At 37.1% G+C, this 144,179-nt stretch overlaps 1 protein-coding gene across 1 annotated transcript; it reads right to left on the reverse strand.

Moving 5' to 3' along the window:
- Nucleotides 1-18,477: 18,477 nt before the first annotated feature.
- AKAIN1 (A-kinase anchor inhibitor 1) lies at nt 18,478-95,559 on the reverse strand. The gene is made up of 3 exons (XM_078151948.1): nt 95,090-95,559; nt 83,740-83,826; nt 18,478-20,674 (listed from the first exon to the last, which is right to left on the reverse strand). The coding sequence occupies exons 1-3, from the start codon at nt 95,103-95,105 to the stop codon at nt 20,481-20,483; spliced, it is 297 nt and encodes a 98-aa protein (XP_078008074.1). The 5' UTR covers nt 95,106-95,559; the 3' UTR covers nt 18,478-20,480.
- Between the last annotated feature and the right edge of the window lie 48,620 nt (nt 95,560-144,179).

Genomic DNA, 144,179 nt, shown 5'->3' on the forward strand with positions numbered 1-144,179 from the left:
GTTGTATGGTCTTAGCAAGTCATTTAACCCATTTGCTCATCTTTAAAATATTGCAATTGGGCCATAAAATCTCTAATGAACATTTTAGTGTCATGGGTCTAGAATTATTAATCAAAGCAAAATAAAATTTCTGCTTCCTGGCTTCCTTCGATTTCCAGCCAAAATCTCAATTTCTATAAGAAGTCTTTCCTGATGCCCCTAATGCTAGTGACTTCCTTCCCTCTATTGATTCTCCCCAACTTATTCCACATACAGTTTGTTTGTACATAGTCATTTGCATGCTGTGTCTCCCATTCCACTGTGAGCTCATTGAAGGCATAGACTTACCTTTTGCCTTTCCTTGTATCCCCAGAGATTAGCATAGTGTCTGGCACATAGAAGGTACTTAATAAATACTTACTGACTGACTGAAAAAACTTGAGAACAGATTTAATAGGCACCCAATCTCTTTGCCTTAATAGGTGGTTTCATGGGTTTGCTTGGTCAAAATATACATCAGTCAATCAGTAAATATTTATTACTATGTGCTAGGCACTGTGTTAAGTGCTGAAGGACAAAAAGTGACAAAAGATAGTCCCTGACCTCAAAGAGCTTGCACTCTAATGGAGGAGACAACATGAAAACAAACATATACAAGCTACATACAGGATAAATAGGAAATGACTGAGAAAAGGCACTGGAATTAAGAGGGGTTGGGAAAGTCTTCTTGTAAAAGACTGGATTTTGTTTGAGACTTGAAGGAAGTTATGGAGGTCATTAGCTGGAGCAAAGGAAAGAGAGCATTCCAGGCATGAAGAACAGACAGAAAGAATGCCTGGGACATAGACATGGAGGGCCTCGTCTGTGGAACAGCCAGGGGGCAGTGTCGCTGGATCAAAGAGTACATGTTTGGGAGCAAGGTATCAAAGACTGGAAAGGTAGGAGGAATCTAAGTTATAAAGGTCTTTGAATGCCAAACAGAGCATTTCGTATTTGCTCCTGGAAGAAATAGGAAACCACTGCAGTTTTTGAGTGGGGGTTAGGAGGGAGTGACATAGTTGGACCTGCACTTTAGGAAAATCACTTGAGTAGCTGAATAAAGGAAGGACTAGAGTGGGAAGAGATTCAAGGCAGGCAGACCCTCCAACGGGCTTTTGCAATGGTCCAGGCATGAGGTGGGAAAGGCCTGCACCAGAGTGGTGGCAGTATCAGAAGAGAGAAGGGGTCATATTCAAGAAAGGTTATGAAGGTAAAATCAACAGGCCTTGGCAACAGCCTGGATATCAGGGGTGAGAGAGAGCAAGGAATCCAGAATTATTCCTAGGTTGCAAGCCTGAGAGGATGGGAGAACGGTGTTACACTCTACAGCAACAAGAGAAGAGAGGGAAGGATTTAGGAGGAAAGATAATGAGTTGAATTGAGCCAGCATGGTCCCTAGATAACAATATATCACTAAGCCTGTATTCTAAACCTTTTGTATTTTTTGGTACTGTAAGAGTTTTTTCCTCACTGGTATAGTCTTAGCAAACCCAAGGTCATTTCCAAAACATGAGTTAGGATTTAGTAGTAGAAAAAAAATAACATTAAAAAATATCAGTTATAAGGCTAGTGGTGAGGTATCCAACATGCTTGGGTCAAAATTTAATAGTTTAAATGCAATTTGACCTTCTGAGTTGACTTGGAAAAATAAGGCGGGAATGGACTTTGAGAGGTCATTTCATTCTTTTCCTCATCTTCAAGACCAAAATGTAACTATTCCAATGTCATCATCCTAATATCTAGCATTTATATATAGTTTTGAGGTTTATAAAATGCTTACCTCATAACAATCCTTTGACATAGGTCATGAAAAGTGGTATTCCTATTTCCAAATGAAGACAGAAGCTAAGAGGAGGAGGGCCTTATGTCTTTTAAGTGTCAAAACCAGAGTCTGAGGCCAGGTCTCCTGACTTTAACTCTAGCATCCTTTCCATTATACCAAACTGTTTGCCAAAGTAATTAGCAGGAGACACCTGCTCTAGGGACCAAGAGCTAGCAGTTATGGGTTCGATTCTTGAGATTCTTATCTCAAAGAGGTTTGAAACAGAAAATTGCAATGCCTTCATTTCCTAAGGCATGGGAAAACAAATCAACTAGCATACTGAACAGCAACAATAGCAGCAGCTACAACATCAACAACAACCACAACAATATTAATAACTAGCATTCATATGGTCTTTAAGGCTTGCAAAGCACTTTATATGCTATCCCATTTTGACCCCCACACCAACCCTGGGAGAAAGGAGCTGTTGCTATGGCCATTTTATAAATTAGGAAGCTGAGACTGACAGAGATCAGGTGACTTTCTTAAGGTCACATATCTAGTTATATGTCTGAGGCAAGATTCAGACTCAAGCCTTCCTGACTCCAATTCCAGCTATGAATACCATAGGACTTGGAGCTGGAAAGAAAATTAAAGACCACATAGTCCATCATTTTAAAGATAAATGAAATGAAATCTAGAAAGGTTGTAACTTGCCCAAGATCATAGAAGTTGGATCTCTGACTCCAAATCCAATGCGCTTTTCATTATCCCATATTATATAATTATTGTTTACAGAACGGGAAGTAGGATACTCAGGCTAGGAGGTATCATAACTGTGTTTGTAGCTGTAGGACTAGGAAATGTGTCTGGTGACCAGGTGACTACCCACTAAAGCTCCCTAAGAAATGATAACCAGGGGCAACCCATCTAGATTTTTGAAGTACTCTGAAAATTAGAAGTAGGCATATGATTTGAATGGAAGATATCAGGCTAAAAGGCCAAGATGAAGGTCTTTTATCTGATGAAACAAGTAATGGTTTTAGTGGGTTGAAACCATGGAGGCAGGGAAAACGACAATGGGAAAGAATAAATTTTGTACATTAGAGAAAGATACTGGATAGGAATTTTTGTAGGGGAAGAGAATTGCTAGAAAGAAACATTTCTTTTGTGTTTGTCCTGAATGTCCTAAAATACCAAAACGTGAAATGAATTTCTATTTTTGTCAAGAGAAGTTCTAGGTGCCATACTTCTTCGTGCTGTATTGAACATCTTGCACTTTGGTAGGTGATAAAAGTCTAACTTGTCTGGTAATTAGAGGCTAATCAACAAAACTTGGGACACGCAATTTGGCATAGTGGAGGGAAATGGACTTGGAGTCAAAGCAACTGGGTTTGAATCCAGAGTTATGAGATTTACTAGCTGTGTGACTTTGGGCAAGCCACTTATACTCCAAGACCAAAAAAGATCTAGGATTTTTTTAAAAGATTGCAAGCTCATATGAGTCAATAATTTAACGTAACCAGGGAACCAAATGGGCTTTTAGGCTGTGTTGAGAGGCATAGGTCTCAGGAAAAAAGGAATTGGTGGACCTACTCTACTTTGAACTGAGCAATGTTTGGAGTTTTGTGTTTAGTCCTGGGTATCACGTTTTAGAAAGGACCTTGATAAGCTGGAAAATGTGAAAGAGAGGCCAAAGTGACAAAGGAAGAGATTTTTATTTCCTGCCATATGTGCATAGGTTGGAGGAACTTGAGTTTCTAGAAGAGATTAATGGAATAGAACGCAAAAGCATTTATGAAATTCCATTTATGTGCCAAGTACTGTGCTAAATAAGCATTGAGGACACAAATAGAAAATCAAGAGAGTCTCTGCTCTCAAAGAATTCACATTCTGATTAAGGGAAGACAACATATAATGGATGATTCATATTCATTTTTAGTTCATGGAAGATAGAAGGTCTAGGTCATACTTAGCTTGTTGAAGTGGTTAGCGAACTAGCCCTGAAGCAAGAAAGACTTGGATTCAAGTTCTACTTCTGACATTCTAAAAATCGCTTAACCTCTCAGTCATATCTAGGCAACTCGCTAAGTCAAGTGTCCATCTTTTTTGTACCACAGGCCCCTTTGGCTACTTGGTTAAACCCATGGACCTCTTCTTAGAATAATGTTCTAAAATAATTGAAAGAAACGCTAAAATTTAGTTAGAGATTAGTAAAAATTAAGGGGTTTTTTCCCATTCAAGTTTAAGAAACCCCCTGAGATCCATCTATGAACTCTTTGTGGGTTCAAGGACCCTAGGTTAAGAAATTGCAGAGAAATTGTCACCCATATTAGGAGAGGGATCTTCTTTAGAATTTCCATATGCACATGAAATCACAGCTCCAATCCTTGAGTAAAAATAGTGCTGACTTATGACAATACTGAAATTGAAACCTTACTTTGTTCTATGTTTGAGAAGAATGAGATGCTGAAGGTTGTTCCTAAGCCCAGTGTCTTTAAATCATAAGCAATATGAATAAAAATGCTAAACGAACCTGGAATTTATTTCAAGAGAAGAGTTGTCTTTGTCTTGCTGCCAATTTGGGGAAAACAGGCAGAGTTTAGCAGCCTTTAAAACCTTCTCACAGACTTGCAATCAGATTATTATGAATCATATTTCCTTTTTTAATTATTTTTCATTTCATGAAATATATCCAAATAATGCATTTTAAATTTTTTAACAATCATTTTTTCAAATTTTGAGTTCCAATTTCTCTCCCTACCTCCCATCCTCAACCCTTGAGAAGACAAGCAATTTGGTTTTGATTATGTATGTGAGGTCATGCAAAACATATTTCTACATTAGCCACATTGCAAAAGAAAATATAAACAAAATAGAACAATAAAAATAAAGTTTCTTAAAAGTATGCTTCAATATACATCCAGCATTCAACTATTTTTTCTCTGGAGGTCGATAGCATTTTCCATCATGGATCCTTTGGAATTATCTTGGATCATTGTCATGATCAGAGTAGGTAAGTCTTTCATAGTTGATCATACTTACATTACTACTATTACTATGTACAATGTTGTCCTGGTTCTGCTTACTTCACTATGTATCACTTCATTTAAGCCTTCCCAGGTTTTTCTGAAACCATCCTGCTCATCATTTCCTATAGTACAATAACATTTCACCAGAATCATATACCACAACTTGTTTAACCTTTCCCCAATGGATGTTCAGTCATTTTTCAAGCATATTTGATTCTTCATCACTCCATTTAGGGTTTTATTGGCAGAGACATTGGAATTGTTTGCCATTTACTTCTCCAGGTCATTTTACAGATGAGGAACTGAGGCAAACAGAGTTCAGTGACTTGCTCAGGGTCACACAGCTGGTCAGTGTCTGAGGCCAGATTTAAATTCCAGAAGATGAGTTTTCCTGTAAGCCCAGTGCTCCACCCACTGCACTACCAATTCTTTTGCCACTACAAAAAGAAATGCTATAAATATTTTTGAACAAACAGGTCTTTTTCCCTCTTCTTTGATCTCTTTGGGATAATGGTGTTGCTGGGTCAAAGAGTATGCACAGTTTTATAGCCTTTTGAGCATAGTTCCAAATTGCTTGCCCAGAATGGTTGGACTAGTTCACAATTCTGCCAAAAGTGCATTGGTGTTCCAATTTTTCCACATCCCCTCCATCATTTGTTATTTTCCTTTTCTGTCATGTTAGCCAACCTGATAGGTAAGCTGAATATATCAGAGCTGTTTGAATTTTCATTTCACTAATCAGTAGTTTTAGAGCATTTTTCATGTGACTATTGATAGCTTGATTTCTCCTAAAAATTTTCTATTCATATTTTTTGACCCTTTATCAAGTGGGGAATGGCTCTTATTTTTACAAATTTGGCTCAGTTCCCTATATATTTGAGAAATTAAGCCTTTATCAGAGAAGGTTGCTGCAAAATATTTTCCCAGTTTCCTGTTTTCTTTCAAATTTTGGCTCCATTAGTTTTGTTTTGCCAAAGCTCTTAAATTTCATGTAATCAAAATTATCTGTTTTACTTCCTATAAGCCCCTCTATCTCTTATTTAGTCATTAACACTTCCCTTATCCATAGATCCAACAGGTGTATTTTTTTCATGCTCCTCTAATTTACTTATGATATTATTCTTTATGTCTAAATCATTTATCCATTTTGATCCTGTCTTGGTATATGGTGTGAGATGTTGGTATATGCTTAGTTTCTGCCAAACTGCTTTCCAGTTTTCCCAACAATATTTGTCTAATGTTGAATTTTCACCCCAAAAGTTTGGATCTTTGGGTTTATCAAATACTATGTTATTATGGTCTTTTACTACTGTATATTGTGTGCCTAATATAGTCTTCTGATTCACCACTCTATTTCTTAACCAGTACCAGATTGTTTTGATGATTACCACTTTATAATATAGTTAGAACTCTGAAACTGCTAAGCTGCTTTCCTTAACATTTTTATTGATCCCCTTAATATACCCAATCTTTTTTTTTCAGATGAATTTTATTACTATTTTTTTCTAGCTCTATAAAATAATTCATTAGTATAGCACTAAATAACTAAATTAACTTAGGTAGGATCACCATTTTTATTATATTGGCTCAGCCTATTAATATTAATTAATTAATGTTTTCCAGTTGTTTAGATCTGACTCTATTTGTATGAATAGTGTTTTGTAATGTGTTGATATATTTCTTGTATTTCTCTTGGAAGGTAGACTCCCAAGTATTTTATATTGTTTCTAGTTATTTTAAATGGAATTTCTCTTTCTATCTCTTCTTGCTGGGTTTTGTTGGTAGTATATGGAAATGTTAATGATTATTGTGTGTTTATTTTGTATCTTACAACTTTACTGGAAGTTATTAAATGTTTCAACTAGTTTTTCAGTTGATTCTCTAAGGCTTCTCTAAATATAGCATCATATCATGTACAAAGAATGATAGTTTTGTTTCCCTATTGCCTGCTCTAATTCCTTCAAGTTCTTTTTCTTGTCTTATTGTTATATCCCCCCCCCCACCATTTCTGGTGCAATGTGTGAATAACAGTGGTGATGATGGACATCCTTGCTTCACTCCTGATCTTACTGGGAAGGCTTCAAGTTTATCCCCATTACAGATAACACTTACTCTTGGTTTTAGATACTAGTTATCATTTTAAGAAAGACTACATTGATTTCTATGCTTTCCACAGTTTTTAATAGGAATGGGTGTTGCCTTTTGCCAAAGACATTTTCTACATTTGTAGTTATGATCATATAATTTTTGTTGTTATTGTTATTGATATGGTCAATTATGCTGATAGTTTTCCTATTATTGAACCAGTCCTGCATTTCTGGCATAAAACCAACTTGATCATAGTGATATAGTGATTTCTTGATGATACATTGTTGTTATCTTCTTGCTAGTGTTTTATTTAAAATTTTTACATTGATATTCATTAAGGAAATGGGTCCATAGTTTTCTTTCTCTGTTTTTACTCTCCCTGGTTTAGGTATCAAAACCATATTTGTGCCATAAAAGGAATTTGGTAGGACTCCTTTGCCTATTTTTTTCAAATAGTTTGTATAGCATCGGAATTAATTGTTCCTTAAATGTCTGGTAGAATTCATTTGTGAATCCATCTAATCCTGAGAATTTTTTCTTAAAGAGCTTATTGATGATTTCAATTTCTTTTTCTACAAATAGGTTGAGTATTCTATTTCCTCTTCCATTAAGCTGGGCAGTTTATAATTCTTGTAAATATTCATACATTTCACTTGGATCATCAATTTTACTCCATGCAATTGGGCAAATTAACTCATAATAATTGTTTTAATTTCTTCCTCACTGGTGATTCATTTACCTTTTTCATTTTTTATTCTAATAATTTCTTTTTCTATTTTCTTCTCTTTATCAAATTAACCAATGGTTTATTTTATTGGGTTTCTTATTGATAAAACCAACCCCTAGTTTTATTTATTAGTTCAATGGATTTTTTTTTACATTTAATTTTTTATTAATCTGTCCTTTGGTTTTCAGGATTTTCAATTTGTTCTTTTTCTAGTTGTTGGGGTTTTTTTTAGGGTCATGCCCAATTCATTGAACTACTCTTCTTATCTTTTATTGATGTAAGGGTTTAGAGATATAAATTTTCCCCTAAGTACTATTCTGACTGCATCTCACACATTTTGGAATATGGTCTCATTATTGCCATTCTCTTTAAAGAAATTATTGATTGTTTTTATGATTTGTTCCTTGATCTACTCATTCTTTAGGATTAGATTGTTTAATTTCCAATTAGCTTTTAATCTCTGCTTCCATGGCCCTTTATTAAGTGTGACTTTATTCTATTGTGGTCTGAAAAGGGTTAATTTAATTTTTCTGCATTTTTTGTGTGGTTTTTATGACCTATACATGGTCAATTTTTGTGAAGGTGCCATGTACAGCTGGGGGAAAAAGTATACTCCTTTCTGTTCCCATTCAGTTTTCTCCAAAGGGCTTTTATATCTGACTTTACTAAAATTCTATTCATCTCCTTGATTGCTTTCTTTTTTATCTATGGTTAGATTTATCTGACTCTGAAATTGAAAAGTTGAGGTCCCCCCAATTAGTATAGTTTTACTATTTCCTCCTGTGATTCATTCAACTATTCCTTTAAGAATTTGGATGCTATACCATTTGGTGCATATATGTTTATCATTGATATTATCTATGGTTCCTTTTACTAAGATGTAGTTTCCATGCTTATACCTTTTAATTAGGTCTATTTTTGCTTTTGCTTTATCTGAACATGTGATTCCTATCTCTGCCTTTTTTTTAAACTTCAGCTGAAGCATAACAGATTCTGCCCCAAGTCTTATTTTAATTCTGCGTGTCTCTCTGGTTCAAATGTCTTTCTTTAAAAAACAAAACAAAACATATTGTTGGATTCTGGTTTCTAATCCATTATGTATTCTATTTCCACTTTATGTGTGAATTCATCCCATTCACATTCACAGTTATGATTACAAACTGTGCATTTCCCACCATCCAATTTCTTTCTTTTATCTTTCTCTTTTTGTTTTGTCCCTCTTCTAAAGTCTGTTTGCTTCTGACCACTGACTTCTCTTACCTGCCCTCCTTTTCTCATCTCTCCCTTTTGTTATCCCCTTCCTCTCTTACTTCCCTGTTGTGTAAGATAGATTTCTATTATCAATTGAATTTATGTATGCATGTGTGTGTGTTCTCTTTTTTGAAGCAATTTAGATGTGAGATTCTCGCATTGCCTGTTTCCCCCCACTATTGAGCCATCCACTATTAAAGGTCCTCCTTGTGTGCCTCTTTTACATGAGATAATTTTCCTCATTCTTCCTCTCCCTTCCTTCTTCTTTCTGATCATCCCTCTTTCTCACCTATCCATTTTTTTACATCATCCCAACATAACTGGCTCACTCTCACACCCTCTTTCTATGTAAAATCCTTCTAATTGCCTAAATAATGATAATTGTAGAAGATAACATGCACTATCTTCCTCTATGGAAAAGTAAATAGTTTAACCATATTGAGTCTCTTGTGATTTCTCTTTCATGTTGACCTTTTTACATTTTTCTTGAGTTTTGTATTTGAAAGTGAAATTTTCTATTCAGCTCTGTTCTTTTCATTAAGAACATTTGAAAGTCATCGATTTCATTAAATATCCATTTCTCCCCTGAAAGATTATACTCAGTTTTTCTGGGTACATTACTCTTGGTTATAATACCAGCTCTTTTGCCTTCCAGAATATCATCTTCCAAGCCCTCTGCTTCTTTAATGTGGTAGCTGCTAAATCTTATGGGATCTTGGCTGTGGCTCCATGGTATTTAATGGTTTCTTTCTTGCTGCTTGAAGTATTTTCCCCCTGGCCAAGGAGTTCTGGAATTTGGCTTTAATACTCCTGAAATTTTCATTTTGGGATTTTTTAGGTGGTAATTGGTGGATTTTTCCAATTTCTATTTTACTTTCTGGTTCAAGGATATCTGGGCAGTTTTCCTTCATAATTTCTCTTTTTTTAATTTATTTTTTTTATGTTTTTTTCCATATGCTTTTGAGTTGAAAATTTTTCTCCCTTTTCCTCCCCCCCACCCTCCCCAAGATGCCACACAATCTGACATAGGCTTTACATTTACATACCCATTAAACATATTTTCACATTAGTAAAGTTGTAAGTAAAAATTAAAACCAATAAGAGTAACCATCAGAAAGATGAAACAAAACTCAACAGAAGGTAAAAATAAGTGATAGCGATTTGACTTCCACAGTTCTTTCTTTGGATGTGGACAGCATTTTCCATCCTGAGGTCTCTGGAGATGTCTTAGATCCTCGTAATGCTGAGAAGGGTTCAGTTTAACAATCTTAGTCATTGCATAACGTGGCTGTTATTGTGTACAAAGTCCTCTTGGTTCTGCTCACTTCACTCAGCATCAGACCATATAAGTCTTTCCAGGTTTTTCTGAAGTCAGCCTGTTCATCATTTCTTATAGCACAATAGTATTCCATTACATTCATATACCACAACTTGCTCAGCCATTCCCCAATTGATGGGCATCCTCTCAATTTCCAATTCTTTGCCACCACAAAAAGAGCTGCTATGAATATTTTTGTACATGTGGGTCCTTTTCCCATTTGTTTGATCTCTTTGGGATATAGCCCTAGAAGTGCTATTGCTGGATCAAAGGGTATGCACATTTTTGTAGCCCTTTGGGCATAGTTCCAAATTGTTCTCCAAAATGGTTGGATCATTTCACAACTCCACCAACAATGTATTAGTGTTCCAATTTTCCCACATCTTCTCCAACATTTATCATTTTCCTGTTTTGTCATGTTGGCCAATCTGATAGGTGTGATGTGGTACCTCAGAGTTGTTTTGATTTGCATTTCTCTAATCAATAATGATTTAGAGCATTTTTTCATATGACTATAGATGGCTTTAATTTCTTCATCTGAGAACTGTCTGTTCATATCCTTTGACCATTTATCAATTGGGGAATGGCTTGTGTTCTTATAAATTTGTCTTAATTCTCTATATATTTTAGAAATGAGGCCTTTATCAGAGAGACTGGTTGTAAAAATTCTTTCCCAATTTTCTACCTTCCTTCTAATCTTAGTTGCATTGGCTTTGTTTGTGCAAAAACTTTTCAATTTAATGTAATCAAAATTATCCATTTTGCTTTTCATAATGTTCTCTATCTCCTGTTTGGTCATGAATTCTTCTGTTCTCCATAGATCTGATAGGTAAACTATTCCTTGTTCTCCCAGTTTACTTATGGTATCAGCCTTTATATCTAAGTCCTGAACCCATTTTGACTTTATTTTGGTATATGGTGTGAGATTTGGGTCTATGCCTAGTTTCTGCCATACTCTTTTCCAGTTTTCCCAGCAGTTTTTTTCAAAGAGTGGGTTCTTATCCCAGAAGCTGGGGTCTTTGGGTTTATCAAATAATAGATTACTATAGTCATTGACTACTGTGTCTTGCATATTTAACCTATTCCACTGATCCACCTCCCTATTTCTTAGCCAGTACCAAGCAGTTTTGATGATTGCTGCTTTATAATACAATTTAAGATCTGGAATTGCTAGGCCACCTTCCCCTGCATTTCTTTTCATTAGTTCCTTTGATATTCTGGACCTTTTGTTTTTCCAAATGAATCTTGTTATTATTTTTTCTAACTCTATAAAATAATTTTTGGTAGTTTGATTGGTATGGCACTGAATAAGTAAATTAGCTTAGGTAGGATTGTCATTTTTATTATATTAGCTCGGCCTACCCATGAGCAACTGATGTTTTTCCAATTATTTAGATCTGATTTTATTTGTGTGAAAAGTGTTTTGTAATTGTGTTCATAGAGTTCCTGGGTTTGTTTCGGAGGTAGACTCCTAAATATTTTATAATGTCTACAGTAAGTTTAAATGGGATTTCTCTTTCTATCTCTTGCTGTTGGGCTTTGTTGGTAATATATAGAAATGCTGATGATTTATGTGGGTTTATTTTATAGCCTGCAACTTTGCTAAAGTTGTTTATTATTTCAAGTAGTTTTTTACTTGATTCTCTAGGATTCTCTAAGTATATCATCATGTCATCTGCAAAGAGTGATAGCTTTGTTTCTTCTTTACCTATTCTAATGCCTTCAATTTCTTTTTTCTTTATTGCTAAAGCTAATTTCCAGTACAATATTGAATAACAGTGGTGATAATGGACATCCTTGTTTCACCCCCGATCTTATTGGAAATGCTTCTAGCCTGTCCCCATTACATATAATGCTTGCTGAAGGTTTTAGATATATGCTATTTATTATTTTAAGGAAGACTCCATTTATACCTATGCTTTCTAGTGTTTTTAATAGGAATGGGTGTTGTATTTTATCAAAAGCTTTTTCTGCATCTATTGAGATGATCATGTGGTTTCTGTTGGTTTTGTTGTTGATATGCTCAATGATGCTGATAGTTTTCCTAATATTGAACCAACCCTGCATTCCTGGTATAAATCCTACCTGGTCATAGTGTATTATTCTTGTGATAAGTTGCTGCAATCTACTTGCTAGTATTTTGTTTAAAATTTTTGCATCTATATTCATTAGAGAAATTTGTCTATAATTTTCTTTCTCTATTTTGACTCTTCCTGGTTTAGGTATCAACACCATATTTGTATCATAAAAAGAATTTGGTAAGACTCCTTCTTCACCTATTTTCCCAAATAGTCTATATAGTATTGGAATTAATTGTTCTTTAAATGTTTGGTAGAATTCGCATGTAAATCCATCTGGCCCTGGAGATTTTTTCCTAGGGAGTTCATCAATGGCTTGTTCAATTTCTTTTTCTGAGATGGGGTTATTTAAGTATTTTACTTCCTCTTCGGTTAATCTGGGCAATTTATATTTTTGTAAATATGTATCCATTTCACTAAGATTGTCAAATTTGTTGGCATATAGTTGGGCAAAATAATTCCTAATTATTGTTTTAATTTCCTCTTCCTTGGTGATAGCTTGCCCTTTTCATTCTTGATACTAGTAATTTGGTTTTCTTCTTTCTGTTTTTTAATTAAATTAACCAAAGGTTTATCTATTTTATTGGTTTTTTCATAAAACCAGCTCTTAGTTTTATTTATTAGTTCAATAGTTTTCTTAATTTCAATTTTATTAATTTTTCCTTTGGTTTTCAATATTTCTAATTTGGTGTTTAGTTGAGGATTTTTAATTTGTTCTTTTTCTAGTTTTTTTAGTTGTATGCCCAATTCCTTAATCTCCTCTTTTTCTATTTTATTTATGTAAGCATTTAGAGATATAAAACTTCCCTAAGAACTGCTTTCCTGCATCCCATAGGTTTTGGTATGTTGTCTCATTATTGTCATTCTCTTGAATGAAATTATTGATTGTTTCTATGATTTGTTGTTTGACCCAATCATTTTTTAGGATTAGATTATTTAGTTTCCAATTATTTTTTAGTCTATCTTTCCATGGCCCTTTATTACATATAATTTTTATTGCATCATGATCTGAAAAGGATGCATTTAATATTTCTGCCTTTCTGCATTGGATTGTGAGGTTTTTATGCCCTAGTACATGGTCAATTTTTGTGTATGTGCCATGTACTGCAGAAAAAAGTATATTCCTTTCTATCCCCATTCAGTTTTCTCCAGAGGTCTATCATACCTAACTTTTCTAATGTTCTATTCACCTCCTTAACTTCTTTCTTGTTTATTTTGTGGTTAGACTTATCTAGTGCCGAGAGGGGAGGTTCAGGTCCCCCACTAGTATAGTTTTGCTGTCTATTTCTTCCTGTAACTCCCTGAACTTCTCCTGTAAGAATTTGGATGCTATACCATTTGGTGCATATATATTTAGTAATGATATTACTTCATTGTCTATGGTGCCTTTTAGCAGGATGTAGTTTCCTTCCTTATCTCTTTTGATTAGATCTATTTTTGCTTTTGCTTTGTCTGAGATCAGGATTGCTACCCCTGCTTTTTTTACTTCAGCTGACGCATAATATATTCTGCTCCAGCCTTTTACCTTTACCCTGTATGTGTCACTCTTTTTCAAATGTGTTTCCTGTAAACAACATATTGTAGGATTATGGTTTTTAATCCATTCTGCAATCCATTTTTTTTATGGGAGAGTTCATCCCATTCACATTCACAGTTATGATTACTATCTGTGTCTTTTTCTCCATCCTTTTCCCCCTTTTATGCTTTTCTTTCTCCTTTTTCCTTTCCCCCTTCACTAGTGTTTTGCTTTTGACCACCCCTTTCAGTCCCTTCCCCCTTTTATTATCCCTTTCCCTTTTCTTCCCCTTTAGTCTTACTGCTGCTTCCCTCCCTTCTTTCCCCCCCTTTTCTTTCCCTCCCTTTTCTTTCCCTTTTCCCTCCTACTGCCTATAGGGCAAGTTAGATTTCTATACCTAACTGATTATATTATGCCCTTCTTGAGCCAAATCTGATGAGAGTAAGGTTCAAACAATGCTCCCCCCCTTCTTTCCCTCTGCTGTAATAGGATTTTGTGTCTTTTCCTGTAATGTAATTTACCCTTGTCTGCCTCCTCCTTTCTCAGTACATTTTCTAAGATCAGATTGACCCACTTATTTGGATCCATTTAACCCACTTGATTAGATTTTTTTTATCATTACATCAAAGTCAACTAATATCCACCCTCTTTATGTATACTCCTTTAACAAGGTGTAATAACAATACAGTTCTCAAGGGTTGCAAGTCTCATATTCCCTTGTAGGGGTTTAAACAGCCCCCCCCATTAACAACATATTGTATCCTTCTGTCCCATTTACCTTTTTAAGTCCTTCTTGAGTCCTGTACTTGAAGATCAAATTTTTTGTTGAGCTCTGGTCTTTTTATCAGGAAAGTTTGGAAGTCTCCTATTTCATTGAATATCCACCTCCTCCCTTGAAAAATGATGCTCATTTTTGCTGGGTAATTGATCCTTGGCTGCATTCCAAGCTCCTTTGCCTTATGGAATATCATGTTCCATGCCCTGCGGTCTTTTAATGTAGAAGCTGCAAGGTCCTGTGTAATCCTGACTGTGGTTCCATGATATTTAAATTCTTTCTTTCTGGCTGCTTGCAGCACCTTCTCTTTCATCTGGTAATTTTGGAATTTTGCTATTATATTTCTTGGTGTTGTCAATTTGGGATCCCTTTCTATGGTTACTTTCCCTTCTGGTTCTAGGACTTCCGGGCAGTTTTCCTTCATGATTTCCTGAAAGATACTGTCCAGGCTCTTTTTTTCATCATGATTTTCAGGTAGTCCAATAATTTTTAAATTGTCTCTCCTGAGTCGATTTTCCAGGTCGGTTGTTTTACTGATGAGGTATTTTACATTTTCATCTATTTTTTCATTTTTTTGTTTCTGTTTGACTGATTCTTGCTCTCTCATAGAGACATTAGTTTCCATTTGTCCAATTCTAGTTTTTAACAGATTGTTTTCTTCTGTTAGTTTTTGTACTTCCTTCTTCAACTGGCCAATTGTGTTTTTTAGGGACTTGTTTCCTTCAGTACTCTTCTGTTAGATTTTGTACTTCCTTCTTCAACTGGCCAATCGTGTTTTTTAGGGACTTGTTTTCTTCAGTGTACTCTTCTGTTAGTTTTTGTCCTTCCTTCTTCAATTGGCCAATTGTGTTTTTTAGGGACTTGTTTTCTTCAGTGTATTTTTTTTCCAATGGCCAATTGTATTTTTGAAGGACTCTTTTACCTCTCTCATTTGACTATTAAAATCCTTCTTGAGCTCTTCTAAGAAGGCTTTTTGGGCTTCAGACCAGTTCATATTCCCTTTTGTTGTTGCAGATGTGGGTTTGTTGACAGTGTTGTCCTCTTCAGAATTTCTGTCTTGATCTTCACTCTTCTCATAATATGAATCTATGGTACGTTTCTTTTTACCCATGGTGTTTCTTTATTCCCTGGCCTTTAAAGAGATTGAGCTCTCCTGCTGGGGAACAGAGGGTACTGACCCAAGCTTCTTGTGTTGGGAGCCTAGGTCTTGGTCACTGGCTTTGCGTGCTGGGGCCTCTTATGCTGGGAATTGGAGGCTGTAGGTTTCTGGCAGCTTACCTTGTGTTGGGCTGGAATCAGCAAGGCTGGAACTTTCAGGCAATTCTAGGTTGTCTGCTTTTCCTTTCCTTTAGCTTTCTTCCGCTCCTTTTAGATGGGTGCTGCAGGATGTTTATCTGCCTGGGGCCCCTGACAGTGTTGTCTCCCTCGTTTCTGCTAATGCACTGGGAGATTCCTTTGCAGTGGAGTGCTGAGGCACCTGGTGGTTTTCTGAGCTGGTTTCCACCGGTTCCCCCCCTCACTGAGGCACTCGGAGGTCCAAGTGTTGGTGTTTGCCTGCTCTACCACCTGGGCTTCAGGATTTCTTCACAATTGGAGTCTGCAGGGCTCCCACCACTCACCTGGTGTTGGGTTGGAATCAGCAAGACTGGGGCTTTAGGAAGCCTTTAGGTTGTTTTCTTCACCTCTGTTCAGATGAATGCCACAGGGTACTTGTCTGCCTGGGGCCTCTTGTAGTTCTGCCTCCCTTATTTTTGCTGAGGCACTGGGAGACCCGTTTGCTGGGCTGCTGCTTCTCGTCTTAATTCTAGTTCAGGTATTCCTGGGTTTTTTTTTTCTGGGGTGATATTTTCTGGGTTTTCAGAGATTGATAGGGGAGAGTGAGAGTGACTACCTTTTCACTCTGCCATCTTGGCTCCCGGAAGCGGAAGTGGATAATTTCTTGAAATATGACGTCCATGCTCTTTTTTTGATCATGACTTTCAGGTAATCCAATAATTCTATATTATTTCTTCACAATCTATTTTCCAGGTCAGTTGCTTTTCCAGTAAGATAGCTCACTTTTTCTTCTATTTTTTTTTCATTCATTTGATTTTGTTTTGTTGCTTTCTGATGTTTCATGGAGACATTAGCTTTCACTTGCCCAATTCTAATTTTTAAGGAATTATTTTTTAAGTGAATTTTTTTACCTCATTTTCCATTTGGCCAATTCTGTTTTCAAGGTGTTATTTTTGTAAGTATTTTTGTGCTTCTTTTACTAAACTGTTAATTTTTTCATAATTTCTTTGCTTTCATTTCTTTGACTAACTTTTCATTTACCACTCTTAAACAATTTTGAAAATTATTTTTTAACTCTTTCAGGAATTTTTTGGGGAGTGTGGCTTGTCTCCAATTCACATTTTTCTTTGAGTCTTTGCTTGTAGCTATTTTGACTTCATTGTCTTCTTCAGAGTTTGTATCTTGCTCTTCCCTGTCAACATCATTGCTTTTTACAGCCAGGTTTTTTTCATTTCAATTTTTGTTTTGTTTTGTGCTGTTTATTCACTTTCCCACTTTATTTCTTGATTTGGAAATTTATGTCACTATTGGATTCTGTTCTTGGTGAAGAGTGAGGGGAGGGGCACTGTCTCAAGCTTCAGGCTTTTCTGCACTTCTGTTTTCAGAGCTAGCTCTGGGAGTTTGGAAGTTTTTAGTGTTTACAAAGTGGTGTGGTGATCTTGGGAGATGTATGGTCACCGCTTTCTTGGCCTAAACTTTGGTCCCTATCCAGGAAGGGCCCCTGATCCCTTGGGATTGCAATCAATACTGCTTCTCTGGGCCCTACTTCCCTTGGGACCAGAATTGATACTGCTCCTTAGGGTTCTGATCCCTTGGGGCCAGAAGTTATACTACCCTTCAGGGCTTCCACTCCCTCTTGACTCAAAGTGCTCCTCACTGTCCTTGAACTATGACCCAGAAATGAATATAGTTAATTGAGCTGCCAAACAGTCCCTGGTCCTGCAACCAGTGCTAAAAGAGTGGTACCCTGTAATCTCTTTCTGACCAGTTGCCAGGTCCTCTTACTGTATCTGGCTTGAGAGTTTCCAAAGCTGCTGATGCTTCTAGTCCTAGCCCCACCTAGTCCTATCACTGGTGTTGCATGCATGGGGGCTCCAGGCTAGTCTCCACCCCCATGTCACAGATCTCTCTTTCTGACCTAAGTTATCTTGGGCTGGAAGAATGTCTAACTCTGACCCTTTGTTGGCTCTGCCACTCCAGAATTTGATCTGAGGCCTTATTTTAAAGATAGTTGGAGAGGAATGTTGGGAGAGCTGAGTGCTTTCCCATTCTGCCATCTTGGCTGAGTCATGTTCTCTTGATAAGACATCTAGGTGGTACAGTGGATAGAAAGCTGGACTTTGAGTCAAGAAGAGCAGGAATTGAATCCTGCCTCAACACTTGTTGGCTTTGTGACCCAGAGCAATTCACTTAATATTTCTCACCTTCAGTTTCCTCATCTCTAAAATGGGGATAATCACTTAAACTTTCTCAGCCTTAGTTCACTTGTATAAAAAAAAGTGGATAACTATACCACCTCTGTCATTGTGTTGTAGTAAGAATTAAAAGAAATTACACATGAAAAGAACTTTTCAAACCTTAAAGTAGTAGAAATGTGAACTATTCTTTGATATAATTTGACAGTCTTGAGGCGACATTGCCTTCTTAAAATCACACATTAGTTGCAAATAGTAAGTGCCTAATTATTGATTGTTGGAAAGAGATAAAGCAACATGCTCTGACCCATTTGGATTGCCCTGATTTTTAATGCCTAGGGATCCCTTTGCAGATTCATGATGCTTTATGTTGAAATACAGATATAAAATGATCCCCCACATCATAGTGATGAATTTTTTTTTAAATACACAGACAAAATGCTTCCAATGTGGACAAAGTATTTAATTACAAATAACATTCAGATACAGAGGTCTGAGCACTGTCATGTTAAGCCATAGAGATGTTCCCAATTGCCTTGGAAACATGAACATAGGTACACATCAAACAGGAGAAGTGGCTGATGGAGTCATTCCTAATAATCATAAGACAGACATGAACAGTAAACATGGAGATGCTCTCAGAGAAATAAATTATACCCAGTTATTTGCAGGATACAAGCACTTAAATTTATTTATGTGTACTTTCCCTAAATACTTTCATTTCCGCTATGCAATATATTCTCACAGCACACACATCTTCCTTTAGACATTTTTAAACTTTGACTATCACCCATTCTGCTATAAAATTTTGTGGATCTTTGGGTTGCAAACTGCATTTAAATTAATCCCTTCCCGTGACTTTATTCCATCTGTGCACAGTGGGAGACCATCTAACAGAGCACAGAAGAGATTGCTTTCATTCTTCTGCTAATATCTACCCCATCCGTCACAGAAAGTATAACATATTGAGATTCTGGAATAAAAATTTCAGTATCAGTCACCATATTCCTCTGCCAATCCTCTGCTCTGCTATTTCATCTAGACGACATAAGCATTACTATTAAGAGGGTAGGAGATGGCATAGAGAAGTTTGAGCAAAGGTGAAGTACCTTTTCTCTCTCCTATAAATCTCATCTCTTTTCCCCAATCATTGAATGTTAGTGATAGAAAGGTCTGTAGTTGGCATCTTAAAATTTTAAAGATGGAAAAGTCATAAGGACTATGATAAGGCTTGTCATATCTGAAGTGGCTTTATTGACTATGTGTCACAAGGCTTGAAAGAGAAATTACTTCATACACACATATACACACACACACTTTTCGCTACACGATCGCAAAGATTGCCTTCATTATTATGTGTTCAAATTTCAAAATATTAGAAAAAAAATTAAATGAGGCTGAGAAGGAGAAGAATTTGTGTGATTTTTATGACACATTAAAGAAAAAAGTCATAGCTGGCTTGTGGGTGGAATAATCTTTCCCAAAATGAGTAAAGGATACTAATGAAGACATAGAGCTTGGGATTTCAACAATATTATCAAATGGTATTTGTCATACCCTAGGGCTCGCCCTAGACCGTGAGCCAAGGGCCAGTCCCAAAGAGAACTGCCTACAGTGTGGATGAACCTCATCTCTAGGGTCCAGTGATTTTGCCTAATGTTCATGATGATATTGAAGAAAAACAAACAAGAGTACCTCATGCCCACAGGGCCTGATTTATTTCAAGACTTGAGATGGTGAAAGGAATTCTTGGTGTTCCCAAAGGATTTCTGCATAGAAGAGGATAAATATCATCCACCACTACCCTGTAATTCAGGAAAAAAATGACCTGAAAACTTGCTCTTGAGAAATCTCAAATCTTTTTTTAAACAGTAGTTTTATATACTTTTACCCTATCCATGTTCTAGTATCAGTGAGAACTATAAATGACCACTGTCCTAGCACTTTGTTTTCAATTTGCCTTAGTAGTACTTTAACTCTACCCCCATGAGAGCCTCTTTCTTTCTATTTCAAAGTAATCTGAAATGGTAGTCCCTCCCTTTCCCATCATGTTGTTTGTTTTGTTTTGTTCCTGGAAGATACTAAATCAGGGACTTCGCAGTTGGTCAATCAAACTCACTTCTACACAGATGCAGAAAGGCAGAAGTGAAAGAAAAAAAAAGCTAGAATATTAAGCCACAGGAAGAAACTGGGCTTCAAACTGTACCTGTAATTTCAATGTCACTTTTCTTCCTCTGATATATTTAAGGGGCACTGCCAAAATATAGACTTGGTCACCTAATGCTCTTCAAAGCAATCCTGGTCAGCTACTGTGGCATCATACTACCTCTAGGTGCTAATTGCGCTTTGGTTGGCTTTGTTGATAATGTTGCAGTGGGACACATTGGATTCTAAGAGGAAGGCTGGAAACAGAGCAGTACTAAGAGCAAGACCAGGGGAGCTGGGCTATTTCTTTTCATGCTTCTTGGTGAGCTTCCCCATCCCTAGCTGCAGTCTGCTCCTGCTGGTTGTAGTACGTTCTTCCTTTTGTTGGCTTTCCTGGGAGACTTGTTGTACAGCTCGTAGGATGGCGTTTTGGACAATCTGCTTGCTGGCATTCTGTAATTTTGCTTCTTCGGGTTCAGATCCAGGTTTCTCACCTAGAAAGTTATAACAGGGAAAAAGAGGGAGCTAATTTCAAAAGAAACATCACCACATAACAACAAATTTTATTAAGCACCTACTATGTGCCAGGTGCTTGGAATAAAAATGTAAAAAATGAAACAATCCCTACTCTGAAGGGGGTTATATTCTAAAGGAAAAACAGGTAATATAAATACATGCAAAATAAATATAGAGAGAATAAATACAAAGCAGTTAAAATACAGGTCATTTACTCCAAATGTCATTCAGATATTCATTCTGCAGGGAGGTTCTCACTTTTTCAGAGATTGTAGGAGCAGGAAGCCACTAATTAGTCTCTTCCTTTGGTAGACACCCATCTCCATGATGTCAAAACAATGTTAGTCAATAAAAGTTTCAATAAATATGAAGACCTCAGCTACTGGGATAAGGACTCAATATCTGATAATTAAAAAAAACTGCTAGGAAAATTGAACAGCAGTATGGAAAAATTAGATTTGGATGAACACCTCAGACTTATATAAAGATAAGCTCCAAATGGGATGTTTTACCTTATATAGAGTCAAATCATAGAAAAATGAAGAAACATGGAATAAATTATCAACCAAGTCTATAGAAAGCAAAAAAAAATTATAACAAAACAAGAAATAGAGAAGATCATGGCTGATTGAAAATTAATAATTTTTGCACAAATAAATCCAATAAAGAATAAGATATAAACAATTAGAGTGAAAACTTCACAGCAAGTTTCTCTGATAAGGTCTAAAATATGAGAAACTGATTCAAATTCATGTGAATAAGAGCCATTCCCCAGTTAATAAATAGTCTAAGAATACTGATAGGCAGTTCTCAAAAGAAGAAATGATAATCACAAGTGTTCATTAAACCATATAATCTCAGAGTTGGAGCAGACCAAAAGGTCATCTAGTCCAGAAGCATCAAATACTCCAACCCACATCATTCCTGAGTATAACCTGTATCAGATTACAGTGTAGTTCCTATCTGATTTTAATGTGTTGATATATTAATGAAAAAAGAAAGAAATGTGTGGTTCTTTAAATCAATACATGAACCACAGTGGTCCTTATGCATAATTTAGAAGCTCCCATTTCTATTCAAAATTGACACCACTGATCTAGTCCAACCACCTGCCTGAAACACAAATCTTTTCATTTATAGCATCTCAACAAGTGGCTAGTTATCCTGTTAAAACACTTCTAGGTGGTGCAATGGATAGGATGCCAGGCCTGGAATCAGGAAGATTTATTTTCCTGAGTTCAAATCTGGCCTCAGAGGTGTACTAGCTGTGTGAGCCTGGAAAAGTCACTTATCCCTGTTCACCTCAGTTTCCTCATCATAAAATGAACTGGAGAAGGAAATGGTAAACCACTCTAGTACCTGCCACGAAAACTCCAAATAGGTTCACAAAGAGCTAGACACAACCGAAGCGACTGAACTGCGATAGTAATGAAGAAGTTAGTGAGCAGCTGAGTACTTTGACAGCTCTAATTGTTAGAAAGTGAGAAAGTTCTTGCTTTTGTGGAGTAGAAATATCCATCTACCAAAAAGTCTCTTTGATGGCCTGGTATCACATAGTAATTCACTCATTCAACAAGCATCTATTAAATGTCTATGACATCACACTGTCTTTTATACAACTGATAGGTAAAAATAAAATAGCCTCACAAGCAAATCATTTCTGAGCCCCAACACATATATACCACATATACCACACACACACACACCTAATATTCCCCTTTCTTATTAGTTTCATTGTAGGTAGGGTCTTATCAGTGAGCTAATTCCTGGGAAACTTCTCACCAGCCCAGCTACTGACTTCAGGGAGACACTTTAAGCAGACTTTTTAGTTTGCCCATTATATGGTTAAAGTTTGTTTCATTTAGTCAGATCCAGGCAAGGAGAATTTATTGATTACTTTCTATGTGCTATGCATTGGGAATGAAAGCAAATGCAGTCTATTTACTCAAGAAGCTCCATTCAAATATGAGAGAAAATGTAAATAAGTAGGTACATACATATGAGATTATATAGAATATATGGAAGTTAATCTCATAGAGAAAGACATCTGTAACTAAAGGGACCAGGGATGGGGAAAGCCTCCTGCAGAAGATGGAATTTGAGCTGAGTCTTAAAGGAAGTCAGGGAAGCTAAGAGACAGAGGAGAAAGGGAGAGTAAACTCCTGGGAACCCATTTCCTTAACCATTTTTCATGGCCTCTATGTGTCCACACGAAATGAAAGTGCATTCTGGCTTTAGGAAGGCTTCTACTAACTGAACACCTGAACATGCCAAACTTATTTGAATTTCATTCAACTTGTCTAAAGAGACAAACACCAGATTAAATAAAGGCCTAGAATTCAATGCAAAATACTGAAGAGACTAACACATTATCCATGAGAAAGAAATAAAGATTCAAACAAATACGTTTTCCAGGAAAAACTACTGTTGCACAGAGCTGCCAGCTGAAGAAGGACAATTTGAGGGAGATAACAAGGTAGAAATCTATGCTGTACTTGAGGTTTGAGCAAGGTTTTAAAGGTCAGATCTCTGCTCTTGAAAATAGTTATATAACCAAGCAACATGGTTGTTAAAACTAAAGTATCATAGAATTTCATAACTGGAAAGGTTCTTAAAGACTACTGAATGCATCCCCTCTCATTTTCCAAGTGAGGGAATGTGAAGACCAGAGAGGTCTCCTGTCAAATATTTTCTCTGCTGTGTGTGTGGATGGGTTGGGGAATAGAAGAGGAACAGAGACAAAACAAACAAAACGCAAAAAAAAAAAACAGGCTGACTCCTAAGTAATAGGGAAATAGAAGTGAAGAGAAGTCTGCTTAATTTTGTTTCAATTGCATGTTTCAGTGACAGTGGCAAGGCTAAAAGAAATTTGGGTGGGGGAGGGAAAAGAATGGAAAGTAAAAAAAAATTCTTAAGGGCAGTAATAAAACTAACCTAAAAAATTGCTAGACCCATCCATGATATGTTAATAACCACATGGTCCTATTTCATGCTCCTGGAAAACTGTCATGGAGAGCAATGATTATCAGCACACTCCATTACAGTACCTAAAGGGTAAATGACAACTGGGCAGAAAGCAGGACTATTTATTAAAGTGTCAAGGAGGTCACTCTGTTGTGATCTACCAAATGCTCTGAAACTGCTTGAATTTAATTCAATTAGTCAGTGAAGAATAACCTATGACAATGTGTATGTTTTATTACCTAGCTGAAAATTATGGAAATAGCCCATATCCAAATAATTAGCCCTTGCATGGCTACTTTCATATCCTGCTGAGAATGATGAATAGATTTAGTTACCATTCCATTTTTAAATGCGTAACATAAATTCACATAAACAAAAATAAGCCTCAGACAAAGGCATGAAGTAAACAACATTTATTCTCAGCATCTTTGATATCTTTCTTATTCCAGGCAGTATCCCAGCAGTATATTGTCTGTCTGTCTCTCCCTTTCCTCATTCTTTCTACTTCTTCCTGTCCATTCTTCCCTTTGCCTCTCTCTCTCCTTGTCTCTCTTCCTCCCTAGAATTGATTAGGCCCCCCCACTCCATCCCAACTCTCTCTCCCTCTCTGTTTCTTTGTCTCTCCCTCCATTTTCCTCTCTCTCCCTGACCCCTACCACTGAAACTTAGTTGTCCTTTTGTCTTTAAGGGGAGAGCTATCAGCTGTCACATTATAAAATAAAAATTACGTTGCAATGATGTTAATGACTAATCACAACTCAATGTGTTTGCCTTTTGTGGTTATCTTCATCTTATAAGACTGATATAGCCCAAAGAACTAGTTGGATCTCTGAAAGATCGATAGAAAGTCAAGAAATAGTATTAGCAAGAAGAATTGACATTTCTAGTGTTTTAGTATTTGTGGAGCCTTTGTATACATTCTCTCATGTGATCATTGAAACAACTCTTTGAGATAAGTAAATTTATGATCTGGTCTTTGAAACCCCAGCATCCTATGCACTACAGCTTGCTGCCTCTCAAGAAAGATATCTTTGAGATAAGAGGGCCCTTGTTATAGACTCTTTAAATCACACCAGGTTAAGTGCTATCCAAAAGAATCTTTACAAAAGGCCAACCTTGCCCATAGACATTTTTTCACTCCCATTTTAGGGTAGGACTAAGGACAGAAACAAACACATAAGAATAGTGATTTCTAGGATAGCCAGGATGAGAACAAAATCCAATAACTTTAAAATTACTGCTGTATCTCCTCCCCAAATAAAATGAGATAAGTCTTAAGATATCTAAGCAACCAAAATTAACCAACTCATCATGTCTGAAGTGATATCAGCTCTACTGTAATGTGGTCCCAATTCAAAAGTTAATATAGATCTGATATTGGTTTGATTCAAACATGGATTCACCTTCAGCCTGGCTGCTAATCTCCAAAGGCACTTTTTCCATCTCTGAGGTTAACTGTTGACCACCATCCATATTAATAATTAAATAGTGATTTTCCTCTCAAGAACTAAAGCCATTTTCACATTTATTCTCACACTTCCATTGCAATGTACAAGGTCAAATGGAGCAAGTGTAGTTCATCTATTTTTGCCTTGTTTGGAAAATGAGCCTAGGAAAAGCTAGACTTTCCTTTTCTCTAGTATGGAAAAGACAAGGAAAGCCTAGTCTTTCCCATACGCCAACAGTAGTAGGGCTAAGACAAGAACTATGATCTCCCAAATTCTTTGCATACTGGAAATTACAATGTTAACAATTCCTATCAGAACAAAAATACAAACTTCTCCACACAGACATGCACTGCATTCTCCTCCAATGCCTCAGCACACAGGGACCTCAGCTATGTTTGCAGAACACAAGATCTGGCTGGTCCCAGAAAGATGATAAGACTTTGGTTACAAGCCTAGTAATGAACTGTTGTCATCCAAGGACAAGTCTCAATAGGCTTCTAACACCAGGGAAAGAATTTTTCTCAGCCCAAAGGCAAATCATGAACTTTTTATTAAAGAAACACAATCTATGTTGGTGGAGGAAATCCTGACAGTGATGAAATCACCCATCTTTCAAAATGCAAAAACTGCCAAGTAAAACCTAAAATAAAAGTTCAAGTGATTCATGGGAATGGCCAGCTTAGCAGAAAGTCACATCTACTTTTCCATCTTCTCCTTCTCCTCTTCTAACTACAAGAAATTAGAAAGCAGATGTTACCATAGGCCAATTGTTATCACCTCCTCAAAAAGAGCAAATAAACTAGTCTCCTTTTCTGCTAAGTGGGATGGTGACAGCTACAAGATTTTTCTATGAGATGTGTTGGAATTTATCTTCATCACTTCCAGATGTTCATCACTTCCAGTGAGGTATAATGGAGACTGCCTAGTGTTATGTGTCTGAGGTCGAATTTGAACTCAGGTTCTCCTGAATTCAGGGTTGGTGCTCTATCCACTGTGCCATCTAGCTGCCCCTAGATGAAGCTTTCTTGTGCTTTAGCCAGTCACTACTCTGATCAAAATTCTTCACCAGCTTCCTATTATCTATTCAGTGAAGTCCAAGTACCTTAGCCTGATATTCAAGGCTGACTTTCCTTTTCAGTTTTGTCTCATACTACTCTCTCCAATGGATACTAAACTCTAGCCCTTAAACACCCCAAAAATATGTTATGCTTTTCTATTTCTGGCCTTGCCCTATTCTTGAAGTCCTCTTAAGCCATAATCTTTACCTGTTGAAATCTCACCCATTATTATTGACCCAGCTCAAATGCTGTCTCTTCCTTGTCCAATGTAAAATGAGCTTTCCCTACTGTGTCTTCTCATGGTTGTATGTATGCCTCTCTTGTATGCTATTTTTTTTATTACACGGTTAATTCTGTAAATTAACTTTTTTGATTCTATTAACGTTACCAGTATACCTATTAGCATGTTCCCCCAAGCTTCCCTTTTGTGTTTTATCTTCCCCAATTAGAATGCAAGTTCCTTGAGGGAGCTTGTATTTCTATCCCCAGAACTTAGCACAGTGTCTGGCATATGATATATACTTAATAAATGTGTATTGATTTTACATGTTATATTCTCTAGAACGGTGCTTCTTAAACTTTTTCCACTTGAGACCACTTTTTGCATTTTGGCAGCTTTTGATGGCATTGCATAGCCTGAGGGCATGCACAGTGCAAAGTACACATGCTTTGTGTTCAGAACCAAAGCTGCAGTGAAGCTTGCAATACAGGCAAGCACTGCCAGAAATACTGTAGATTCATCATGTGTTTGATTTTGAATTAATTTTTGGTCATTGCACATTCAGGAACCTTTTTACTGTTGCCAAATTTTTTGCGACCCCATAAGGGCTCACAATCCACAGTTTCAGAAGCACTGCTCTAGAACAGAGGTATCAGACTTCCTACCTGCCCCACTCCACCTGCAAGATTCCTGAGTGCATCTGAACAAGATTAAAATGTAATTGGGAAACATTTAACAAAATAAATAAAAATGCAATAAAACATAGATAATGTTAATTTGTGGTTTCTAAGTCACCTTCTCTTTGAGTTTCACAACAATGCCCTAGAAAACTATAATCTCCCTGGGTGAAAGGAACAGGTGGATTTTTTTATTCTATTTGTATCTCCTTGATGCCTAGATCAGTGTTGTGTACTCAGTAGGTAATAAATATTTGACTTAAATTGTTAAGTTACAACGAAATTTGTTAACATGCTGGCACATCTCATTTATATATATATATATATATATATATATATATATATATGAAATGCTTGTGTCTGAGGACATATTTTGACCTGTTGTTTGTCTTCATTCATATGATAAATTGGGTAGTAATGGGACTGAATGGTACAACTATTAGTAGATTTCAAACAATCCATAAAAATTCTAGTTGAATGTGGAAGGAAAAGCATATAGCTTGATTGGCAAGTTAAGTTAAGCTATTATGGTGGTGCCAAACTCAAATAGAAATGGGGAATAGTAAACCATACATAAGGATCCCTGCAGGCTGCACGTTGACTTAGAAAACAACATTAACATTACATACACACACACACATACATATACATGTATATGTATATAACTATATTTTATTTTGTTTAATATTTCTCAAACACATTTTAATCTGTTTCTACCTGTTTGATACCTCTGATCTATCTCCTTTGGACATTATTCAGTAACGTCGCAGTCTTCTTAGTGAGTAAACTAGATTAATGTACAACAGGACAACATAGCTCCAAATGTCCATTTTCCATATGGAGAAAAATTAAGTACACAGTGGTTTGGCTGCAAATTTTATACTTTTACCAGTCAAATAATTATCTCCTGTGATCTCTTCCATGTCATTATCAGTGTATAAAAAGGATTAAGGGTAGAAACTGAGAGCTAACTTTGATATAATTAATTAGATTCAGTTGTAACTATCTCCCTAGAAGTGGTGGACATTTAAGAAGAAAAATTGTCCTTTAAAGAGAAAAATCAATCTTTTTTAGGAAAATGCTATGGCTATATTTCACACCTGAATTACTTTCTCCTAAAAGCCTTTCTTGCCAACCCTTTAAAGAGAAAAGAAAAGGCTCAAAGGCAAAAGGTGTCAGATTCCCCCTCCATGTTGTCTATCATTTCCAGCACACAAGGGAAATGCTTTCATTTGATGAGAAATGGAGTTTGGAAAATGTTCCCCAAGGTGCCCCCTGACACATACTTCATGAAGCCTCATCAGTTGAAGAAAATATACAATTATGAGAGCAAGGGGGATTTAGTAGAAAGTAATCCTGTGTTTTGAAAAGGTAGGGGAAAGGTTCTCAGGGGCCAATGCAAACTTTTCTAAGCTCCTTTTTTCAAAGGAAAATTCATTTTTGGACTTTCCTGAATTAATCTTTTTCTCCTTTCCCTCAACCATATTCTGAACAGATCTAAGCTGGTGGAAAGAGAGTTAGGTAGACAGCAACAGGAATATCCAATATAGTAGAAACAACCTAGTTTGGGTAATAAAAGCGCTCATAATGCCATAGAACCAGAAGCATCACAAAGTTATTTGCCTAAAAAAAAAAAAGATGAGTTAAGGAATATAACTATCATTAGACCCACATTACAGATTAATAAAATTGAAGCTCAGAATTGCTTGCTTCAGGTCTCATAGCTTGTAAAGATCAGACCTGGGATTTGAACCCAGGTCCCTGACTCCAATTCCAATGCTTATTCCACTAGGTTATACTACCCTTGCCCCACATGCTCAGTCTATCCTAGTATATCCTAGGAATGGATATGGCAAAACCTTTACAGAATATACTGGATGGAGGGACCTAAGAGGTCATCTGGTTGAACTCACAACTGAATAGGCATCTCCTCTATACATAAGAACAGGTCATAAATCTTCTGCTGAAGACCATCAGAGATGAGGAACTCACTATTTTCCATGGAACTAGTATCACTTTAGAGAACTCTGATTATTATATAGCACCTCTCTCACTCTTGCTCACCTTCCCCCATCTTCATAAAGTGTCAGGGATTTGACTATGGAAAGGAGGAGAAAGAGATGAAATGATGAAATGCAACCATAATAGAGGTGCTATAGAAGAGATCTGAACATCAGAGAGACATGAGGTTGGATTGCTGGCACTGCTCCTTGTCAGAGCCTGCCATTCAGTCTACTCACCTGGCTCCAAAGATAGGCTAGCCACAGTAGCAACTTATTAGAAGTCCCTGTCAGTGACAAGAAGGAACAAAGACAGAAAAGGCATTGGCCATCAATTCACACCAGATCCTGAGTCCACGCCACATCCCTGAGACGGATCCTAGAGCCTGAGTTCTTGGTTTTTCACTTGATGCTTGGCCCTGCTAGATGCATGGGGTGAGCATCATTTTGAACTGTATTATTATTGTCTACCATGCTTTGCCCACTCAAAAGAGAAGTAGCCACAAGGGCTAAGCAAACTGAACTGAACATTATCTTAAAGTCCTTGGTTGAGTACCTTACATATTTTCTGGAGACTCTCAGGATCTGAAAGAGACTATAGAGCTATAGCTGAACAATATACGTGTGTGTATATACATATATGTATATATGTATGTATATGCATACATACATATATACATATATGTGTATATACATGTGGGTATATATACATATATTTAATGCATTGCTTTATCATTATGTATTGTTTTATTGTTTTTAAGTTATTCTATTTAAAGTACCATATACAGTATCCAAGCATGCCTTCTGTCACTATGAGGAGCCAACTTCACCATATCAAGGTTTACTGAACTATAGCTACTACAGAGAAGAGGTGGGATTTACCAGAGGTGAGGGCTCAAGAGCTGATTCCCTTTGGTAAATCATTGCCATCTAGACAGAAAGTCAGAACTACTCCCAACTCAGTGATGCAGAACTGCTGGATAGAAGGTAATTCATTCACTGAGAGCCACTGAGTTTGTCATTTCCTCCTGGTGGGCTGGTTATATAAAACCACCAGAGTAAGCATGAGGCACCAAGGCCAGATCCTTCTTAATGAACAGGAGAAGTAATAAGTAATATGAATGCTACCTGGTGGTTGAAGTTAGCAACTTTTTTCTCATATTAAGTCAAAAATCTATCTCTAATTAGGAAGCTAGGTTGAACTTAATAGAGAGAGGCCTGGGCCTGAGGGTTTCAGGACAGATCTAGTCCAAATCTGGCCTCATGACTAACTGTGTGACCAAGCAAGTTATTTAACCTCAATTGACCTCAGTTTGCTCATCTGTAAAAAGAGGATAATTATAGCACCTATTTTCTAGAGTTGTGAGGACAAAATGGGACAACATGAATAAAACACCTCACAAACTTTAAAGTAGCATATAAATGCTACCTACTAGTAGTAGTAAGTAGTAGTTAAGCCCCAATTATGTGAATAATGAATCTCCTGAAGTGGTTTGCATTATTCAAGTTTACACTACATATATCCATTGGGCTAGAACCAATTACCATATTTTACATAATTATAACTTCAAACAATACAAATTTGAATATACATACCTGGGGGATCTATTATTTGCACTAATCAGGACCTAGCTGTATTCTCATTTCTACCAGTTGCTCATTGTTTTGCTACATGGCTAATTACACCATTAAGAGCCATAATCCACACTTATAGAGCAATTTAATGTTGAATTTTTTTTCCTTAAGCTTGTGATGAGCTGGGTCTTGATGTGCCGTATAGGGTCTCTGTTACCCTTTTAGTGTTCTCTGTCATGGTAAGGCTGTTTTCAGTGTGCTGCAGCCAGTGTATTGCAGGCCTGCAATGGGATATCAAATGTAAAGCTCTCCTAGGACTCTGACTCTGAGCTGGATAATAGGGAAATATCCTCCAAAAGTAAACCAGCCTAGATGATGCATCCTTACAGAGGCAGCTTATGCTGGAGAGTCAAAGCAACATCTAAACCACCACTCCCCTCAGATCCCAGTAGAGACAGCTCAGGACCTAGAGGCCACAAGTCTCAGGAATTACAGCACCTCCAAAGGGGTGGGGAACCTGCAGCCTGAAGGCCACAAGTGGCCTTCTAGGTCCCTTGGGTGCGGCCTTTTGCCTGAGTCCAAGTTTTACAGAACAAATCCTTTGATGAAGGGGATTTATTCTGTGAAGTTTAGATTCAGTCAAAGGGTAGCTCTTGAGTACCAAGAGGGGAAAAACACTTGTGTAGAAAGACATACCACCAGCAACAACCAAACTCAGGCAAGCCCAAAAGCCCCAGAAAAAGCAGTGAACCCCAGAATACCAACTCTGCTAACAGGCTAGACCCCCACAGCTCTCACTATTGAAAGCAAACCTTGTTAGGTTGCATTTCCACAACTGCCTCTACAGGTAATAATTATGGAAAAATAAGACATACAGATATATGGATATATGCTTAATTGAAGATCAATTCAGAGGAAAGGAATCAGGAAAGGTTTCTTGAAAAAAAAATGTTATGTTAGCTGGGCCTGGAAGCCAGGAGATGGAGATGAGGAGAGAGAACATTCCAGACAATGAAAAGGCATGAAGTTCTTTTTAAGGAGTGGCAAGTAAGCCAATGTAGCTGGATCATAGAGGGTAGATCATAGAGCAGGGAAGGTGGAAGACTGGCAAGGTAGGAAGAAGTCAGGTTATTGTGGGCTTTAAATGCCAACCAGAGCATTTTATGTTTGGTCCTGGGAGTAGCAGGAAGCTATTGGAGTTTTAGGGAGGCATACAGTCAGACCTGTGCCTTAGGAAAATCACTGTGACAGCTGAATGGAGGATAGACTAGAGTGGAAAGAGACTTGGGGCAGAGAAATCTAATAGAATAATATTACAATAACACAATGTGAAATTATGAGAGCCTGAACCAGGGTGATGGAAGAGGAAGAAGTATAAAGAGATGTAATGAAGGTAGAATCAACAGGGTTTGATAACTTACTGGATATGCTAAGTTATGAGAGGGAGGAGTCAAGGACAATACTAGGTTGCAGAACTATATGACTGGAGGAATAGTGATAGTACAGTAAGAGTACTAAACAGAACTCAGATGACTCTGGAGGTGAAAGTGAGGCTGATGTCAAAGACAAGTCAAAACATCACCCTCCTGATGTCACGGGTCCTCTTCAAGAATGAAGGACAAACAACTGAGGAGTAACATGGAAGTTAGGAAGAAGCGAGGATTTTAGGGAAATGATGTTCGGTTTGCACATGTTAGGCTTAAGATGTCTATAACATATCCAGTTAAGAGTGTTCAATCGGCAGCTGGACATTCAGGACTGCCTCCCCCTCTTCTTTAAAAATCCTACTATCCCATCCTGAATCTCTCCTCCCCTTTTTGGCTATACTCCAGTCATTCTGATCTCTATCTTGCCACTGGACCCAGATGGCTCCAGAGGAGAAGTGAGGCTGGTTGCCTTGCACAGCCCTCCCTCACTTAAATCCAATTCATTTGTAAGTCATGGCACAATCTTCCAGATGTCAGCTTCCTCTTTGAGGATGAAGGACAAAATAACAACTCCATGAGAAAGCTATCTCTACTAATGTACTAGTAGATTTCTTCTTCTTCTTCTTCTTCTTCTTCTTCTTCTTCTTCTTCTTCTTCTTCTTCTCTTCTTCTTCTTCTTCTTCTTCTTCTTCATTGTCAGAAGCAAGCAAGCTTCTGACCTCATTTGTCAACTAAAACTGCTGTCTCTACCAACAATCACCTATATGCCAAATCTTTTTCTCAATACTCATTCTTCTTTACCTGTCAGCAGCTTTTGATCACCTTCTCCTCCTAAATACTCTGCTCTCTCCTGGTTCTCCTCCGGTCTCACTCCTCCCTCTCATTCTCCTTTGCTGGTCCTTCATCCATATCATACCTTCTATCCATGAGTATTTGCTAACATTTGTCCTGGTATTCTTCTCTCCTCCCTTTATACTATCTCCTAAGCATCTAAGGATTCAATAATCATCTTTATGTATATAATCCCCAGATCCTACTCATTTTTGAGCTCTTTCTTCATCTCATTCCCCCCAAAAATCATATTTTCCTCAACTTCCCTGTTATTGCCAAGGGTACCACCATTCTCCTAGTCACATAGGCTCACAACCTAACTATCATACTTAATTCCTCACTCAAACTCACTCCACAAATCCAATCTCTTGTCAAGTCTTCTCATTTCTATTTTCATAAAATCTCTCATATATATGCCCTTCTCTCCACTCACACAACTACCACCCCGGTTTAGGACCTTATAATTTCACATCTAGACAATCTCAATATCACAATACCTTCTGGTTGATTTCCCTACCTTGGGTTGCCCCATTCCAGGGTGTCCTCCACTAAACTGCAAAGTTATTCTTCCTACAGCACAGATCTGGCCATGCCACCATTCTACTCAGTAAGCTCCAATGGCTACCTATCACTCCCCTCCCCCATGATCAACTATAAAATTCTCTGCTTGGCATTTAAATCCTTCATAATCTGACCCCATCCTGCCTTTTCAGTATTTTTACCTCCTACTTTCTACCAGGTACTTAATGACACAACTACATTGGTCTATTTTGTTGTTTTTCCACCACACTCCATCTCCTAATTCCTTTCCCTTTCACTGCCTGTCCTCTATGCCCTGAATTCTCTCCCTCCTCACCTCTATCTCCTGATTTCTTGGCCTCCTTAAAGAATTAGCTTAAATTTCACTTTCTGCAAGAGGCCTCTGCAGTCCCTGCCCCTCCCCTCTGATTTTATCTGCCATTTGCATTGTATATATCTCATATGTACATAGTTGTTTGTGTGTCTTTTCCACATTAGAATGTGAGTTCCTTGAGAGAAGAACTTATTGCTGTTCTTATATTCCAAGCCTTTAGCACAATGCCCAGCACATAGGAAGCACTTGTTAAATGTTTAATTACTCTATAACTAATGAAGATGAATTCTCGTCTGCCTTGTCACTGCATCCTAGGGACCACTAGACTTTTCCATTGGACTTACAGTTGAAACCTCCTATGTGTCCTATTTTCCTCTATTAAAATATGAATTTCAGAATATTGGCTGTCACTTTTCTATTTGTATTCCTAACCTTTAGCACAAAGTGAGTATTTAATAAATATTTTTCATTCATTCATTTAGAAGTAAACCAGATCTTTCATCATACAGGCATCCCAGCATAGAGTTATACTATAAATAATTTAAAGATTCTTTTCTCAAAGAAAAAAAATAAAGAAATAGGAGTCCTTATAAACCAAAATGGACATGGATATGATTTCTGTTCTCCAGTTCCTCACCTTTCTAATAAGGTTTTAAGCAAGTCCCCTACAAATAGGTCAGCTGTAATGTAGTCTCATTCTCTCTCTCTCTCTCTCTCCTCTCTCTCTCTCTCTCTCTCTCACACACACACACACACACACACACACACACACACACACACACTCACACATATACACACTGCAGGGAAGGTTCAATAGGGAATAGTGGTATACTAAGAAATGATTAGTTCTGGATGGTGGGGGCTGAGAATGCTGGATAGGTCCCTTGTTGAGTTCTTTTAACTATTACCCTCTTATTGCTCACATCTGCCCAGCACTAATCCTCTGTGCCTCATATCCCACCTATGGTTTGAGGGAGGGTGCTAACTACTATTGATCATCCACAAGACGATGGAAAAAGATTAAAAAATAGAATGTGGGGTGTGAGTGAGGAGACCAGGACTGTGCGGGAGGGTGAGAGGAGGAGCCCTCGTACAGGGAGAAAAACAAACCAACAAATGGGAAAATCAGAGGTCAGTAGGGCCAGAGGAAGAACTAATTGGCTCTACAGGAAACTGCTCCCTAGACTCTTGGAGAAGGGGCTCTCCGAATGTTGGTGGAGGTTAAAGGAAAAGAGACGAGGAAATGGCCCGTGTCTGAGTAGGAGGACACTTGCTCCCTACAGGAAATTGCCAGCTGGCCGGCTGAGCAGGATGCTCCATTTCTGGCTGGCAGCAACTCCTTGAGCAGGCCTCAGTTTCACGGCCTCTGCTGCCCCTCTGTGGTCACTGTTCCTGTGGCCATCCTCCATTTCCTCTCCTCCCAATTCTGGGGAGCCTGTGACTTAACGACAGAATGAAGACTCTTCCTATAAAGTTGGCTGTACTTTTTCTGAAAACAAAACAAAGGAAGGGCTATGACTGACAGGGGATGGTCAAGTCATTCACTATTATGTCTCTTGCTCATTACCCAGACCTTTTGTAAAGGCTGTTACTGATTCATCCACAGAAGCAGCTCCAAACAGTAGTACTAATGGCTGGAGGAAAGGTATAATGTGGCCCCAGGGGCTGCCTGACTCCATTAGTATAAAGATCATTTACCAACCATTTACTAAATCATTTTACACTGGAAAAAGTGACTCAAAGTGAGTTATATCACCCTCCATTCACCCATCAGAACCTCTGCCTCCAACTCAACAATAACATTGTCTTTAAAAGGGAACAGAAATCACTACAGAATATAACATTCAATGGCCACAGGCACTGGGTCTCCCCATACAACCCAGAAAGTAGAAGGGAGAAGGGGGAGAAAAACCAACATCACTGTGACAAATTGCCAAAACAATCAAAGTTTAGTAAAGCGATTTTTCAAGAGTATTTGTTACTCAGTTTCTGGAAAAGCCCATTCCACAGGTCACCCAAGAAGCAAACCTCTTACGACTGCTTCCAGATTAAGTAGCTTCTAAGAGCCGGCATTTTCTGGCAGAACAGTTTCCAGTATGTCTAAAAAGATTTCCATGGTAAGTGAGTTGAAGAGGAAATAACAAAGAAATTGAAGGATGTTAGTAACTCAAGGTACAGATTATAAACTCTTAGAAGGCATGAATTATTTCATTTTTGCCTTTACTCCTCAGTGCTTGGCACATGATAGGCACTTAAAATCTTGTTGATTTATTTCAATGAAAAGCACACTAGACTTAGAGACAGATCTTGGTTTACATTCTAGGTCTGCTGCATGACCAACACTTACTCCCTAGGTCCCAGTAAATTGAGTTGAATACAATGACCTCTAAAGTCACTTACAGCTCAACATATAAGATATTATGAACTCACTTCTCAGGATGAGTTTCCAAAACAGGAAGAAGAATTGAAAGAAGTTAATTGCCTATCCCTCATTATCATCTCACTTTTGCCCAAAGCCCATTTCTGAATATATGTAGTCTGTCTCATTACAATGAGGGCTCTTTGAGATCCAGGGCTATTTTTACCTTTCTTTGTATTCGCAGCTCTTAGTTTCAATAGAGCCTGGAATACTGTGTTTAATAAATGTTTGTTACCTAAAAAATGGTCAATTTTATTGAGTACAGTAGCTCATAAGTTTTTAATAATCATAGAAACATGAGATTGTTGGTGTTGTAGTTTTTAGAGAGAGGCATGAAGAGTAAATAAAATTTCCCAGATCATCCAGTCCAACCCTATCATTCTACAAATGGGAAAATAGAAGGTAGGAGAGGCAAGTGATTTACCCATGGTGATTAGTCACCAAGATTGGACTAGAATTTAAACCTTATGACAAGCAGTCCAGTGTTCTTTTCACTAAACCTTATTTCTTCTCTCTCTCTTAAGAAGGGGACAGTAAACTTTAAAAAAAGGAAAAAACAAACAAAAAATGGGAAACAATGAAGAGGATAGAAGGGAAGCTGAGTTGGCCATCCTCAAATATCCTTTGCTTCTTTAAACAAATTCATTGAAAGCATGTAAAAATACTCACCAGGATTCAAAGTCATCCTCCATAAACTCACTTCCTATGTTCTTATGTCTCATATTTATCTTCGTGCCTTCTCACTTTAGGCTCTCACTCCCCCCTCTCAAGCTGCTCTCTGCCCTCTTCCCCCTTCCCCAGGTGTATTAACTTCTCTGCTCTGAACACCAGCAAAGCATAGAAATCAGTGGCAGATGGGGCCATCCTGGAGTACAAGCCTATGCCCTTGAAATACCACCATAACCTGCCTGAGCAAAAGATGCAGGGGAGAGGGAGAGAGGGAGAGGTTTTCAATTTCAAGGTCACTATTTTCGAAGTTATATACCTTATGAAGTCTTCAAATTTTGTAACCAAATGGTTTCTCCATCCCTCCTCTCTTCCATGCATCTCTCTCAGGCCCCTATAAATCAGAGAGCAGGTCCTAAACAGTATTGATGGAGGGGATCTCTTACTGAGAGCTTCCTTCACAGTTGAAATAATGGGCTTTACATGTATACAAATAATCATGTAGACAAAATCATGTAGACAAATAATCTATTATTACATATATAATATGTACACACATATACATACACATATGTATATGTGTGTGCATATTGTGAAAAATTATTTCTCTTGGTAATCTGTGTCCTGGAGACTCAGAGCTCCCCCCGCCAGCCTTCTGCTTCAAAGTTGTCCAGAAGGACATTTCTGATAATGAGATTGCATTGAATCTTCTTTTCTTGGTCAAACTCTAACCCAGGCCCGAAATGATTTTATTCTACTCAGGCTGGGTGGAGACAGACTCCCAAAACTGGGGGTGGTATTTCCTTTGATGGCAGGTGATGTTGGCCCCTGTGGACTGAGTGATCTAAGGTACATACTCAAGGCCTCATTTTGATATGACCCACCTCTTAGTGTATCAACCAGTCACTGTAGATTGGCACCCCTTGGGACAACCTACTCTTCCAAAGGCATATAAGGCTGTACTCCAAAATCCCAAACCGATCCCTTAGGAGGGCCCAGTTTTGGACTGACCTCCCATGCAATACATGTGAAGCCAGCTTGAGAGAAATTAAACCACGGACACACACACCCAATTTCATTTGTCTCTTTCTTAGACAATAAATTGGGGTTTACAATATGAGTGTATGTATGTATATATATATACACACACATATATATGTATATATATATGTACACATATATATATACATATATATGTATATATATATATGTACACACATATATATATACATATATATGTATTAAAAATGTGAATTACAAAATTGATTTGAGGTCCCATTTCATGCTGTTTGCCTCAGGCTGTAGGTACTGGTTGTTATTATCATTCTGCCTCTGGTAGAACTTCATATATTGAGGCAGCTAGGTAGCACAGTGGATAGAGTACCAGCCCTGAAGTCAGGAGGACCTAAGTTCAAATCCGGCCTCAGACAAATAACACTTACTAGCTGTGTAACCCTGGGCAAGTCACTTAACCCCAATTGCCTCAAAACAAACAAACAAACAAAGAACTTCCTACATTCTAAGATTGCTAGAGATTGGAAGATTAAGAAGTTTTGTTTTGTTTTATAGAGATACATAGTCTATGGAACCTCAGGCTGCGTGTGGTGAGTTTACAAGGCTCAAATTCCTTATTCAATGAAATGACAATAATCTTTTGCATTTGTAAGACCCTCAATTTCCCAAAGCACTTTCCTCTTTATTCTCTCACTCAAATCCTCAAAACAAACTTGTGATGATCATAGAGCAAGTTTTGTTATATACATTTGACAAGTGAAGAAACTAAGGCAGAGAGAATCAGTGTGTCTCAAAGCTGCTACCTGAACCCAGGTCCTCCTGACTCCAAGACCTGACTCTATCCACTATTCCACATGACAATACTGTAGGAATTAAGACAGTCAGTTGAGTGGGAAGGAGAAGTAGTGACAAAAGTGACTTAAGAGGAAAAAAATCTCTATAGGAGATCTCAGAGATTATCTCATCCAACCTGTGGGGTTCAACAGAGAGGCCTCAGTGATTCAATAGATAGAGTGCTGGGCCTGGTGCCAGGAAGACCTGAATTCAAATGTAGCCTCAGACACTTACTAGCTGTTTGACTCTGGGCAAGTCACTTATCCTATTTTTGCCTCAGTTTCCTCAACTGTTAAATTGGTATTATAATAATAGCACCTACCTCCCAAGGTTGTTTTGAGAATCAAATGAGGTATTTGTAAAAGCAGCTGGCAAATATTAGGTACCATATTAGTGCTTATTCCGTCCCATCCCTTCCCTTTCACGCCGGATGAAATAAACAAGGTAAAACTGAGAGTAATCCTCACCCTTTATGGGAAGTACAGTTATCCCTGCCACATCATGACTTTCCCTTCATGGCTTCAATATATCACGGGTCGGCATAAGAAATTAAATAGGAATTTGGGGGGGAGGTTTGAGGAAGGCGCAGAGGACACAAAGCCTATGACCAAATACTTAACTCAAAATTTACAAAAGGTACTTATTGTAAACACCCCATAAAAGAAAAAGAAAAATTCCAACTTCTCTGGTACAAAGGGAGGGTCAAAAATTTTTACGCAGATTTTCCAGATCAAGGGGAAACCATGCCCCTAAGCTGAGCGAAGTAGAAGGGCAAATTCTGTTGCTCTTTGCAGAGGGAGAGCAGGAGAATATCGGGTCCACCTGAAACGGTGAGAGAAAAGAGAAACAGCTCTGGGGGGAGAAGATAAGATGGGTCTGGGCACATTAGGAATGTCTTTATGATACAGGGGGTAAAGGGAGGTGCCTAAAGAAGCACTGTCACAGATACTCAGAACCTAGTTTCCTTTTCCCAACTTCTTAACTCACACTGTCCTCAACTCCTGGTCTACTGATATTAAAAATATTTCCACCTTTGGGCAAAGCCCCAGTGTTTAAGCTCTGACTAGAAAAAGGAAGGTAGCCTAATCTAACTAGGGGTGATAGGATCATAAATCTAGAGTTGGAAGAGACCTTAGAAGCTACCTAATCTGGCACCCTAATTTTACAAACGAGAAACTGAGGCCTAGAGAAATGAAATGACTCATCCAAACTTGCATAGGTAGTAAAGTACCAGAGCCATGGGAAGAAAGCAGATTCTCTGATTCCAAAGCAATGTACTTCTCCTGTGCTTTCCCACCTCCTGAGCAGGAGACTCAGAGCTAACGGAGAAAGTCTATGTGACACAGGGAAGGATCAAATGCTAGGGATGGGTTTCATTCATGGTATTAGGCTTCTAGTTACAACCATAGCTTGTGCTACTTTGCCAGGGCAGAATCAAAATTGGACAAATATATAATTATTTAGTTAACTGGATTAATTTAAATAACCAAGCAAATGACTGAAGTCCCCAGAATGAACATCTTGGCCTCTATATGGATGAGTTTGGCTATGTTATCACACTAAATCTCCACTGTCCAAACATAACCTCTAACCATTCTTTGACAAGTTTCTCCTTTGACTGTCGACTTCTGTTCATCAGAATCCCTTCTCACTTTGTCATATAGCCAGTAGTCAGAGGTTTGGGGTTTGTTGTTTGTTTGTTTGTTTGTTTTTTGCTAAGATATATGCCTTCAGATATTACATTCCCTAGTAAATAAAAGCTAATAAAAGGCAAAATAAAGTTAGCATAATCCCAATTTTTGTGTAATACAGAAAAGAAATAAATTAAGATATAATACATTCAGACTTGACTTTATAAGGAGGGTAAAAGCTCACCCATCAGATACAGATGAAACTAATATGAATTATTCTTTCTTAATAAATTCCCTTATGTGTATAAGAGGCTGCTACTGGAGAGAGAGAGAGGGCAGTTGGTCCCTGGGAGAGTTTTCTGTTGCAAAGAAGTTGTTATTACTGTTACTCATGAGCTCCCATCTGCTAAGCTCTGCATCATTTATCAGTCAGTGAGATTTAATTAGCTTTTAGCAAAGGATATTTGCTAAGGTAGTACAGTAAAGACAGTTGTTACGGAAATATTCCCCAAACTAGCATATTCTCCCTTTGCGTATGCATGGTCACTGAAGAGAGTAGTCTCAAACTTATAGAATCCATTTGGGCAAAGGGTAAGCTCACAGCTCTTGATAGCTGGAAGTTCTTTTCTCCTTTCATGGAGTCTTTATGAAGTTACCTTTAAGTATAGCTCTCTTCAGGTGGCAACTAGGTGGTGTAGTAGATAGAGCAGTGGGTCTGGAACCAAGAGGATCAGAGTTCAAATCTGGCCTCAGACACTTACTATCTGTGTGACCCTGAGCAAGTCATTTAACCATGTTTACCTCAGTTACCTCATCTGTAAAATGAGCTGGAGAAGGAAATGGCAAACCACTCCAGGAGCTTTGCCAAGATAACCCCATGGCCAGTATTGGCATGCTATTAGGGTCCACAGGGTCACAATGAGTAGGATGTGACTGAACAACAACCTCACTCTCTCCTGGGTTCTTAGAGTCAATACCCTTGTAGAGTCCTGAAGCTGCCTGTCCTTGAATTGCCTAATTTGTGCAGTGTGTTCCCAATTCCCTTTTGAATGCATTGTTTTTGATTGTACAATCTCTCCAATGACCATAGTCAATGGCGGTGGGAGAGAAGTGAAATGCTTCCTCTAGACATATTTCTCCCCACTCATATTCTCTTTGCTTCCCTCTTGTATAGCTATAGGGATTTACCTCTTTGAGGTACTCCTGAGGCTTGATTACTTTTCTAATAGACTTCTAGCTTCAAAGATGGCTTATGTTTGTCTGATTCTTTCATAGGCCAAGAGGTATGTATAATTCAGCTAATCATTTTGTACAGCAAAATGAAAAAATTCACCAAGTTCAAATGACTAAACACTTTATAAAGAGATCACAGGTTATAATCCATTTTGTTTACATATTTAAAACTTCACTAAGTCCATCAATTGATTAATTGGGGAAGGGGAGAAAAACCCACCATTACATACGCAGGTTTCAATTATATTTAAAATTCAAATTATTTTATCTTCTTGGCAGAATTCAGGGTATTCATTTAGAAGCCCTGACTACAATTAATAGAGACAAATTAAAACTGTTGCCAAGAAGAAGAAAATTAGAGTACATATTTCCAAGTCCTATAAACATGATCAGGTGAATCAGTACAGAACATTCACAAATGATAGGGGGAAAAAAAGATTAGTTGGAGACACTGTTATCAGCATGTGTGTTTAGGAGGCTGAACAGTATGACTCAACAACATCTTTTTCATCCATCTGTTTTACTTATATGCATCACATAATGTACTGGGCAGTTTATTTTAAAAATCAAATTGCAAAGCTGTTTTTAAAATTGCTTCTTTTGAAATTATAACTAGATATCAAATGGAAAGAGGAGATAAAAAATTTAAATATTCTATAAGTAGAATGGCCATTTATGTTCAGAAAACAGGACTCAAAGAATGTTAGAAGTGGATAGAATGTTAGAAATTATATATTCCAACTCTCCCATTTTACAGATGAAGAAACTGAAGGTGAGAGGGGATCAAGTGACTTGCTTATAATTGCACAACTAGTCCAGGAATCAGGACTCAAACTCAGGTCTCCTGACTTACAAACCAGTGCTTCATTCACCATCCCCTGCTTCCATAATCTCACTCCCTTTTAGTCTCCCCATCCCAGTGATACTTAATTAACCACTGACTACCAGGGAAAACAAATCCCACTCCCCAACCCTAGGCGTCTGTTCCTTCATTTGCATCCACATTTTATCCTACACTATCCCACTTGGATATGACCACCCTGTCTACTATGCCCTTCACAATGCCTGTTCCCTAATTTAAAACTTCTTCTTATCTTAAACCACATTCTCTCTCTCACCTCTTCCATTTTCTGGCACTCAAGGGGACCTAATTACCCTGTACTCACTTTCATAACTCTCATCTTGCTGGTCATGATGAAAGATTCAGAATACTCCCCTAACTGTCATTTACAAACTTGACTTCTACTACCTTCGATTCAGCAACCTCTCCTTTTTTTGTATTAATGCTATCAAAATTTATCATCTGATCCAAACCCTTGTAGACATTATCTACAAACCCCCACGATAGTCTTCCTTCTTCTTCAATTAAGTAGTGCCTGGATAACAGTCTTCCTCCATATTCCAACTCCTGATTTCAGCATACTGTACACATCAATGTACTCCCAGTAATCTTACTTTCCAGATCCTTAATCCACTCAACTCATATGATCTACTACTCCATTTTATTTCAACTATACATATGGATCACCCACAAGTATTCCACTTCCATGTTCATGAACTCTGAAATTCCTCTATCCTATCATAATCTTTTGTATCATTCCATCTTTCCATATGCCTTATAACCCTCAACCTGTTCTTCATCTTCACCATGGCTTCCAATCCCTCCAGTCCTCAGTATTTTCATATCATCATCCATGAACTAATTATACTCTCCTTTCTCAGTCTCAACCACCTGTTGAATAATTTCAACTTTACTCTAACTTCTAATCTCAAATCTCTTGCCCCCTTGTCCTGTCTTTGATCATGTTTTTCCAGAATCCAATCTGGATTAACTCTGAACATTGATGTCCTTCGCTCCTATTCATAAGCTGCTAAACAGAGCTGGAATGAGTCATGAAACCATGTTGACTAGATGTACTACAAATTTATTATCTAATATCAACTGGGTCCTCACTTCACATAGATAGTCCTTCTATTTCTCCCTAATTAATTATCTCACTAACCAATGCTAACTAGTTAGAACACTAACCATGTTCTAAAACATCTCTTCCCTCCTCAAACCTCTCAATGGCACCACTTATATTCACTTTCTCAATTAAGGACCTGGCCTTATACTTCACCAAAAAAATTGAAGGCACTACTAGGGCTCACTTTTCTCCCCTTCTCATCTCACCTCAACTCTGGGCAAGTCACTTATCCTCTTTTTGCCTCCATCTCACCTGCTTCTGACATCACCCCCTGCTGTGTCCTCCTTTACTTCAATCTCTAACGAAAAGGTAATCCTCCTTTTCAAGGCCAACCCTGATATGTGTGCCCTTGATCCCAACCCCTCCTTTCTTCTCCAGGATATTGCCTCCACAGTCATTCCCATTCTCCTTTCAATCTTTAATCTTGGGGAGGGGGGTGGTAAGAGCCAAGATGGTGGAGTAAAAACAGTGACTTGCTTGAGTTCTTCCCCCAAACCCCTCCAAATACCTGTAAAAAATGACTCTAAATAAATTCTAGAGCAGCAGAACCTACAAAAAGATGGAGTGAAACAAATTTGCAGCCAAAGACAACCTGGATGGTTGACAGGAAAGGTCTGTTGCACCAGGCTGAGAGAGGAACAGTGTTCAGTGTGGGCTGAGCTGGCAAAGACAGGGTCCAGAAAACCCACAGCAGGCCTCAGGGGACTGAATCACAGGCAGCTGTGGTGGTTTTCAGACTTGTGAACCCACAAACATCAAAGATAACTTAGAAGGTCAGTAGGAAAGGTCTGTTAGACCTGGGTGAGAGAGAGTAGCACAGTCCAGCCCTGGCACTAGCAAAGCACAGATGGTGGGAAGATTGAGCAGCTGATCAGAGGGGGGATTGCAGAGATCTCTTTGCTGGCAGGGAGGAAGGATTTTCTTGCTTTGCCTGTGCTTGCATCTGGGTTACAGTCCTGGGTGGCAGTCCTGGGCAAGGAGGAGCACCAGCATGGCAGAGCTTGTGGTGGTAGTGAGAGGGAATCCTCCTCACAATTACAAGGCAGAAAATAGTGCATGTGGTCACTCACAGACCAGAGCGCAGGACAGAAAAAGAGTAAACACCTCTCCTTTGATCATACCACCTTGGAAGAATTGAAAACTTACAAGTCCCTAGAATTATCTCTGAAAACAGCTGCATAAAACTCCTGAAACTTGGGACACTACACCCTCCACACTGGAAGCAGAGCCCTACCTTAACAAAGAGTTAAAAGTCAAGTAATTGGCTGGGAACATGAACAAACAGTGGGGGGAAAAAACTCAGTCTCTAGAATCTTACTTTGGTGACAAAGAAGATCAAAACATACAACCAGAAGAAGACAACAAAGTCAAAGCTCCTATATCCAAAGCCTCCAAGAAAATATATGAATTGGTCTCAGGCCATGGAAGAGCTCAAAAAGGATTTTGAGAAGCAAGTAAGAGAAGTAGAGGAAAAATTGGGAAGAGAAATGAGAGCGATGCAAGAAAATCATGAGGTGCAGCTAGGTGGTGCAGTAGATAGAGCAGCAGCCCTGAAGTCAGGAGGACCTGAGTTCAAATCCAGCCTCAGATGAAACACTTGACACTTACTAGCTGTGTGACCCTGGGAAAGTCACTTAATCCCAATTCCCTAAAAAACACCATTGAAAAATGAGTCAACAGCTTGCTGAAAGAGACCCAAAAAAAATACTGAAGAAAATAACAACTTAAAAAAATAGGCTAACCCAAATGGCAAAAGAAGTTCAAAAAGCCAATAAGGAGAGAATAATGCCTTAAAAAGCAGAATTGGCCAAATGGAAAAGGAGGTACAAAGCTCAATGGAGAAAATAATTCCTTAAAAATTAGAATGGAGCAAATGGAAGCCAATGACTCTATGAGAAGTCAAGAAATTATAAAACAAAACCAAAAGAATGAAAAAAAAGAAGACAATGTGAAATATTTCATTGGAAAAGCAACTGACCTGGAAAATAGATCCAGGAGACATAATTTAAAAATTATTGGACTCCCTGAAAACCGTGATCAAAAAAAGAGCCTAGACATCATCTTTCAAGAAATTTTCAAGGAAAACTGCCCTGATATTCTAGAACCAGAGGGTAAAAGAGAAATTGAAAGAATCCACCAATCACCTCCTGAAAAAGATAACAAAAGGATAACTCCTAGGAATATTACAGCCAAATTCCAGAGTTCCTGGGTCAAGGAGAAAATATTGCAAGCAACCAGAAAGAAACAATTCAAGTATTGTGGAAACATAATCAGATTAACACAAGATTAAGTAGCTTCTCCATAATGGGATCAGAGGACTTAGAATATGATATTCTGGAAGTCAAAGGAGCTAGGATTAAAACCAAGAATCACCTACCCAGCCAAACTGAATATAATCCTTCAGGGGAAAAGTGGATATCAAATGAAATAGAGGACATTCAAGATTCTTGATGAAAAGGCCAAAGCTGAATAGAAAATTTGACTTTCAAATACAAGACTGAAGAGAATCATGAAAAGGTAAACAGGAAAGAGAAATCATAAGGGACTTATTTTAAAGTTGAACTGTGTACATTCCTACATAGAAAGATGATATTTGTATCTCATGAGACCTTTCTCAGTTTTAGGGTAGTTGGAGGGAATATATTTATATATACACAGGGTACAGGGTAAGTTGAATATGAAGGGATAATATCTAAAAAATAAAATTAAGGGGTGAGAGAGGCTTGTACTAGGAGAAGGAGAAACGGAGAGGAAGAATGGGGTAAATTATCTCACATAAAAGACTCAAGAAAAAGCTTTTACAATAGAGGGGAAGAGGGGGGAGGTGAGAGGGAATAAGTAAATCTTACTCTCATTGGATTTGGCTTAAGGAGGCAATAACATACACACTCAACTGGGTATGGAAATCTACCTTACCCTACAGGAAAATAGGAGGGAAGGGGTTAAAAGAGGGGATGATAGAAGGGAGGGCAGATTGGGAGAGTGGGTAATCAGAAGCAATCACTTCTGAGGAGGGACAGGGTCAAAGGAGAGAATAGAAAAAACAGGGGGAAGAATAGGATGGAGGGAAAAATAGTTGGTCTTTCACAATATGACTCTTATGGAAGTGTTTTGCATGACTGCACCTGTATAACCTATATTGAATTGCTTACCTTCTCAATTAGGGTGGGTGGGGAGAAAGGAACAGAGAGAATTTGAAACTCCAAGTTTTAAAAGCAAATGTTAAAAATTGTTTTTACACCTGGGAAGACTTACATGGTCTGATGCTGAGTGAAGTGAGCAGAACCCAGAGGACTTTGTATACAATAGCAGCCACATTATCCAATGACTAAGAATGTTAAACTGAACCCTTCTCAGCATTACGAGGATCTAAGACATCTCCAGAGGCCTCGGGATGGAAAATGCTGTCCACATCCAAAGAAAGAACTATGGAAGTTGAATCGCTCTCACTTATTTTTACCTTAAGTTGAGTTTTGTTTCATCTTTCTGATGGTTCCTCCTATTGGTTTTAATTTTTACTTACAACTTCACTAATGTGCAAATATGTTTAATGGGTATGTAAATGTAAAAAAAAATTGTTTTTACATGCAACTGGGAAATAAGATATACAGGCAAAGGTGTACAGAAATCTGTCCTGCCCTACAGAAAAATGGAACGGGAAGGGGATAAGAGAAGAAGAGGTGAAAGAAGGGAGAGCAGATTAGGGGAAGGAATATTCAGAATGCACATCATCTTAGGGTTGTGGGAGGGGAGAGATGGGGAGAAAATTTGGAACTCAAAATCTTATGGAAGTGAATGTTGAAAACTAAAAAATAAGCTAATTAATTAAAAAATCTTTAATCTCTTCTAATCTACTTGTTACTTCTGTGTTGTCTATAAACACTCCCAAATCTCCCTCATTCTTAAAAAAATTCTTCACTAAATATTATTATACCCACTATTGTCCTATATCTTTCACCTCAACTAAGTCCTTGAAAAAGCTATTTATATTCAGTGTCTTTGCTTCCTTTTCTCTCACTCCTTTAAACCTTCTGAAATACACTTCTAACTTCAACATTCCATATGCTTGCTCTTTCATTGCTACCTATAAATGAATACACTCATGTCTCCCTCATCCTAAAAACAAACAAAAAATCTTTGCTTAATTCTATTATCTCCATAGCTATAATCTTATCTCTCCTTCCCTTCTCAGCTTAAAATCCTTAGAGAAAAGTCAGCTATACTCAGTGCCTCTATCTCTCTCATTCATCTTTTTTTTTTTTTTAGTGAGACAATTGGGGTTAAGTGACTTGCCCAGAGTCACACAGCTAGGAAGTGTTATGTGTCTGAGGCCGGATTTGAACTCAGATGCTTCTGACTGCAGGACCAGTGCTCTATCCACTATGTCACCTAGCTGCCCCACTCTCTCATTCATTTTTAACAGTCTGGCTGCCAACCTCTTCAGTCAACTGTAACTGCTCTCTCCAAAGTTAGTCACTATATCTAATAGCTTTTTCTCACTCCTCATCTTCCTTGACCCCTTGACCATTTTGCCCCACAGATACCCTTTCTCCTCCTAGATACTCTCTCCTTTTTAGATTTTTGTAATACTTTTCTCTCTTGATTCTCCTGATGTATAACTGTTCCTTCTTAGTCTCTATGACTTCTTTACCACGTCTGGACCCTCTTTTTGCTCAACTGTTCCCATGGGTCCAATTATTATCTATACAGAAATTACAAACACACACACGTAGCCCGAGTCCAGGGGTGGGGAACCTGCACAGAACTTTGTTCTATGAAGTTTGGGTTCAATCAAAGGGCCACACTTGAGGACCTCGAGGATCACATGTAGCCTCAAGGCCATAGGTTTCCCACTGCTGCATCTGTCTTCTGAACTATAGCCCCATATCACTAAGACATTTTAGATATCTCTAACTGGATATACCATAGCCATCTCAAACTCAACATATCCTAAACAATATTCATTTTTTCCATTGGAAATCCTCCCCTCTTCTAAACCTCTGTATTACTGTTGAGAGTATCATCATCCTCCCAGTCAGGCACCCAGAACCTCAACCTTGGTGTCATCCTCAAGTCTTCACTTTCACTAATGCTATATGTTCAATCTATTACCAAATCTTATTTCTACCTTCACAGTACCTCTATATCCTTCCTTTCTTACTCACACAATCTCCACCCTCATCTAGGCCTCATCTCCTTCACCTCAGTCATAGAAATAATCTTCCAACCAGAACCTCTGCCTCAGATCTCCCTCTCTTGGAATCCATCTTCTATTCAGTGGATGAGTAGACTTACCTTACCAATGGCCAGCAGAAATAATACCAACAAAATGGGAGAAAACCAGTCATTCATGATGGACAAAGTCTGCAATACTGTTGCGTCTTTCAGATCAAAACATCCTGATTTCAGCAAATTGGACACCAATGAAAGACAAATTGAAGTATGTAAACTGTTGAAAAATCTCAGTGGGGTACAATGATTTTTCGGAACAGTAAACTCAGAAAATGAGGCGTCTACTAAAATTAGTTTTCAGATTTCTAAAAAAATTTCTGCTGCTGGGAAGTCTTTTACTTAAGGTGACTTCATAAAAAAAGCATTTGCTGATTGCAGTTTCTGGATTATGACTCAATAAAAAAGGGATTTTGAGAATATGAGTTTGCCCTGTATGATCATGCACCAAAGAGTAGCTGATGATAAATTAAGTGCTGACAAGAAGTGTAACATGCCCCATTAACTAAATGTAAACCATAAGAAAACCTGAAAAGTAACATTAACGTAATTTTATGATCAATCAAAATCTTACATAATAAGTGTAATTAGTTGATGTTAATTGAAATTTCCCTTTTATTAATATGGTTTCTTTGCAAAATAGTTTAATCATTGATTATACCTTTACTTGGAAAGTGAACCACTAAAAACCTATTGGTGGTTTATTTTAATTTTGGCCCCTACTAATGCCAAGTTGTGCAGGTCTGAACTAGAGGGAGGGAGATAATGTGAAACTCAAAATTTTAAAGAAAAAAAGTTAAAAACATTTTAAAATGTAATTGGGAAATATTTAACTAAATAAATAAAATTATATTAAAGAAGACTATTGCAATACTTCAAGTGAGAGGAAATGAGAATCTGAATGAGAGCAGTGGATGTGTAAGAGAGAAAAGTATATAAATATACTGAATAATAACCAACTATCTATTTGATTTTTTTTGGTATGTAAACCTAGCCTTTAAGCCAATATCAACATGACATCAAACTGTATTTTATTTGGTAAAGGAATAAATTGGTGTCTGGGGTCAATGTGGTAGTTTCTTAATGCTGCAACAAGATTAGCTCAGCAAAATGTTCTATCAGATTTCTGTATTAAACCAATATGTGCTGCTATTATGTTTGGGAGATTTCTAGCCAAGACATTTAACTGGCAGCCAAAGAGGTCTGTTAGAACAGGTTCTTCCCCCTTCCCCTCCTTGTGCTTGCCTCATGATTGACTAGCAGCAAGGTCTGCCTAATGGACAGCTGTTAACAGTCTATAGGGAAGATGAACAAAATGCCAGAAAAGCATTCAAAAGAACAAATAAAATCCCTTTTCCACTATGTCCTGGATGTCCTCCATTTCTACATAAAAAGGACGATAAACTTCAAAAATTTATTCTGAAATCTATTCTATGCCCCCTCACTGCTCTGTACCCAATGTCATGGCAGGCTGCTGAAAATAAAGCTTTTCAAAAACAAGGTACTTTTTGCAGAACACCATTCCAACTGAGGACCTGATTTTCCATATTCAGTCTTGAAATCAAATATATAGACATACTTTGTGCCTAGTCAAATAGGGGTGAGGTAGATGACCTCTGGTTCATGGCCCAATGCTGATGTCATAGGTCACAAATCCATGTATGTCCACCAGTGAACGTTCAAAAGGTAAGACCAAAGCATTTTGACAAAATTGTTTGTTTCTTCACTAGCACTCCATTTCATTATCTACTGGATAAAAAAAAATACGGAGGCTGCAAAATCATTAATTTGACCCAAACAACACAGTTTTTTCCATGAAGTAAATGTATCCAATTTTCCCTAGATACTTCAAATACTTCAAAAGTAATCAGAGAGCATTTAAAAGCTAAAGGTTTAAAAAAAGTTTGAAGATGAAAGATGCTACACTACAATTTGTTCTCTTATTAGTATTTTAAGATAAAGAAGGGCTTCAAAATTATAACAACACAAGGATTATCAATAAATTTTCTAATTACTTATTAGTGATGCAGGAAAAAATGGTTTAATTATATGATTGGTAACCTGAAGGACTATATGTGTTGGCACCAGCATGCCTCATTCATTATGACTGTTATCATGACTGATAATTAATAACAAATGACTAGCAATTAAAATGCTCAAGTCCTCTTAGCAAGAAACTTTGTTTTATCAGTATTTCCATTTGGGCTGTCAATCAAGGACCAGACTGGCTAAGTTCAGACATACACATCACCAGAAGGTTGGCCAAAAGGACATAATTTGGGGACACAGCAACCCATGAAGATTCCTAAGGAACAGAGGAATTATCATTGCACAGGTAGAGGGAGCACTCTCATTAATGAAATCACAGATTCATGAATACTGAAGTGCTATTAACCAAAATGAAAGGCAAGTGGTTTCTTTATTCTAAAATACCATAAGAGTAATAGCTTACACTTATGTAGAACTTTAGGATTTGCAGAGTGATTTGTGTACATTGTTCTATTTGGTCCTCACAATAATCTTTCAGGGTAGAAATTTTCTTAAAGTATGCTTCAATCTGTATTCAGACACAATCAGTTCTTTCTCTGGGGATGGATAGCATTTCAGAATTTTTTTTAACATTCTTTTTTCTTGTTTTGAGCTCCAAATTCTCTCCCTCCAGATTAAAAAGGTAATCAATATAATACCCATTATACATTTAAAGTCATGTAAAACGTATTTCTATACTGGCCATGTTGCAAAAAATTTAACAAGCGAGAAAAATAAAGCAAGTAAAAAACAATATGCTTCAATCTGCACTCAACCTTCATTGGTTCACTCTGGAGGTGATAATATTGTTCATCACGACTCCCTTGGAATTATCTCTGATCATTGTCTTGATCAGAATATCTAAGTCTTTAGCAGCAGATCAGCTTTAAAATATTGCTGTTACTGTGTACAAAGTTCTTCTGGTTCTGCCCACTTCACTTTGCATCAGTTCAGTTCATATGAGTCTTCCCAGGTTTCCCTAAAATTATCCCCCTCATCATTTCTTACAGCACAATGGCATTCCATCACAATCACATGCCACAACTTGTTCAGTCATTCCCCAATTGTTTGGCATCCCCTCAATTTCCAATTTCATGTCATCACAAAAAGACTGCTATATTCTCTTTTTGTGGTGACAAAGAATTAAAAATTGAGGGGATGTCTATCAATTGGGGAATGGCTGAACAAGATGTGTTATATAAATGCAATGGAATGCCACTGTGCTGTAAGAAGTGATGAGCAAGAAGATTTCAGAAAAACTTTGAAAAACTTACATGAACTGATGCTGAGTGAAGTGAGCAGAACCAGGAGAACATTGTACACTGTAACAGCAAAACTGTGTGATGATCAACTATGACTGACAGCTCTTCTAAGAAATAAAATAATCCAAGATAATTCCAAAAGACTCATGATAGAAAATGCTATCCATTTCCATAGAAAGAACTGATGGAGTCTGAAGGCAGATTGAGGCATGCTATTTTCACTTCCTTTGGTTTTTTTCCACGTTTTTTCCCTTTTGTCCTGTTTCTTCTTTCACAACGTGACTAATGTGGAAATATGTTTTACATTATTGTGTGTGTATAACCTATATAAGATTGCTTGCCATCTTGGAGAGGGAAGGAGAGGGTTGAGGGAGAAAATTTGGAACTCAAAATCTTATAAAAATTAATTTTGAAAATTTACACTATAATTGGAAAAAATAAAATACTATTTTTAAAAAACTGCTACAAATATTTTTGCATATATAAGTCTTTTCCCCTTTGATCTCATTGAGATATAGATCTAGTAGTGGTATTGCTGGGTCAAGGAATATGCCAGATAGGCATTTTTATTATTCCCTTTTAAAGATGAAGAAAGTGAGAGTAAAATAAAATGATTTGCCCAAGAATACACAGCTAGTAGGTGGCTTTCTAGTTAACCTGATTCCACCAGGTAATCGCTAGTTTTTCATAATGTTAACAGTATTCCTCCTCCTCCCCCTCCTCCCCCTCCTCCTCCTCCTCGTCCTCCTTCTTCTTCTTCTCCTTCTCCTTCTCCTTCTCCTTCTCCTCCTCTTCTTCTTCTTACTATTACTGTTACTGCTACTATACTACTAATAATAATAAAAAAATTTAAATATCATCTACTAAGTACCAACTACTGTGCCAAGCACTTCTACAAACATTATTTTATTTGATCTTCACTACAACCCTGGAAAGTAAATGCTATTATCATCTCTATTTTACAGATGAGGAAACTGAGGCAAACAGAAGTTAAGTGACTTGTCCAGGGTCTCTCAACTAATAATTGCATAAGGGCTGATTTGAGCTCAAGTTTTCCTGACTCCAGGCCCAGTGCTCTACCCACTGCAGCACCTAGTTGCTATTACTATTACCACCACCACTACTGCTACTACTACCACTACTACTACTGATGATTATTACTGTTATTCATATGATTAATGTAATTGTTTATTATATATTATAAAAGATATAATTATATCAATAATAATAATGAAGAAGGGAGGGAGGAAGAAGAAGAAGAAGGAGAAGTCTTTTATGTATTTTTTTTATGATACAAATATAGTGCTGATACCTAAACCGGGAAGAGTCAAAATAGAGAAAGAAAATTATAGACCAATTTCCCTAATGAATATAGATGCAAAAAAGTGGATATAGATGCAAAAATTTTAAATAAAATATTAGCAAATAGATTACAGCAACTTATCACAAGAATAATACACTATGACCAGGTAGGATTTATACCAGGAATGCAGGGCTGGTTCAATATTAGGAAAACTATCAGCATAATTGATCATATCCACAACAAAACTAACAGAAACCACATGATCATCTCAATAGATGCAGAAAAAGCTTTTGACAAAATACAACACCCATTCCTATTAAAAACACTAGAGAGCATAGGAATAAATGGGTCTTCCTTAAAATAATAAATAGCATCTACCTAAAACCTTCAGCAAGCATCATATGTAATGGGGACAAGCTAGAAGCATTTCTAATAAGATCAAGAGTGAAAAAAGGATGTCCATCATCATCACTGTTGTTTGATATCGTACTAGAAAAGTTAGCTTTAGCAATAAAAGAAAAAAAAGAAATTGAAGGTATTAGAATAGGCAAAGAAGAAACAAAGCTATCACTCTTTGCAGATGACATGATGATATACTTAGAGAATCCTAGAGAATCAAGTAAAAAACTACTTGAAATAATAAACAACTTTAGCAAAGTTGCAGGCTATAAAATAAACCCACATAAATCATGGCATTTCTATATATTACCAACAAAGCCCAACAGCAAGAGATAGAAAGAGAAATTCCATTTAAACTTACTGTAGACATTATAAAATATTTAGGAGTCTACCTCTGAAACAAACCCAGGAACTATATGAACACAATTACAAAACACTTTTCACACAAATAAAGTCAGATCTAAATAATTGGAAAAACATCAGTTGCTCATGGGTAGGTATGAGTAATATATATATATAATAAGAATGATAATTCTACCTAAGCTAATTCACTTATTCAATGCCATACCAATCAAACTACCAAAAAATTATTTTATAGAGTTAGAAAAATAATAACAAAATTCATTTGGAAGAACAAAAGGCCCAGAATATCAAGGGAACTAATGAAAAGAAATACAGGGGAAGGTGGCCTAGCCATTCCAGATCTTAAATTGTATTACAAATCAGCAATCATCAAAACTACTTGGTACTGGCTAAGAAATAGAGTGGTGGATCAGTGGAATAGGTTAAGTATGCAAGACACAGTAGTCAATGACTATAGTAATCTATTATTTGATAAACCAAAGACCCCAGCTTCTGGGATAAGAACCCACTCTTTGACAAAAACTGCTGGGAAAACTGGAAAAGAGTATGGCAGAAACTAGGCCTAGATCAAAATCTCACACCATATACCAAAATAAAGTCAAAATGGGTTCATGATTTAGATATAAAGGCTGATACTGTCAGCAAACTGGAAGAGCAAGGAATAGTTTACCTATCAGATTTATGGAGAACAGAAGAATTCATGACCAAACAGGAGATAAGAACATTATGAAAAGCAAAAATAATTTGATTAGATTAAATTGAAAAGGTTTTGCACAAACAAAGCCAATGCAACTAAGATTAGAAGAAAAGTAGAAAATTGGGAAAGAATTTTTACAATCAGTCTCTCTGATAAGGGCCTCATTTCTAAAATATGTAGAGAATTGAGTCAAATTTATAAGAATACAAGTCATTCCCTAATTGATAAATGGTGAAAGGATATGAACAGGAAGTTCTCAGATAAAGAAATTAAAGCCATCTATAGTCATATAAAAAAATGCCCTAAATCATTATTGATTGGAGAAATGCAAACCAAAACAACTCTGAGGTACCACATCACACTTATTAGATTAGCCAACATGACAAAACAGGAAAATGACAAATGTTGGAGAAGATGTGGGAAAATTGAAACACTAATGCATTGTTGGTGGAGTTGTGAAATGATGCAATCATTTTGGAGAGCAATTTGGAACTATGCCCAAAGGGCTATAAAAATGTGTATACACTTTGACCCAGCAATAGCACTTCTAGGGCTATATCCCAAACAGATCATATATATGAGAAAAGGAAACACATGTACAAAAATATTTATAGCAGCTCTTTTTGTGGTGGCAAAGAATTGGAAATTGAGAGGATGCCCATCAATTGGGAAATGGCTGAACAAGTTGTGGTATATGAATGTAATGGAATACTATTGCGCTATAAGAAATGATGTACAGGCTGACTTCAGAAAAACTTCAGAATAAAGACTTGTATGGTCTGATGTTGAGTGAAATGAGCAGAACCAGAAGAATGTTGTACACAGTAATAGCCACATTGTGCAATGACGAATATTGATAGACTTAACCCTTCTCAGCAATACAAGGATCTAAGACATCTCCAAAGGCCTCATAATGGAAAATGCTATCCACATCCAAAGAAAAAACTATGGAGTTTGAATGCAGATTGAAGCATACTGTTTGCTATTTTTTTTTCCTCCTGCTGTATTTTGTTTCCTCTTTCTGGTGGTTCCTCCTATTGGTTCTAATTCTTACTTACAAAATTACTGATGTGAAAATATGTTTAATAGGATGTATATGTATAGCCTATATCAGATTGCATGCCATCTTGGGAGGGAGGTGGGAAAGAAGGGGGAGAAAAATTTCAAACTCAAAAGCTTATGGAAGTGATTGTTGGTGATTCAAAATAAATTAATTTTTAAAAGAGGTAAAAAAAAAGAATCAATTAAACAAAATCTGAAGAATGAAAAAATAGAAGAAAATGTAAAATATCTCATTGGAATAATAACTGACCTGGAAAATAGATCCAGGAGAAACAATTTAAGAATTATTGGACTACCTGAAAGCCATAAAAAAAAAGTACTTGGACATCATACTTCAAGGAATTATCAAAGAAAACTACCCTGATATCAGGGGCATTTACCAGGGGGTAAAAATAGATATTGAAAGAATCCAATAATCACCTCCTGAAAGAGATCGCAAAATGAAAAACTCCCAGGAACATTATAGCCAAACCCTGCAACTCTAAGATCAAGGAGAAAATATTACAAAAACCCAGAAAGAAATAATTCAAATATTGTGGAATCACGTAAGGATTACACAGGATTTGGTAGCTGCTACTTTAAAGGATTAGAAGGCATGGAATATGATATTGTGGAAGACAAAGCTAGGACTACAACCAAGAATCACCTAAACAGTGAAACTGAGCATAATCCTTTAGGGGGAAAAGTGTCATTTAACGAAATAAAGGAATTTCAAGCTTTAAAAAAGAAGGAGAAGGAGGAGGAGAAGTCTTCACTATTTCAAGGATCTTTGAATTCTCCTTACTTTGACACAGATTACAGCCCCTCCACAACTTAGTATACAATGCTCAAGAGCTGCTGTAACCAAAAAATTCATTACCTACCAGCCATTCTCGTGATAAAACTTTCTCATATAGCTAGACTGGCCCTCAGGCAACAAAAATTCAGTCTTTTACCATTACCAGGCATGTGTATACAGTCTTTCTAGATTGATAGTATCTTCCAAATATCATACTCCCTAAGGACAGCCTTCAAGAATCCAGGCTCATCTCAATATGATGATAAAGCATTAAAGCAGGAATTCAGTGAATATTATGATTGGTATTGTTACAATAAATATATTTGCCATAAAGCATAATCTGGCATATGTATAATGCATATATATATATATATATATATATATATATAATATTTGCATATTTTATAATATTGTGAACTTATTTGCAATATATTATAATGTAAATACATTGTAGAGGCTGGAGTAATGACAAAGTTAGGAAATGTTAGCCAGGATGATGTACAGCAGGAATTCTGTGTTCTTTTAGACCCCTGTGATGACTGTGAAAGCCTGGTAAGAACCCTGAAACATTAGCTATTTATGTTCTGCTGATACCACTGAGGGAATTAGCACCCCAAACAGTATGATGCAACTGCTCTCTCTTATGAATCTCACTTTCAGACTAGCTTTATGTCAGCTTGACATGGAGACCAGCAAAGCAAATAGCATTCTACCATCGCCAGCAATGTACAGTGGAGAAAAAAAAAAAGCAATATTAATTCCCTATTTCCTGGAAATGTTTCAGTGCAAATGGCACTGAACACTAAGTTGAGCAAATATCAGGTATGCATGAGTGGCTTGAAGATATGAGTGCTTTAATTATGCACCAGTCCTATGCCATAGTAAAACTGGAAACATATCAGACAAATTACAGGCAAAAGCTTCACTTACTTTTTTCAGTGATATCCTTAGCTCCAAGTTATACCACAATGAATAAAGAAATTTCAAAAGAAACAATTTCATTCCTAAACTAATCTAAAATTATGTAAAAGTGACAACAGAAATTGAGGAGTTACTTAAATCTAAAGTGAGGAGATCTGAAGAACCTAAAACTTTATAAATCTAAATTTGGCACAAACACCAAAAAAACCACCTAATAATAAAGTAGATGGAAAAAAAATAATACCTATATCGTTGAATAATCCTGAAGTGAACTTAAGCATTCTTCAAATGAAATTGTGAACAACATTTTTTTTTTAGTTTGATAGCATGAATACAATAAACAATAATTACATCTATGGTAATAATACCCTGAATGTGCCCAATCTTGTCTGGTCTCAGAAACTAAGCAGGGTCTTGCCTGGTTAGAATTTGGATAGGAGAAGCATGGGAATAACAGCTGCTGTGGGTTTTTTTTTCCTGGGCAACTAGGTGGTGTAATGGATAGAGCACTTGGCCTACAATCAGAAATAAATCCAGTCACAGGCAGTTACTAGCTGTGTGACCCCAAGTAGTCACAACCTCTGTCTGCCCCAGTTTCCTCATCTGTAAGGTGAGGCTAATAATAGCATTATGAGGAGCAAACAAGATAATATTTGTAAAACACTTAGTATGGTGCCTGGTAGGTACTTAATAAATGCTTATTCCACTATTGTGCTATAAGAAATAATGAGCAAGCAGACTTCAGAAAAACCTGGAAGGACTTGTAAGGACTGATGCTGAGTGAAGTGAGCAGAACCAAGAGAAAGTTATACATAGTAACAGCCACATTGTGCAATGACTAACTTTGATAGACATAGCTCTTCTCAACAATGCAAGGATCTTAGACACCACCAAAAGTCTCATGATGGAAAATGCTGTCTACATCCAGAGAAAGAACTATGGAGTTGGAATGTGGATCGAAGTATACTATTTGCTATTTTTTTCCTTCTGCTTTGTTTTGTTGCTTCTTTCTTGTGGTTCCTCCTGTGGTTCTAATTCTTCTTTACAACATGACTAATGTGAAACTATGTTTAATAGGAATGTATATGTACAGCCTATAGCAGATTACATGCCATCTTGGGGAGGGAGGCAAGAGGGGAGGGGCAGAAAATTTAAAACTCAAAAGCTTATAAGGGGCAGCTAGGTGGTGCAGTGGATAGAGCACTGGCCCTGAAGTCAGGAGGACCTGAGTTCAAATTCAGCCTTAGACCAAACACTTGACATTTACTAGCTGTGTGACCCTGAGCAAGTCACTTAATCCCAATTGCTTAATAAAAAAAAAAATTTTTAATAAAAGCTTATGGAAGTAAATGTTGAAAACTAAATATAAATTAATAAAATTTAAAAAGATACAAACTCTTTAAGGGAAAAAAATAAATGTTTACTCCTTTCTCTTCCCCAAAACAAAGTAATTTTTAAAAGCCAGAATGTGCTACAACCATTATAAACAAAGATTTCGCAGAATATTTCCCACAATATTTCACAGAAAGTACATAGACTTTTGAGAATTGTAATGAAACAGGATATGCCCTGGAATGGACCACAAGTAGAAGTATCTCAGAATATTCCTGATAGCAGCTGTCAACTATCACCATGGCAGAAGCAACTTACAAAAACTATTGATGACCACCAGTAAAATACTGGAAGATTACATCCAAATCTAGTCATAACATGTAGTAGAAAACTTACACATCATGTCACCTAAGTAAAGGCAACAAAAAAGTAAGATGTGGAATGGAAACTGGAAAACAAAATATTCAATATCCATAATCAACAATTTGAAGCCAAAACCAAAAGGTTAGTATATCACGAGGAGTCAACACATCCCATTGAACAAAATAAGCAATGCACTATCAATTATAAACTATACTATATGGCCTTGAGAGGCAAAGAAATTCAGAGAAGAGAAAGAACCTCTTGAAGAAGAATGCAGAAAATTCCTGATCTCATGTGTGATCCAAAGAAGTCCAACACAACAAAAATTAAAGGTTGAGTGAGAAAAACAAAGCTTGTATATCATTAACATATTGAATGACTGTCAAGGTAAACAACAAAAAAATCTAGCTTCTCTACAAAACTGAAAAGTGGCAGCTCTCAATGAGATCCAGAATCATTGGCTCAGGCATTTCCAAGTAGGGCCTGAATTGCTAGCAAAGCACTTTGCCAGCATCCTCTCTGATGCAAGTGTGATCCCATCTGCCCTGACAGAAGGAACTACATATTTATTACGAAAGGACAAGAACACTGGTGATCTCTCCAAAAAGAGGCCAACTCTGATTTTTATGTACTTTATACAAAGCATTCACAGATCATGTCACCCCAAAAATCTATATAAGTTCACCAGAGAACTATATTGAATGAGTGTTACCTCAGGCAAACTGAGACCTGTTAAAGACCTTTCCTTAAAAAAGCCAACATCTCCCACTGCATCCAGGGCCATCTCCAGTCATCCTGCTCTATATTTTGCCACTCGACCCAGATGACTCTGGAAGAGAAAGTGAGGCTGGTGACTTTGCACAGCCTTCTTCACTTAAATCCAAATCACTTGCATATCATGGCATCACCTCCCTGCTGTCATGGTCCTCTTTGAGAATGAAGGACAAACAACAACAACAATATTGAATGAGGAACCAAACAGACATGCTCCAAAATTTTAGGAGGGTAAAGATCAACTCATTATTGATTCAGTAATTATTGAACAAGCCATCCCCAACCACCATAACATTCATACTACTTTTATTGATTATTGAAAAGTCTTTGATTCACTTCTTTACTTATGGCTTATTCGTATTCTCCAAATATGTGAAACAAATCCAAGCATAGTGAGAATGCTAAAGTATTTGAGGTCTGCATGGAAAAATGTTATCTGCTTACACCATGCCACCAAAACGATAATATCAAGAACAATTGATACCAAATGTGGCGCCTTCTAAAGAGACAAGTTAGGCCTGCCATGATTCTCCTTGGCCTTTACTTTATTATCATCACTCCTAACTAGAACTGAGTATGGCTTTCAGGCCAAAGAGAAAGTCAAAACAAAAGGTCCTATCAACCATTCAATGTGCATTATGACGTCACAGGTGGCCCAGTGGATAGAGTGCCGGATCTAAGGTCAGGAAAATTCATCTTCCTGAATTCAAATCTGGCCTCAGACATTTGCCAGCTGTGTGACCTGGGCAAGTCACTTAACCCTGTTTGCCTCAGTTTCCTCCTCTATACAATGAGCTGGAAAGTATCTAGTATCTTTGCCAAGAATGGAGTCAAACATTACTGAAATGATTCAACAACAACAACAACATAGAAAAATACATTAAATAGCAACTTCATCTCATGAGATTTTCCCCAGTGATATTGATATATCATTTAAGTGTTTTAATATATACCAAAATGTTTAATATATATATAAATGTTTTAATGTAATATATATATTTAATATATACCAAGAAATAATATAGAAACAAGGTTTTGAGCCTAAATCTGAAAACCAAATTGACCCACAACATTAAAGTGATATTTATAAATACCTTGATCTTCTCCAAACACAATATATTAAGCACTAGGCTATAAGAAGAAAGCTGAAGCTTTGTCTGTGAAGAGATTGATTGGCAAACTGAAATCAAAATTTAATAGGAAAAATGGATTTAATGCAACTAATAACTATACTCCCAATCTTTATACACACATATGTCTGTATGTATATACACATATATACATATATACATATATATATACACATACAGTAAAATATACATAATACTCAACTATGTTAATGAAATGTAAGACTTATCACCCCAAGGTAGCTATAGAAAGATTAATACCTCCTCATCACAGGAGAGGAAGATTGATATATATTCTCAAAGTACATGATAAACAGGTTAAAACTTAGAGAAATACTTTTAGGAGGCTGCAAAAATTTGGCATCTCCTAGATACCTAGAAAGAGAAAACCAGGTGGCCAGAATTATGTACAAGAAGCTATTTATCCTTCATAATAACAAATCCCTGCACTATTGATACAAACCCAAAATTGCTTTGTGATTTCAACAAATAAACTGCACCAGAACTAGAGAATCATTACAAAAAACTATTGGCCACAACCACCTAGACATCACATTTGATCCATAAAAATTTAAGACTAACATTTCTCATAGTTGTCACCACACCAAGTACCTATAATCCTCAAACTAAAGGAAATGAGGTCTTAAAATAAAGACAACTAGCAAAAGAAATTAAAACCATGTGGGGACATACACATCATTCCCATCACCCTGTCTGATAATTCAATTGTCCCAGAGATATTTTCAGTGAATCTACAGAAGATTGCAAACATTCAAATGCAGAAAGCAATCATTTTATTCATTTGTTCAACAGTAAGAACAGTAAACATGAAAGAATGATGGCAAGATAGTGACTTGTCCTTGACCCTTTTCTATCAAAACTCCATTAAAAAGATGAGATGAACAAGGTAGCAATGAGAATGATGATGATGATGATGATGATGAGAATAATAATCTTTACCTAAGGTTTACAAAGTTCTTTCCACACTACAACCCTGTAGAGTAGATTATGTAGTATTTATTCTCATTTTAAAGGTAAGGAAACTGAAATTCAAAGAAGTTATTTGACTTGCACATCACCACCCAACTGCTGTCAGAGCCAAAACTGAACTCACCTCTCCTGATTAAAATTCACTGCTGTTTCCTTTATACAGTATTTGTCTGTAGATCTTGCCTTAGGGATCATGAAAACATTCTTGTCCTTTTAGCTTTCTTTTACTGAACCACAGAAATCTGTTCTCAGCTAATGCCTCACAGCAGCATTTGGTATTAGAAGGCAGAAAATCAAAGACGAGGTTTTGAAATCTATGCTTATCCTCAGCACAGCTTCAAGACTACTAATTTACACACTCACTAAGGATACTGAAACATCTCTTGGTCTGCCATATGTGCAGAGATGGAATGATCACTAAGAAAATTAAAAAAGAATCATTGGAACATTTAACAGTCCAGACAGGGACGCCTACTCAAAAATAGATGGGTAAAATGATGAGACTTATTTCCCTATAATTAATCAGCCAATCAACAAGCAATTATTAAGTGTCTACTGCAAGTCAAGCGCTGTGCTAAACACCAGAATTCAACAAGGAGCAAAAGAACTCACATTGTGTTGGAAGAAACAATGTTTATGTACATAGTTACATATGAGAAATCAAACACAGATAAACTTTGAAGGGGCTGCTCTTGCAGCTGGGTAGGACCAATAAAGTTTCACCATTGCTCAGAATGCCATTTGAACATTTTCTTTCAAATGTTTAAAGAATGTCTTTTATGGCCTTAAGAATGCTGGGGGTACGGCAGAGAGGATGTTGTGGTGAGAGCCACCTCAAATGACAGAAAAACAGAAATCTTATTTTTTTAAACCATCCATTGCCAAGAGATCATGGGCTTTACTCCTGAATGTTCCAGGTAGATTGACCCTGTGCCTCAAGCTATACCCCACCTTAAACCTAAATAGCTATCTTCAATCAGCCAGTCAGTTTCTATTAAGCATTTACTATATGCCTAGCACTATCTCAGAAAGAGGCGGTATGCAGGGCTTCAGCAATAGTCAAGAAGATTTGAGTGTCTCTCCTAAATTCTCCCTCATATACTCATTAGCTGTGTTACCTTGGGTAAGTCCCTTAATCTCTCTTAGCTTCAGTTTCCTCTGAAAATTGAGAATAATAATACCCTCTTTATAAAGTTGTTGGAGAATCAAATGAGATTACACACACACACACACACACACACACACACATACTACATACATAAGTGCTTTGTAACCTTAAAGCTCTATATAAATGCTAGCTATTATGATTTATCAGGAAAGAGATTGACAATAAAGGGTAAGTGCATTAGGGAAGCCTTAGCCCTGTTTCTAAAATAACTCAAATCTCATATGCTACTACTGAGGGAAAAGTACAATCCTTGTTGTATAGGGCCAGAAATAAGAGAGAACACAGCAAGAGAAGGTGCCATCATCATTTATATCTAATGGTGTGATTCCTTTAGGTATGTTTATGACTGGTATTGCTAATCAAAGAAATAGGAATTCTTACCATATTTGCAGACAACCTAAAGCTAGGAGGGAAAGCTCACACACTAGATGAGAATAAGGATTCAATGATCTTGTCAGGCTAGCTAGAACATTTTGCCAAATAAAATAAGATCAAATCTAAAAGCTTCAAAAATCTAGATTGGGATACACATAAGAGTTTGAAGAAGATCATACTCACACAGAGAGGTGGTTGAGTATGCCACGTAACTAGAGGAAACATTCATTTTGGCTCTTCCCTTGTCCTTCAGGACAAGGGCCAATAGGACTGCTAAAGCTATTCTTTGTGCATACTTAAGATAAGTGAATGAACAACATGATATAGTACCTTTCTTAGAAGAAAACTAATGCAGTCTTTGGATACATTGAAAAACTCTTCCCTAGAAATAAAAAGGTGATAATACTACTTTACTTGTGCCTAGCCAGGCCACATCTGGAATTTGTTCTTGTTGTTGAGTCATTTCAGTCATGTCTGACTCTTCATAACCTCATTTGGAGTTTCTTGGCCGAGATATTGGAGTGGTTTACCATTTCCTTCTCCACCTCATTTTACAGATGAGGAAACTGAGGCAAACAGGGTGAAGTGACTTGCTCAGGGTCACATAGCTAGTAAGTGTCTGAGACTGAATTTGAACTCAGGTCTTCCTGATTCCAGACCCAACATTCTATCCACTTCATCACCTAGCTGCCCCACATCTGGAATATTATGTTCATTTCTAAGACGCCATGTTTTAGAAAGGATAAGCTTGAGCACATACAAAGGAGGGTCACCAGAATGGTAAAAAAGCCTCAAACTGTATGAGAATGAGAATTTAAGAATCATTAGAAGGAACTAAAGATAAATAGGCTAGAATGTGGAAAATTTAGGTAAAGGGACAAAGTAATTGTCTTCAAATATTCCATAGGTTTAAAAAGAAGGATTATATTTATTCTTCTTGATCCAAGAAAATAGAAGTAGGAGCCATACATGGATATTGCAGAGAGGAAGGTTTGGGCTTCATATAAGAAAGAAAACCTTCCTAACCATTAAAGTTATCCAGAAATGAAACAGCCTGCCTTGGAATGCTATGGGTTTTTCTTCACTGGAAGGTCTCAAGCATGGTCTGAGAAGGGGCTGGACTAGATAGCCATGAAGAGCTCTTCCAACTCGGATTCCGATTCTACAAAATAAATGAAAGCCAAAGCCATACAGAACAGTTCATCCCTTTGGGGTTATATGATAATAATATACTATATATTGTATATAATATATCACATATATGCCATATAATATATAGTATATATACAATTACATATACAATATATGTATTGTAATGTGTGCATACAATATATGTATATGCAATATGTATTACATATACAATGTATTGCATATATACAATATAATATATATTATATATAATGATGATAATATAATATATAAATCTATCTTATATTTCATAACATTTTACAGCTTGCACAGCATTTCAAGTCAATTTTCCTAGTTGACCCTTATGAAATAATCATGATTGATTCTGATCATTTTCTTATTGATCCTATTTGCTGTTAATTGATCTTGTCCTGTAATTGCTTTTGTCCTGTAGTCACTGAAGTCATGGGTTTCTGTTTCTGAACTTAGTTCAGAATACATCTGACCTATAATGGGTTAATTTTAGAAACCCAGTTCTCTTTGTAATCACTGATCTATTCTTGCTTTAAGGAATTCTGCTAACCTTGGGAGATGCATATGAACACAAGGGAATTAGGCCTAACATCTTTACACCACCAAGCTATCCTTCAAAGATGTCTGGTTTGCTGTCCAAAAAGCCTGGCCTACTTTCTTGCAGGTGTTCTAAAACAATGAACACATCTTAGTTATAGGGAAGAAGGAGGGGGTTGTTGGTAGTCCCCATCACCAAGCTTCCAATTAATCATATTGTTTCCTGCCCCTCATTTATGCCATGATGTCACCTACCCTGTACTATTCTTTGTTCTATACTCCTCAAAACCCTATAAAAGAAAATTATCCCCCTCATTTGGGGTCTTGGCTTACTAAGGAAGCTGAGATTCTATTTATTAGTAAGATTCACAGTTCACCAATAAACTGATCACGCTCAAGAATTTTGTGCTTCAGTTTCCTTTATTTTAACTTTTACACTTATTAATGATCCTCTAAGTTAGACAAGTTTCCCCATTTCACCCCCTTTATCCACACAAGGAAACTGAGGTCCAAAAAAGTGGAGTAACTTGTCCCAGATGACACAATTACTAAATGTAGCAATCAAGAGTCTAGGTTTTGGGGTTTTTTTTGGTTTTGTTTTTGGTTAGGCAATGGGGTTAAGTGGTCACACAGCTAGTAAATGTTATTGTGTGTCTGAAGCCAGATTTGAACTCAGGTCCTCCTGAATCCAGGGCTGGTGCTCTATCCACTGCACCACCTAGCTGCCCCGAGAATCTAGGTTTTCAGATGGCTCCAAGTCTACTGCCCTCTTCATTTGGCCACACTGAGTGACTTTTATACAAGAGATATTTGTACAGACCTATTAACGATGAAGGGAGCACCACTTGGTTTTGGTTCTCTCTGGCAAAAAACTTGTCAATCTCACACTTAGAGGTAGTTGGGCAGACATTGGGTAGCTATTTTTCCTCTGACACAATGAGCAATAAAGAAAAAGCTGCTGTCTTGTGCTCCAATGAACTCTGCTCTTGACACAAGTCCCTGGCTGAAGGGAAATGAAGTCATAACAGCCGATATGATAGCTTGGAATGCATTTTAACAAACTGCTGTTGTTTTTTTCAAAAGAGGAATGATTCTATCTCTGCCTTCTCCCTTCCTTTGATTGTCCCATGTGGTAAGTAGCTCTCTTTCATGAGACTTGCCATGAGAAGATGGAGGAAAGGACACAACTTCTGTCTGTCTCAGTTTTCTCATCTGTAAAATGGGGATAATAATGACACCTGCCTTCCAGAGTTGTTGGATTAAATGAGATCCTATCTGAAAAGTGCTTTACAAGCTTTATAGAAATGCTACATTGAATACATTAGAGGATGAACAGAAGGGTGAGAAGACTCTAAACCATGCCATATATGGATTCATTGAAAGAACTGGGAATATTTAACTTGGAAAGAGGGGAAGAGAAGGCAAGGATGCATTAAGCACCTATTACATGCCAGACTCTGAGCAAAGTGCTTTCATAGATATTAGCTCAGATGATCTTCACAGCCACCCTCCAAGGATTGCTAGATGCTATTATTGCTACTATGCTAGGTGCTATGATGATCCATATTTTATAGTGAGGAAACTAAGGAAGACAGAGGTTAAGTGACTTACCCAGGGTCACATTTTTTTAAAGTATTTGAGGCTGGATTTGAACTCAAGACTTCCTGACTCCTGGCCCAGGGTCACAGAACCACTCAATCTCAGAGAAGAAAAGACTTAGATGGAAAATGACCATTACCATCAAACACTTGAAGAGTTGTCCTGTGAAAATAGGATTAGACTGGCCTTTCTTGCTTCTAAAAAGCAGAAGTAGGAGTAATGCATAGATATCACAAATGGGCAAGTAGGTGATGCAGTGGATAGAACACTGGGCCTGGAATCAGGAAGACTCATCTTTATGAGTTCAAATCCCACTTCAGACACTTACTAGCTGTGTGATCCTGGGCAAGTCACTTAATCCTGTGTGCCTCAGTTTCCTCAGCTGTAAAATGAGCTGGAGAAGGAAATGGCAAACTACTCCAGTACCTTTGCCAAGAAAACCTCAAATGGAGTCACAGAGTAAGACATGAAAAAAAGAGACAATTACAAAAGAAGTAGATTTTAACTCAATATGCTGAAAATTGAATGAGTGGGGCCCCTTGTCTTTAAGTCTTCAGAGAGGCTAGATAGCAATAACTTTAAAGTTTATAAAGTACTTGATTAATAATAATAATAATTAGCATTTATATAGCACTTTAAGGTTTGCAAAGTTCTTATCTCATTTTATCCTCCCAACAACTCTGAGAGGAACTTGCTATTATTTTCCCCATTTTATAGATAAGGAAACTGAGGCAGACAGATTACAAGACTTGTCCAGGGCGACAGATATTAACTGTCTGAGGTTGGGTTTGAACTCAGGTCTACCTGAGAGGCCCTGCACTCTCTTCATTATACCACCTAATTACCCGTGTTCTCACTTGATCCTTATAACTCTAATGTGAAATAAGTACTATTGGAATTACTATCCCCACTTGGCAGATGAGAAACTGAGGATCATAAAAATTAAACAACTTGGTTATCGTCACTGGAGTAACATCATAGATGACCAAGCATCACAGATGTGACTTGAACCCTGATCCTTCCTGAACTCCAGGTACAGCACACTTTCTTCAAGCTACTATGGATAACTATTTGTTAGAGATATTAAAAATGGAATTCACGTTTTGAGTGGGGCTTTGTATCACTTTGTGTCTGAGGTCCCTTCTGTAGTGCTGGGAGGAGAAATATTTTTTTTTCTGCAGTCATCGGTCGTTACGCCTTAGCAGGAACAAAGAAATGAGAGTAAGTTTTGAGATGACAGAGCCTGAGAATCCTGCGTACTTGGAATGGGAAAAGAGTAGAATGATTAAAAAAAAAAAGACAGATAAATAGGAGACCTAATTTGCCTAACTGACAATTTTCCCAGGGGTTGTCTTTCATATATAAAGATAACACTACTAAGGAGCAGAGTATACCTCCCTTAAGGACCTCTGACCCTCATCCTACTCTGCTCTATATCAACCCTCCAAGTATACCCCAAAAGCTACCATTATCAGATACCAACACCATTAGACAGGTATTCAGATCTCTGCTGCTGCTCTCTCTGACTCATCCTGAAAGCATAGCTTAAAGAGAGAAAAAGAAAGTAAGACAGAGGATGCAAAGGAATGATCTGGGAAGCAGAAAAGGTTAGCTCTCTTGCTCTCATCCTTATTCCATTTTTATAGTGCCCTGCTTAATGGTGCTGTTACCAAACAACATACAGGCCTCAAACCCATTGGTGAGTTAGAGAGATGTCTTCCCTGAGCATGTGAAAACATCTCCCTCTGCAGAATGGGCAGAAAAGAACAATTTGTTCCAACAGTGACTGATATAGGCGCCATGGAAGTCTTATATCTTGGTCAGACATCAAACACCAAGGTCATCCACTGCATCCCATGCCAATTGTCCTGACTTTTGTCTTGCCATTGGACTTTGATGACTCTGGAAGAGACAGTGAGGCTGCCTCACTTAAATCCAATTATCAGGTGACTCAAGACTCCGTCCCGTGATGACACTATTTCTCTTTGAAAATGAAGAACAAACAGCAACAGCCAAACAACCTCACACCAGCCTCTGTGAGCTGCCCACAGGTCCCAGCCCCCAGCTTAAGAAATACTGGATTAACTGAAAAATAGAAAAATGTCTTCTCTGTGATTTGTATTTCTTTACATTTTTTTTAAAAAATCATGTTTCAAAATCATCTAACTATTCAACTTTCCAGGAAATAAATGAAAACTGTATCATTAATTAAAAACTATTCAAATTAACTGTCTATAATTGATGCTGATGCTCAGCAGACTATATTTACTCTTCACCTGCAGCAATTCAGTGCTGTATTAGTGGTAAGTTTTAATAACTAGAGCCATTAGGAATCTTAGGGGAGGTACAATTATACTAGTCAGCAAGCCTGGCACTTTCACCATATTCCTAATTCACACATTTAAGATATTCAAAAATATTCTGACTTTAAACAAAAATGTGGTCTATTATGCATTATGTGCTAAAATATGTTGTGCGGATAACTTTGGCAGGAAGTCATCTGAGCATGTCAAACACACTCAGAAAAAGAACTTTACAAATATGAGTACAAGTATCACACAAATTAGGGATTAAGATGTTCTATTATAACTAGGCCTATTCTTTTGCGTGATTTTAAAAGTTCACAGAGGATAAGATCTTTATAATATATCCTGTTTAACTCTCCAGCATGTCTGTTTTTCCTGGCATTGAACTTTTAAGAAAAGGAACATTTGGTTCATTTCCCTTCTTGTCATATCCCTTAGTCTAAGCCATACCTTTGAACTCGTGCTCTTTTGATCCACAAGGATAATTTTGTTAGCCAACCTTCATTTCTGCTTAGCCAAATTATATTTAGCTGTTATTTGATCCTCTTAAAAATCAGTTCCTTCTATCTTTTTAGTTGTTCTAGGTTGCTTGTCTTAGCTTCTTACCTTGACTTTGAGTTTCCTTGTGGATGGCAAATAGCCACTTACTCTTTTACTGGGCTTTTTCAATGCAGCATGTATCTGTTTCAACAAAGGACCACTCTCCTTGCAAAATCTTTTCTGATGGAAAGTGGCCACAAACCAGCCCAACCCTCTGTAGCCAAAAGGCACATTTGAAAATGTTATGGGATCATTTGAAAAATTCCTACCCCTAAAAATAATGAAGACCTAATATCTCTCCATTTTTGTAATGTGAGAAATTGACTGGATACAGCTGCTTTCTCCTTTATAAGATTTGTCATAGACCCTGCATATTCCTAAGGATGATTTTTAATTGTCTCTTCTTATTATTCAATGTTAAATATAAGTGGGAGACATGAATATAATTTTCCCCAAGAAAACATATTTCTAAACAGTTCTTGATGAAATTATAATGATTTCTTTAGCTGGGAGGAGGGGGAGGAGGGGAGAAGAGGAATTAGAGATGTTTCAAACCCTGTTCTTTGTCCTTATCTTGACCTTTAATCCCTCAGTCCTTCAATTCTTTCTTAGACCATTACCCCTTGCATTGGCTCTAGTTTCCTCCCTTACTCATCTTGACCCCTTGGTGAAGCAAATCAACTCTACACTGTCCCTTGCACATTTAGCCTTTTTCCATTCTTGCTATGACAAGCCTTTCCCCTGGATTACTCCTACCATCTTTGCCTTTGCACCTATTCATGTGCTACTGGAAGAAGGTGAAGAAAATCATGACACAATTCTGATTAGAACCATGTAAGTTAAGTACATGTAAGTTAAATAATCTCACCTGGGCCAACACTGTGGCAAGACACTTTTATACCTCCCAAAGTGACTCACTATCCCACTCCTCACTGAAGCTTTTCCAAACATTTTCATCCCTTCTCAAACCTCCCAAAGCTCTCCTTCCTCCAAACTTCTTACCTGAGACACCTTGCATGATCATATTTCACTGAAAAATTCAGCTCCTTCACTGAGCTCCCTCTTATCTCCTCCTCATCTCATATCCTCTCATATCACTCAGGTGCCTTTTGTAACTATCTTCTCCTTCACCTCTGACTCACATGAAGAACCAACCCTTATCTTTGCTGAGGCAAATTCCTTTACATGCACAAGTGATCCCATTCCATCCTGTCTTCTCAAAGAGATTGCCCTCACTGTCCTCCCCACTGTCTCATTATCTCTATTCTTTCCACGTCTACTAACTGCTTTACTATTACCTACAAACAAGCCCATGTCTCCCTCATCTTCAAAAATCCCTCACTTGATCAGTCTATTCCCACTAGCTATCATCTGATACCTGTTCTGACTTTTGTGGCTTAACTTACTGAGAAAGCCATCCACAACTGGTGCTCCCACATGCCTTCTTCTCACTCTCTTTGTGACCCTTTACAACCTGGCTTCTCACCTCATCATTCAGTAGAAATTGCTCTCAGGGCAGCTAGGTGGCACAATGGATAGAGCACTGGCGCTGGAGTCAGGAGGACTTGAGTTCAAATCCGGCCTCAGACACTTGATACTCACTAACTGTGTGACCCTGGGCAAGTTCCTTAACCCCAACTGCCTTACTAAAAAGCGAAAAAAGAAAGAAAGAAATTGCTCTCCCCAAAGTTATTAATGTTCTCTTAATTGCTAAATCCAATGGCTTTTTCACAGTCCTCAAACTTTGTAAACTTTCTATAGCTTTTGATGCTATAGATCACCTCTTCTCCTTGATCCTCTCTTTTCTCTAAATTTTTATAACACTCTCTATTCCAGTTCTTGTTCTACCTATCTGACCACTCATTCTTGTCTCCTTTGCTGGATCTTCATCCAAGTAATATCTCCTAATGGTGGTATCCTCCAGGGCTCTATCATAAGCCTTCTTTTTTTTAATTTTATTTTTAATTTATGGAATAAAATAAGCATTTCTATAACATAGTACAATAAAAAAGATGATTTACATAAAACTGCAAATCTACTGTGCACAAGATACTATTCCTTTCAAATATACAACAAAATTCTCATGTAAATTTATTTTTTTCTTCCCTCTCCCTCCCCCCATCCTAGAGACGGCTACCCTTAGACACAAATAGGTATATGTATTATTATTATATTATATCATGTTATATTACATGACATATTAGATAGATAAATAGATGTGAAAATTATTCTATATATACTTTTATTTATCAGTTCCTTCTCTGGATGCAGATAGCATCTTTCTTCATATGTCCTTTATAGTTAATTTGAATATTTATAATATTCAAAATAATTTATTCACTCAAAGTTGCTCTTAAAACAATGTTGCTATTACTGTATACAATGTTCTTTTGGTTCTGCTCATTTCGCTCTTGATTATTTTGTGCAAGTCTTTCCATGTTTTTCTAAAAGTATTGAGCTCATCATTTCTTATAGCATAGTAGTATTCCATCACAATCATATACCACAACTTGTTCAGCCATTTTCCAATTAATGGGCATCCCTGAAGTTTCCAGTTCTTTGCTACCATAAAGAGAGCTGCTTATAAACATTTTAGAGTATATAGGTTCTTTTCCTTTTTCCCTAATCATTTAGAAATAGACCAAGAAGTGGTACTGCTGGGTCAAAGTGTATAGGTAGTTTAATATCTCTTTGGACATAATTCCAAATTGCTCTCCAAAATGGTTGGATCACAATTCTACCAATAACGAATTGGTGTCCCAATATTTCCACATCCTGTCCAACGTTTGTCACTTCCCTCATCTATCAGTCTAGCCAATCTGGTAGATGTAAAAGATATCTCAAGATTGTTTTAATCTGTATTTCTCTAATCAATAGTAATTTAGAGCATTTTATATGACTATAAATTGTTTTGATTTCTTCATTGTACAACTGCCTGTTCATATACTTTGACCATTTATCAATTGGGGAATGACTTGTACTCTTATAGATTTGACAAAGTTCTTTTTATATTTTAGATATGAGGACTTTATCTGGAAAAACTGTCTATAAATTCCCCCCCCCAATTTTCTGCTGTCCTTCAAATCTCAGCTATATTTGTTCTATTTCTACAAAAACTTTTTTAACTTAAAGTAATTGAAATTACCCATTTTACACCTAATTTTTCTCTTTATCTCTTGTTTAATCATAAATTGTTCACTTATCCACAAGACTGATGAGAAATATGTTCCATGTTCTTCTAATTTTCTTACAAAATCTCTCTTTATATCTATGTTATGTATCCATTTTGACCTTATCTTGGTAAATGGTGCGAGATATTGTTCTATGCCTGGTTTCTGCCATACTGTTTTCCAGTTTTCCCAACAATTTTTTTTACCATATAATGAATTCTTACTCTAAAATCTTGTCTTTACAATTGTCAAATACAAGGTTATTATATTTATTTGTTGCTTTAAATTGTATGTCTACTCTATTCCATTGTTCTACCTGTCTATTTCTTTGACAGCACCAGATAGTTTTGATAATTACTGCCTTATAATACATTTTAAAATCTGGCACTGCTAAACCTCCTTCCTTTACACTTTTTTCCCCATTATTTCCTTTGATATTCTTGACCTTTTGTTTTTCAAATGAATTTTACTTTTTCTAATTCAGTAAAATATATTTTTGGTAGTTTAATCGAGATAGTGTTGAATATATAAATTAGTTCGGGTATAATTGTCATTTTTATTACATTGATCTTGCCTACCCATAGGCCTTTTTTCTTTTCTCTCTATGCTGTTTCATTGGCAATCTCATCAGCTCCCATAGATTCACTTACCATCTCTAAGCTGATAATTATTAAATCTACTTATCCAACTCTAATCTCTCTCCTAACCTCTAATCTTTCATGTCCAACTGCCTGTTGGATATTTTGAACTGAATGTTCTTTAAACATCTTAAATTCAACATGCCTGAAATTGAACTCACCTCATTATTATTAGATAAAAGTTATCAAAATTATACATTTTCATTTTAGAACTGCCAAGAGGATTATGTATTTTAAATCAAAATAGAAGAACATGACCACAATAATATTGGCTGGGATTCTAGACCTATGATCAGTGAACTTAGGTATTTTAAAAATATATTTTGATAACTGTATTTAAATACAATTTGTTTCTTTAGTAATCCTATCCTTTTTATTAATTTCAAAGCATTACTTGAGGAAGGTCCAGAAGTAGGCTTCACCAGACTGCTAATGGGGACCATGACTCAAAAAGAAATGGTAAGAACCACTGATAAAAGCAACTTGAAAGACTCAATGCAGTAAGCAATCATGACTGCAGAAAACTGATGATAAATCATTCCTCCCACCTCTTGGCAAGGATGTAATAGAATAAATGTGCAGGGGGAGAAAGGCATACATTTACCTACAAAGGCAATGTGTTGATTTGTTTTGCTTTATTATACTTATTGTTTATAAGGAAGGCTTCTACTCAGGAGGTGTTGATGGGTAAGAGTAATACAAAAAAAAAAGAAAAAGAGGAGCATTAATGAAACATTTTTTAAAATACACAGAAGATACTGAAAGGAAGTTCAGAAGGGAACATGGAAAAGCACGGCAATTTTGTTATTAACATATTAAATTCAAAATATACTTTAAAAATAAACTGTGTGTAATATAAATTCAGCTTCACACGCAAAAATAATGTAATAGTTGAACAGTAGTCCATTGTGTATGTGTATATATAGTGTGTGTGTGTGTGTGTGTGTGTGTGTGTGTGTGTGTGTGTGTAGGCAGTTGGGGTTAAGGGACTTGCCCAGGGTCACACAGCTACTCTGACTTTGGATTTGAACTCAGATCCAGCACTGATGCTCTATCCACTGCGTCACCTAGCTGTCCCTATGTATAATATTTTGTAGCTAATTTTTCTCAGATACCTGAATTAAGAAGGTTAGCTCTTTCTCAACTGCCCATCATAAGAACAGCTACTAGCAATACAAAATGATCCAACAAGTGCAGTTGACACCTCTCTCATCAGCCACATCAGAAATAAAGCGTTCTGCCTTTGTTAAGCACTAAAGAGATTTCAGTAATGATACCAGCCTTTCTTTCAAAAACAAAGTAATGCCTAGGCAAAAGTTCTATGTATTTTTTCCTTTTGTATTAATATGTTTTTGTTTTTACAAAGGCTAGATTTCGCCTGTATCACTCCCCCTTTCACCATCAGATAATTATCGCGTAAAAAATTCTTTCTTAAAAAATAAAAAGTGGAAGAAGAAAAAAAAATGGAACAATACATTTTTTAAGCTGACAACATATAGAGCATTCTGCACCTGTGGATCCCCCACACACACCTCTACAAAGAAGGAAGAGGGAGTATTTTCTCATAACTTTTCTTCAAGGTCAAGTTTGTTCTTCATAATTTCAAGATATTCAGTCTCGATTGTTTTGTGATGGTTATTCTATGTTTACATTGTTGTGGTCATTGTTTTTTTTTTCTTGGTCTGTTCAATGGTTTTTCAGTCAATTGTGACTCTCTGTGTTGAGGGGTTTGCCATTTCCTTCTCCAACACATTTTACAGTTGAGGAAACTGAGACAAAAGTGACTTGCCCAGGGTCACACAGATAGTATCTGAGACCAGATTTTAACTCAGAAAGATGATTCTTCCTGACTTCAGGTCCAGCATTTTGTATGCTATGCCATCTAGCTGAGCCTCTTTTAGCCCTGATTACTTGATTTTGCATCAGTTCATATAAGTCTTTCCATACTTCTCTGTATTCATTATATTCCTCTTTCTTATACCACAGTGCTATTCAATTTTATTCATGCACAACTTTTTTAGCCATTCCCCAATTGATGATATCTACTTTCTTTCCAGATCCTTCTGCTGCAACAAGAAGTCCTTCCATATTGATGTAGCGTTTCTAGTTTCAGTACTGGATTAGTGCTGCCTTAGTCATACTTTCTTATCCAGAGCTCCTTTGGCATATCAGAATTCAATCCTTTAACTAGTCTTGCTCTCTTCATGAAGGTTGAATGGATGTGATGACTCTTCATCTTTTAGAGAGGTTTTCTAAATGAGGAGCTTGTACCATATGACTGGGAGTTTCCCTAAAATGACTAAGTTAATGTCTTTCTTTTTAGAAACACACAATGTTCTTATGTCAAGCTGGTTTCTGCCTCTCTTCAATTTCTACCATTGCTCCTTAAAGTACCCCCTCCCACCCTAAGGCCAAGTTGATATGCTAGTTTATTAATTTTGAGTTGTATCATTCCTTCCTCCCAGCAAAGCAAAAATCAGCTTTGTGCCATAAATAAAATGAATGACAAGTCGATTTTTGCTTTACATGTACTTGTTTATTTACCATTATAAAACTGCATGCCAGAGAAATAGTAAACTCAATTCCTCTGCAATTCAACAAGCATTTATTAAAACCTATCACATTCTCCAAACTGCCACATACTGGGGATCCAAATACAAAAGAAAAAAAAGGAAACTGTCTCTTGCATCAAAGAGTTTAAGATCTTACAAATTCCCAAAATAGAATTGGACAGTTGGACACTGTAAAGAAAATTCCCAGGTGGGAAAGGGTTCAGCACTCACTGCTGAGCCCCAAACAACTCTCCATAAGGTTATCCTTATCCTCTGATAGGCAGGAATTTCAAATCCACTAGGGTGGCAACACCTTACCCTTCACCTCAAGCCACCAATCCCTGAAAACTCCCCAAGGAAATGGGTTTCCCAATATCTCTTCCACGTAAAGAACTAAAGACTTTCTTCTCTTCATTCAATTAGGACATTTGAGATTAAAAAGAAAATTTGTTATCTAATTTGCAGTCTTTGGTGAGACCTGGGGTCACCAAATGGATGGATATGCCTACATAAAGGATCCCAAATTTGTTGAGTGAGAAGCAAAATTGGAATGGATGTCTGGGATTCTGATGCAGCTACAAATGAATTCTCAATGTCTTTGTCTTCCCCATTTCCCATCCCCAGATACACCACAGGATGATCAATTTCGAGTTGTAAGGGACCTCTGAGGCCATCTAGTGAAATTGGGGTCTAGAAAAACTACTAACGGTGATATTGTAAGGATGATCAACTATGAAAGATTTGGCTAGTCTGATCAATACAATGATTCAAGACAATTCCAAAGGGCTTATGGTAAGAAAATTCTATCCACCTCCAAAGAGAAAAATGATAAACTCTGAGTGCAAATTGAAGTATAACTTTTTTCACTTTTTGTGATATTGCTATTATGGAAATATGTTTTGCATGATTTCACATGTATAATTGATATTTTACTTGTCTTCTCAGTGGGTAGAGGAATGGTGGGAGGGAAAGAGAGAATTTGGAACATAAAACTTAAAAAAGGAAAGAATGCTTAAAATAAATAATAAATTTAGGTTTTTTTAAAAAAGAAAGAATTGGTAACTTTGGAGGGGCAGTTTAAGGTGAGTTTTGAGGTTGAAAGCCTTATTGCAAAATGGTTGAGGAGTAAGTAAGAAGAGTAGAAGTGGAGGTAGGGAGTGTGGGTGACTTTTTCAAGTAATTTGTTTAAGAAAAGGAGAAGAAATGTCAAGTGAAAGTTTGAGGGAATGGTAGGCTCTAGTAAAGGCGGTATTATTTTTGTTGTTTTTAAGGATGTGAGAGACAAACTGACCTCAGACACTTATTAGCTGTGTGGCAGTAGGGAAAGGTCCATTTGAGAGGGAGAGGTTGAAGATTTAAAAGAGAGGAGAGATTATTGATGATGCAATCTGTTGGAGAAGAGGATGAGATCAAATGTACAAGTACAGAGACTGGCCTTGGCAAGGAGAAGTACCACCTCTTCAGAAACTGGAGCAAAGGAGGGGAGAGTAGGAGATAATGTTAAGGAATTTTGAGATTGTCTTTACAATGGGTCCACATCATGTGGTCCCTTTTTTTTTTCAGTAAAGTAAGAGGAAAGTTAGCCAGCTGAGAGAGGAGAGGGTGAAGTATAAAGGGCTAGAAGAAGGAAAAGAAGGTTTGGAATAGTTTCTGTGGGGAGTGAGATAGGGAATCGATTAAGGAGGAATAGAAGAGCTACAGTGAAGGCCCATTTGAGGTTGGATAATATGATTTTGCAATTTATGAAGTCAGCACACTAATGAGTCTTCTTCCAGCTACATTCAGCAACTCACGAGTAGGCTTAGAGAAGAGTGACAGTGGGAGTCTGGCAAGAGAAGAGCAGGAAGAGGACATGGAGGTAATGAATTCAAAAAGAAAAATCATTATGGTTAAAGTGGCTAACTATGGAGTACAAGTTGAAGAGGAAGGAAAGTGAAGTTAGAGCAAGCGAATGGCCTGAGAAAATACTGAGGGATGTCCTCCAGTTACTGGTCTAGAAAATTATTTGAGCTATGTAAATACCCACACCAGGCATAACAACCACAGCACAATATTTTCAATCTTTGTTGAATATATGTTACTAAAATGACTTAACAAGCCGAAAGCTTTACATTTTAATTCAATTGTATGATACTTTCCCTTAATTTTAAAACAGGGATATGTATTGTTCACATAAGAACAGGAGCCCAGAAACCAAATTATAATGACAGTTCTAATAGTACAAACACCTCAGGCTCCTCAGTTAAGAGCTTCTGAAGATAATGTTTTCATCAGTGGATTCAATAAGCTGAGTAATTACAAAGACAAACAAATCTTGGTATCTAAATTTTTAGTCCATCTAGTTCCTATTCCAAGCCATCAAAATTTAACCTTATGAACCAGTCCAGAATATTACAAAAAATAGATTAGGGCACCAGTCTCAGTTGTCTAGAGTCATGATATCAAAGGCCACTAAATAGTTCGTATAGGATCCCTATAGACTATATATTGATTTAGAAAACTCCATATTAATATTGGTTATGTTTTCTTGTATTTTATTTATTTCTTTAATTTTCCCAATTATATTTTAATTTGGTTATAGCTGCTATTGGAAGTGTTGTAGCCCTCATGTGGCCTGAAGCTGTGTGTTTGATACCTGTACTAGAACAAGGGTCAGCAAACTACAACCTGCAGGCCAAATCTACCACTTGCTGCTTGCTTCTGTACAGCCTTAGCTAAGGATGGTTTCTACATTGTTAAATAAAATTTTATTATATTTAAAAATATAAAAACAAACCACTGAGCAGTACAAAAACAGGCAGCTGGCAAGATTTGGCCTGCAGGCTGCAATTTGTGTCTGACCCCTAATCTATTTTTCAGCCTAGAGTGAGCATATTTCTAAGTAAAATAGAAACTATGCAAAGTTGTCGGGTTGGTTTTTTTTTTTGAATGAATGGTCTCATCAAGGGATGATCATTTTGCTTTTATTACCACTTCTCCTCTAATGGTGCAGCAAACAAAAGTTACACTGATCCAGAAGCAGGATCCCAATTGAAGACTTTAAAATTACGGTCAAACACAGGCTGACCACGCAGATCAGAAGCAGTGACTACAGAAAAATAAAACTCTTCCATTACTTTACTGGCTTTATAAGAGATTTACAAAACAACTTGCTTTGCTAACATGGAATTAAAATCCTTATCCATTAACTGACTTTATTCAGAGTAATTGATAATCAACATGTGTCAATTAGAACATAATGTATGCCAAACACTGTGCTAAATGTTGGGGATACAGATGTAAAATGCTGTCTCCTTCTTCATAAGGGCACTTTAATTTCTGAAAGCGGAAGGAAAGAACATTCATGTGAATAATGCAGCCTGATATAATTCTGAGGGTGTTAGAGAAAACTGTCCCTTGGATGAATGTAAGAGAGCACCAATAGGAAAGCAACCCAAAACTACAGATACTGTCTGAAGGTGAGGATGGCTGTGGTGGATTATGGGCTCATTTACACACGACTGTTTTCAGAGTTTTTAAGGATATAGCTGAGCAACTACAAATACAAGAATGGTTTCAAGACTATGGGAAAATTGTGTTCCTATAGGAATTTATGTACCTAAAGTTAAAAATAGATCACTACTTATAAGGGGGCCCTGGTTGAGGCATCAAAAGCTATGAGGAGTCAAGGGATTAAAAGTAGAGAAGTCAGAGATCAGAAGACCCAGAGAACACAGAAACACCTGAAAAGAGAAGTTGGTGGTGGTGGCTGCTGCCCACTGCTGTTTGAAAGATGAAGAGCGGGGGAGATTCAATAGATAAGAGCAACTTCTCTGGGCTGTCAGCCAGCCAACAAAGCCTTACAGGCTCTATAGCATCACTGGAGGAAGCTGAATTGTGTACAGCTGTGTGAAGAGCTGACTGGCCTAATTGCCCTTGAGCCCTTGTGGGTTTGGCTGTGTTTGCCCTCTACTGTCCTTTCTGGCTTGAGCAGAGTCCTGTGACCATACAGGAAGAGCTTTGCAGTTGTTCAGCTTATAGGAATCACTTGTCACTGAAATACCTTAATGATGCTTCAACACTGGCCAAAGGAATAAATCCAGAAAGCTTAATACAGACCCCAGTATTAAGTCTGCTGTTTCACTTTAAAAGTGTGGTGCTGTTTTCAATACTTAGCAAGAGTACCTGGCACATAGTAGGTGCTTAATAAATGCTTATTGACTTGACTTCATCAAGTATTACTCAGGAAAATAGAGTATCTTTAGCGTAATGTTCCTAGAGGGGCAGAAAAGCTTAGAAGGAAAGGAGCTCATATATGATGCAGATGATTCCCTAAAAAAGACCACCAATATCTAGACCTATCACCCAGTCATGAATTACCCTGGACATTTATTCTTCCTACTCATGTGCCTTACTGCTAGGCTTCTATAAGTGGGTGCCAGCTCTCTCCCATTAATACTACACATTGGAAGGAGAATGTGACATACCGATAGATTTATGGGCGAACTATTAGGCTGCTTTATATTTTGATTATTCCTGTTTTGCCTCTTATTGAATAAATGTTGTATTCTGATTATTATTGCTTTGCCTTCTGCTAATAAATGTTTCATAATTAAGAATTAATTATGTATATTGTCAGCAACTACTTTGAACAAATGGAAAGCAACTGATTGGGACTCAGGACCTACAGTGGTAAATGTTAGGAATGAAACACACACACACACACACACACACACACACACCCCAGGATTGCCTTCTAGGACTGTGAGAAGGTATGGGAGCAGTGTGGTAGTAGCTGTGTCCAGTCCTACCTCCTAAAACCAACCCCTAAACGTGCCACCATGACTACATGCCATGAGTGAGCCAACCCAAAGACAAAGAAAGGTGATGCGGATGCCACATTGAGAGCTACACTGTCAGTATGAAAGTGTTTTCCTGAACATTCCTGGCCAAGCAATACAAACAAAGGTCAAAATGCTCCTATCCTTAAGGAGCTAATTCATCTTTTCTTCACATTTTATTTTCTACTCTAGCTGGTAGAAGAGGAATTAAGGCTCTTTAAACTCAAACTCTCAGTTTACTCACCTCAATGAAAGAGGACAAAAGCTTCCATAACTCTGTGGCAGTGACAAGAATAGTTTAAAATGTTTTAGCATATTTTCAATACAGTATGAAAATATAGAAAGAGAATGTTACATTTGCCCAACTGAGAAAAAATGTTTATACTGATGACATATTTGAGTCCCAGCATCACTTTAATTGTCAGATAGGTGGCACAGTGCAGAGAGGACTGGGCCTGGAGTCAAGAAGATGACTTCGAATCTGCCCTCAGACACTTACTAGTTGTATGACCCTGGGCAAGTAACTTAACTTTGTTTGCCTCAGTTTCTTCAAATGGAAAATGAGCTGGAAAAGGAAATAGCAAACCACTCCAGGATCTTTGCCAAGAAAACCCCAAATGGGGTCATAAAAAGTGAGACGCAACTGAAATGACTGAATAACATATTACTTTTATGCCAAAGGAACAGAAGAATAACTTCATTTCATTTCATGTATTCTTAGATGGAATGTTTCCCAGCATTGCTCTATGATCTGAACAGATTTCTATAAACCTATTACTACGCTGAGAACACTGCTGAGCTTAAACAATGGCAGGGATAATATGAGAATAATTGCCAACAAATCAATTCAAAGTGGCTTTGGATAAGTTGGAAACTGAGGTCAAATAGCTTCAGGGTTATAATGGAGCTGTTCCTAAAGGTAACACTAAGAATATTAGATTACATAAAGGAATAGGAGGAGTCTTCCATAGTCTAGGCCTTTCCAAATCTACTCAATGTTTTACAGCCTTGCTTATTACAAGTTGTCTCTGTGAAAAAGCCATTTTGAAACTAGAACCTATACAAAGTACAATGTCCCATTAACAGCAGAATGCACACATTCATCATAGTACATTCAATTGGTCAATCAACAAATAGTAATTTAGCACCTACCTGAAGATAGAAACATAAAGTATAAAGCGATGTTGACTCTCAAGGAATTTACCTTTTGTGGTAATAAATATTTAACAATAACTCACTTTGTTAGTTAATTACAATGATGTGATTGAGGAATTTAAGTCTGTAATACTTGATAAGCAATATCCCATTTTCTAGGATAAAAAGATGAAGAAAGTATAAATTGTTTTGGTCATTTGAGATTAGTTATATTATCTAGCTAAAGATAAAGATAATGTAAATTAACTGTTTCATATTAGTCCGATTATCACTACCACAAAATTTTATAATTTTTGTCTCATTGTTAAGCATGTATTTTTAAGATAAAGTTTCATTGTTAATATAAAAAATTAACTTTAGTTAAGTTTTAGTTTCTTTCTTTTGATATATAAAAATATTATTCTTTGTGCCTAAGTATTCAATAAATGGCTCTCCTTAAATGAATATATATGTATATATATATAATACATAATATTGTATTGGGGTATTTTGCATTACATCTTATGTTACGTTACCTTGTTACATTATATCATGTTACATTACATTATTTTTATTGTTATTATTGTTCAGTCGTTTCAGTCATGTCTGACTCTTTGTGACCCCATTTGGGGTTTTCTTGGCAAAGATATTGAAGTGATTTGCCATTTCCTTCTCCTGCTTATTTTACAGATGAGGAAACTGAGGCAAGCAGGGTTAGGTGACTTGCCTGGAGTCACACAGCTAGTAAGTTTCTGAGGTCAGATTTGAGCTAATGAAGATAAGTCTTCCTGACTCCAGGCCTGGCACTCTATCCACTGTACCACCTAGCTGCCCACATTATCATATCATATCATATCATATCAGTATATTTTATATATGCATACACCTGCACAAAATTCCCTGGGTGTGCATAGCCATGAAATTTACTACAATTTTGGATGGGTATATGTCCAGAAGTTACCTCCTTTACTCAGCTTGAGTTCTGAATAATGGACAATGCTCTTGAGCTTTCCCAGTCACCAATGGAGTAAAGTAGGGCTGTGTGCTTGCTCCCATGCTTTTTGACATGATGTCTGCAGAAATGTTGCCAGATGTCTTCAATGGGAATGAAAACAACATCAAGTTCAGCTATCACACTGATGGCAATTATTTAACTTGAAAAGGCTACAAGCCAAGACTAAAGTGGAAGGAGAGTTGGTGCATGATTTTTTGTTTGCAAATGATTATGCACTCACTGCAACATCTGATGCAGAGATGAAACAAAGTATGTATCAATTCTCTGCTAGTTGTACTCATTTTGGCCGAAAAATTAACAACAAGAAAACACAGGTTCTCCCCAGCCAGCACCATACCACCCATGTGTAGAACCATCAGTTACAGCAAATGGAGAAATCGTGAATACTGTGGATAAGTTCACTTACTTGGTATTATACTTTCCAGGGATGCATACATAAATGATGAGATTGATACACACATTATAAGAGCTAGTTCAGTGTTTGGGAGGCTCTGAAGGAAAGTGTGGGAGACAAGAAGTATTAGACTGCTTACCAAACTGAAGGTCTACAGAACCATTGTGCTGACTATTGTTGTATGTATACCTGTGAAAACTGGACAGTCTACCAGCACCATGCCAGGAAAATGAATTGCTTCCATCTGTATTGTCTTAGGAAGATTCTGAAGATCACCTGTCAAGATAAGGTACCAGAAACTGAGGTCCTCTCTCAAACTGAACTACCAAGCATTCAAACTTTACTGTAGAGAGCTCAACTCTGATGGGTTGATCATGTTGTTTGAATGCCAAAAATGTTTGCCTAAAAGACTATTTTATGGAGAACTCACACAAGGCAAGTGCTCACATACATGGAGCTCAGAAGAAACAACACAGGAATGCTCTTAAGGTCTCTCTGAAGAACTTTAAAATAAGTTGTGAGACATGAGAGACACAGGCAGAGGACTACCCAGCAAATCAAAGAAGGCACTGTGCTCTATGAGCAAAGCAAAATTTCAGTAGCTCAAAGGAAATATGAGATGCGCAAATTTAGAGACATGTCCACTCCAAATGTTCATATGGATTATTTGCGCCCAACCTGGTAGAACTTTCCAAGCTTGTGTTGGTCTGAGCAGACACAGTCAGACATGCTGTACCTTGATCCAATGTAATCATGTCATTTTGGTCCTCTTAGAGAATGAAGGACAACAACCACAACCTTTACCAGCTGCCACTCATTAACCTAGAGAGGGCTGAAAGGGCCAGTGGTAGCTATTGACCCACCCAGAAGATCAAAAAAGTCTATCTTCGAGAACTCAGTTTTAATTTAAGTCTCTTCAAAACCCTATAAACCAACCAGCTGTCATCCTAAGTATTAGTTTCTTCTGCTTTCTCTCATACAGATTTTGATTTATCTCTGCTAGCTTTTTGTTCTTCTTCTTGTTTTCCTTCCTTAGGCCCTGTCATACTCCAACTGATACTTCCAATGAAACCTTTCCCTCACACATTCCAAAGCTGAGCCTCCCCAGCACCTCTGGTGGCCCAGCAGGCCCCCACCCCTAGGTGGAAATTGGGAGTACAATCCTGTACAAATGTAATGAAGCGGGGCAGCAAGGTGGCACAGTGGATAGAGCACCAGCCCTGGATTCAGGAGGACCTGAGTTCAAATCTGGCCTCGGACACATAACACTTACTAGCTGTGTGACCTTGGGCAAGTCACTTAACCCCACTGCCTAGCCATAAAACAAACCAAAAAAAGAAAAACCAAATGTAATGAAGCCTCATGCATGGTGAGAATTGTGGTAGCTGGAGAGAGAAGGAAGCAAGCCATTGAGGTTTAACTATAGCAGCTGCCCTTGAGCTGATTTTTGGGAGCAGAGGGGAAGACCTTTCCTCATAAGGTTTACTTTGCTCCACATGTCTCCAAAACGTGATAGGAGTTCTCTGCATAAGAACGCATAGGGATGAGGTTGGGGACTGGACCTGTGATTTCATTGGTACGGAGAACTCTTTGTTAAGGGAACTCCTTCTACTAATGCAGGTCAACACCTTCTCTTCAATTTACAATCTTAGAGAATTGTCTAAAACACTGAAAAGTTAAGTGACTTGTTCAGAGTTACTTAGCCAGGATGTGTCAGAGGAGGGACCTGAACCCAAGTCTTCCTGGCTTCAAGGCTAGTTCTCTTTAGAGGCTACACTTACCTCTCAAAAACACATATGCTGTCTTTATGGCAATGAAAGGCAATATGAGGTAGTAAGAAGAGCACTAGGGGCAGCTAGGTGGCCCAGTGGACAGAGCACTGGCCCTAAAGTCAGGAGGACCTGAGTTCAAATCTGGCCTCAGACCAAACACTTGACACTTACTAGCTGTGTGACCCTGGGCAAGTCATTTAACCCCAATTGCCTAAAAATTAAAAAAAAAAGAAGAAGAAGAAGAAGAAGAGCACTAGCTCAGAAGTCAGAGTCTGGGGTCACACCCCAGCTTTTCAACTTAATGACCTTAATTGTGATGTTAGGCAAATCGTTTAGCTTTTCTGGGCCACAGTTTCCTCATTTTTAAAATAAGGGGATCAGATCAATCAGTCAATAAACATTTATTAAGTGCCTACTATGTTGTAGGAACTGTGCTAAGTGCTGGGGATACAAAAAGAGGCAAAAGAGGTCCCTGCATTCAAGGAGCTTATAATGGGGGAGAGAATAGACAAACAAATGTATACAAAGAAAGCTATGTACAGGATAAATTATAGATACTTACAGAGGGGAGACACTGGAATTAAGAGGGGTTGGGGAAGGCTTAGAGGATTTTAATTGGGACTTAAAGGAAGCCAGGGAAGCCAATAATCAGAGTGAAGGAGGGAAAGCATTCTAGGGATAAGGAACAGCCAGAGAAAATGTCCTGGACCAAGAGATAGAGTATCTGTTCACTGAACATCTAGGAAGCCAGTGCCACTAGATTGAAGAGTACATGGTGGAGAGTAAGATGTAAGAAGAATGGAAAGTCAGGAGGAGGCTAGGTTATAAAAGGATTTTGAATGCCAGAGAATGTTGTATGTGATCTGAGTGGAATAGGATGCCACTGGAGTTTATTAACATGATTGGCACTGTGCTTTAGGAAAATCACTTTAGAGGCTGAATAAAGAATGGATTGGAGTTAGGAAACACTTGAGGCAGACAGATCCACTAGCAGGCTATTGCAATAATTCAGGTGTGAGATGATAAAGGTTGCACTAGAGTGGTAGATCAGATGATCTCTAAATTTCTTACCAGTTGCAAAGCCTATGATTCCTACCCCCCACCCCCAAGAAAAAAAAAGATGCAAAAGAGAATATGAGAAAGAATCAATGCTACCACCCCACCCTGCACATACTTATACTTCCCACCTAGCACTATATTCTCTATGTTGTTACATCCAAAGGATATTCAAGGAAGAAGTTGGGAAATCCATTAAAGATAGCTCCAAGGAGAAATATTGTAGAAATATTTCCCCACTTATGCCTAGACTCAGTGATTGTTTGAAAACTATTCTCATTTCTATACTGTCATCCAACACCCAACATTAGGAAGCTTCTTTTTAAAAACAACATAATAATAATCAGTATTCTCTTGTTTAGGGCAATACTCCCAACCTAATACTAGCATATCACAACCAAAAAAGGCATCCACAAACCAATTTGTCATTTTGAATGACTCTAATCCCCACCCCCACTGAACTAAAATTTAGCCTCATGCTACCTGTAGCTAGTGTGCCCAGATATAAATTGAATACCATAATAGAATGTCCATGTATGTTCTTTTGGTATAATTCTTCATGTCATCCTTGTGTGCTCTGAAGCTCTTTTGGAAACCTTGTGCCCTAACCTTACAGGAGATAATGTAGGGACATAATCATTCACCATTTCTTTGCAATGAGTCAAAGTAAGGTTAATGAAATTCCAAGTACTTGCCCCAAATGCTCAATGCCAGACTCCCAAACACACTTCTCTGGCTTTTAATACTATCCTAATACTATCACTACTCAACTTGTTATTGCTACTTTTCCTCACTCTTCATTCTTCTATCAGTAAGATAAGGTATCCACTCCTGGGGCAACTCCTGGCCCACCAGAATAACTGTAATCATCTGTGTTGGATGAATAAAGGGCCATAGAATCCTGGGATCCTAGGACCATAGGTTTAGAGTGTGAAGAACCACATACTCATAGTATTAGAACTGGAAGGGATCTTATAGACCATTGAATCCAGGACTTTCAAAGGGCACCTAGTTGAACTCCCTACTTTTATTGATGAGCAAACAGAGATACTAGTAAGTGGCAAATCCAAGAATTAAACTTAAGTTCTCTGACTCCAAATTCAGCACGCTTTCCACTCTACCACAAGGAATCCTTTAATTTTACAGATATGGAAACTGAGGCCCCAAAAGGATAAGTGCCTCCTCCAATGTCACATATAAACAGAATAGAAGAACCAAGATTTCAGCCTAGGTCCTCTGACTAGAAACACAAATACCAGTATTCAGGGCAGAAATTCCTAGTTCCATATGATTTCTGTAGCCAACATTTCATTGTGGAAAAGGAACAAATATGACTGACAGCAGATAAAATTCATGTTAAATGAGCTATATTAATGCAATCCTGTTTTGAGATGGTCACTTTAGGAAAGGAATAATGATTATTTATTGACATGATTATGGCCTGATCAAATATAAATTTACTTATTTTGAGGCATGAGTCACATAGTAATTACATCTATTGGGAACTCACTTCTAAACTCTCTGATTTGGATGGATTAAAATTCTGTCTATAACATCATAATAAACAACTTCATTTTTTAAAATCCCACAAAAATAAAATTAAATGGGAAGGCAGAAGTGTCAGATCATAAATGTTGGAAATAAATTCTAAGGGAATAAAATTAACTACTGCTGCCTGGCAACAAAAAAACTGCATCCCATGAAGGCTTTCTGCCCAAATACCAGACAGTCACATCTCACTGAGTTTATGAGAGGTGACCAAAACATTGACTACCGTAGTAGAACTATTGTGTTCATAAACGGGGCTTTGGGTATAGCTGGAGCATAGTAAGCACCATTTTTAATCCTTAAAAAACAGAAGACCCATCCATTTTTAAGTGAAGACATGTAATTTTATTGTTTATGATAGTAAAATGTTTAGTCTTTTAACTATATTCTTCTCTTCTTAAAGAAAATACAAAAATTCTAAAGTTCAAAGCATAATAAAGGCAACCATTTCATAAGGAAGGACACTGAAAGGCCAAGAAACTGACTTACCTAATGTCATACAACAAACCAACATCAGATTCAGAATAAGGCTCCAACCTCTCTCCTGAGCCCTAGGCCAGTGCTCTTCCCTATAGACTGCACTATTTCACAAGTAAATCTTATGACTTTTCTACAATGTCTAAACACTAGTCAATCTTTGAAATGAAGACAATGAGGCTTTAGCTTCACTCACCTATGAGTGTGGATGTGGCTATAACAAAGAAATGACAGTGGTAGGTATATCAAGGCTTAGTAGAAAGAAGAAAAGATATAAAATGATGACTGAAAATATTATCCTATTAAGAGTGCATACTATGATGCTTTCACTTAGAAATAAACATCCTAGGATGGTAGGTGCTTTTATGTCATTATCAGACCTTTTAAATTTAGACAAGATTGGGACTATTTAACTCCATGAAGAAGCCATCTGCTTTCAAGCATGCAGATGCTAGCCTTTCAATTGTGATTTTCCATGATTCATAACTTATTCATCCCAGGATACACTCAGACATCTGCTTCATCATCAATTCAGCTCATCATACCATTAGCTGTAAAGGTTTGTAAACGCACCATAAAGGTGATACAATAAAAGAGTAAAGGAAGTCTTCCCTCATCTCACAAGAAAGGGGATAGATATGATGCTCTTTCCAAAATACACGGTCCAAGTTGGAGGTCATATGCACATAAGGAGAGAGCGTATGCACTTTTAAGTATCTCCATTGTTAAAAGATATGTGGTACACCTTACTCAGCGGGAGAAAAATGTTCCTCTAGCTATAGGAGGTTCCTCTGAGCCAGCACAGGGAAGGTTGTTTATAGAACTCACTGAGGCATAATTCAAGGACAAAATCAGCTGTGGACTTTCTCAGGCACTCTTATGGCCATTTTGATGCAGTCTCTTACTTAGATACTTTCCCATGTAGGAGCTACCTCAATTAAGTGAAGGCTGATGGGAGGAGTTCAGAGAGGAAGATTGAGGAATGTTTTGATGTCTTTTATGGTTCTAAAGAAGAGGCTTGCAAATCAAAACAACTCTGAGGTACCATATCACACCTATCAGATTGGCCAACATGACAAAACAGGTAAATAATAAATATTGCAGAAGATGTGGGAAAATTGGAATACTAATGCATTGTTGGTGGAGTTGTGAACTGATCCAACCATTTTGGAGAGCAATTTGGAACTATGCCCAAAAGGCTATAAAAATGTGCATATCCTTTGGCCCATCAATAGCATTTCTAGGACTGGATCCCAAAAGTGTCATAAAAATGGGAAAAGGACCCATATGTACAAAAATATTTATAGCAGATCTTTTTGTGATAGCAAAGAATTGGAAATTGAGAGGATATCCATCAATTGGGGAATGGCTAAACAAGTTGTGGTATATGAATGTGATAGAATACTATTGTCCTGTAAGAAATGAAGAGCAGGTAGACTTCAGAAAAACCTGGAAAGACTTGTATGGTCTGATGCTGAGTGAAGTGAGCAGAACCAGGAGAACACTGTGCACAGTAACAGCCACATTGTGTGATGACTAACTTTGATAGACTTATCCCCTCTCAGCAAAACAAGGATCTAAGACATCTCCAAAAGTCTCATGATGGAAAATGCTATACACATCCAAAGAAAGAACTATGGAGTTTGAATGCAGATCGAAGCAGAAAGAAGATCTAATTCTTCTTTACAACATGACTAATGTGAAAATGTTTAATATATATGTATAGCCTATATCAGATTACATGCCATCTTGGTGGGGGGAGAAAAATTTTAAACTCAAAAGCTTGTAGAAGTGATTGTTGATAAATCAAAATTAATTAATTAAAACAGTTTTTTAAAAGAGAGGCTTATATTTATCCAAATTCAGAGTCAAAAAAGAAGGTCCATTATATAGTAACCATGACATAGTGGAAAGAATGCTGGATCTTGAGTCAGACAACACTTCGTTTGTCATTTACTAGAGGAATAACCTTGATTCTTTGGGCCATAGTCTTCTCATCTTTAAAATGAAAAAATTGAACAAGATAACCCCTGAGATACCTTCCACCTCTATCTATGATCCTTTGAAGAAACAGCTCTCTCCAAATCATCCAGCCCATTTGCCCTATCTCAAACTTCAATGTGCCAATGCCATGTGCCTTTGGTATCTTCATTTAATAATGATTTCCAAATTTAAAAATCTGAGGCTGATGGCATTATTCCTATAATGGGTTGTCCATTACATTCTGCCAAAACCTAGTTTTATTATTAATGTGGAAACTACTCTTCCTGTGTGCCTCAAGATTAAATAGCACTCGGTTATAAGTAATGATGGGTCTTTAGAAAATTCCATAATTGCGAAAGGAAAGAATCTAGGCAGTCAGGACCCAATTCAATCTACCTTTAAAAGTTCCTGCTAACTGTTAAAAATGTATTTGGGTTGACAGATTGTAAACCTTGCTTTAAACCAGCGTGCAGCAGTTATTTATTCATCCATTGATCTCTCAGGAATTGGTAGGCCATGAATATAAATAAAGAAAAACTATAGCTGCCTTCAGATAAATAAGACATTCTCTTAAGCATTTTTGACAGTTATCTCTGATGGGACCGGTGCTGAATGTTCAGGGCAATGATGGAGAGGGAGTGATTACTTACAATTGCACTATTTTTATTTCCCTGTAAAAATTTTCTGTTGCATTGACTTGCCTGATTTGTACACAATGTAAATTTCATTCTGTTTCCTCCTTGGTAGGAAATTCTTTCCCCCACCAAGGAAATTTATTAGCATAGATGCAAACTAAATAATTTGAAGCAATCCATTTGTCAGTCAGCAAGCATTTATTAAAAACCCATGGGGGCATATTAATACTGGGGATAAACCACAGAATCATAGACTTTTAGGGTTGGATGCTTCCTTAGACATCATACAATTCATTTCAATTCAACTAACATTTGTTAAACACACACTGTGTGCAGAGCTATGCTGGAAGAGTGCAAAGTTCAGATAACACAGTCATATGTGTTATAGTCTAGAAGGGGAACTGAAACACATACATAGATAACACTCAATAATACAACTCCTACCCCAAACACAAATTGCAAGTATATAACAGATATTAGATGTCTTTAGTGGGCTTAAAATTTGCAATACACTAGATAAGAACCCTCCTAAATTACATATTAGAAACTATCATCGTCATCACTCAACCTCTTAAAATATCATACTTCTATGACAGAAATATAATCTTATTATTATAGGATATCCATGTTTTTTTAAATGTGAAAGAGCAGGTGGTGGAGCACTGTAGTATTCTCAGCCTTAAGTAAACTGAGAAGATGAAAAAGATGAATTTTTCTTGCCTTTTGTCCTGTAACTACCAACATTATCTCAGCTATTTTGCCTAAATTAAGATTTACTCATAATAAAGCAAAAGAAAGACTAGCAACACAACATAACAATAAAACTCTTTAAGTGTTTTAAGTTTTTTACATTGATTTCCTCAGAACAAACCTGTGAGGCAGATAGGTAATGCAACTATTATTCTTTCAATTTTACATATAAGGAAACTGAGGTACAAAGAGGTTAAGTGACTTATTCCAAGTCAAATAGCTGTAGAGTGTCAGAGTCAGCTAACTTGATTCCAGGTGTAGGACTCTTTCTGCTACTCTACATTGAATCTTGGTAGGGAAAAATAATTTCTCTTTTCCTCTCTATTCTATCATACTATTAATGATACCTATTCTATGGTTTTCTGCTTATGATATATTCTTTACCAACCACTTTGAGGGTGAGTGATGAGTCAGGTGAAGACCAAGACTTTCACTCAAGATTACTCAGCACAAAGGAGGTAAAGTAAGACCTAGATATACAGAACTCCAGGTTCTAGATTCCGTTTTTAAAATAAATTATCATAGTGTTGCTTTGAATGGCTCAGTAGCCATTGACCCAATTTTGTGAATAGCTCATTGTTAATTTATTACCCTACTGATCTTGTAGTGTCTAACACCTTTTCATTAATTGTTGAGCAATCACCTTGACACACACTTCCACTGACTTACTTTTAAAGTTTTAGGTGGGGAGTGGGAAGGGATAATCTATTTGAGGTAGCTAGCCTTTTTGAGTCTGCTCAAAATACCAGGATGACAGTCAGCAGGGACTGAGAAGTGGTGTGATGAACCTGGAGACATTGCAATGCTGAAAGTCTGGCACAGTTCAACTATACAACTTCCTTCTTTGTTTAATCACACAAAAAAAAATCTATATTGGAAAGTGTGACATTGGCAGAGCACTGGATTACAATTCAATCCAAAAAGTATTTTTTAAGCATATATGTAACAAAAACTTTCTCACCTAGGTCTAGGTACCAGAGCTAAAATTAAAGTTCCTATACTCAAGAAATTTACATTATTGAGGTGGGAAATAATACATATTTAGATCAAGAGATATAAATAAATACATAGCAATTTTAGAGGGAGGACTAATAAGGAAAAATCAGACATAGGAGGTAGCATTTCAACTAAAACTTGAAGGAAGCTAGAGATTTTCTCCACTCAAAGGAAGGAAAAAGATGTATAGACCTTAGGGCTGCCTTCTGTACTATTCAACTACCCTTTAGCTCAGTGTTACAGCTTGAATCCAGTAGTAGTACTACACTGTTTCATCCTGCCACCCACCCCTCATCCTTTAGCCTACACTGACTTTATTATGATAGCCTGAAGTAGCTTCTGAATCAAAGGTAAACTGACCCAACAAAAAAAAATTATTTCCACTAGGTAAACAGTCCTTTATAGACACATTCCAACCCTCTTCCTCACTTATACCTGATATTCCAGGTCTGGCTCATACGAGTCCCTTTTTCCTAAATAAAAGTATGAAAGAAATCGGAAAATTGCAATTTTTTTAACAAGTCTTTGAGTGGTTACCCACTACCTATTTCAAAATCCTGCTCATCATGGTGCATTAGAAAGAATACTGGATTTGGAATCAAACGACAAGAGCTTCTTTCAAATCCCAGTTCTGCCATTTGCTTCCTACTTAACCTTGAGCAAGTCACCTCTCTGGTTCTAAATACCCTCTATTATAAAAATGGAGCATTGTATTAGATGACACTAAAAGTTCATTCCAATTCTATATCTATGATCTTTGACTTTCAGAAGCTGCCTAATCTTGAGATCAAACAAGTCACTGATGTCTGGAAATGTCTCCCCTCTTAAAGTGGAAAGAGATTGATGGCTTCCAGGCAGCCTTCTGTGCTAAACAGCCACCCTTTAGCTCAATGACGCAGTAAAAGTCCCACACTAAACTTCATCATTGGTTTCAGAGCAGTATCTTTCCTCTCTCTTCTTGCGGCCATGTTTTGACTTTGCGTTCTGAACTTGAGATACTTAGTTCTACCCTTTTACACATGGGATAGGTGACTCTGGATAAGACCAAACTAACTTTCTAGCAACCTTTCAAGGTCCATAACTAAAAGAGACTCACTGCATATGATAAGGGTCAGTGACCCCTAAACACATACCTGCTAAACCCCACCATTGTTGGGAAACCCCACAGATGTACTTACACACCACCACAAAGTCTTTCAGTTCAGTTCTGGTTTTGTTTTGCTTTGTTTTTACTAGCTGGACCTGTCTTCTAGTTAAAGGCATGACTTTTCTTCCTTTCTTTTCCTTCCCATTGGTTAACCCAAGTTTTTAGGTATACATGAGCACAGAAAAGACAAACTGCCTTTGCAATTTAATAAAAAGAAAAAAAAAGCCAAAGTTAGGCTTCTCTGTGGATCTTTTCAACAGCCTCCTTAAATAATGTCACTAATTATAGAGGCCTGAGTAAAAGGCTTGACTGACTACACTATACATAACTGTATAAGCCGAAATTTTCCACCCTTGCTCCCCACCCAATCCGATCTTTACTCAGCTGATACACAGCCAGGGTCTACGCAGTCGAATCAGCAAGCGCGCGAACAAACGTGAGCGGGCACACACAAACATATACACACACTCACTCACACCTAGCCTGGATCATCGGTGGCGGAACCTGCGTCCTTGGTCGACTAGCCCTCGCCTCTTACAGAAGCGAAAAGATTTCCTCTCAGTCACTTCTCTCAAAGCACTACAACAACCCGTCTCGCCGCAGTAGCAGACGCCAGTCGCCGCAGCAGCTACAGCAACCTCTAGCCAGAGTTTCAGGTTCGGCTCCTTCAGGAAATCTCATTCCTTTGAACCACCCTTTTCTTCTTCCTTTCTCCTCCCAGACCCTCCATTCCCACCCCCAGGCCTTCTAGCCCTCTTTTCCAGAATTCCCCTAGGAGCCCGTGCCACTTTATCACTCCTCTGGGGTTCAAATAGAAGCAGCTGAAGCCCGCACCTCTGAGCTCCCTCCAACCACCCGCCTCATTGTCCAGGTATCGGATGTCCTGGCAAAGTTCCCATTTTCAAGGTGCCTGGCCTCGTATGGTGCATGTAGAGTCACCCAGAGAGAAAATACTCTGGGAGTAAACAGCTAGGTTGTTGCTTCTGCAGCTGCTGCTGCATATTTCAGAGTGGAAAGGGTCCCAAAACAGTATTAAAGAGGGGCAGAGACACATGGTAATACACTACCTCCGAGCAAAAATGATGGGCCAGAGAGGCCTCTTTTTCCCCTCCTCCTCCCTACCCCGCTACAAGTCTGGCCACTTGGTGACTCGATAGGAAAAGGGGTAACGTTACCTGGAGCAAACACCATGATCACCTCCTGCAGCGAATACCCCAAGGTGGAGAACAAGCGATACTCAGAAGGTGAGGGGAAGAGAAGGGGATAGCTGTAAAGTCAGGGCGGGGGCGGGGAAGTGGGATCTGGGAAGACCAGAAAGCCAGTGGACGTTGGGAGATGAGAGCGCAGAGCAGGGCCTCTGGGACACGGGGCAGACAGCACCTTGGACAGCTCCCCTGCCCTGCTGAGCTACTTAGTAGTGAAGTGAACCTGCCCCTGGCCGGGAACACGACTCTAACTGGTCTTTGCTTGTTCCCTCCACAATGCACTGCTCTGGAGGCGGCGGCGGCGGCAGCAGCAGCAGGAGAAGGAGGAGGAGGAGGAGGTGGAGGAGGAGGAAATCGACCCAGGGCTCAGCTCATTCCTCATTTCTGTGCCAGCTCAGGGTACGTTGCTGCTCAAGGGAAAAAGTAACCACTACAGACAGTTTCAGCCGGAGGAGAAAGGAAGGAGAAAAGGAAAGGAAAGAGAGAAAAAGGTAATTGCCTATTCTCCCAGCAGGGGGACAGCTAATTGCTTCTAATTACCTGCTGTCTTTGACCCCCATGGATGCACACTGACATTTAGGATGAGTTTGCTTTTTCACACTCAAAGAGCTTTACTTTCAGGGATGATTTTGAGTTAGCAATGTTTTATTTAGACTGGCTCTGTGCTTCTTGGGTCCTAAGAGTTCCCGCAATTTACCCAAACTAACCATGCCACCTCTCTCACAGTCCAAATCCCTCTACCAGGAATAGAAAGAAAAGAAGAGGAAAAGATGGGTAACTTTCAGCGCAAGTAAGGAAGGAGTTTCTAACAGAGCACCAAAATGCAAACCTAGCCCCAGAGAAAATTCCATTTCTCAAGAAAAGAATCATATCAGGTTGATATGATGCTTTGTTCACAACAACCTTCTCAAATAGGTAGCACAAGCATTGAAAACCAGCAAAGCTAGCCGTCAAAGTGGCCCGAGGTTATGTTCTGATAATTGGCAAAAATTGGCACTCAAGACCAGGTCTGCTGCTGCCAAGCCGAATGAATGCCTTCATTCCTACACTACCTGCTTCAAGATTGTCATCCAGAATTCTCAAGGAATAGCAACAAGGCTTTCCCTTGTCTCTCTTCCTCTGCATACATTAAAACTGAATGGACTAAAACAAAAATTGTATTCTTATCTGAGATATATTTACTTTCTCTTGATCTTGATAAGTATATTTTGAGCTGATCTAAACTATCTGACTTCATAGAAATTTATTTAAATCTGTCTAATGATCATCAAATAGCCATTTTAAGTCCATCTAGTTCCAAGATCATGCTTGTGTAGTATATACACATCAAACAATACCATTCAATTCCTTAGACAATTCAACAGTCACACAATAAAGACCAAAGCACAGAGACACAGCCCACATTTATAGGAGGCACCTATCTAGTACACCTATACAGATCATTAGCATTATCAATCTGATATTCACATAGTTGAATATAATTTTTATTTCTATCTTTTGTTCTTACATACCTAAATTTTCCCTGTATTCCTCACTTTGCCCCCTCCAAAAAAAACTATAATTTCAATTATAACATTTATTAGGTGACTATTATGGGAATGGCTCCATCCTAGGTTCCAGGGGTACAAAGATAATGCAAAAAAAATCTCTGCCCCAAAGAGCTTGAGTTCCTGACAGATTTTTTTGGTTACATTTAATGAAAGAAAGCACAGCCTGGTGGATAGAGAACTAGATTTGTAGTTAGGAGAGAGCTTTGTTGGAAGCCTGCCTCTGATACTAATCTATGACCATAAACAGATTCTTAATCTTTCTGAATTTTGGTTTCTTCTTCTATGAGCCGGCAGAAAAAAATAATACTCATAATGTGTATTTCATAGGGCTGTTGTGAAACTCATATGGGATAATATGTGGAAAGCACTTTGGCAACTTTCAAGTGCCATATAAATGTCTGTAAATAATTTTATTTTCATCTATCCCTCTTCAAAGGCTCATACCCCTAAAGCTGGAAGAGTCCTGAGAAGTCATCTAGTCTAGACTACTAAAACAGATGAGGAAAATTAGGTTCAGGAAGGTTGTGACTTGCCCAAGCTCATACAAGCAGTAAGCAGTCAAAACCCAGCCCACTCAAAAACTATTAATTTCTCAATGATTCAAATGTTGAAAGAGATGTTATTCCATTTTAGAAAATATGAAGTAATCATTTATAAAATGTTGTAGAACTCAAGTAGAAGACTCTGGGGGCCTTTTGGACCATTTTAAAGTTATTTTATGGACAGAAAATATGAATTAGTTTGCCCAAATATGGAGGTCATATTACTGGGCTGAAAAAAGTTTCTTGAAAACATGTAATGCTAATTTCATTTATTTGGGCTGAAACAAGGAATAATTTTCTAACTTCAATCTCTACCTTCATCATTTGGAGAAGTGCCAAGAGTTATTTTTTTGGAATGATCTTTGGATGATTTTTGAAATTTCCTCATGAAACCCATCACATCCTGTGAAGAATGTGAAAGAATGCAAAAGAAAAAGACTCAGAAAATTTTTAGAGCTGAACCCAAAGTCTCTTCTCCAAAATATTTCTTTCCTCTCTTTTTCTCACTGCCACTACCTAAGCTATGGGGAAATGTGAATGTTCCTCCTGTGTCCTAAAGTTGGTGTTAACAAGCTCTGCTTTGCCTAATTCAACTAAGACTAGGCTAGTATTTTTTAAAGTTTCAATAGGGAATTAAGGGGAAAAGTAAATGAAAATAAAATAACATAGAGAAGTTTGTAATTTTTAATTTGCAAAGGTTCGTTGATATTCTTTCATTTCTCCCTGTCTGAAAAGTGCTGCTGTCCATCCTGATGCACCTCTATGACCAAGCTAGTAGTTTAACAGATAAGAACTATTCTCCCATTAAGTCAAGTAAGGTTCCTTCACCTCTAACTTACAGCAATGCTTAACCTAGGCTCTGTCTGAGGTTAAAAGACAGTCATTTTTAAAAATATATTTTTATTTATTTATTAAATATTTCCCAATTACGTCTAAAAAAATTTAACAATTTTTTTTAGTTCCAAATTTTTTCCCTTTCTCCCCTTCCCCCTCCTTGAGAAGGCAAAGCAAATTTATGTCATTCATGTGAACTCATGCAAAACATATTTCCATATTAACCATGTTGCAAAAGAAAACAAATGAAATAAAACAATTAAAAAGTATTTTAAAAGTATGTTTCAATGCACATTCAGAGTTCTTCAGTTCCCTTTCTGGAGGTGGATAGCATTTTTCATCATGGGTCCTTTGGAATAAGAAAGTCATCTTTAATACTTGGAGCTAGGTGATACTTGTCTTTTAAGCACTGAGAACTAACTGATCTTCTTTACATCTTTCAAAGTTCCTACCTCCTGCTGTACTTCTAACCATGTTCTGGCTCTCAATCTGATGATACTTCCAGTCTATATTAGTTATCAAAAGATTTGCAGAATGAGAAATGCCAACATTTACTCATACCAAATACCATTTCCTATCCTTCCTGGCCTAACTAATTGGCTTCACCCACTTTTCTCAAAGTTTGGCATGCCTATCTTTGAAGTTGCCTGAGACCCTTTCAGAAGGTTGTCAAGGACAAAATTATTTTCATAGTAATATTAAGATGTGATTTAGCTATCAAAATACTCCTCCCTTTTCTAACTATATAGCTGTAAAAAGCCAATTTTTTTTTCATATACTTAAACCAAAACAACAGATTGCAACAGACTGAATGTGGAAGAAGATATGAGAATACAACTGTCTTCTATCATGCCAGATAATGAAGCAATTGTTTTAAAATATAAAACAGTGTCACTTCTCACAATTTTTTTGCTTTGAAAAATATTCTCATAAAAATTTATTATTTATATTAATATGTAATAGGCTTATTATTTCCAAATGAATTAATAAATATTTTGAAATCTTATCAGTTTTAATTTCTAATATGATAAATAACACATATAACATATAAATAAAAGCTCTTTGGGATCCTCAAGAACTTTTAAGAATGTTTAGGGGTCTTCAGTTTTTTAAGAATATAAAAGGGTCCTGAGACCAGAAAGGTTGAGAATTGCTGATGTAGAGGAAAGTCACAGCTCCCATTCAGAAACTTTTAATTCCAAAGTTCTACTGCAACATTCTTCCTCTTTAATGAGCCTATCTTCAAGGTATGGTAGAAAAAGTATTGTACCTGGAGTCAAAGATCTCGATTCAAAAATCCAGATTTCTTACTTCAATTATATTCAAGTTAAGAAACACACTACTACAACTGACATTCTTTTGAGGAGACACAACATTTACAATGCTCGGTAAATACAAGTGAAAAGGTAGGACAGGAAAAGGAACCAGATCTATGGTAGACATCTTGCTTGTGCTTTACAGTCTTAGAGAATTTCCTAGACCACTGAGAGGTTACTTGAGTGGCCCAGGTCATAAAGCCAGTATGTGGCAGAGGTGAGGATTGAACAGGGTCTTCCTAGTTTGAAACCCATCGTTCTATATTCTCTGCTATGTTACCATATCCTGAAAATTTTACTGAAGTATGAACAGGGCACACGACCCTATCGCTACTACATAAGGGAATTAAAAGAGATCACCTACAACTTGAAGGTATCAGTGAAGGAACTTACTCTGTGTGACCTTGGGTAGTTCACTTCAGTTCTAGGTTCCCTCATCTATGAAATAAGGGGGTTGTATCGGATGATTCCCAACATTCTTTCCTGCTCTAAATCCTATGATCTTTCCAATGTATAAAGAATTCTCTACTAGATAAAGTTTTCTTAGCCTTTTTTATGTCATGGAACACTTTGGCAGTATGGTAAAGCCTATAGAGCCCTTCCCAGGACAACATTTTGTTTTTCAAACATTACTGAAGGAAATGATAAATTCCAGTTAGAGGTTGGTGAAAATAAAGATGCAACTTTTCCCATCCAAGTTCATAGACTCCTTGAAATCTATCCTGGATCCATAGCCCCAGATTAAGAACCCCAGTAGTAGAGGGTGGTTGTGTTGAGAGAAAGAGAGAGAGGGGCTTTTATTCTTTGTTATGTCCCCTATGCATTAGGTTTTCTCCACTTACAAATTGCCACTATACTTAACAAAGAATTGCTACTGACAAAAACCAGTCTTCCCCTTTCTTCTGTAATAATCACTACAGCCTGAGGCCAGCCTGGTTCTGATCTGAAAGGGCCTAGGTCTAGTTAGTGATTCCAAGGGCCACCGGTGAGAAATAATTCATTTCCCCTATTCTATTCCAATCAGTATTAATCAGTTTGCTATGATTCTGCAGGGGTAGTGATTATAATTTCTGTTTATTAGGCCCCAGAGCTATGAGTTGTGAATTATAAATTCACTTGCTTAATCATAAGAAGTTAATTAGAGGCCCTCCACCCTTGTTTTTTTCCTTGTTATGGTGACCAAGCCCAGCATGGTGGAAGTGACTCAATTGCATGGAAGTCCCCCCAACTTATCTTTGTACCTCTTGACCAAGGTCTCTTGTCCAACATGAACACTTAGTCAGTGGAGATGCTTCATGCTTCACCCAACCTGAGATCCCCCTGCTGACATACCATTTCTAGCTGATGCATCATTTTTGGCCCTCAGAGCAAGATCTATCAACCAATGGGATTCTGTACTTTGTATAGCCTCTTTAGAATGTTCAGGTATCAAATCTGTTATCAAGCCTTATAAAAATAAGGCCCTAGAAGAATGGGACATCTCAGATTGTGGAGGAAGACCTGAGATCTACTGCATTAGAGGAAACCATGGACCCTTTAAAAAAATGCCATTGGCTCAGAGCTCTGCCTCAGTGATTTTTCTCGTAGGTTGGGCAATTGTAATCCCCACACACCTTCTAGCATACCCCAATGCAGGTTTTCCTAAACTTTCTCCATGTCTTCTAAACTGACAGTGTTCCATAATGGACATTCAAATACCCCAGTTATTTGGCCAGAGCATAACTCTAGAGTGGTATAATAAGTATATAAATATTAAATGTATAAATACAAAATTTAATAAATATAAAATTTAATATTTCCACTATCCCTTTCTGAAATCTGACACAATTACTGCCAATCAAATAGTGGGTAGGGATAGGAGTCAGCTGTAGAATTCTGATTCTATGATAGCCTTGAATGGATGAGAAAAAAATCACTTGTGAAGTGCTTACCATGTGCACTGGACCATGCTAAGGCCTAGAGATAGAAGAGTGGGACAGTCCCTGCTCTCAAGGAGCTCACATATCTAATACAGGGAAACAACACATATAGCAGTTGTTGTTCAGTCATCTAATCATGTCTTTCTTTTCATGAACCCAAATGGGGTTTTCTTGACAATGATACTGGAGTGGTTTGCCACTTCCTTCTTCAGTAGATTAAGGCAAACAGAGGTTAAGTGACTTACCAAGGGTCACACAGCTACTGAGTGTCTGAGGCCAGATTTGAACTCAGGTGTTCCTGACTCCAGGCCCATCAAGCGATCCACTGAGCCATCTCTAGCTGTTCTTGGCTCATATAGGTGGGATGAATATAAATCAGAAGAAGAGGCCTGGCAGTCCTTAGGGTCCAGATATAAAGCAACTGGTTACATATCTTTTTTAATGGTACTACCATTAATACAAACCAAATCAGTTTCTGATTCTGAAACATTCAAAGAAGCCAAAGACTTTGCCGGTGAGAACTTTCTTTTCCTGGTCTTCAGTAGCTGTGGCCACTGAGGAGGCAGGAGCTGTAGCACCTCCATATGTAATTTCTAGTTGATATTTCTACAAGTCTTGCTTTTGGATAATGGATGAAGAAATGGCCTAGATACAGGGGTGGGAACATGAGGCCTCAAGGCCACATGTGGCCTTCTGGGTCCTTAGGTTCAACCTTTTGACTCCAATCAATCCAAGTTTTCCAGAATAAATCTTTTTATTAAGGCAACTTGTTCTATGAAGTTTGGATTCAAAAGCAGAGAAGGTGAGGGTTGGGGGAGGAATCATTGCTATTCCCAAGTGTTTAAGCTATCTGCCTATATGTGCCAGCTGCAGGGGTTACTCCCATATAGGGCCCAGCTGGAAATAAATAGAAGAGGTGGCCTAGTTCCTGCTATTCCCAGGGCTGTTGGCTCCAGAACTCTGGGATTTCTCCACCAGGGTATGAGGGGTGGTAGCAGTCATGGTGGTAGCAGTTATTCAACCCCTGAAGTTCATTTATATTTATCTTATCCAATCACTTCTCTTACTATTTTCATCACACTTTGTGCCCAGTTATAGCCTTCTTTCTTCTTCCCCTTTTTATTTCATAGGAAAGAGAACTTGATTGTCTTTATACCACTAGCTATATTTAGACTTTTTCTTTGCCTCCTTATGGATATTTTTAATATATTAAATAGTAATATTCTTATCCCATAATAAGTGTTATATAACTGTTAGCAATTATTATCATCATCAACACGTATCAGAACATAGTGATTCCAAATTGCACTTTTTCATTTTATAGATTTTTTAAAATTATAACAAAGATAGAATTGAAAGATCGTTTTTTTCTCTCTTAAGGGCTGCTATGAAAATTAAAACTGAGACAAGTGAACTATGTTATAATCAATATAAAAGATGATGGAAAACAAGGGAAATGCAGAAAGAAAAATTAAAAAGTAAAACTGAAAGAAGAAAAAATTATATGATGTGTATATGTGTGTGTATATATATATGTATATATATATATATATATATATATATATATATATATATATACATACATACATAAAAGAAAATGGGAAGAGAGCCAATGGATGTAGCACAAATGGGAAAGAATGAAGGAAGTAAATTAGAAGGCAAGAGGCCAATAGTAACAAAAAAAAAATGAAGGGAAAGGGAAATGAAAAAAGGATCTCATGAGCTTAAAGAATATATCCTAAGAATTCCGCAGTGGCCAGGTTTGATAGCTGATAAACTGAATGGCTGGATTTTTAAGAGCCCTGAAGGAAATTAGAAAAGAGATGATGAAATATTCATATTTTCCAAAAGGAAAAATAACTAAAATTTTTACTAACTAAAATATATTTTCTTCTTGAAAAACCTAACTAGTGAAATGTTAAAGTGAAAATGATATTCTAAAAACCATATAGCTTTCTTTAAAACAGAAATAAAGAATTTTTTCCAGACTGTTGACTCAAAGGGAAATTTTTAAACTCACCACATATGCAAGTAAAAAAACATTTTTTGTGTTTTTGAGAGAAAATCAAAAACACCGAATTCATATGATTTTAAATTTTTGAAGAGGAAATATAAAATAATATTTTAAAAATACTAATAAATATATCTTCCATGTGGCCAGTTAAGGTACAAAGATAGAAGTGAAAAAAAGGGAAGGAGTTAAAGAAATTCTTTTAAAATTGCTGGCGGAGAGAGTGGCAGATAGGAAAGGAAGAAAAAAGGCTTTTAAAAAAATTGAAGTAAAAAAAGTGAATAAAAAAATGAAGGATGGAGAAAGTGAATAGGCAATGAACCCATACGTGAAAGATATAATCATTTGAAGAAAGAGGAAGAGAAAAACTGCATTCAAAGATGCACATAAAATTGAATTGAGGAGAGAGAAAAGATTTACTTAGGTTCTTATGTCAATGCCCTTCTTACTCCATGCTTCCCACTGGGGCTGCGAACTGCAGAACAAGTGATTAATTTTTTATAACTACTCTTCAAAATGCTGATTAGTTGATCAACCAATGTTCAGAAGTCTTAATGACTCTTTATTCATATATCTGGAAGTTCTATTCTTCAATGAAAACCTCCAAAGTAACCCTGGGGTGGATTTATTCTGTTCTTTATTGAATACTCCAAATACCCTGCTAGACAGGGACATAGTCTCCAGACTTTTACCACAGCCCAAACCAAAGCAGCAGCATCTGATTGAATATTTGTGGAGTCAATGAAATTAATCTGAGAGTCAGTACTGCTTTAAAGAACAAATATTTTCTCAATGTATAATTATATCAAATTTTGGTAAGAGAGGAATGGGTACATATATCATAAATAAAGCAGCATTGCTTGGACCAGCATGAACTACAGAGCTTTAATGTCTTACCAGATTTAATGAATCTGGGGGGGGAATGATTTCTTTTATTCTTAGAGGTATAAAATAATTGTACTTTCCCTGTAAAAATCAGATACTTGTCAGTTTAACTGGAGACCATGTTTGTTTTAAATCTGTCTATATTTCATCTTACTTCACCATATCCAAAAGTCTGTGGTTTTGCTGATGTGGGTACTCTCTCTGTCACTACAAATCAAACCCCTTCATGATTTTATGACTTGTTCTGTTCTATTAGTCACACCCTGTGGTGGCCAATATGCTGAAGCTCCCCCTTCGAACTGAGGTAGGTACTCTTAGAATGGCTATCCATCTCCTAGAATGAGCTGGAAACAGGGGTGTGCTGGAGCCAGCTCATACTGTCAGAGAGCCAACTGATAATTATTCTGTGTGGATCTTTACACTTCGGAAATTTGCAATCCCTACAAGTCAGGGATTGGTTTATTGCTTTCTAGACTTAGATTAACCTTATAAATGTGTCCTGAGTGCACTTCCACCACCACTACTCAGATCCCGTTGTTAAATATTTACCAGCACAACCCTGACTTTTTGAACTTTGCTTGTTTAACTCTGTATAGGCCTGGCCGCAGCTTCCCCTCTGCTGGAATCAGATTTCAAGAACCCACACAGACCTTCATGACATTAGGAAACATCAAAGTAAAATCTAAGTATAGGATATTATCTTTATAATGACCTTAGGACAGATCAAAAAATTTCACCAGCTGAAAATCCTGCATTTCAAGGAATCAAAACTCTTGTTAATGTGAAGAATTAGAAGCAGTTTTTCTAAATGCTAACCACAAAATCGTCCTGGGAGACAGAGAGTCTGGCAATAGTAAACACTCAGAAAAGCTTGGATCCAGCAGGGGAATGCTTCCAAGTGTACATCATTATGAATTGCAAGGCAGTGTGTGACTTGCTTTTCATGAAAGTCAGAGGCATATCAAGACTCTGGACATCCTCATTCCTCACCTCCGTATTCTGATTTGATGTTAGGAGAAACCAAAGAATGGGTACATGAAGCTTGTACCTAATCCAGAAGTAAGATACTATTTTACCTGGTAATTTTATTCTGGCATTACATAGATAAAATTGTTGTTGTTCAGTTGTTTCAGTCATGTCCCAGTCTTCCTGACCCTATTTGGGATTTTCTTAGCAAAGATACTGGAGTGGTTTGCCATTTCCTTCTCCAGTTTATTTTCCAGATGAGGAAACTGAGGCAAAAAGGGTTAAGTGACTTGTCCAGGGTCACACAGTTAGTAAGTGTCTGAGACCAGATTTGAACTCAGCAACAAGTCTTCTTGACTCCAGGCCCAGCATTCTATCCTAGCTGCCCACATAGATAAAATACTTTCACCCACAATGAACCTCTATACTTTGTAAGTAGAAAAATAGAGATGTTGTCTGTACACAGCTTACATTTTGTTCATTTTTTTATGAATGACCTTTTTCTGCACCATCAGATGAACCAGCCATGTTTTCTATCCAGCTGTCCTCACAGAATTTATCACCAGAACCAAGCAACCTACATTCCAAAATACTGAAAGAAGTAGTAGAGGGGGATTGTTGAACCATCAACAGTGTTCTTTAAAAAATCATTACCAAATGGCACCACAATTCTGGAGACAGGTAAATGTCCCAATTTATTAAAAAATAACAAAAAGAGTAAAATCTTTAAACTATGAGTTACTGAAACTGGCAAAATTCTAGAGCATTTTAGTAAAAGTGAAGGTTTGTGAGCATCTAGAAAGAGAAATTTGATCACTAAATGTCAGTATGGCTTCATCAAAAAGAAGTCATTTCATGTTAACATTTCCTTTGGACAGTGATCAGGACAATGCTACAGGTGTAGTACATCTGGATTCCAATAAAACTTTTAGCAAACTCTCTCTCATTGAGGAGACATACGGATATAGGCTAGATGATAGTAAAATTAGATTGGGAATTGGTTGAATGGCTAGAATCAAAGGGTAGTAATTAAGGAACTGATGTGGAAGGAATTCTCTGAGTCCCCCCAGGGACTTTGTCCTTGGCCCTGAACTATTTAATTTTTTTTTTTTTGCAAATGACTTGCATGAAGGCAAAAATGGAATGCTTATCAAAATTTTGGATAACAGAAAGCTGAGAGAGATAGCTAAGATATTTATGACAGAACAAGTATCCAAAAAGATCTTGACAAGCTAGAACAATGGATTATAAACCTAGGAGAAGGGACTTCAGAATCCATTTAGAGCAACCTAGATCATCCAGTCCTCCTCTTACACATGAAGATGGAATCACTGGGTAGAGTGATTTGCCAGAAAGGACTGGAGATGGGATCTGAATCTATGACCTCTTATGCGAGAGCTAGTAAAGACCCAAAATGTGATCTAAAAAAATTCAAACACACAAATATAAGGTCATGATAGTCTGGCCAAACAATTCACATAAAAAGTCTGAAAGTTTTTAGGGGATTGCAAGCTCAAGATGGATCAATGGAATAAGATGGCAGCCAGAAAAACTAATGAGATCTCAGACTATATTAATAGAGTATGTAGAATTGCACAGTGTGATACTTTCCCTGTACTCTGTCCTGTCTGACCCTATCTGAAATACTCCATTATAGAAGTGTTATTGACAAACTGGAAGAAAATAAGAGGACAGAAAACTCTGACCTGAGGATTGGTAGAAGGGAAGCTTAATCTGTAGAAGAGAAAATTTAATGGGGAACAATATAATTATCTTCAACCATTTGAAAGAATGACATATAAGAGAAGGATTGGAAGCTGAAATTGACTGCCAATAAGAGTCAAAAATTGCGGAGAGACAGATTTCTACTTGATATAAGGGAAAACTGCCTAGTAATTGGAGCTGCCCCCAAAGTGAAATTGATTGCCTCAGGAAGTAGTGGTTTCACCCTCCCTGGAGGACTTCAGACAGAGACTAGATGAGTACTTGTCACTGATGGTACAGGGATACCTGTTAAGTACAAAGTTAGAATAGATGACCTCTAAGGTCCCTTCCAACTCAGATTCTGTGATTCAGTTCAGTCAAAATAGCTAAAAATGACAAATTGAACATTTTTGAAATCCGTTTTCATGAAAATACAATCTGAGAGGAACTATATTACCAATAGCAAGTTCAAGGCATGTGGTATTAAAAACCTTGGTGTCCTTTTCCATGGGCCCGTTAACTCTATGGATCCCAGGGAATTTCATTCTAACTCCATTTTCTAGTGGTGGTTGTTTAGTCATTTTTTTTTCATTTGTGTCTAACTCTTTGTGACCCTATTTGGAGGTTTTTGGCAAAGATATTGGAGTAGTTTGCCATTTCCTCCTCCAGATCATTTTACAGTTGAGAAAACTGAGGCAAACTGGATTAAGTGACTTGCCCAGGGTCACACAGATGCTGAAAGTGAGGCAAACAAGGTTAAGTGATTTGCCCAGGATCACACAGCTAGAAAGCGTCGGAGGCCAGATTTGAACTCATAAAGATGAGTCTTCCTGACTCTAAGCCAAGTGCTCTATCCACTACACCACCTAGATGCCCCTCTAGTGAAGGCCCAAGTTCTAAAATTTTAAGTTTCCACTTACCTGATTTAAAAAACCACTAAGCATTACTTTACCAAATATTTTCAAGTTTGTGCATTTACACAAGATACAGGTTATTTTCAGCTGCTTCTGGGTAGTGTGCCACTAACCAAACAAAAATGACAATTTGTATAAGACCAAGCTTGGCTAACATGCTGTAACACATTGAAGACATCAAAGCAAATTTTATGTGGCTGTCACATGCTGTAGTTTTGTACCAGCAAACAGACATACATAAAGTAAAGATGTATCTTTTATAGCAGGATTGATAACAAAAATAGTGCAATAGGCTCTGAGCCTTAGACTTACTAATTTGTGAACTCCTAGGGGCATTAGCTCTTTCTTGGAACTTGTTAAAGGAACAAATTGGCTTGATGCCAAGGCAGGCTTTTGCCTTTTACTACTTCAGGGAGCCTCTTAGATCTTCTAGGGCCTTGAACATATGCAGTTTCCTGGACTCAAATGACATCATCTGCCATAACCACACCCAGATGCTTGATTCTAGGATTCTCTTCCTATTTCCATTTTTGCCCCCATCTGCCATACACTCCAGGTTCCAAAAAAAAAAAAGTTCATATTCTAAGATTTATTTACAGGGAAAGATAAAATATACAAACTCAGAAATCATGCAGAGTAATAATAATTTGAAAAATACATGAAAGAAGACTATCCAATACCAGCCTAGGTGGTAGTTAACTTCTAAGCTAGGTGTTGGAGTGTTTTATAAAAGAAATAGAAAAACACAATTTTTGCCTTAAAGATTATTAAAATCTAGATGAGATGCCAAAACACTGATCTGATACAGCTAACAAACATTTTTTTCCAAAATGACATATAAATAAGTGAACATTATTATAGTCCAAATGGAGTAGCAAGTACCAAAGAATGGTCATGGTAAGTCAATCATGAAAGATTTTCTAGTCGCAACCAGCTTTGAGTTATGCTTTGAAGAAGCTGAGGGATAAAGATCGGTGAAGAATAAGAAAAAGGAACTACTAGACAAAAAGACTGATGTGACAAAATAAAGAGAGGAAGGGAGGATAAAGGGGTGGGCATAAATGACTTCAATTGTCCAGAACAGGGATGTAACGAGAAAGAGATGGATCTTACACAGTTAAAAAAAAAAAGTTAAAGCTAAAGATTTTGAAGTTCATATTATTAATGCTAGGTTATTTTATTTAGAAATTCAAGTATTCATACAGTTTGATATTTATCAGTACAACCAGTTAGATTATTATAACAATTGACTATTCTTTATCTCATCCCTGTCAAGTGGATCAGAATTATGCAGAAGATGAGAAACTGAAGCTCATGAAGGTTTTGCACTTACTACAACCACAAATATTATCAGCAAGACACAATTAAGGCTAAATTGGCTCCTAGGCCAAAACGGAGTCTGTTGGATACCTCCAGTCATTCCCTAGACAACTCACATGAGGCCTTACATAGAACCTCACATTTAACTGGCAGTCTCTTCCCTAGCAGGCATTTGCTTTCTACACAGTTCTTTACTGATCAAAATCAATAAGCATCCATTAAGTGCCAGGTGCTTCTGGGGAGACAAGCTTTCACTAAAACAATGTCCTTGACATCATGCTTCTATGCGATTTATGACAGCTGCCATAGTTCTGAGTGGTGATGTTCAGGATTCCCTATCCCTATCTTCATCTCTTTTTGACTTGAGGAATTATAGGCAAAAGATACATAAATACCATATTGATTTGTGAATGCCTCACATAGTTCATTATATCTAGGCTGGCTCCAGCCGTGCTTAACTTTATTCCCTAGTCATTCTCAATGGCCACCTTGCTGCCCAGACCAGAAACCATGCTGTCAAGGACTTAACCATTTCAGCTCTGGAACTTTTACCTTAGAAGTGGTGGTAATCACCATGTTGATTGGTGAGTGCTTAATGTAACTCATTTTATTTAGACTGTCTCAGCTATGCTTTACCTTACACCCTAGCCATCATTTTGCTCCTCTACCCCTGCTGAAACCTCTATGATGCAGCTATGTCAGACATTTACCAGCTGTGTTATGCTTGGTGACTCACTTAACTTCCTGGTGCCTCAGGTTCCCCATCTGAAAAATAGGGTTAATAGCAGCACCTACCTCCCAGAATTATGAGAATAAAATGAGGTATTTGTAAAGAACTTTGCAAACTTTAAAGATCTATAATAATTCTAGTCATATAGATAATTATCATTATCAGCATTGTTGTCATTGTTGTTGTTACTGGAAAGGGTCTGTCAGTCTACTCTGCTATGGCTCCACTCATTATCCCTGTAACTTTCCAAACCAAAATGTAAGTAAAACCCCTGTATGTAAGTTACTAGAATACAAGTTGCTTGATGAGAGAGCCTATCTTCATTTATGAAAGATATCTGTCATCCTTGGTGCTTAACATAGTCAATGCTTAACACATAGTAATTGCTTGATAAATGTTTTTCTTTTTAATTCATTCATTCATTCATAAATGACCCGGGACAATTAAGACAAAATTTTAATAAAATGACAATACTTGGATACAATAGTTCTTGATATTATTCTTTTCTAGATATTTCACGTTTCTATCTGAGATAGCTGGTGTAGTGGGGGAAGCATATAGTTTGAAATCAGAAGGCCAGTATTTAGATTTACACTTCACCCCTTCCTAATTGTCCAAATCCATATCTTAAGACCTCAAATCCAGTTCTCTTTGCACCACACCACGTTGCCTCACCCAAACATGGAAATGGCAAGTCTATTTGGACTTCTGCTGTCTTTCTGCTTATCCCCCACATGTATGGATTCCATGACTTCTGGACCCAGTTTGTCCCTGTTGCTGCTGTTCAGTCATTTTTTTTCAGTTGTGTCTGACTCTTTGTGACTCCTTTTGGGGTTTTCTTGGCAAAGATACTGAAGTAGTTTGACATTTCCTTCTCCAGCTCATTTTACAGATGAGAAAACTGGGGCAAACAGAGTTGCATGACTTACCCAGGGACACACAGCTAGCAAGTGTCTAGGGCCAGATTTGAATTCAGGAAGATGAGTCTTCCTTACTACTGGCCCAGCACTCTGTCCACTGCACCACGTAACTGCTCCTATGTTTGTCCATCTAGGTTTATAATAACTGCATGCTTTTTCCTATACCAATTGAAGTGGTCAGGATTTCTATCTATCCAGACCTTTGTGATAGAAATTCATTCAGAAAACCAGGGTTTGAATGCCAACTCTGCTACCTCTCACTTGCGACCTTGGACAAGTCACTTTAAGTCTCTGAGCCTCGATTTTCTATAAAATGAGTGGGTAAGATTAGATAATTTTTAAGATCTCTTCCAGCTCTGGCTCCAATGATACTGTGCTCTCATGACCTCAGGCAAATTTTTTAACCTTTCAACTTTAGTTTAGTTTCAAAGTGAGATTAATACAAATGCTATCAAGATAATAGAATTGCTGTAGGGATATTATTAGTTAATGTATTTATAATTATAAAGCACTATATAAATGGGAGTTGCTATTATGATGAAAAGAAAAATGTTAGGGTCTTCAAAATCAAATTATGTTTGCACAATAATAATGATGATGGTGCTGTTAATGGTCTTTTTTTCCATATAGAAGCATTAATTTGGCAAATTCCTAATAGAATACAATTACTTTCCCAGATCTGATGACTATTAATTTCACTGAGAAACTTAAGAGACTGAATAGCCTCTGTTTGTGCAAACATTTTACCAAACACAATACTGCTTTGGGGCTATTTCAGAAATGAGAAAAAGAAATAAATGTCTGAGCAGTGAATGTATCATCTATCCAAATGGCACTGAAAACTCCCACATTTCTAAAAGAGATTATTTAAATACATCAAAGTCATCTAAAGAATCAGAGAGACTACTTGATCATGATACAGAAATTTAAGCAATGAAAGGAGCTTAATAATAATACTAATACTAATAATAAATAATATTTAAGGTTTTTAAGGTTTTTCAAAACACTTTAAAAACACTTTGATACTTACCAAGACAGATTTTCAGGGAAATTCACACTCCCAAAAAGTATTAGTGGCATCAATAATTTTAAAATAGTATACTGTAGACTTGATTTACAAATATAGATAAATAAATAAATAAATCAAAAGCGTCCACCCAAGGAAACTTGAGGTCAGAGGTCAAATCAATTATCCAAGATCATATAAATGATAATTTATCACATCAAGATATCATATCTATCAAGATCATTATAAATGATAGAGTCAGAACTTAAACTCAGATTTCTTTATCCCCAGTTCAACACTAGTTTCACTAATAAATGCTATAGAAAGTAACATGATCTTTATAAGGTATATAGTGAATAGAGCACTGGACCTGGAGTTGGAAAGAACTGAGTTAAAATCCTACCTCAAATACTCGCTGTGTGGCCCTAGGCAAGTCACTTTACCTATTTGGGACTCAGGTTTTCATCTGCAAAATGAAGAGGCCAAACTCATTGATCTTGAAGGTATCTTCTACCTCTAATTATAGCATTCTATGATAATTATCTCCTAATAAGTGTCAAGTCAAGGTGGGGGGGGGAAGGAACAAGCACTTGAGTAGTACCTTCTTTGAAGTATACCAGGCACTGTGCTAAGCACTTTACGTATATTATCTCATTTGATCCTCACAACAACACTGTTAAGCAGTCCCCATTTTACAATTGAAAAAACTGAGGCAGACATAGTTTAAGTGCTTTGCCCAGGGTCCCACAGCTGGTAAGTGTCTGAGGCCAGATTTCAACTCAGGTCTTCAGACAAAGGAAAGTAGATGCCTTGTATCTATAAAAGTAAAGCAGTATGTCACTCAATCAATCAATCAACATGCGTTAATTATGACCCTACTATGCATCAGGCACTGTGCTAGGAACTGAGAATACAAAGCCAAAAATGAAACAAGTCCTTGTACTCAACTGTGACAACTAGAAATAAGCACAATATTTATGAATGTGAAATACTGAGTCCAATGGGAGCAGTGGATTACCTCTTCTTGATGTAGACTAAGATCTCATTAGCTTAAGACCTTAATGGGTCTTATGAATGAGGGACATATAATTAGAAAGACTCATATATCCCCAGCAAGTCTAGTTCCTGGCAACATTTAATAAATGCTTATTGATTGGTTGATTATAATAATGAATGAATGAATGAATGAATGAATGAATTTTTAAAAAGCATTAAGTATTCAGTGTGTGCAAAGTGCTGGGGATACGAACAGAAATGCAAAACAATCCCTGTTCTGAAGGAGCTCACATTTGAATGTGTGGGGGATGGGATCAGAGAGGGGCAACATACATAAGAAGTTTCAACTGCAAATCAGAAGGCTCCATGGTTCTTAGGGCATAATGGCAAAGCAAACAGTAATATATCTTCTTTGATGTCATTTCAATCAATATCATATCTATTTCTGTTGCTGAACTCTTTGAAGATGTCAAGGATGGTTAGAACTCCCCCCCGCCCATCCCACCCCCCTGACTTGAGCAGCTGAGGAAGGAGGCTTGTAGAACCTATAGAAAGAGATGAAAAGGAGCTTAATAATAATAATAATAGTAACAATAATAACTAATATTATCCAGTGCTTTAAGGCTTCCAAAGCACTTTAGAAATACTTTGATCTTTACCAAGAAAGATTTTTAGGGAAATTTGCATTCCCGAAAAGTATTTCTGGGGGAGAAGGGAAGGAGGGAAAGTTGTAGCACCTATGCAATCCTAGATGATGGCTGAGGAAGCAGAACTGCTATCATTAGGAATCATTAGGGTGGTGGGGATAATGATATGTTCATTCTCAACAGGGATTGTTGCCCTAGATGATGGCTTTGGGAGATAGGCTAGAAATAGGGATGATGGTCTAGAGCTGGGGGTGAGGGGAGGCAGTACTGCTATTCTCAAACCTTAGGGGTGAAAGGACCTGTACATTTTAAAGGACAGCTAAGGACATCTAAATTAAAACCCTAAACTTTACAGACATCCCTAGGTTACAGAAAATAGGAATGGTTGCACTAGTCCCTACATCTTAGGGGCCCAGAATGGAAGCAATAGCCAATACAATTAGCAGATACAATCTTCATCATTGACTAACTCCACCCCAACTGTTCACCATCACTCTATCCATACAGATAAGGCTTTCGCTAGTTCCATATAGAACTATAGATATGATCTAGAGTTGGAAGGAACCTTTGAGATATTTAGTCCACCTCCTCATCTTACAGATGAAGAAACTGAGGTCCAAAGAAGTTAAGTGTCTTCTGCAAGGTCCCACAACTAAGAAGTAGCAGATCTTCTAGAACTTGAACCCAGGTCTTCTGACTCCAAGTTTGGTCCCATTTCCCCTCTACCACACTTCCTCACCCTTAGCCATAACCAACCCCTTTGTTCCTCTACTTCAATATTTCATGCTAATCTTAACCAGATTTCTCTTGGATAAATGTGTCAATCAGTGGATAGAGAATGTCTTTATACATCACTGTAAATGATCTTTTCTAATTGACATTAAGGGAGGTCATGGTGCCCATTCAAGGAGAGGAGGAAAAGAGAGGAAAGTGGAGGGAAAGAGGTATGGGGAAAGGTAGAAGGAGAGAGACTTTTACTTCCTGGAAATTCTTGAGTAATTGTCATCCTCTAGAGATGTGCTCTTTCTTCTATATATACTCCTTCCCTTTGTTGAGATCCATTTATTATTTTGTGGGCCTATTTTACTTAACTCAGCATCATTTCATTGAAAGAAAAAGATAAATTAAGTAAAATATTATCTGGAGTGTTCCTGGAACCCATAAAAGAAACTTGTGACCCTCAACACTTTTGAATTAGAAGTTTTTGAAAGATATTTGAATTGCAACTCTGGCTTCTTTAGGTTCATTCACTTTGAAAAGATGACTGACTATTTCTCAGAGTCATCATTTGTATTTATAGCATAAAACTAGATAGTACATATTCATTTTTTTATTGTAAAGTTGAAAAGTACGCATTGACAGCTCTGAAATATAACAAAAATTCCCTTGCCATCCACGGTACCAAAAAGTTTATCCAAATGTATCATACATTTATCCAAATGTAATCATACATTATCTAAATGTATGACATATCCTCCAAGTTGTGAGGGAAGTGCTTTGCAAACCTTTAATCCTTATATAAATTTGAGTTGTTTTCATGTTTCGTAGAAAGAGACTTTCCTATTGAGATGATGGATGATATCTCTTTGATGGAGTGAGAACAGGTTGACAGATCAATTTGGCAAAGTTAAAAGAGTTAAAAGACAAGATCTTTGAGTTTCCTTTGAAGATATCTCCCCACAGAATATGTAAAGGGAACGGGAAATTATAGTGATTTTTATCATTGTTTAATGCTGCCAAGTGACTATTATCTGTGTCAAAAGTGTAAGCTGATCTTCCTCATGGAGAAAAAGGTGTAGGGACTTTCATATTGTTATGGAGAATAGTGTTTCAAATGGGAGCAGAGAAAGGCAACTAAGTGGTTCGGTGGACAGACCACTGGACCTAGAGTCAGGAAAACCTGAGTTCAAATCTGGCCTCAAATTCTTACTAGCTGTGTGGCCCTGGGCAAGTCATTTAATCTCTCTTTGCCTTAAACCACTGGAGAAGAAAATGGCACACCAGTCCAGCATCCATACCAAGAAAACCCCAAGAAAACACTATTGATATGCTATGGTCCACAGAGTCACGAAGAATCAGACATGACTGAATGACTGAACAACAGCAAACAGAGCAGAAATAAGATTTCAGTGGGAAAGCGGTGAAGCAGAGTTGGGGGGGGGAGAAATCTGAAGCAGAGGAGGGACTTGTCCCCATGACAGAATGTTGAAGAGTGTTACGCAGAGGAAAAAGGGAAGAAAAAGATGAGTTGTATAACCTGAGTCTAAAAACAGACTTGAAACTTGCCACAAAGAGAAGGGAGATAGGTACTCTAAGGAATAAGAAGCTTCTTATTCTCCACAGAACAATATACACAGAGTATCAGAAGTTACCAAGAAAGAGATCATTCAATAAAGGTCATCAGAGAAAAAAATGAATAATACAATGATTCCTTGCTAGTATGAGTACTAAGGCAATTTTTGGAGACTAGGTAATATTGCCTATTGTCTTTCTTGAGTTTATACCCAAGAAATAACAGAGAACTCCCAAGACTTACCAAAACAGATGAAAACTACCTACTTCTGGTAATTCACATATTACTAGCCTGGCAAAATGTGAGACAGAGTAGTGATCAGCAATTTGAAATATCTGCTGAAGCTCTCTGCCAAAAAGAGAGAAGCTAATAACATCTTGACTTGCCTTAGTGATAATTTCATCCTTCAAAAGGTAGTAGAAATAACAGGGGAAATTCCATTCTATTCTCATTAAGAGAGAGCAACTAGATCCTGGATTAGAAATGTTGGAAACCCCAATAGGAAGTGACTACTCCCTCCTACAGTTGAGGAAATAATTTAATCCAGGCATAGTATGACATGCACCCTAGATTTTTTTGTTGTTTTTGTTATTGTTATTTTTTAAAATTAATTTATTTTTAGTTTTTAACATTCATTTCCATAAAATTTTGAGTTCTAAATTTTCTCCCCCTCCCCAAGACAGTGTGCAATCTGATATGGGCTTTACATATACATTCATTTTAAACATATTTTCACATTAGTCATGTTGTAAAGAAGAATTAGAACCAATAGGAGGAACCATGAGAAAGAAAAAACAAACAAACAAAAGAGAGAGAGTAAATAGTATGCTTCAATATGCATTAAGACTCCATAGTTCTTTTTCTGGATGTGGATAACATTTTCATCATGAGTCTTCTGGAGTTGTCTTAGATCTTTGCATTGCTGAGAAGAGCTAAGTCTATCAAAGTTAGTCATCACACAATGTGGCTGTTACTGTATACAATGTTCCCCTGGTTCTGCTCACTTCACTCAGCATAAGTTCATGTAAGTCCAGGTTTTTCTGAAGTCCACCTGCTCATCATTTCTTATAGCACAATAGTATTCCATTACATTCATATACCATAACTTGTTCAGCCATTCCCAATTGATGGGTATTCCCTCAATTTCCAATTCTTTGCCACCACAAAAAGAGCTGCTATAAATATTTTTGTACATGTGGGTCCTTTTCCTGTTTTTATGATCTCTTTGGGACAGAATGGACTGAGGTTGGTAAGGGATGCTAATGACGACAAAAAATTGATATTTTGAGCTGTATTAAGGAAAGGGGAGAACACAAGGAGGAATAGGACCTTTGCTTGGGCACATGGGACAATAATAACAACAGACAGGAGGCAAAGCTTCTCAATTCCTATTTTCCTTCCATTTTCTTTGCCAAAGACAATGACCTTGACATTGGAAACAGCAAACAAAACATGTCTAAAAAGTAGTTAATGTCTCTGGTAAGTAAGGAAAGAGTAGCCCTTGATGAATTCAAGTCAGCTAGACCAGATAAATTATTTCCTTGGGGACTGATCAGTGTTCCTAAGGAACAATCAGTGATATTTGAAATATCAGGGGAAACTGGAGAAATACCACATGACTGGAAAAAGGTAAATATCTTGAATTTAAAAAAAGGAAAGGAACAGAGTCTGCAAACTATACATCAGTAAGTTATATTTTCATTCCTGGGAAAAATTCTAGAACTAGAATTTTCTAGAACTAGAACATCATTAAAAGGATGATTGGCAAATGTCTAAAAAGGGAAGCAGTAACTACAAAAAGCCAGTATGATTTCATCAAGAACAGGTCATACTTGACTGATTCATGTCCCGTTTTAACAGGATTACTAAACCAGTTGTTGTGGATATAGTTTATCTAGATTTTAGAAAAGATTTTGATAATAGACTGTATGTTATTCTTGTGGAGAAGATAGAAAGATGTAGATTAGATGTATTAGAAGGATTCAGAACTGGCTGGATGGCTGGATTCAAAAAAATATTTGTTAATGATTCACTGTCAGTGTAGCAGAAGGTCTCCATTGGAGGACTCAAGAGATCTGTGCTTCAGCTCTATATTATCTAACATTTTTGCCAATGACTTGAATGGTGTGCTCATCAAATTGGTAGAAGAAACAAAGTTTGGAGGTGTGGGAAACATGCCAGATGACATACTCAGGATGTAAAAGGATCTCAACAGATTAAAGGCATTGAGCTGAATTGAAGAAAATTAAATTCAAAGTCTTACACTAGACTGCAAAAAAAATCAGCTTTACAAATACAAAATAGTGAAGGCATGTCAACATGTTATGTACCAGCCAGAAAAGGCAGTGCTAAAATGGGCTACATTCAGGTAGACATAGATTCCAGGCATAAGGGTAATGATGTACTTCTATACTCTGACTTTGTCAGACCTCATCTGAAATATTGTGTTAAATTCTTGGCACTGTAGCTTAAGAAAAACATTGATTAGCTGGAGAATATCCATGAAGAGCAAGATATTGAAGAGCCTTGTTTCGTTTGGCCCCAGAGGGCAGACCACAGCAACGGGTAAAAGCTGCAAAGAGTAATATTTTGGCTAGACATCAGGGAAAAACTTCCCAATAATTTGGGCTATCCAAAAGTGAAATGGATTTTGTCAAATGATGGTACTTCCCCCTTCAAGCAGAGACTAGATGACAATACATCAAGGATGTCTTGGTGGTGTCTCCTTTCATACATGGATTGAACTAGGTGGCCTCTATGGTCCCTTCCAACTCTCAAATTCCATTCTGTGATTGTAGTTCTGAGTGAGAATCCCATGGAAGGATTTATTTATTGAATTATGGCATTGATTGAATCATAGTTACAACAGTACGAGCCACACCCTTGTCTTGGACCTATAAAGAAATGCAAATAGATCTTCCACAGATAAGGAAATGGGGGGGGTGGAAAGACAGACAGACAGAGACAGAGACAGAGTCAGAGAGACAGAGAGAGACAGAGACAGAGAGCATGCTCAGAGCATTCTCAGGTCCCTGTGGAGGAATAGGAAGAAGAAACTCTGTACATCTGCAAATTTCCCCATGGGAATATATCAACCCGAGAGACAGAACCCATGGACAGTCAGTGACAAAGTCTCTTGACCCATGAGATGGCAACATCCAGGGTCAGCAGAGGAATGGCAAAACTACTTAGACCCAGCATCCTAGAATGGTGAGGGGTAATTTCCTAGTTAATGACAAGTTCCTGAACTCAGCCCTCTGAAAAAAAAAAAAGAGGAGCAATCATACAGCACCAAAGCTGGGTAAACAACAAGCAACTGAATCACAGTGTAGAAAAACAAAGATGGTCTTTGCCTTATTCTGTGACTGCAATTATGTGACCTATGAACATCTACAACCTCATCCAAAATTATCTCTTTCAGGGAGTCTCCAAACCTTAGGCGAGAACCATAATTCTTTATATGTATAGGTCATTAAATTCTGCTATTCTCTCATATAATTATGCATATAATTACTCTAATGATTCTCTTTTCTTCTCTGTGGTGACTTCACTTTATTTTGATAACTTAAGTTTCCTCCTTTTTCTTTTTGATCAAGTTATCTAAAGGCTTATTGTTTTGTCAGTCTTCAAAGTAATGTTTTAGTTTTATAGATTATTTTAATACTGATTTGGGGAAGTTATATCTATTTCTCCTCTAATTTTTAAGATAATCCCTTTATGCATATTTGATTATTTTTATTTCCTAGTTTTCTTAATTGCACACTCATTTCACTAATCCTCTCTTTTTTCCTATTTTTGAAAGAATGTTTTCATATGTATAATTTTTTCCTCAATTAACTGTGTTAGCTATATATCAGAAATTTAGGTAAATTTTCTCATCATCATAATTCTCTTTTTCATAAAAATTGTCTACATAATTTGTTCCTTGACCTATTCATTATAAAGGATATCATTACTAAGGTTCCATTTAGGTCTATATATTTCTGTTCTGTTCCCTGTAATAATTACTATTTTGATTGTGTTATATAGTCCATAAAAGATATGTTTAATATCTCTCCTTTTTATGTATAATTATATGGTTTCTTTCTCTAAAGGTGAGATTTGCAATATACCATCAGTTTTTCATTACTTAATTCACCAACAGTTTGTTCAGTTCTACAATTCCCTTTTCTGTTTAAATATCTGTTAGTTTTATTCAGCTTTCAGGGACGAACATTAGGGTCTCTCATAATTATTTAGGCAGGCCAGTGGTGCAGTGGATAGAGTGTCTGACCTGAAGGCTAGAAGACTTATCTTCCTGAGGTCAAAATTTGGCCTCAGACACTACTTACTAGCTGTGTGACCTTTACCCTGTTGCTACTTTACCCTGTTTGCCTCAGTTTCTCATCGGTAAAGTGAGCTGGAGAAAGAAAAGGCAAACCACTCCAGTATTTTTGTCAAGAAAATCCCAGATAGGGTCACAAAGAGTTGGACATGACTGAAACTATTGAACAACAAAAAATAATTATTGTATTACTATCCAGGTCTTTTTTCATTTCAATTAACTTTTCTGAATTAAGATGCTATGTCATTTAGTGCATATGTCTTTAGTTCTGAAATTGGTTTATTGTCTATGACTCATTGAAGTATAATATGATTTTACTATTTACATGTCAATATTATGAATTTTTATTTTTTTTCTTTACCTGACAGTATGATTTCCATTTTTATTCACTATATGTACATGTTTTTTGATTTGATTCTTGTGTACAACAGATTACTGTTGATTTTTCTTATCTATTTTGCCACTCTTTGGGATTTTTTAAGAATCATTTAATCCATTTACATTTAAATTTATGATAGACTTGTGTTTTCTTCCATTTTTATTTTGTATTGAATTTTATTCCCTTCCTTTTTTATGTCAATATTTTGTTCTGCAATTAGCTTCACTTGAACTATTTGTAGACCAACATTCTCCTTACTCCTCACCCCATTCCCAATTACCTTTACTATCCCAAGGTTTTTACATTTTCTCTTAAATTCTTTTTTTTTAAACTTTTTTTTTCTGGCTGGGCAATGGGGTTAAGTGACTTGCCCAGGGTCACACAGCTAGTAAGTGTTATGTGTCTGAGGCCGGATTTGAACTCAGGTCCTCCTGAATCCAGGGCCGGTGCTCTATCCACTGCGCCACTTAGCTGCCCCTTCACTTAAATTCTTGATTTCTCTCTTTTTATTTGTTTATCTATTTCTCCTCCTTTTGTCCCTTCTTTTTACCTACTCATTTAAATGAATGGTTTGGAATGTACATTCTCTGCTTCTCTTCCAACCTCATATTTTAAGTTCCCTTTTCTAAGAACTTTTCCTTTGCTTTATTTTCTTCACTATTTCTTTTCTGTTCTAGTACATCCTGAATTTTATTTTCTGATTCATTCCTTCTTTATTCTTTCTGTGTACCTCTTGTGGTTAAAGCATGAGCCAAAGAAAAATGTATGAGAAACTCCCCAAGACTTAACCTTTTCTGCATAAGGCCAGAGTTTAGGGTACTGGGCCATGGACTACAATTATTATTCATAAAGACTCTATTATGACATACTCTTATGAACTCTTTGGATCAATCAGCAAGCATGTATTAAGCACCAGCTATGTACCAGGAAGTGTCCTGGGCATTAGGGATACATATACAAAAGTAAGAAAGTTCTTACTCTCAAAAAGTTTATATTCGAGCGTACATGGGGTGGAGGGGAGCCAAGGAAAATTTTTGACTCATCCCTGGAACTCACAATTCTTGTTTATGGGTCATGAAGTCAGTAGATTGTCATTCTTTTTCCAGGAGCAATAGTCATTTGTTTTATTAATGTTCCCAAAAGATATAGAAGGTTGAGGTGAAGATTGACTTACTCAACCTCTCAATCAAGCAGCTTCTCCCAAGGGGAAGCCAAAGACCAAGTAGATTTACTTTGCCTAATCCAGAGCATTGCTATTTCTGGAAAAGAGTGGTGGTTGGATGTGGGGAAAATGACAAGATGATGGTAACTAGGCCCTGGGGTCCTGGTCAATAGGCGATTTTGATGAAGTATGAATGATCTGGGGAATGGGCCTCAATTGTTCCAGAGTCTCACCTTTATTTGACTCCTTCCTTCAGAAATGTATCTGACAGATGATACGTGGCATATCAGCACACTTGCTGAAGTTATTCATGGCACCAGCTGCATTAATGTACATTGTCTTACATCAAACTCAAAAGCATTTCAGGAAGCAAGAGAACAATCCCACAGGAACATCTGCAACAACAACAACAACAAAAATTATGCCTGATCAAAGACTGCTGTTTTAGTCCCACAGGCTTCTCCATTTATCATGTTTCTACTACAGTGGATTCTCATAGGTCTTTTTAATGTGACACCAAAAAACAGTCTGCATCCTGATTTACTACCCAAGTCACTGAAAAATGTTCTCAGGATCTCAAGCGAACAAGTAAGGGACAAAGAAAGCAAAAGAGACCACAAAAACATCCATTTCAAAAAGTGGATCTGTTACCACATCCTTTGTCAGAATTCCCACTATGTGGTTCAGATTCATATCCCTGACTTCTCACTGGTATTCTTATCATTTTCAGTATTCACATCCCCAAGATGTGAATCCTACCTGATATTCATGACCTCTCTATTTTTAAATGTGTGCACAATCATGAAAGATAGCATCTAGGTAGAGAGTCTTACAAATGCTTCCTTTGATAGATCTTTAAATATTATCTTCTCAAAGAAGCTCCCTTCTAGGCTTTTGCTTATACTTAAAACACTCTTCCCCACTCAACTCCCAAATATCCCTTCCTTTCTTTGAAGGCTCTGATTCACATAACCAGAAGTGATCTCTTATTCATCTTGAAATCTCTCATAGCACATTACTCCTTTTTTATGGATTTCTCTCAATCTAATGTGCATTAGACTAATGTAGTTCATATAAATTAGAGGTGGGCTGTTTTATATTCCATGTTTCCATTCTTTGGGAATATTCTAACTTGAGGTATCTTGACAATTGAGCCCTGAGAAAAGGTGAAGGACTCATGGTGCAGATTTAGATACATAGTTTTGAACTTGGCCTATTTGAGAATTTGTTTTGCTTGATTGTGCATATTTGTTATAAGGATTTCAATTTTCTTTTTTTTTTCCCAGTTGGAGAAGAGAAGATGAGCATCAGAGGAGGTAGATTTTTGTTAATTAAAAAATATAAATTTAAATGTTTAAGTGATCCCTGAGAATATAGGGTCATCACTATGCTATAATGAGCATGAGAAAGAGGAACCCAGTTCTGTCCCTTCTACCTATGTGATCTGGGGCAAGTTACTTCCCTTCTCTAAGTCTTAGTTTTCTTATTTGTAAAATGGAGTGGCTGGACTAGGAATTCTCAAAGTCCCTTCAAGATCTAAATCTATGATCCTATGACTTTTGTAGAGAAATTAATTTTACATTTGCATAATTTCCCACTGTAATTTGACCAAGGCAGCTTTGGTTGTCATGTGCCTCTGAGGGATATAGAAGAGGAATAGCGTAAGCCAGATGTTACCCAGAGGCACAGAAACCTCCACAATAAACTTGAAAGTGGCTATTTGGAGACTTTCATGATTTAGTAAACCTGGCAGCTTGCATTTTCAGGTATATATGCATGAATGCACACACAGAAACCCTCAGGTATAGGGCACACAAAGGATCAAAGAATTCTACTATATTTTGAGTGACACACAAACTGGAGGAGTAGGGTAGAATTAAGCAAGTGTTAAAGGTTACTACAAAAGGTAAAATGAAATGTTTCATCCTCAGCCTATGTCTTATAGGTGGTAAATGAACTAAACCATGTGTCAAGGACCCATTTCAGGACCCTCTGACACAGATATCAACTAAAAGAGGAGACAGTTCAAAAATTACTATGAAGGACAGAGCTTCGTTGAGTTATGACAATGGTTCATCACAGCCATATTTCTGTGTTATTTTAATATGCTAAAGTCAAGTCAACAAGCATTTATTAACACCTGCTATATGCCAAGCACAGTGCTAAGCACTGAGGATACAAAGAAAGGCAAAAGACAGTCCCTGCTCCCAGGGAGCTTATGGTCTAATGGGTGAGATAATAAATCAACAATTATGTACAAGTAAGATATATTTAGGTTAAATTTGGAGATAATCAACAGAGAAAAGGCACTAGAACTAAGGGGAATTAGAAAAGGCTTCTCTTAAACCTCAGAAAGCTTGAATTCATAGTCTGGTACACAAGGTAAGCCCCCATTTTACCCAGGCAACACTAACAACACAGGAGAAACGGTCACAGATGCAAAGAGAAAGATATCCAGAAATACCCAGCTATGTTGTTTCATCATTCTGTCACTGGTCCTACCATTTGGGTCTGGCCTATCTTCTTTTCTCTCCCACTTGTATACACTGTAAGATAATGGATAGACAGTAAGATTAGGACAATCTTTCAAACACCAAAAGTACAAGTTGTGCTTCTATCTGCTGGATACAAGAAATTTCAGAATGGAAGACAGGAAGGCACATTCATCTGACACAAAGGCCTTCCCCCAGAACTCAGTTGCACTTTTATTACTATATTACTATTATTTAAAAGCTACACCATTCATTTCAGTCTTTCATGGTCAATATTCATCACTACATTTGAATCAATAATTTGGCAATTTTAATTTTTTGGATAGATGGATGGATAGATAGGATAGATAGGTAAGTAAACAGACAGAACATTTATTAAGCACCTACAATGTGCCAAGCACTGTAGACCAGAATGATTCTGAGGGCAGAGTCCAGGGTGTCTGTAAGAAGGAGGTAGGCATGATGACCACAGTGGAATCAGCATCTTGTGTAGATGAGTGAAAATAGTGAGAGGTAATATGGACTAGTGAAAGAACTCTGTTGAGGAGTAAGGTATAAGAAGACTTGCAAGGTAGAAGGAGCTAAGTTATGAAGGGTTTTGAATGCCAAACACAGCATTTTGTATTTGCTCCTGGAGACATAGGGAGCCACTGGAGTTTATTGAGGAGGGAAGGGGGATGACATAATAGGACCTGGGTTTTAGGAAAATCACTTCAGTGGCTGAATGGAGAATGGATTGAAATGAGGAAGAAACAAGAGATAGGCAATTGCTGTTGCAGGCTATTGTAATAATCAAGTGTGAGGAGATAAGGGCCTGTACTAGAGTGATGGTAATATCAGAGGAAAGGAACAAGAGAAAGATCTGGCAAAGGTGAAATTAGCAGGCCATGGTAACAACTTGGATATGGGGTAGGGGAAGTGAGAGATAGTGGGGAATACAGGATTACTTCCAAGTTGTGAGCCTGAAGGACTGAGACAATGGTATTTCCCTCTATAGTAGGAAAGGAGGGAGAATTTCCAGGGAAAAGATAATGAGTTCTGTTTTGTGACATATTGAGTTTAAGAGATCTACTTGACATCTAGTTCAAGATGTCTGAAAGGCAGTTGGAGATGCTAGACTGGAGGACAGAAAAGAAATTAAGGCCGGAAAAATAGATTTGAGAATCAGTAGCATGGAGATGGTAATTAAATCTCTGGAAGCAGATGAAATCACCAAATGAAGAAGTACAGAGGGAGAAAAGCCCAGGACAGAAGCCTGAGGGACATCTTTGGTTAGAGGGCATGATCTGGAGGATGATTCAGCAAAGGAGGCAGAGAAGAAGCAGTCATGTAGGTAGGAGGAAAACCAGAAGAGGATGGTATCCCAAAAACATAGAGAAGAGAATATCAAGAAGGAGAGAGTGATCAACAGTGTCAAAGATTGCAGAGAGGTCAAGAAGAAGGATTAAGAAAAGATCATTGGATTTGGTGACCAAGAGATCATCAGTAGCTTTGAGAGAGCAGTTTTGGTGGAATAATAAGGTCAGAAGCCAGGTAGTCGATGTGTTCATATTTTGTCTCTGTTGTACTTATTAACTCTGTCAATGAAAGTAAAAGATTGCTTCTACTCAGTTCTCAATACTTCAAAGATAAACTAGGCATGTCTGGATCAGCTAGTTCAATTGATTGGAGCACAGTCACAGGTTCTCTTTCTAGCAACATCATATGGCTACTAAGATATCTACACAGAATTTCATGAAAATCTAGAAATAAGTCTACTAGATCAGAAATTCATATAAGACAACTTTGCTCTACTACTCCCAGACTCATTCTGGGGAAGAACCAGAGACAGGACTTGCAACAGGCTAGAGCTTGAACTTGTCCATTACACAGACCAAAGGCTCTTGGGCCAAGGATCAAGGCAGACCAGGGCTGCCAAAAGAGTCAGGGTGATAATGTAAAAGCTGAAATTTGTGTAAGAATGTGAAGAGACTGAACTGAGAGGTCAAAAGTTGGTACCCAGAGCAGCAGGAATCAATACCAGGGGCAAAAAAGACCTTGGGGAATAAAAAGATGTGGCCCAGGTCTCAGGCTAAGGCATTCCATATCAGTTTACAATTCTATAATTTACATTGTTGGTCATCCTCAGTTTCTTATAGGTGTATGCATATTTTTATGTTCAATTGAATAACACAAGGGCTATTTTCTAGATCCTTCTAAATAATAATAATAAATAATAAATAAAACTGACATGTATACATTGACAATTCCTGCCAACAACAATATTATCCCATAAGGAAATCTTTAACTGGCAGGAACCAAAATATGTTATCGAAATATTTATGCCAAAAACTTTGGTGAATTCCATATGGGACAGTTAGCTTTGCAAAGAGATAAATTCTGTTCTAGGCTACAAACTGAACATCTGCCCTTGACCAGCTGTCTCACAAACATATCCCTTTGATCACAGAGAAACCTGGGCATCCAGTACAACCAATTGCCCCTACTGGAAAAAAATCACAGCAAAGTCCTGATTGATGAGGGTTAATAACATCTCTGAATCCAAAATTATTATTATATGTTACTATTACATAAATACCAAAGAATCTGTGTTTTCATAAGAGTGGGGAAGTATAGGCACAGACTCCCCTGCCATCAAAGCAGCTTCTATTCTTGGGGTTTCGTTCTTTATCTATTAAAGGAAAGGTTTAGAATTAAAGATTTATAAGGTCCAACTTTAAAATTCCATGATTCTCTAATTCTATTACATGGACTTTATAGAATTATAGACTCTGGAATGTTTCTAGTGAATTGACCTAGGCAAAGACAGCTCTTCCAGGGGGAAAAATACCCATCATCTGAAGAAAACCATTGTCGTTTCAATTCTTGAAGATATCCAGAGACAACACTTTCCTGGTTAATCCAATCTGGTATTTTATCATCCTGCAGTACAAGAACTTCTTCCTTATGTCAAAATTAAATCTTTCCTATTTGGAGCCCATTTCTCTTCTTTATCCTCTACAGATGTGAAGAACAACTGCTTAGAATCACCCTCACAAAAAAAAAATGCATTTCCTGTAAAGGAAGTAGTAAAATTATAGACCCAGAGCTGAGCAGTGGCATGCTGGAGCCAGTTCATATTGGCTTTTAATGCTGATTACTAAATTTTAAGTGTGTGTGTGTGTGTGTGTTTGTACCTTGGAGCTGATGGCAAAGCTACAAATTGGGGCTTGATTTATTGTTTTGTTGATTTTCCATACTAAGGAAAGTGATGGAGAAAATATTGATAATGCGGGTTAAATTTAAAAGTGTGACCTCTGTACATTTTTTTCCAAAAATCCATTTGTCAAATATTTACCAGCACACTCTTAGCTGAAAGAGACTTAGTCATGTAATTCAACCCCTTCACATTTTAAAAATGAGGAAACTGAGGCCCAGAAAGTTTAAGTTACTTGCCAAGCTAGTAAGTAGCACAGATAGGATTTTTAATTTAGGTCTTGAGACTCAAAGTTTACCACTCTTTCCATTGTACTAGTCTGTCTCTACAGTCACTACTTAGGCTTCCTTGATTTGATTAAACCCAAATCCCTTTCATCTTTCCTTAGAGGACTTTTAGGAGAGCTTTATCAGGTATATTGTCTTTCTTACAATAGGTGTGTCCTTTAAAAAATTGCAAATTCCATCATGTTTCTGATGGTAGGAATTTAGGAGCTATGCTTTTTCTGGCATAGTAGAATGACTAGCCCCTTTCTGGTTTGGAAGTATAAGAGGCTTAGCCTGGGGCAAGGGCCAGAAAAGAAACTTCCCTGAGCTCTTACAGCCTTCTGGAACTGGAAGACTTGTGTTCATTCTGAAGTGAAAGCACAGTAATATTTTATTTTATTCTTGTATCTTTTTTCATCTCCTATTAAGTTTTTAATTATATATTATGAACACAGCACCCTGTTTTATTTTAAATCTTGAACCTGAACTGTTGGACTGGCCTAATTTAGCCTGGCCCACAATATTTTCTTATTGATTTGACACTTCTGTGACCACCTTCATTGACATGGTTACTCTCTCTTTTGCCACAGATCACAATGGATTGATAGCCTGGGGCATTCTTTTCCATTAATTCTGTAAATTTACTTTTTAAAAAACAGGAATAATAAAGACTTTTATCTGATTAATTTAATATATCACAAATACCAATGCAAGATTATGTCTCGTTACATGAATGGCATAATTTCTTTTCTTGTAAGAGTATTTGATGGTAATATACTGCAGCTTACTTACATCCATTTGTCTTTCATTGCCCTTTGGGTCATCTGATTCTTTTGAGATTGTGGTATCCTATGATTTATTGTGATATAGCATCACCAGGAGAATATTAGTGCTAACAGCAACAACAAAAAAAAATGGACTTTTACAGCAATGATCAGATTGAGATCACAAACAATATAAGAAATACTTTTCCCCATTTACCCTATGATTCATTGTCATATAGCATCACTAGGAGAACATTCACACTGAAAAAAATAGACTATCACAGCAATGAGCAACTTTGGATCGTTAAATATATAAAATATGTTTCCATTCCCCAAACAAAGGTTTGGCCATATAACATAATACAGTTAGGTGAATTCCAAAGTCTTTGAATAACTGAACCCAAAGAGTGGTCCTTAATCATTTGACATCAACTTGAAAGGAGATCATGATTGGAGCATGCTAACAATCTACCTGGACCATTCCACATTTTTCTCAAGACTTGGATAAAGGCAGAGAAGATATATTTATAAAGTTTGCCAATGGCAGAAATCTATCCCTGAGAGACACAGACAACATGCTGGATGATACCAAGGTCCAGAAAGTTCTTGACAGCTTAATGTTGAGGAAAATTTAATAAGATGAAATTTAATGGAGATAAATGTGAAGTCTTACACACAGAACTCCAAAATATCAGCTTCACAAGGACAAGTTAGGAGAGGTATAGCTAAACAGAAAACAATCTGGAGAGTTTTCAATTCGAATCTCAATGTGATGTGGTAGTCAAAAGAGCTAATGTTATTGAGAGACATAGTGCCCACAACTAGGGTAGGATAATTCCACTGTACTTGTATCTGGATTATGGTGTTCAGGCCTAAGAACCACATTTTAGGAGGCATATCACTGATATCCAGAGGAGGACAATCAGGGCACTGAAAGGTCCTGAGTACATCTTGTGAAGATCAGTGGAAGGAACTAGAAACATCCAGCCTGGATGAATGATGACCAAGATGGGCCATGATAGCTTTTTTATTTTCGAGTATTTGAAGGACCATCATTTGAAGGATTAGAATTGTTCTGCTTGTTCATAGAAGGAAGAACTAAAAGTGAAGAATGGGAGTTTGCAAAGAAACAAATTTAGACTTGGTATCAGAAAAACCCTCCTAGCAATCAGGGCATTGTAAACACGAAATGTGCTGCCCTGGGTGGTGATAACATCCAGGTCGCTGGAGGTCTTCAAGCAAATGTTAAATAATTACTGGTCAGGTACATTGGAAAGGATTTTGTTCAGGTGAACCAGATTGTCTCTAAGACACTAACACTGAGACTGATTTGCTAACAAAACAAAAAAAAAATGTATTTAAGAATGCTACAAGTCTTTTAAAATCCCATGTCTAAGAGAAAATCAAGCAACTTTCTAATAAGACATTAAAAACAACATTCTTGTGTAGTAGATAGATGGATGTTGAATCAGGAGAAACTGAATGTGAAACCTAACTCACATTTATTGGCTGTGTGACAGTGGGCAAATCATTTAACATCTCTGAAACCCAATTTGCTCTCTATAAAATACAGATAATATACCTATTGGACCCAACTTCCCAGGATTGTTGTGAGGGTCAAATGACATAATGTTTTTAAGGCATTTTACAAACTTTAAAGCTCCATATCAGTGTCACTTAGCAGGTAATATAATTCAATTCAACAAGCATTTATAAACACCTACTATGTGTGGCAAGTATAGTGCTACACACTAGGGATACGGAGGCAAAATACATATAGTAGTTCTCCCCCCACCCCCGCTATCAAAGAATTTACAAACTAACATAATGTATCACGATTGTTGTTATTATTATTGCACCTTTATTTATTGTTCCCTCTCCAGAATAGGCTCCATCACAATGAATGAATGAATCAATCAGCATTTATTAAGCACCTACTAAGTGTCAAGCACTGTGCTGAGTGCTGGGGATACAAAAAGTGGTAAAAACAGTCCCTGATCTCGAGGAGCTTATAGTCTAATGGGGAAGACAACATGCCATTAAATATTTAAAAAGCAAGAAATATAGAGGACAAATAGGAAATAATTAATAGAGGGAAGACATGAAATTATAAAATTATAAAAAGTTATAGGAACTAGGTGGCTCAGTGGATAGAGCACTGGGCCTGGAGTCAGGAAGACCTGAGTTCAAATCTAGCCTCAGAACTTGCTAGCAGCACAACCTTGGGCAAGTCATTTAACATCCCTTTGCTTTAATCCACTGGAGAAGGAACTGGCAAACCACTATCTTTACCAAGAAAATCCTGTGAACAATAATATCTGCAGCGTCACAAAGAGTCAACAACAACAACAAACTAAAGTGATGATCTACAGTCTTTCAATCCCTTTCTAGCCTTATTTAACATTATTATCCCCATATACACACTCACATATACCTGCAGCAAAATTAGACTATGACTTATTCCTGAAGCTCCACATTCCATCTTGACGAAATTCACTCCTTCCCATCCTGGCCTTTCAACATTTTTATTTTCCTTCATGACTGAGATGAGGTTTCATAAAGCTTCCCTGATGCCCCACTGTGTTCATTTGCTCTTCCTTTTCGAATTACTTTCCATGTAGTTAGGTGATATAGAGTGCAAGACTTAGAGTCAGAAGACCTAAGTTTGAATCCTGCCTCAGACACTTACTAGCTAAGTGACCATGGGCAAACCACTTTTTCAGCCTCAGTTTCCTCATCTAAAAAATGAAGATAATAGCATTAGGAGATCGTTGTGAGGATCAAATGAGTTAGAATATGTAACACTTTACAAACCTTAAAGTACTATATTAAATGCTAGCGATTATTGTTATTGATATGTGTGTTCATATTGTATCCCACCATGACTCCCCACTCCTGGTAGAATATAAACTCCTGGAGATGGGGTAGCATAAAACGGAAACAATGCACAATGTGGGGCGTGCTGTGACAGGCCTATTATCAGCAAGGAAAAAAATTGCATTTCTAAGATAATTCAGGCCTGAACTGCAGAAAGTGGCAAAAACAAAAACAAAAAACTCTCTAAGGAGAGGCTGTCAGAAAGAAGAAAAAGGAGGGAGCCTTGTGTGTGGAGATAGGATTAGTTTCAGATTTTATGGCATTAAGGAGGAAAGCAAAGATGATTCACTATCAGCAAGAATGAAGAGATAGATGAAATGTGAATGGCTGATGAGAGAAAGGTTTCATTATTCTGGGAGTGGCAAAGTTACCAGTGAAGGCATGGGATCAATGCAAGGGGCTGTGACCCATCCAGCAGTGGACCCAGATGACTAAGACTTCCATTTTGTGTCATCTTTTTCAAGGGTAGACTTTGCCATTTGATGTAGTCAACTTTACAAAGGGAAAAAAAATCATTCAAGGGAAAAGGGGAATAAGAAGAACTCACCTGGAAGTGAAAGATATTATATATTGCTTACCCAAGATGTTGAGACATCAGCTTTGAATAAATACTCTAAAATCTGATTGAAAGTCTTCAGTTGATTACAGTGATAAAATCGAATATCTCCAGGACAGATCTAAAATGGGCTCAATTCTGATTTTCCCCAATAGAAAATGAGTAGGGGTATGAGCTAAAAAGATATAAAAAAAATTCTTAATTGTTAATAAACCTGGGTCCATGTCAGTCCAGAGTTCTGGTTTTGTATAACAATTCATGTTTGTTAAATTGAAATTTAATGGAAGTTGTAGTAGAAATGTCTACATGGTGCACTTGAAATTCTAGTATATATTGACAGACACACACACACACATGCACACACACGTATTCTGTTGCTTGCAGAGTCATTTACAACTCATCAGGAAGAGAAAATCCAGAAAAGAAGACAGATAAGATTAGAGGATCAACACCTAGGCAAGAAAGTTCACTTTAATAACTAGGCCTTTAGGAAATAAAAAAAGAATGATTATGCAAGCAATATGGAAACTAGTTGTGAGTATATCAGATTTAGAAATTTAATAATTCAGTGCAGTGTTAAAGCTACAGATATAATTAATTGACTGTAATAAAATGGAATTGTTCATATTGAAAATATCCTATTTGAAATAGCCTATAATCATGTTGGCCTCTTTTCACATAGAAAAAAATTATTTTGGACTGGCATAATTTGCTCTTCATAAACCTTTATTGCTTGGTTGTTATATAGTATTCATGACCATCTATGGAATTGCAAATTGTGGATTGATGCTTTTTTCTAATAGATATTTTAAGAATATTACCTTCATAGTCTCTTACAATTATCTCTCCCGAACCTAAAGAGTATGTGAGCCAAATGGGCAGCATCGTAGAGAGAAGGGTTCAGGTAACTGTTTTGTATAAACTCAGTACAATTCAAGCAAGCAGGAGCTGAATAAGAAGCCAGAGGAGGAACTGGGGGAAATGTCTCGTATTTTTGTTTTGTTTGGGTTTGGGTGTTCTTTGAAGTATGAGGTCATTATTTGTTGTGCATGCTTTCTCAGGGAATGTTACACATTAGCTAGAAGGAATCTTAGAGATTATCTAGTTCAGTCTCCTCATTTTTACAGAGGAGAAAATTGAGGCCCAGAGAGGTCAAGTGACTTGACCAAGGTCATACAGTCAGTATGTAGCAGAGTTGGGGATAGAAGCCTAGTTTCAAATCTGACTTTTTTTCCATTTCTCCTTGCTTGAATATCAGGCTTACATATGTTCAGATGTGTATATGCCGCATGTTGTCTCCCCTATTCTCCAAAAAAAAAAACACTATCATGTAGCCAAAGATTATTTTCATTTTCAGACTGGACTACTTGTGCTTTTACTCATTTTTGGTATAAATCCTCATAAACTTGACCATAGGAGCTAAAAATAAAATCTAGAGGTTAACTGTGGATTTCATTTATTGTTCTAAAATTTTCCAGTTAACTAGCTATTTCAAATTCAGTTCTTTATATAAGCTCCATAGGTGGTGTAGTGTATAGAGTTCTGTACTCGCAGTTACCCTGAGGTTATTTCTAATCCTCCATCAAATACTTACTAATTGGGTAACAACTGCTCTATTTCCTAATTTTTAAAATAAGAGGATGGACCCAGTGGCCCCTGAGGTTTCTTTAGATTCTAAATCTATGATTATATGAAGATAGTGAGTATCAGTTATCATCTCTATGGAGAAGGAAAGTAACTTTCATTTCAAGGTCACCTGCAAGTTGTTATTAATAATTCTATTATAAGATTGGAAGGGACCTTAGAAGTCAACTGGTCTAAAGTCTCATGAAGTGTAGGGTATTATATCTGTAACATCAGAACTTTTAAATTCTAATACTCTGCCAATGTTCATCATACTTTGCTTGACTGCCCCTAGTAATGGAAAGCTCATTGCCTTAACTGAGTCTCAGTTTTCAAATATATAAAATGGAAAAAAATATTTGCGCTATCTACCTCACATGGTTGCTGGAAGGAAAGCACTTTGTCAACCTTAACATACTGTATAGTAGTAATAGTAGTAGTAGTAGAGTAAATACAATGATAATTAGCATGATCATTATCTTTATTATCATTATAATTTTGTGAAACTGGCCATTCTATCTTTTTAGAATAATAATTGTCAGGAAGTACATTTTTTTCAAGCGTTTTGACTCCAAAACTGTTTCCCTCTAACTTTAACATATTAGTGTTAATTCTGTCCCTGAGAAATAAAGAATAATTCTACTCTATCATCCAGTCGACAATCCTTCAAAGTTTTGAAGAAATTTATCATACCCACAAGTGCATTTCTGTATGAATATGTATGTGTGCAAAATGTATATGTATACACATATAGATACAAGCCTATAGGTATGTATATTTTGCATTTGTCTCCCTTGTTATTATGGAGCATTTTTATGGATAGAAATTATATCATTTCTTCTTTAGATTCCCTGTGCCTAGCTCAGTCCTTGATGAATAGTAAGCACTTAATACTTGTTGTATGATTGAATCTTAGCCTACTTTAACAAACACAATAATACATAGCCTTGATAACAGTTTGCCAAAATATTTCATTTACCTCCACAAAAGGATGATAGATTTAAACGTAGAAGGAAATTTAGAAGTCATCAGTCATAGCCCCTCACTTTACAAATGAAGAAACTGAGATTAAGTGACTGCCCAGGGTCACATAGCTAGCAAATATCCAAGATGAGATTTGAGCCCAAGTTTTCTTTTCTCTAAGTCCAGTGCTCTATCAACTATTTCATCATCTGTTGTACCAAATGCCAACTGCCTATTTACTACTGAATAGTGCTCTCACTACTTAGAGGATGACTGAGATTGAATTGAAAATATTTGAAAGACTTTTTCCTTTTTTAAAATGATAGTTAAAGTAGCAGCACTCCTGGTCACGTTCATATTTCTTCATATGTAGTCAGTCCCTTGATAATAGAGACAAGAATCTTCTTAACTTCTTCTAGGGCTAATTTTCATCAACGGCTATCTTCCCCAGTAGTGTAACTACTTCAGGTCAAAATTCTAGGCCTTTCTTGCTATCCACAAATAGACACAGACTTATAAGAACTTTATACTGGATTCACCACACCGTCAGGAACATCATAAGAGCTATTTCCTTTGTACCCATTTAATGACACATATGCAAAATGACACTTAAAGAAGTGATTCTAGGTCCTGTACAAAGAAAATTCCCTGGCAGACATGATCTTGGCTATGGAGCCACAGAGGGATTTGTCCCTATAATAGCCTCTCTTATTGGACCAAGAAAGGTAGCCAATCAGATCCCCAGTGTCAGAGTCATCTGTGATTCTGCTAAATATAGCTCCTAGACTAGCTTTCTCAGCAAGGTAGAGGAAAGGAGTGGTGGTGACCACTATTGATGAGAATACATTTACAGCTGTAACACTAGTGTGGGGCTGGTCTCTTTGTGCCTCGAGCCTGTAAGACCTATTCTCTCCCAGGTTCTCTGCTGGGATAGCCAGCTTCATTAATTGGCTGGTAGATATGGTGCTACTAGACACGTGTGAATTTGTTTGAGTTTACTTACTTGTGCTGAGCACTGGCATTCTGGATCCCAAGGCCATTTCACCATTGCCCTCTGCTGACATAGTCAGTTCTCAGCTGAGCCAATGGGGATGCAGGAAAGTAAGCCTTTACAGGCACATGCACTTGACAGGCTGCAATTCCACCAATCCTGTTAACATGGTTTCTAATGGGGAAATACAGAAACTGTGGAACTGATGATCATTTTGAAACTAGCCTATTATCATTATGTAGGAGTACACAAAAGTTCTAAGTGCTTCAGAAAAGAGAGAGAAGCAAGCTTCAGTGTAAGATATTCAACAGTTCCAGTGCCCCTAGTTTCTCAAACTCCTATTAGTATCTCCTGTGGATGTTGGTCAACTCAATTTAAAAATTTCTTTCTATGTTTTTTTTCAAAGTAGGTAACTTTTTATTATGTTGTCTCATTATCAAAGACCACTGTCAGGATAGCAAGATAGCTGAAATGAATGAATGAATAAATGAGAACTTAGCAAGTGCTTACTATGTGCAAAGTACTAAAGAAAAAAATTGAAAAGCAAGGTCGTCACTACTCTCAGAAAGCTGACATTCTAATAGGAGAAGAAATCACATATAGGAGGTTTGAACTACAAGTCAGAAAACTTCAGTGATCTTAAAAACTAGCAAAGAGCAGGCCAATAAAAAGCACATTTCTGTTTCTCTCCTTTAAAGATCTATTTAAAAGAAACACAAAGGAAAAATTTCATCAAAAGTTGTGAAAAATACATTGCCTATCCTTTGTAGTTGCAGCAGTTCCAAAATGATCTGGGTAATTAAAGAAGACAAGAGAAAAGTACAAAAAATAAAAGCCAACTAATGAGCACGTTTCAAATAAATAATTTATTTCCATGAGTTATTGATGGCTTTATACTTCTTGAGTGCTGAGAGAATCAGAGTAGGAGTAAGTCATGAAAAGTCATCAATAGTAAATAGAAATAAATTATATGATATCTACAATCAGTTAACTGAGTATCTTAGACTACATAATAATAATAATGAAGAAGAAAAACAATCAGAGAGAGAAGAGGGTAAGAAGAAGAGCAAATAACAACCATTAACTAGAATTTAGAAAAATGAAGTAGTAAAGAGAAGAATTTGTGTGTTTACAAAATCAATGAAAGGCATACCCACACCAAAGTGAATAACTACTCTGGAATTTAAATTGTAATGCAAATCAACAATTATTGACTGAGCATTTACTCTGGGTTCAACACTATTCCTTATGTTGTGGGTAAGAAACAGAAGTATATATCATACCATCCCTCCAATGGAGTAGCTTAAATCTTGCTGCAAAGTTGAGAATGATAAGTCTGAAACAAGTGAGGAAATATAAGAAGATATCATAAAAAGTATTAAATTGGATGTAATCAACTCTAGGACAATTTTATATTTCAAAAACCCATGATCTTACAGATATGGATATTTCCTCCTTCAGTATAGATCACAATCAATCCATAACTGCCTGTCCTGTGTGATTCTCATCTAAGCTGTTTCAAAGGTTCTCTCAGAGGACCTGATCTCAATGAAGCTACACTGGATCTTTGTAAATATGACTTCCCTTTCTGGATGTTTGTACTATTTCTTTAATGCTCCCTTCTAGAATCTTCCCCAGATTGAAAGTAAACGCTTCTGGTCTATAGCTTGCAGGCTCTGTTCTTTTCAGTTTTGTTTTTGTTTTTGTTTTGTTTTTTAAACAAGAATATTTGGCCTTTTCCAAACTTGAGATGCCTCCACCTTTTTCCAAGATCTTCCAAGCACTAACAGTGGCTCAAAAATCACATCTACCAGTTCTTTTTGTAACTAAGGATATAGTTCATCTAGGCCAGGTGATTTGAATTCCTCAAGCACAATTAATGGTCTCTTACTATCTCCTTACTTACCTTGGGTACTAACAGCCTTTTAGTCATCTTTGCTCTGCCATGACCAAGGCAAAGGTCATCTGCCTTGTCAGAAAAAAAAATCAAAATAAGAATTAAGCACTTTGCCTTCTTTCTGCTGTCAGTTATCATCACCCCAACCTCACCCTAAAAAGGTCCCATTCTTCCTTTGACCATCCTTTTTCTTCCAATATAGTTATTTTTAAAAAATATCTTTGTATTGTCCTTAGTTTTCCTCTTCATCCTCAGCTCACTCTGTGCTTTATACTACTGGCACTATTTCTCTGATAGAAGTCTTTACTTCCACAATCTGTACATTTCTTTTTAAAATCTAAGTTGGTGATAAGTTCCCTATGCATCCACATTGTTTTCTTCAAAGGCCATTTTTCCTCTTCAATGGAATTTTTCACCATTTTGTCTTCAGAATTTAATTCCTGAACATCTTATCCTAGGTTAATTTCTGTTGAATTTTAGTCCATGTTATCCAGCTTGCCTGTTGTTGTTGTCATTATTGTTGTTTTGTTTGTTGCTGTTTTTTGAATCCTTTGAAATCTACTTTCCTGAAACCTCAAATGCATGTCAGACTATTCCTGGATTTTTTCTTCTTTATCATTAACGTGCCAGGAGAGAATGATCATTCCTATTATAGCACCAAGAATCCCCTTATTTCCACATGAATAACAAGCTTCTCTCATATAGCAAGAATCTAGTGCAGAATACGGTCTCCTCCTCCTTTTGAAGGACAAAATTATCAATAAGGCAACTTGAAAGGTTATTAGCTGCTCTGTATTTTTGGTAGAAAGAGTTTTTAGTAGACAGAGTTCCAGAAGATAACTGCATAATTGAAGCCCTCTATCATTCCTATGTAATGCCTCTGTGCCAGGCTTCTGATCTGTTTCCCAAATTCCTCATCTGGTTCTTTTTTCTGTTCAGGTGGTCTGTAATATACTTCAACGACAAAATCCTTTCTCTTTCTCCCTCCATTGATGCTCTCACAAATGTTCTCTATCTTGATTCCCACCTCTGAATCCTGGATTTTATCATGAGTATATCTTCTTAACATTTGATACTAATCTATCACACCTCTCTCCCCCTTTTGCTTATATTGTTTCTTTTAAACAAGGTATACCCATTCAGACCCACAGTTAACCCATGGTTAAATCATGAATATCACTCACCAAGTTTCAGTGATCCCTATAAGGTCAAATTTGCCTGCTTGCATTAGCATCTCTAATTCTTCTGGGTGACTGAATTTTAGACATTTCTGAGATGTTTGAGGCCATGGATTTTACTATTGACTCTTTTCATGGATTTGTTTTTCCTATGAACTTTCAGGTGTTTCAATCGTTCTTATTCTTTCCCTGTTGCTACTTTCTATGGTGTCTAACTTGGAGGGAGATAGACATAGATTCTCTTCTCCCTCCTTTTTTAGCTTAAAGCTCTTTTGGTTAGATTTACCAGAAACCCTGTAAATACATTTTACAAATCTCTGTTGCTTATACTCCATCTCTGGCCAGGAATCTGTCATCTCTTACACTTTAAGATATGGTCTAAAAATACGAGTTCCATTCCGAGACACCAGGTGTTTTTTTTTTAAGCCAGTTCTTCATTTCCTAAATAATTCTTTCTCTTCTACATCCCTTGCCTTCAGTGGCCAACAGGAGGAAATCACAGCCTAGGTCTCTATGGTTATCAGTTTATTGCCTAAAAAACTGTAATCATTACCAATATTTTTCAGAGTTCCTTTGAGCCATGTCATTTGTGTGCATGTGAATCACCAGAAGTAGGTAACTGTCAACTGTTTTGATAACTTCTGCATTATGGCTTGGATACCTGCCCCAGGAAGATAAGACACCTCTTTCTGGTTGTTATCCAGCTGACAAATAGCAGACTTCATACTCCAAGCAAGGAATCATCAACTATTACCATTTTTCTGATTGTGTATTTCTTCACTATTATACCTTATATAACACTATCACCTTACTCCTTTCTTTGTCTAGCTCTTCAAGCCATTTGACTATAAGCCATTTGGCAGCAATTTCCTTTTGCTGTTTTCATTTCTTACAAGAATGTTAATCTTGAGGCAGCTAGGTGGTGCAGTGGAAAAAGTGCCGGCCCTGGAGTCAGGAGGACCTGAGTTCAAATCCAGCCTCAGACACATAATACTTCTTAGCTGTGTGACTCTGGGCAAATCACTTAACCCTAATTGCCTCACCAAAAAAAAAAATGTTAATCTTGATATAATTCAGTTTCCTCAAGAGTTCATCTATTCATTGGTCAAAAATTTCCTGTTCAGAATACCTACAGTTATATCAGTGTTCTAGATGGTCTAAAACGTGATTTTTTTCCCTCAATATCATCCAAATATTTTTTAATTTCCATTCAACATTCTCTGAACAAAATGGTTCCAATGAGTCATATACTTTTTTTCTATATGCACTTTTCACCCTTTTCTATATGCCTTCTCCTCCCTTCAACCAGCAGTTGATAGGTATCTATCTTGGGCAAGGTAACCCTAATAGGTGCAAAGGTATTAAGATAAAGCACAGCATAGCAGGTGCTATGTATGATTCCAAATAAGACTAAAAGAAATACTGAACAGGAAAATCTAAGGAAGAGGTAACTGCAACTGGGGAGCTCTGTGAAGACTTATTGAAAGAGGTGACACTATGAAAGATTTCCACAGGCATAATTCCTATCGAGGGCACCACCATCCTCCCAGTCACTGAAGCCTACAGCCTAGGTGGCATCCTTCATTATTCACCTGCACTCATCCCACATATCCAATCTGTTACCAAGTGTTGTTGTTTCTGCCTTCACAAAATCTTTTTTCTATTCCCACTTCTCTCCCCTTAGCCACACTGGTATAGGCCTCGGAATCCCACACCTGGGTTATTGCAATAGCCTTCTGGTTTGCCTCACTGTCTCAAGTCTTTCACCACTCCAGTCCATCAGCTACCAGAGTGGCATTCCTAATGTACAGGTCTGACTATGTCACTGTCCTCCTCAATAAACTCTAGTATCACCCTATTATCCCCAGAATCAAAAATAAAATCCTAAAATATTAATTCTTAACATGCTGTGTTTATCTTCTCTATCAAGTATATGATATTGGGATAATGTGATCATATTAAGGAAACCAGGCCAGCTGAACTGTTAGAATAGCAGCTATTAAAACCCAGAGGACAGTACCGACATCTATATCACCTAGCCAACTCCTACAAATAGCAGATAAAATCAAGAAGAGGTAGAACTTTGCCCTGGTATTTGTTCAGCTGTTTCTTTTCATAGCTGTTACAAAGCTATTTGTCTTAGAAGAAGGCTTACAAAGTGAGCTAGATGAGCCTTCCCTATAGTGAAGAAATGCAGCTCCAGGGGGAATCTGTTTTTTCTAGGTAGCTTTCATTGCATGTCTGTGTTTTTGCCTATATTTTATGTGTCCCTGAGGAACTCTTGCATACTGAGCAATGTTGTGAGCTGTCTTAGCCATAGAGAATACTGAAACATTTGGGTTTTAACCTATGTCACAAGGAAAACCGCTTTATTCTTTTTTTAAGTGTTTTAGTGAAAATCTATTTATTTTACTGATATTTACTTAATTTTTTTCAATTAAAATCCCTTTTTTTACCCTGCCCATCTCCCATGAAATAAAAGAAAAATGAAACCTGTGTAAAAAATATAAATAGTTAAGCAAAATAAATTACAACATTGGCCATGTCAAAAAAAACCCATCTCATTTAGCACTCAGTCCTTTATTTTTTTATCAAAAGATGGATAGCATGCTTCATCATCAGTGCTATGGAATTAAGTTAGTCATTGAGGTGTTCAAATTTCTTAAGTCTTTCAAAGTTGTTTGGTTTCATAATGTTGCTATTTGTTGCATTACTTTTTTTCCTCCAATGCTTCCTGAGCACTCCGTGGTATTCCCATCTCAACAAAGATATAGGAAGGGAACAAAAGCAGAGATCATCAGGCTATTCCAACTTTGGACCTAGACATACCCTAAAGCAGAGTGGATGATCCAATAGTACTGTCAAGTACTTCTCCCTTTTTTCTCCTCTCTTGACCATGGGCTCTGCTCCTTACTGCTTTTATGTGCTGGTTGGATGAACTCTAGTATGAGAAAATTAAAAAGAAAAAACTTCCTTCTACATGCTTACTTGTGGCCCCCACAGTTCAATTGCACTTCTCACCCTTGCTCTGTTATTGTTAGCTAGAATTATCCCTAAAGAGGTAGAATGTAAGGACGTTAGAATGCAGCTGGTTAATGAAGGATGATTGGAATAGGTGAAGATAAAAGGACACAGTATTTCTCATTTACAGAACAATGAGGTGAACAGAACTGGTAGGTGGAGCTACTTGACAGCCAACTTTGTGTGCTACGTGGCAGCATGCTTAATTTTTCTTTCCTTCAGTTTCTTTGTCAGTGTAATACCTGTTTCACTTAGTTCTTCCATTTATCGATGTTGTTGCTTTAATTTTTAAGAGCCTAATGGCATATCACAGAAAAGTGCTGACAGTTTTGGAGTTACATTCAGAAAATATCCTGCTGGTTTTTTTCTGTTTTGTTTTTTTACTTTTTGATTTATGAGGATCTTTGGGGATCTGATGGAGTAAGTTTATAGAAGAGACTATTCCTATTATGGCTTGAAAGAAGCTGGAGAAGACAGGGAAATAGAGATGTTTCTGATGAAGTTATCTTCACCTTTATCTTGCAAAGAGAATTTTTGAGAAAAGGCTTTACTTATCTTGAGAGAATGATTTGGGGACTATTTTTACAAGTGAAATCATCTGCTGTTATAGTAAATTAACCTTACTCAAAGTCCCTGAAAAATTGTAAATAGCTATTTATGTAATAGCTGATCTCCTTTGTTAATAAATTGCATATATTCAATAATTTCAATGTTCATTTTTTCATAGGAGATTGAGACTTAATATATAAAGCTGTATGAGAAGTTTTTTTGTGAAGAATCAGTGAATCAGCTAGCATTTATTGAGCATATATATGCCAGGCCCTATGCTAAATACTGAGGATACAAAGGAAGGCAAAAAAAACAGTGTTCCCAAAGAGCTCACAGTCTGACAGAGGTTTCTCAAGGTTATTAAATAAACATTATTTAATGAATGGGATAAAGGAAACATCTAGAAAGTTATGTTGTGTTATTTAATATAGGAAATATCCAAGCACATCTTGTATTACCCTAGAACTCAGGATGATAGGATCACACACAAAAAGAATCAAGTTGCAGGTGACCTACAAGTGAATGTGCTCAACCTCATTTGTTTCTATCGCCTGGGCCATGTTTGGCACCTCCAAGCATCCAATTAACTGGGATGGGGTGAAATTTCATCCAAACACCACCTCCTGCCGGAGAATAATAGACTCAAGTTGAAGAATAAGATGTATTTCTGGACATGGCCAATGTGGAGATTAGTTTTGCTTGGCAATGCCTATCTGTTGCCCCAGACCTTTTTCAAATGAACTATTGTTTAGTCATGCCTCCCACATATTTTGCTTGTGAGGTTGTTGTTGAACTCAAATGTAAGACTTCACACTTGTTCCTGTTAAATTTCATCTTGTTAGACTCAATACAACATGCCAGCTTGCCAGAGTAATTTTGGATCCTTACCCTTCCATCCAGCATGTTTTCCAACCTTGACAAGACTTATACAGTGTGCAAATTTAATAAGCATACTATCTCTGCCCTTCTTTAAGTAACAGATAAAAATGTTAGACAACACAAGACCAAGTGGAGACCCTAGAAGCTCTTCTCTAAGGTGTCCTTCTAAGTCCATAGGTAGTTAATAATGACTACTTGAGGTCTGATTGGAGCCAAATCGAGTTACAGGAGTAGAGATTAACCCAGCTCTTTGGATCTTGATGGGGAGGAGAGTATGAGAGACTTTTTCACATTATTTGCCAAAAATTTAGATCAAATAAGTTTATGAAGTATTTATAAAATAGCCATCAAGTGGAAAATAAAATGCTCAATATATAATCAAAATTAAAATGAAAAAAGACCTTTTATTGAATCTGTGATTTAACTGCTACAGGAAACTCCCAAAGAGTATCCTTGTACCAATTCAGTATTTATGCTTATAATTAAGGATAATAACCCAAAGATTCATCAAAGCTGATAAATTAATTTTTGTCATTTATCAATTAGCATATTAATAACATTCATTTTGAAAATGCAAAATTGATATTTCAGGTGGCAGTTGTACATGCATTGACTTGTAATTTGAAATAAATTGGCAATAATGAAACTGGTTAAGTGAGAGTGATGATGTTATTCATTAATTGGAAAAAATATATGTATACTCTTGTTGTTGTTTGTCCTTTGTTCTTGAAGAGGACCAATGACATCAAGAGGGTGATATCTTGACTCATGAGTGAATTGGATTTAAGTGACACAGAGATGTGTAATATCATTAGCCTCACTCTCTTCTCCAGAGTCATCAAAGTCCAGTGGTAAGACAAAGTCAAGACAAAAGCCCAGAAAGCAATGGGTGACCTTGGCCTTTCTAAATTAAGGTCTTAGCGCGTTGCTGTAGGAACTGAGAGGCTAAATGACCAACCATGGGTCATATAGCCAGTATATAAAAGAGATGGAACTTGAACTCAGATCTTCTTAACTAAGGCTGGCTCCCTATCCATTATGCCATGCTGTATCCAAATGTATAACATTGAAGTATGTTCTCAAAAGTGACAAATAAAAATCATTAAGCAGCATTAAGAGATTTTATTTTCAAAATTCTGATAAATAGAAACTGATCATTTGTGCTAAATTCATCATTTTTCCAATTAATGAATACTATCATTACTCTCACTTAACCAGTTTCATTATTGCCAATTTATTTCAAATTAGAAGCCAATCCATGTACAACTGTCATCTCAAATATCTTTTTTTTGTATTTCAAAATGAACACTATTAATATGCTAATTGACAAATAAAACTAACTTATCAGCTTTGATGAATCTTTGGGTAATTGCCCTTAATTATACTTACT

This window comes from Phascolarctos cinereus, unplaced genomic scaffold (assembly GCF_003287225.1).
Source record: "Phascolarctos cinereus isolate Bilbo 61053 unplaced genomic scaffold, phaCin_HiC Scaffold_4;HRSCAF=312, whole genome shotgun sequence".
Taxonomy (NCBI): Eukaryota; Metazoa; Chordata; class Mammalia; order Diprotodontia; family Phascolarctidae; genus Phascolarctos; species Phascolarctos cinereus.

What these genes read in the sequence shown, in the direction of transcription:
- AKAIN1 (XM_078151948.1), bottom strand. An exon ending in AGACTGTCCAGTTTTCACAG is followed by an intron (nt 20,675 to 83,739) that starts GTATACATACAA and finishes ATAACTTTCTAG; the next exon opens with GTGAGAAACCTGGATCTGAA.